This window comes from Podarcis gaigeae, assembly GCF_964106915.1.
Source record: "Podarcis gaigeae genome assembly, chromosome: 16".
NCBI lineage: Eukaryota > Metazoa > Chordata > Lepidosauria > Squamata > Lacertidae > Podarcis > Podarcis gaigeae.
This window is the reverse complement of record NC_139693.1, coordinates 894417-1036133: the sequence shown is the minus strand read 5'-3', so window position 1 is coordinate 1036133 and position 141717 is coordinate 894417. Positions and strand designations below refer to the sequence as shown.

At 45.9% G+C, this 141717-nt stretch overlaps 6 protein-coding genes and 1 long non-coding RNA gene across 14 annotated transcripts; 2 read left to right on the top strand and 5 right to left on the bottom strand.

Annotated features, from left to right (window-relative positions):
• Positions 1-40877: 40877 nt before the first annotated feature.
• LOC310834444 (vomeronasal type-2 receptor 26-like) lies at positions 40878-41777 on the top strand (the record flags this gene model as incomplete). Its single annotated transcript, XM_083717931.1, has 1 exon — positions 40878-41777. The coding sequence occupies one exon, from the start codon at positions 40878-40880 to the stop codon at positions 41775-41777; it is 900 nt and encodes a 299-aa protein (XP_083574057.1).
• A 2836-nt stretch (positions 41778-44613) lies between these two features.
• LOC310833221 (T-lymphocyte surface antigen Ly-9-like) lies at positions 44614-92790 on the bottom strand. Its single transcript, XM_083715750.1, has 7 exons — positions 92447-92790; positions 91068-91367; positions 67724-68068; positions 66505-66804; positions 49127-49468; positions 48718-49020; positions 44614-45551 (listed from the first exon to the last, which is right to left on the bottom strand). Exons 1-7 carry the CDS (start codon positions 92568-92570, stop codon positions 45436-45438), a joined length of 1830 nt encoding a protein of 609 aa, XP_083571876.1. The 5' UTR covers positions 92571-92790; the 3' UTR covers positions 44614-45435.
• LOC310833393 (uncharacterized protein) lies at positions 72065-81519 on the bottom strand. The gene is made up of 7 exons (XM_083716116.1): positions 81428-81519; positions 78954-79026; positions 77849-78184; positions 77724-77769; positions 76713-76804; positions 75154-75242; positions 72065-73230 (listed from the first exon to the last, which is right to left on the bottom strand). The coding sequence occupies exons 1-7, from the start codon at positions 81512-81514 to the stop codon at positions 73201-73203; spliced, it is 753 nt and encodes a 250-aa protein (XP_083572242.1). The 5' UTR covers positions 81515-81519; the 3' UTR covers positions 72065-73200.
• A 9411-nt stretch (positions 92791-102201) lies between the features above and the next one.
• On the top strand, positions 102202-122883 carry METTL25B (methyltransferase like 25B). Of its 8 annotated transcripts, none has more exons than XM_083715741.1 (10): positions 106594-106957; positions 107016-107159; positions 116286-116393; positions 116740-116867; positions 117139-117355; positions 118359-118421; positions 118524-118670; positions 119979-120634; positions 121753-121937; positions 122189-122883. In XM_083715741.1, the coding sequence occupies exons 1-10, from the start codon at positions 106895-106897 to the stop codon at positions 122305-122307; spliced, it is 1830 nt and encodes a 609-aa protein (XP_083571867.1). In that variant the 5' UTR covers positions 106594-106894; the 3' UTR covers positions 122308-122883. The 8 variants fall into 8 exon arrangements, with proteins under 8 accessions (XP_083571870.1, XP_083571869.1, XP_083571867.1 ...); XM_083715742.1 differs by having other exon boundaries at positions 106596-106957; positions 107040-107159; XM_083715744.1 differs by lacking the exons at positions 106594-106957; positions 107016-107159 and adding an exon at positions 102202-102291.
• LOC310833527 lies at positions 110077-112735 on the bottom strand. Its single transcript, XR_014558750.1, has 2 exons — positions 111257-112735; positions 110077-111224 (listed from the first exon to the last, which is right to left on the bottom strand). It is a non-coding gene; the product is annotated as an uncharacterized lncRNA (long non-coding RNA).
• Positions 122884-123085: 202 nt separating the features above from the next.
• On the bottom strand, positions 123086-128062 carry MRPL24 (mitochondrial ribosomal protein L24). The gene is made up of 6 exons (XM_083716225.1): positions 128032-128062; positions 126644-126831; positions 125867-125962; positions 125410-125513; positions 123857-123987; positions 123086-123602 (listed from the first exon to the last, which is right to left on the bottom strand). Exons 2-6 carry the CDS (start codon positions 126824-126826, stop codon positions 123466-123468), a joined length of 651 nt encoding a protein of 216 aa, XP_083572351.1. The 5' UTR covers positions 126827-126831; positions 128032-128062; the 3' UTR covers positions 123086-123465.
• A 3778-nt stretch (positions 128063-131840) lies between these two features.
• Positions 131841-139813, bottom strand: LOC310833379 (uncharacterized protein). The gene is made up of 6 exons (XM_083716091.1): positions 139605-139813; positions 137325-137348; positions 136981-137060; positions 135567-135626; positions 135279-135470; positions 131841-132230 (listed from the first exon to the last, which is right to left on the bottom strand). Exons 1-6 carry the CDS (start codon positions 139796-139798, stop codon positions 131971-131973), a joined length of 810 nt encoding a protein of 269 aa, XP_083572217.1. The 5' UTR covers positions 139799-139813; the 3' UTR covers positions 131841-131970.
• Positions 139814-141717: the final 1904 nt, after the last annotated feature.

The following is a 141717-nucleotide window of genomic DNA, read 5'->3' as shown; positions in this document are numbered from 1 at the left end:
CATATTTCAATAAAGTTGTGGCCAAAATTTGCCCCAAAACTTAAACTAATATAAGTGTCTGTATGTATTTTGGGGGTGGGTCTTGGGGCCTCAGGGACGCGGGTGGCACTGTGGGTAAAAGCCTCAGTGCCTAGGACTTGCTGATCGAAAGGTCGGGGTTCGAATCCCTGCAGCGGGGTGCGCTCCCGTTGCTCGGTCCCAGCGCCTGCCAACCTAGCAGTTCGAAAGCACCCCCGGGTACAAGTAGATAAATAGGGACCGCTTACTAGCGGGAAGGTAAACGGCGTTCCGTGTGCTGCGCTGGCTCACCAGATGCAGCTTGTCACGCTGGCCACGTGACCCGGAAGTGTCTGCGGACAGCACTGGCTCCCGGCTTATAGAGTGAGATGAGCGCACAACCCTAGAGTCTGTCAAGACTGGCCCATACGGGCAGGGGTACCTTTACCTTTACCTTGGGGCCTCGAGACGCAACATAAGATAACATTATTTTATGAAGCAGTCCTAAAGATAACTGTGGTGCACATGGTTGAAATTTTAGTGGGGAAATCAGTTTAATATAGTAGGGTGCTAAAGGTGTATCCCTTCATGGAGAGAGATTGTCAGTGTGAAACATGTAACTTCTGCCGAGTCTATACTTTATATATGTATTTGAAAACTATATTATACATATATCTATTTATACGTAATCAAAGAAGGCTGCTGATCACAGAATGTTGCTGAAAAAGCCTGTATAACATGGCAGAACAGTATGAATGAACATTTTTAATCCTTTCAGTCATCATTCACATTAAGATACACAGCCACATCCCGCTTGCTTCAGAAAATGATTTTGTCACATTTCCAAGTGGGACTTCCAAACAATTGTTCGGTATGTATTTCCCATTGGTGCTCATTCGCCTAGAAATGCCACCTCAGACCCAGAATCTCTGAATTTATCTTCTCTGTGGTGCGGGCTCCGCGCTGGGAGAAAGCCGCCCGGCGCAGAGCCCCCCCCCCCCCCCGCTGCTTCGGAAGCAGCAGTAGCGGGCAGGCGGCAGGCTCTGCTCTGCACCGGATGGCTTTCTCCCGGCATGGAGCTGCCCAACGTATTAGGCAACTGCTGGGCTTATAAGACAAACCCCCAAATTGCAGCTGCAAATTTGGGGGGTCGTCTGATACGCCCAGTCACCTAATACGCCGGAATCTACGGTGAGCAATTCACCACTGCCCTAATTGTGTCCTCACAGTTTCTCCCAAAGGAGTTCTTGGAGTTGCTCCAGATCTTTTTTATTGTTTACTTGTTGATTCTTTAATTTCTAGAATCTGGGTCTCATTTGTAGGCAGAGGGTGACCAGTGGGTAACAAATGTCATTAAGCATCTTAATTGTCCATGATGTTCTGCCACATTATACAGGCTTTTGCGGCTACAGTACACTGTGAGATCAGCAGCCTTTCCTGATTACATATAAATAAATACAAAATAGCTTTTACCTAAATATATAAAGTATAGCCTCTGCAGAAGTTACATGTTTCACACAGATGATGTCTCCCCGTGAAGGGATATACCTTTAGCCCCTATGAGTGGAAGATCAGTGTATTGATAGGATAACAAATTGACAGAACAACTTTAGAGGGTTAAAAATTGGTCTCAGCTTTATTGATCACAGATGTAGGTTGGGAATAAAAAAGGTTAAAAGGATAAGAGTTGAAAAATACAAGGAATTACTTTCTCTGGTTTGCATCCAATAAATGCCAGCAAACAATGCAAAAATTAAAACTATCAACACAAGATGATTCCTATTTGCTCCTCAGAATTAAGTGGTCTTTGCTGTTCAAGTCGGGCCTCAGAACAATTATGTACAATTTGGGGGCAAAGATACAACCCAGCAAACCTGCGCTGGAGGCCAAGATGCAAAAGACCTCCACAGCCACCATCTGCTTTCCTTTGGTGCTCAGATAAGAGGGAACAAAGGACAGCCAAACGCTGCAGAACACCAACATGCTGAAGGTGATGAACTTGGCTTCGTTGAAACTGTCCGGCAACCTCTTGGCCAGGAAAGCCATAGTGAAGCTGATCATGGCCAGGAATCCCAGATAACCCAGGACAGAATAAAACATCGCGACAGAACCTTTGTTGCATTCCACAATGATTTCCTCCATCAGAGAGTTCATGTCCACATCTGGGAATGGAGGAGCTGCACAGAGCCAAGTAGCACAAATGCTGGTTTGAACAGAGCAGCAAGCAAGAAGAACCGAGTTTGTGAGAGATTTCCCCACCCATTTCCTCATCCTGGACCCTGGTTTGGTGGCCATGAAAGCCAGAACCACCGTGATGGTTTTGGCCAAGACACAAGACACAGCAATGGAGAAGATGATGCCAAAAGCAGCTTGTCGTAAAGAGCAGCTGACTGGGTGAGGCTGGCCAATGAAGAGCAAGGAGCAGAGGAAGCAGAGCAAGAGGGAAAGAAGCAGAGTGTAGGTGAGGTCCCGGTTGTTGGCTTTGACAATGGGAGTGTCCCCATTCCTGGAGAAGACGCCAAGTATCCAAGCTGTGACCAGAGAAAGGACCAGAGCTAAGGAAGCTAAAACGACCCCTAAAGGTTCTGCGTAGGAAAGAAAATGTTGGTGTTTGGGGAGGCATTGATCTCTGTCCTTGTTTGGAAATTGGTCGTCTTGGCATTGGAAACAGTAATCCATATCTGAAGAAAATAAAAATGAAATAAGTGATGAATGAGTTCCAACAAATAAGACATTAATTAGTTGGAATAAGTATAAGAGATAAGTGAATATTGAAAACTGTTTGTACAATCTCCTGTCATTATACATAATCTGCAGTAGGTTCTACTCTGTCTTTCATCTGCAGTTAATGATCAGAAACATGGCCTTTGGTTGCACCCTTAGCTAAAGTTGGTCACACCCAGAGAGATCTTCATGGTGATGGAGGATTCCTGAGAACAGCCACTTTGGGCTCAGAGGCTGGGCTGAGGACTGTTCTCCATAAGGAGACAGTTTTAAGCTTTTTTCTGGCTCACACACCTAAAACTATGGGGTGGGGGGCTTGGAACATCTTCACCCTCCCCTAACAATGGAGCATGTGGGAAGCAGGCAGAGAACACTAGACATATTCCACACTTATTTCCAGAGATCTCACTTGTAAAAGTTCTGGATTTAGTTTTCCCAACTGTCTCTTTTTTCTTCCAGATATCAGTGCAGCTGCTCTTCTCTTTAGGAGTACTGAACTGCTAATAGAGGGGAAAAGTTGAAATAGGTATTAGGAAGCATTATACAAAATAGCAGATGATGTCTCCTACCCGTTTGATTTGAAATCATCCCATGTGGACACGAAGCACAATCATAGCAACAAAATGGCAATCCCTCCTTCTTTTTCCTGCTGTAGCCTGGCTGGCAGCGATCATTACACAAGGCAAGGGGCAGCACCTAGCCATAAAAAGAGGAGAAAATGTAGCTCTCTTGTGCCTTGTGAGCAACACAGTTTTAACCAAAGAGAAGAGATCAGCTGACTGATTAACATTATTCCAGAAAGGTGTGTTGTATGTGTAAATAAACTGTAATGTAAATATTGGGAGTGAATGAGAAGGGATACTGAATTGAATGGAGAGAGGACAGGGAAGACAACAGACTTCAAAATGCAGGGAGTTGACACAGAAGGTAAAATAGGAAGCACCACAAGACCATCAATCTTCTTTCAAAACTAATGGGTAACTTATTCTGTCCTTGTCTTCTGAGCTGTAAATCTCACTTGGTTCAGTTTGTTTACTTGTACATAAATGTGCAAAGCATTGAAATGTGTTGAAATACTATATATCAGGGATATGGAACATTTGATCCACCAGATGGTATTGGACTGCAACTCTCCTCAGTCAGAAAACCAGCCTGGCCATTGATCAGGGAGGATGGAAGTTGGAAGCCAACAATATTCCATATGCAATATAGTGGAATATATCGCCATTATATACTTCTAAAGGAGGACCATAAAGAAGAAAATATTTACTTCTGACTTCATATTTGATGGTAAAATAACTTGCTGGAAATGGATTATACTTAAACAATTTCCTTATTAATGATAAACCATGTCTACATTAACCTCATAATTTGTATTCTTATTAACAATACCTCGTTTTTTAAAATCCAATGGTCCCACCTGATTAAAAGATCTGTGCCATGTGATGGCTCCTTCATCCATACTGAATTTTACATTTTGTGATTCTTGTGGAACTATCTTTCCTACTTTCACACGGGAGAACGTTTGGTTTGGAAAAGTAACCCAGTTAATAATATCAAATCCACCTGCTAGCTCCCCATTCTCATCAAGGGACACTAAGTCACCAGCACTGTTGTTAAAGGAGATACTCCTCAAGAACGAGTGCAGCTAGGCAGAAGAAAACAAAGGCAAAGTTTAAAAAAGGAGAGCTTTTATGGATTATAGAAACAAGAAATATCCATCAATATATTTCACACAATTCAAAGCAGTCCAAAACTGTGCAGTCTACAACTTTTGGAGCCCCTAAGTATTTCTAGCAAGTACATCTGGCCTGCCCCTTGCCTGAGGGTTCAGCTCTGGGGTCCGTGTGCAAAGGCAAAATGGTGCCATGTCAGGAAGCCCTGGAACTGCCCCTCCTGGAAGGTGAGTTTGCAGGTAGAGAGAGAAAACAAAATGGTGAGCAGCTCCTGGTGGGTTTTTCCTGATCTCCTTTTTTTTTTTTGTTTGCTAGTTTATTTACTTTTTCCCACCAAGAGATGCATTCACATCTTGACAGCCCATGTTCCTAGAGAGGCAGGGAAAGGGTACAGAGTGCCATAACTCCTTCAACTACTCCTGGAAATGGAAGGGAAGTCCAGGTTCTATCTTGATTGTGGCTCCTTCAGTTTGAAGGAAAGAGAAAACAGTTAAGGATTGAAAAGAATGTGGGAATAGTTGTAGAGGAAAGGTAAAAGCTGTAAGCGGTTGTGTGTGTGTGTGTGTGTGTGTGTATTCATTCTATGGACTGTGTGTCATCGCTCATTAGATTAGCCCCAAGAAATCTTTGTTCCTAACTGGAAATCTTACCTGCCAAGGTTGCAGTTTTGGAGGATCGAGCCCACCTCCGCCTGCCATCATTCTGCGTTTTGACCTGGATGAGTGCATCTGATGTAAAGTATGTGTAATGGCATAAACCGCATTATAGATACTGTAACTTTGGCCAGTCATGGTCATTTCAAAAATATGTCCAGGAAGGCTCTCCAGGCTCTCATGGCCAGTGCAGGTCTTTGTGTTTTCCTTGTGCCCATTAGAAGCAGAAAATAAACAGTTGAATGCCTGTTGCCAAAAAGCCTGGAGGAACCCATCTCCCTTTGGAGAGTTGGGGTTCAGGGTCTGAAGGAAGTCTTTAAATCCCTGGACTTTCTCTGTGTGAATTGCAAAAGACAAGGCACCATCAAAGACTTGTATATCGTAATACCTTTGCATTGTTTCTGAAGAGAAAGCCCACTGGGCTGTCAAAATCCACACAGTGCCTGTAGAATTCTCTGCAACATCTTCTGCTGATGAGTAGAAATATTGCAACCATTTCACAACTGTAATGGTCTGAGGTTCTGCAAACAGAACTAATATGTGGACTTCTGAGGCCACCAGGAAAGAGGACTTGGCCCGAAGGAGTTCCAGGGAACTGAAATGATCTATACCCTGAGATATGGCTGGTAGTTTTTCACTGAAAGCTGTACAGACTCCATGCTGGGAAAGCATTGGCACTAAGGTTTGCATAAATGTCTCTCCATTTTCATCATCGGATGCCACAATTCCTACCCATGTCCACTGGAAATGTAGAAGTAGCATGACAATCCCTGCATATTGATATTTCTCATTGGGCACCATTCGGTAGAATGTCTGGGGCTGCAACTCTGGGCTTCTCACTGGAGCTAATACGCAGTAAGCAATCTGGAGGAAGAAATGAATCCCACAATAATTGGAGAGTTAGGGCAAACAGTTATGGTTCATCCCAACTATCTGCTTGAAGAACAAATCTATGAGAATTTATCTACTCCATTTATGGATGCATGTTGATCTCACAAGAATGTTATGCATCTAAAGCCCCTCCACTTCCACCACTACTGCATAGCTCCCTCAGGTGCTTTTGTATCAGTTTTTTTAAAAATTCACCTTATCATAAAAATGAACCAAACAAAAGACAGTATTGAGAACCCAGAAGATAATTAATGAATCAGAAGCAGAAGAGCTTCACAGCCCCCACACTTACTATACCTGTGGAATCTTGTAGATGCCTAAGACAGTAGCCATGTGGAGAGAGATGTCAGAGTCAAGTCCCCCAATAACAGCGATCTTTTCTTTTTTCTTGCCACATTTGAAGTTGGGGACAATCCTTTCTGTGATGGACAGAAGTTTCAAGGTGTTCTGATAAGTCATCCTTGCATTTACGTAGCTATCGTAGATGTGGAACCCGAAGGTCATATTCGGTACAATATTAGGGTTCTCGTTTATTTCTTTCACAGCAAACACCAGGGAGAGAGTATTCTGGTAGTACTTCAGTGTGTCACTAATAAAAGAGTTATACTTTGTGTCAGAGGTATTCTCATCCGCTCCCTCTTAAGCAAATAGGTAACTTTCTGGCTTTCTCTGGCAAATCCCAAAAGATTAAATAGAACAAATAAGCAAAAAACAGGCAAGCAAACCATATATGCATTGTGACTCTTGACAGTTCATAGCTGAAACCCCGGAACAATATTCAGTCAGCTTTAAGAATATTGCATCTTAAAAGTATTTAATTTTGTGCAGAACATTCATATCCTGAAAGACACATACTGTATGTAAATTAATCTCTTATCTGCAGGTTTACCACTGGTGCCTAAAATTATGGGTCCTCACAGGCGGCTAACAGGCGGCTAGCCTCAGAGGCGGCCATTCCTCCTGTGCTAATGTTGCAAAGGGGGACTTGGTTGCCACATCCTTCTCTTAACTCCTTATTTTATTTCAGCAACCAACAGACACTCACTGGATGAGAAGTTGCCAAGTCAGAAATTTTGACTGGGGCCTCTCAGATAGTTAGAGTTTGGTGTAAGTGGTGTAGGTTCCACATCAGGTGGAACAGGATATATTCTTTCTTAGTAACTGAGTTTCCATCTTTCCCTTCTTCAGATAAGATTGGGGCTGTACCAAAAATACTGTAGTCAATGTTAGTCATTCTCTGAGAAGACCTATTATGATAAATAGATCAGACTAACTTAGGTGTATTAATTTCAGTGGGTCTACTCTGCAAATAAGCCGGATAGATACGACTTTGTTTTGCAAAAACAAGTTTGCAACTGCTCTTTTTATTATCCAATATGGTTTACATTGTATAGCAGAGAATATAATCCAAAATCTATGATATTCACGTTTCACAGCATCTGTGACTGTCAGATTAAATGATTCTGATTGTGAATGTGAGGATCAAGCTTTGCTGCAAAGGAAAACCAAATGTTAATGGTGTGAAAGGAAACACAGAGGGAGGTTGAGGATGAAGTTGGGAGAAGGAGGTGAGAGCCATGGGCTCAGGTGATGAGGAAGCAGAACAGACAGAAGATAGAAACCTCAAGAAGTGGAATCAAGCAATGAAGAAGCCAAGATTACAATGTAAAGAGAAGAAAATATATATTTAACATTCCTACTGGGGGGGGGGGAAATGACGTGGAAACGTGTTCTGAGAATGCCATTGTATGTTTGGTGTAATTGTAGCATACATGAGCTCACCAAGAGTATGCTATGAAGGATAGTTTTTTTTTACTCACAAAAGTTCATCTGTAAGCTTTGTGTTTGGGTGCTCATGGAAAACAATTTCTTCAAATACAAAGCCAAAATAAGAAACAACTCCTCCAATGACTAGGTCCCCTCTCTGATAATTCTGGTATGGAAGCTGGAAAGGCTCCATCATGGTGCATCTAGCAGAGTGGTCCTTGCTCTCAGTTGGAGGCAACTGTAGCCACAGGAAGAGAAGGATCTGCAGCAGAAATGTTCTGACCATCTTGGGGCCAACGGGGATGCCGAAAGTCAGATTTCTATCTTATCTACCATAAACTGCATTAAAAGAACTCTCGTTGAATGACGCTGGATTATTTTGATAAAGGGAAAATGCCAATAATCTGATTCATGAAAATCTGCATGTTCAGAATTCCTCATGTGGGCTCTGAATGACACAGGATTTATTTTATATACACTTTTAGTCTGACATTGATTGTGTTCATGGCCTGATAAAATGTATGTGGGGTTTGGCAAGATGAATGATAAATCCCAGCAATTTGAGATAATTACTAAGTTAGCTCCATAGAGCATTGAGTTCTGTGACTTCTAGTAAGATCAAAATAATAATGCACATTTGTTATTGAATAGTTCTCTTGTAATTGCGAGTGCCCCAGGCAAGGAAGCAGTCCAGCTGCAAACTGGTGACCTGAAGGGAGCTTCCTAGTTCTCCCAAAACTCTTCCTCAATCACACCTGCACCATGTCCTGGGATCCGTGTGTCCTCCTTTTGGCAGCCACCGCTGAGGAGCACAACTTTCTGCTCTTCTCAGTGTCTAAATAAAGTTAGCTATGAAAGAAGGCAGTTGTGGTGGCTGCTGGGAGAAGCCGGGCTCTCCTCCAATCACAGCACGTGGAGGGAGCTGAAAAACACTGAGGTCAGAATCCTTGGCACAACCCTGGAAAAGTGTCAGCCTTCCTGCAGAAGGCTAGAACAGATATACACGCAACACCTGAGCCAAAATTCCAACTACTCTTGTAATCAATGAATTTGTAATCCAGATAATTGTTTGCCGGATTGTTTAGTTTATCACATCTTACTTTAGTCACTGCCTAAGGGACTAGGCAGTGACTAGGACTAGGCATGAGGGACGTGGGTGGAGCTGTGGTCTAAACCACTGAGCCTAGGACTTGCCGATCAGAAAGTCAGCGGTTCGAATCCCTGCAGCGGGGTGAGCTCCCGTTGCTCGGTCCCTGCTCCTGCCAACCTAGCAGTTCGAAAGCATGTCAAAGTGCAAGTAGATAAATAGGTACCACTAAGGCGGGAAGGTAAACGGCATTTCCATGCGTTGCCCTGGCTTGCCAGAAGCGGCTTAGTCATGCTGGCCACATGACCTGGAAGCTGTACGCCAGCTCCCTCGGCCAGTAAAGTGAGATGAGCGCCACAACTCCAGAGTCGGCCACGACTGGACCTAATGGTCAGGGGTCCCTTGACCTTTACCTTTAGGGAGGGAGGAGCTGTAACTGGACCACAACTATCTGTCTCAAGAGACAATGAAGTTGTCCACTGGGGTTGAAGTTAAAAAACCTCCCAGCCATGCAAACCCAAGCGGTGTCTATGGAGGTCCTTGATTACCCAGATGACAAGACCCCTTCCCACACACTTTAGCACCACTGATGTGGTCCAAAGAAAAGCAGAGCATTACTTTTGGCACTAGCTTTGGGTGAAGGAGTTGCAGGAAGGAGGCATGCAAGGTGACATAAAACCATCTTAGGGACTCCAATCCAGCTTTGTGTAGGGTTTACTCCTGAGTCTTTTCTTCTCCCAAAGATATCCCATAAGACAGTGCAGAGATACAATCAGAGGTTTCTTTTTCCTAGATGGGCGACATTCCCAGTGTAACAAGGCCCATCTGCCCCTCACTTCCCTCTACAGCATGTGCAGAAACAGCCTTTTTGACCATTGGAGTCACTATTTGTCTCATCCGCTCAATCCACCAGAGCCTGTCTTTGCATGCAGGGTAAGTCCCTAACTCATCAGTGCTTTGAGACCCATCAGCCACCCTCACCTGGTTTAGCGGGCCAGTCAAAGCCATTCCCAGGGTGTGGCTGCTGTCACATATTCACAGCTTCTAGGAGCCACAGGCAAGTGCTGACTGTAGGGCGGGGAACAAAGGTAGAACAACTACCACAGAAGGAGCATGACATGTCCCCCACCAGAGGTACTACCCCTCCCCCAATACCCATATTTCAGACCAATTCCCTATCATCATCATCATCATCATCATCATCACCCTACACATCTGACTGGGTTGACCCAGCCACTCTGGGTTGCTACCAACATATATAAAATCATAATAAAACATCAAACATAAAAAGTTTCACTATGCAGGCCTGCCTTCAGATATTTTCTAAAGGTTATACAGGGACAGAGACATTAACTGAATCTTCTTTTAACCACTCAATAAATCACAAATCCATAAAAGGTGCAATTTCTAAAAAAAACCAAAAAAAAAAAAAACCTTGAATACAACTGACTGAATTTTTGCAAGGCACGCTACTCTGAAGAGGCTGGTTTAAGGCCTAACATCCTTTCATTTCAAGACAGGGGGATGTGCATAAGAAAGTGGAAAGAAATGAACTTGTATCTAAAATGAACACTGCAAGATGAGAGTATTTGTGACCTTCTTATTAGTGCTGTTATCCCAAGCTGAGCACAAGGTTTCTATTGTCCCATGTTCTATAGGCTGAGATGAAAACCATTTCACAGAGAAGGTAAATTCAGAGAAGCTGGGTTTTCTGTAGCATTTGTAGGTGAATACTGCTAGTGGGAAATAAATGTTGCTCAATTGATTTGAAGCCCCAGTGTGAAATTAATTTTCTGAAAAAAAAACCTGGATGTGGGTGTGTATCCTCATGTGAATGATGTTTAAATTTTTTTAAAATGTTCATAATGTTCTACCATGTTATGCAGGCTTTTTCATCTACATTCTGTGATCAGCAGCCTTTTTCAATTACACATTAATAAATATATGTATAATATAGTTTTCACACAAATATGTAAAGTATAGCTTCGGCAGAAGTTACATGTTTCACAGAGATGATGTCTCCCCATGAAGGGATATACCTTTAGCCCCCTATGAATGGAAGATCAGTGTATTGGCAGGATAACAAATTGACAGAACAACTTTATGGGGTTAAAAATTGGCCTCAGCTTTATTGATTACAGATGTAGATTGGAGGCTATTTCTGGGAATGAAAAAGGTTAAAAGGATAAGAGTTGAGAAAGACAAGGAATTACTTTGTCTGGTTTTCATCCAATAAATGCCAGCAAACAATAGAAAAATTTAAAGTATCAACACAAGTTGATTCCTATTTGCTCCTCAGAACTAAGTGGTCTTTGCTGTTCAAGTCTGGCCTCAGAACAATTATATATAATTTGGGGGAAAAGATACAACCCAGCAAACCTGCGCTGGAGGCCAAGATGCAAAAGACCTCCACGGCCACCATCTGCTTTCCTTTGGTGCTCAGATAAGAGGGAACAAAGGACAGCCAAACGCTGCAGAACACCAACATGCTGAAGGTGATGAACTTGGCTTCGTTGAAACTGTCCGGCAACCTCTTGGCCAGGAAAGCCATAGTGAAGCTGACCATGGCCAGGAATCCCAGATAACCCAGGACAGAATAAAACATCGCGACAGAACCTTCATTGCATTCCACAATGATTTCCTCCATCAGAGAGTTCATGTCCACATCTGGGAATGGAGGAGCTGTGGAGAGCCAAGCAGCACAAATGCTGGTTTGAACGGAGCAGCAAGCAAGAAGCACCGAGTTTGTGAGAGATTTCCCCACCCATTTCCTCATCCTGGATCCTGGTTTGGTGGCCATGAAAGCCAGAACCACCGTGATGGTTTTGGCCAAGACACAAGACACAGCAATGGAGAAGATGATGCCAAAAGCAGCTTGTCGTAAAGAGCAGCTCACTGGGTGAGGCTGGCCAATGAAGAGCAAGGAGCAGAGGAAGCAGAGCAAGAGGGCAAGGAGCAGAGTGTAGGTGAGGTCCCGGTTGTTGGCTTTGACAATGGGAGTGTCCCCATTCCTAGAGAAGACGCCAAGTATCAGAGCTGTGACCAGAGAAAAGACCAGAGCTGAGGAAGCTAAAACGACCCCTAAAGGTTCTGCGTAGGAAAGAAAATGTTGGCGTTTGGGGAGGCATTGATCTCTGTCCTTGTTTGGAAATTGGTCGTCTTGGCATTGGAAACAGTAATCCATATCTGAAGAAAATAAAAATGAAATAAGTGATATATGATTTCCAACATATAAGACATTAATTAGTTGGAATAAGTATCAGAGATATGTGAATATTGAAATCTGTTTGTACAATCTCCTGCCATTATGCATAATCCGCAATAGGCTCTACGATTTGATGGGCCTAAGGTGCATGAATTGTTCATCTACTCTGTCCTGGAATTAGTGATCAGAAATATTGGCTTTGGTTGTATGCTTAGCTAGAGTTAGTCACAATTCTTTGTGGTACAATGTGCAAAATAGTAATACTAGATTCCCTGGGAAAAGTTGAAATAGGTATTAGGAAGCATTATACAAAATAGCAGATGATGACTCCTACCCGTTTGATTTGAAATCATCCCATGTGGACACGAAGCACAATCATAGCAACAAAATGGCAATCCCTCCTTCTTTTTCCTGCTGTAGCCTGGCTGGCAGCGATCATTACACAAGGCAAGGGGCAGCACCTAGCCATAAAAAGAGGAGAAAATGTAGCTCTCTTGTGCCTTGTAAACAACACAGTTTTAACCAAAGAGAAGAGATCAGCTGACTGATTAACATTATTCCAGAAAGGTGTGTTGTGTACATAAATAAACAGCAATGTAAATATTGAGAGTGAATGAGAAGGAATATTGAAGTTTTCATTTGCTTATTAATGATAAAAATTTCTACATTAACCTTATAATTTGTATTCTTAATAACAATACCTCGTTTTTTAAAATCCAATGGTCCCACCTGATTAAAAGATCTGTGCCATGTGATGGCTCCCTCATCCATACTGAATTCTACATTTTGTGATCCTTGTGGAACTATCTTTCCTACTTTCACTCGGGAGAAGGTTTGGTTTGGAAAAGTAACCCAGTTAATAATATCAAATCCACCTGCTAATTCCCCATTCTCATCAAGGGACACTAAGTCACCAGCACTGTTGTTGAAGGAGATACTCCTCAAGAACGAGTGCAGCTAGGCAGAAGAAAACAAAGGCAAAGTTTAAAAAAGGAGAGCTTTTATGGATTATAGAAACAAGAAATATCCATCAATATATTTCACACAATTCAAAGCAGTCCAAAACTGTGCAGTCTACAACTTTTGGAGCACCTAAGTATTTCTAGCAAGTACATCTGGCCTGCCACTTGTGTGACGGTTCAGCTCTGGGGTCCGTGTGCAAAGGCAAAATGGTGCCATGTCAGGAAGCCCTGGAACTGCCCCTCCTGCAAGGTGGGAGTTCAGGGATAGAGGGAAAACAAAATGGAAAGCAGCTCCTGGTGGGTTTTCCCTGATCGCCTTCTTTTGTTTGCTTGTTTACTTTTCCCCATCCAAGAGATGCATTCACATCTTGCCAGCCCATGTTCCTAGAGAGGCAGGGAAAGGGTACAGAGTGCCATAACTCCTTCAACTACTCCTGCAGAAGGGAAGTACAGGTCCTATCTTGATTGTGGCTCCTTCAGTTTGAAGGAAAGAGAAAACAGTTAAGGATTGAAAAGAATGTGGGAATAGTTGTAGAGGAAAGGTAAAAGCTGTAAGAGGTCTATGTCTCTATGTTTGTGTGTATTCAACGTAAAGTGACCTTAACATGCAGGCCCAATATAATCAATGAAAATCACTGGAGGCGAGTTACAAAACAGACCAGGTAACCACATTTGAAAATAGCCCTATATGGTCCTCTTTAGTGCAGAAACAAATGCAGGTTCTAGAAAGTAGTTGGTGTTGGTGGACAGAATGGGTGGGCAGTCATGGGTAGAAACAAACCTTAAATTTTTCAAACATATTCTTAATTCTTGATAATGATCCTTTCTCAACTTTGCAAAGGTTTACTCTGAATAGGAAATCTTACCTGCCAAGGTTGCAGTTTTGGAGGATCGAGCCCACCTCCGCCTGCCATCATTCTGCGTTTTGACCTGGATGAGTGCATCTGATGTAAAGTATGTGCAATAGCATTAACAGCATTATAGATACTGTAACTTTGGCCAGTCATGGTCATTTCAAAAAGATGCCCAGGAAGGCTCTCCAGACTCTCATGGCCAGTGCAGGTCTTTGTGTTTTCCTTTTGCCCATTAGAAGCAGAAAATAAACAGTTGAATGCCTGTTGCCAAAAAGCCTGGAGGAACCCATCTCCCTTTGGAGAGTTGGGGTTCAGGGTCTGAAGGAATTCTTTAAATCCCTGGACTTTCTCTGTGTGAATTGCAAAAGACAAGGCACCATCAAAGACTTGTATATCATAATACCTTTGCATTGTTTCTGAATAGAAAGCCCACTGAGCTGTCAAAATCCACACGGTGCCTGCAACATCTTCTGCTGATGAATAGAAATATTGCAACCATTTCACAACTGTAATGGTCTGAGGTTCTGCACAGAGAACCACTATGTGGACTTCTGAGGCTATCAGGAAAGAGGACTTGGCCCGAAGGAGTTCCAGGGAACTAAAATGATCTAGACCCTGAGATAAGGCTGGTAGTTTTTCACTGAAAGCTGTACAGACTCCATGCTGGGAAAGCATTGGCACTAAGCTTTGCATAAAGGTCTCTCCATTTTCATCATCGGATGCCACAATTCCTACCCAAGTCCATTGGAAATGTAGAAGTAGCATCACAATCCCTGCATATTGATATTTCTCATTGGGCACCGTTCGGTAGAATGTCTGGGGCTGCAACTCCGGACTTCTCACTGGAGCTAATACGCAGTAAGCAATCTGGAGGAAGAAATCAACCCCACAAGAATTGGAGAGTTCTAGCGTACAGTTTTAAATAAAGGCATCATATTTTCCTATACTTTGTGGTGATGTACACCACTAAAATAATTCAAGATCTGGACCTATACTCACTGGTTTTGTTAGTTGGGAAGAAAGAAGCACAACTTGTCTGTTCAGAAACTCTTTTTTACTTGGACATAATTATATATTTCATGAGGGGGACACCTATGGCCCTCAAGAACTTGGACTCCTTGACCATTAAGCAAAAGTGGTCAGGGCTAGTGGACAAAATCAGGACAAGCATCTCCCTTGCTTAGTTAGAACCTTTGTGATGAGACGCAACTAGGGATAGGAGAGGAATTCAGTTCAATGAACATTCACCTGATTCACAATTCCTGAAACAATTTGTGAGCCAAAATGCCGCAGTCCACTGACATTTGTACTTCTCTGAATTTTGCAATTCACTTCTCCAAGCAAAAGCAAAGCTTTATTTTAAAATGACACTGGTCGCAAAAGTGAATACATTAGTGAAAATGAAATCAAAAAAATATATTACATTAAGAGAAATAGCTGGGAAATCTGTGGATTAGCCAGCACTGCTTGCAAAAATGAGAGAAATGGAGACTGAGATGTTGATGAAGTTTTGTGAAGCCTTTTAGAAGAAAAAAAGGACACATGTTTGTGGAACTGAAAAGGGTAAAAAGGAAAGAAATTCATTTATGGCTCACAATAGCATAATGTGCATCTCCAGCAGCTGTTGGTGGGGAGGGGTAGCAGGTTTCCCTGACCTCTTGCAGCTGGCCTTGTGCATCTTCCTGGGAGCAGGAGGAAAACTCCTGCTGCTGCATTTGCCTGGTTCCAACCTCCCTGCTGCTTCCCAGTGACACAGGGGAGACAAAGTCAGGCAAGCACCAAAGCCCCTCTCCTCCAACCACCACTGAAAAACTCCCCCAGATGCTTTTGTATCAGGTATATTTTTATTTTTCACCTCCTTTTTCAGAAAAATGAGCCAAAGTAAAAGAAAGCATGGAGAACCCAGAAGATAATTATTGTACCCGAGGCAGAAGAGATTGACAGCCCCCACACGTACTATACCTGTGGAATCTTGTAGGTGCCTAAGACAGTAGCCATGTGGAGGGAGATGTCAGAATCAAGTCCCCCAATAAAAGCTATCTTTTCTTTTTCCTTGTCACATATGAAATTGGGGACAATCCTTTCTGTGATAGACAGATGTTTCAGGGTGTTCTGATAAGTCATCCTTGCATTTACGTAGCTATCATAGATGTGAAACCCAAAGGTCATATTCATTACGATATTAGGATTCTTGTTTATTTCTTTCACAGCATACACCAGGGAGAGGATATTCTGGTAGTACTTTGGTGTGTCACTAATAAAAGAGTTATACTGTGTGTCAGAGGTATTCCTCTCCCTCTCCCTCTTAAGCACATAGGTAACTTCCTGGCTCACATGCATGTACATAAATTGCCACCTCCTTCTCTTAACTCCTTATTTCCTTTCAGCAACCAATGGACACTCTTTGGATGAGAAGTTGCCAAGTCAAAAATTCTGACTGGAGCCTCTCAGATAGTTAGTGCTTGGTGTAGGTGGGGAGTAGAGTCCAGAGCACATCGGATGGAACATGATTTATTCTTTCATGGTAACGGAGTCTCCATCCTTCCCTCCTTCTAATAAAATTATGGCTGTACCAAAAATACTGTAGGCAATGTTAGATATACTCAGAGAAGGCCCATTAGGATTAATAGATCAGACAAACTTAGGTGTTTTAATTTCAGTGAGTCTACTCTGCGTAAAACTCAGTTGCGATACTTGGTATTATTACCCAATATGGTTTACATTGGGGGACGCGGGAGGCGCTGTGGGTAAAACCTCAGCGCCTAGGACTTGCCGATCGTATGGTCGGTGGTTCGAATCCCCACGGCGGGGTGAGCTCCTGTCGTTTGGTCCCAGCTCCTGCCAACCTAGCAGTTCGAAAGCACAATTAAGTGCAAGTAGATAAATAGCTGGTGCTGGCTCGCCAGAGCAGCTTCGTCATGCTGGCCACGTGACCCAGAAGTGTCTTCAGACGGCGCTGGCCCCCAGCCTCTTAAGCGAGATGGGCGCACAACCTTAGAGTCTGTCAAGACTGGCCCGTACGGGCAGGGGTACCTTTACCTTTACCTTTACCTTTACCTTTATGGTTTACATTGCATAGCAGAGAATATAATCCAAAATCTATGATATTCATATGTCACATTCAACTGTGACTGTCAGATTAAATGATAGTGATTGTGAAAGTGAGGATCCATCTTTGCTGCAAATGAAAACCAGATGTTAATGATGTGAAAGGAAACACAGAGGGAGGTTGAGGATGAAGTTGGGAGAAAGCGGTGAGAGCCATGGGATCAGGCAGAAAACAGAAACCTCATGAAGCAGAATAAAGCAACAAAGAAGAAGGTGACAAGATCAAAATGTAAAAAGAAGAAAATAGATGATTTACATCCCTACTTGATAAAAGTCAAATGGAACTGTGTTCTGAGCATGCCGTTGTATGCTTCGTGTAATTGCAGCCAACTTGACCTCACCAAGCATGCACTATGAAGGATATGATTTTCCTTACAAGAGTCCATCTATAAGTTTTGTGTTTGGGTGCTCATGGAAATCCATTTCTTCAGATAAAAAAGCGAAATAGGTAACAATCCCTCCAATGACTTGGTCCCCTCTCTGATAATTCTGGTATGGAAGCTGGAAAGGCTCCATCGTGGTGCATCTAGCAGAGTGTTCCTTGCTCTCAGTTGGAGGCAACTGTAGCCACAGGAAGAGAAGGATCAGCAGCAGAAATGTTATGACCATCTTGGGGCTGAAGGGGATGCCGAAAGTCAGATTTCTATCCCATCTGCCTTAAACTGCATTGCAAGAATTTTCAGTTAATGCTTTTGCGTTATTTTCATAGACTCATAGAATCATAGAGTTGGAAGAGACCACAAGGGCCATCAAGTCCAACCCCCTGCCAAGCAGGAAACACCATCAGAGCACTTTTGATAAAGGGAAATTGTCAAAGATCTGATCCATGAAAACCTGCATGTTCAGAATTTCTCATCTGGGCTCTGAATAACACAGGATTTTTTTAATATATACACTTTCACACACTGACATTGATTGTGTTCATGGCCTGATAAAATGTACATGGGATTTGGCAATGTGGATGATGAAACACAGCAATTTGAGATAATTGCCAGTTTGAAAGTTATTGCCTTAGAGCATTGAGCTCTGTGACTTCTCGTAAGATCAAAATAATAATGCATATTTGTTACTGAGTGGTGCTCTGGTAATTGCAAGTGCCCCGGGCAGTCCATCTGCAAACTGGTGCCCTGAAGGGAGCTTCCTAGTTTTCCCAACACTCTTCCTCAATCACACCTGCACCATTTCCCCCAACTGCACATGTGTCACCAATGGAGACAGGATTTTCAGGGATGTTTCCTTGTACAATAGTTAAAGGAAGGGAGGAAAGAGTTAAAATAATACAGGCTCCAGTTGCAGGTGCAATACAGAGTCTTACATTTCCTTGCAGAAATGGTTAGTGTATGCAGAAATCTGTTTTTCTAAACACTTCAGAAATCCCACATTGCATGGGCTAACAGCTGAAAGTGACTAGTTACTGTATATTAACAAATATAGATCAATGCCTATGGTAGTGGGGAATTTCCTTTTGTCATCTTAGAGTTGGAGAGCAATGTGAGGGACTTATGAAGGTGACAATGGAGGCTTAAGTGCAGTGGTACAACTTGAAACATACAATACATGTGGTTGTGGCATGTGGGAAGGGAAAGGGCAGTAAGGTCATGAAATCGACAGAGTGACTGACTGAGACAAACTGAAGTTCCAATATTTCCTATTTATTGGGGGGGGGGTAGATAATATATAAGATCCTTCTTGAGTCTTCACTGTTTCCCCACAGTGTGAGGTTAGGTATGAGCATTCATGGAGCAGCGCAATTGTTGCATGGTCAAACCACTCTTGGATTTGCAGACAATAAGGTGTCCCTGTTGCTGGAGGCACGTAAGGGAAAGGCTATACAGTGGTACCTTGGGTTATATACGCTTCAGGTTACAGACACTTCAGGTTACAGACTCCACTAACCCAGAAATAGTACCTCGGGTCAAGAACTTTGCTTCAGGATGAGAACAGAAATCACGTGGCAGCAGCAGGAGGCCCCATTAGCTAAAGTGCTGCTTCAGGTTAAGAACAGTTTCAGGTTGAGAATTGACCTCTGTAATGAATTAAGTACTTAACCCGAGGTACCACTGTACTTGGAGACTAAAGGTTGTCAGGGTGTTCTTTTGAGGTCTTCACGGTGTTGTTCCTCGGCAAGTAATCTGAGTTCCAATGAACCTTCCCAGTTCAATGAAAAATGGAAAGCTGGTTCAAAGAGGAATTGTGGGTTTTGTGTTCCATTGGTATTCGACCCTTGTCGCTACTGGCCTATAAAAACTAGCAAAGAGAAGACAGCCAGCTGGCTCAGGGTCACACTGTGAACTTCATGACTGATTGGTGATTTTAACCCTGATCTCCTAGGTCCACCTAATATCCCTCCACTTAATTGCACTTCCTTTAAAGAACACATAGAAGTGAATAAGCTGGAGGAATGCCATAGGGAGAACTCAGAATACATAGAACATAACACTCAACTGTTCTCATGAGCTGTTCTCTTGAGCAGGGCATCCCAGATTTAAAGAAGTCAGCCTGGTCTCTGATTGGATCCAGGAATGTCCTGGGATCTGTGTGTCCTCCTTTGGGCAGCCACCGCTGAGGAGCACAACTTTCTGCTCTTCTCAGTGTCTAAATAAGGTTAACAATGAAAGAAGGCAATTGTGGTGGCTGCTGGGAGAAGCCGGACTCTCCTCCAATCGGAACAAACAGAGGGAACTGAAAAAAAATTGATGTGCCAGATTGGCAGAGTGTGGAAGCAAGGACAGCCCTTCGCTTTGCCTTGCTTCTCCTTGCCCAGCCCCAGTGGATAACTGTGGCTTGCTGGCACCACTGGAGTGTGCAGAGCGCATGGCCCCTGGGAACTGTGAGCTCAGCAGGAAGGTGGGGGCAGCACATGGAGAGGAGTAGGCTATGAGTGGCTGCTGCCACAGGGGGAGCAGGAGGCAAAGGGGCTCTGGGTGCTCTCTGCCCCTCTGGCAGAGGTGGGGGCCGTTCAATGGCAGCTCTTTCCTTCCCTCCCACTGGGGTAGCACCAAGGACGCTATGGCCCTCACAGGTCCTCAAGTGCTGGAGCCCAGTGGAGGAGAGGTGGGGCACTGCCCCTACTCCTCCTTCTCTCTGCTACTTCCACCTCATGCTCAGGCCTGAGCTGGGAGTGGAGCTGCAGTCTGGTGGTGAAAGGCAGCCCTGAGGAAGCCGTGGCCGCCGGAGCCCAGTAGAGGCATTTTGACTCGCGCCCATGTCCTGGATCCAAAGTGGAAAGTATGCATAGAGGCCCCGGTAGCTTAAGGAGCTACTGTGTGAGGTCCCATAGTCTGGAATGAATAGAAGGGAGCCCAGTAGGGATGGGAGCTTCTAAATGAGCAATGTTGAAGGCCCAAAGGCAGACAATTCCAACAAGAAAGAAAAGTGGGAGGCATCTAAGGAAACCGATGTGGCTGCATAAGGAGCTTACAGATGAGCTGAGAGTTAACAAGGGCATGTGTAAGAAATGGAAGAAAGGGGAAATCACAAAGGAGGAAAATGCAACAGTTTAGGATGAAGATCAGGCTGCTTAAAGCTCTGAATAAGCAAGAGAGGTTAAAAGTAATTCTAAAGGTTTATTTGGCTATGTTCAAAGCAAGAGGAAGGACAAACAAGTGGTAGGTCCTCTGGGTGAGGAACATGAGAAATTCTATTAGGTGACAGAGAGAAGGCAGAACTACTCAACACCTACTTTGCTTCTATCTTCACCCAAAAGGAAAGCAGTGCCCAACCAGGAGATAACAAAATAAATGATTCTAGATTCAGGTAGGTAGCCGTGTTGGTCTGACGCAGTCAAAATAAAAAAAAAATGTTCAGTAGCACCTTAGAGACCAACTAATTTTTTTCTGGGTATAAGCTTTTGTGTATCTGAAGAAGTGTGCATGCACATGAAAGTTTATACCCAGAACAAGCTTAGTTGGTCTCTAAGGTGCTACTGGACAATTTTTTAAAATTTAAAATAAATGATGTAAGGATGGAGGTGTAGCCCAAGATAGGAAAAGAGGAGGTAAGGGAACAGCTAACTATTTTAAATCTCCAGGACCTGATGAGCTGCATCCAAAACCAGAAAGGCTCCTAGAACAGATAATTCAACCATGAGTCTGTGAGCTCTTAAAAGCATGCTGTGATTACCAAGACCCTGCGTGGATATCTCAAAAATAAAAAAATTTTTGGATGGAGTTACATGCTTGGTGGATCAGGGGAGTGCTGTGGACATAGTGTATCTTGATTTCAGTAAGGCTTTTGACAAAGTCCCCCACAATTTTTTTCTGAGGAAAAAGCCACTCTGGGTGGCTTCCAGAATATATGAAAACATCATAAAACATCAAACGTTAACGAGTTTCCCTATACAGGGCTGCCTTCAGATGTCTTCTAAAGGTTATAAGGGACACTACGAGATACTATGCAAATCTTCTTTTTACCACTCAATATACATAAACTCAAAATACATAAATACATAAAAGGTGCCATTTCCAGAAAACGACTGCAACTGACTGGATTTATGCAAGGCACCCTACTCTGAAGAGGCTGGGCTAAGACTGGCCTGAACTGCTGCTCTTATGAAAGGTGGAGACCAAGGGTTGCATTCAACTAAATCCTGAATTATTTAACCTAAGTTAGTCATGCTCATTAAATTCAATGGATCTACTCTGAGTAGGACGAATATTGAATACCACCCCAAGCCTCTTCTAATTTGACATATAACCTTGCCCACCTCTATCACACATGGAGGAAAGTGCAAAAGTTTTTCCATCTCCATGGGGGAGGGAGTACAAATCTTCTATTGTTCCCTCTCTCCTGTGATTCTCTATAACTTTGAGCAGGATCGAAGAAGACATTTGCTATGGGGGGGTGATTTCTTTAACAATTATGAGTGAGTCATAAACAACAGCTGCCATAAGTTATGTCTCCTGTAATTATCAAATTAATCATAATCACAGCTATATTTCCCCAAACCAGGAGAGTTCAAGTGGGCACATTCAAAATGTAAACTAAGGCTATAGAAATGCAAGGCTCTTTCACCTGGTTACTGATTCTTCAGTTCTGCGTTCTTCAACTCAGCTGCTGGAGTACTAATTTAAGGCAGGGACTCTTGCATTACAAAGAGGTGAAGTTTTCCTGCAAGATGGTAGCGTTTGTGATCTTACTATTAATACGGCTGCCTCTAACTACATGCAAGATTCCTTTTGTTCAGTGCCCCACCAGTGACCCTCTTCCCATTCTTCTCAAATATTATCAGCCAGGAGACCTCATGATTGCTGGCATCATGTCTCAGGTCTATACATTCGTAAACGAGATAACATTCAAAGAACGTCCCTCTGCTAAACTCTTTGATGACCAGATGTAAGGAATTGTGCTTATTTAAAAATATAATGCATCCATATTAAATGTATTCATAATTTGCTGTTGGTGCAATCAGCTTTCCTAATAAGTAATTATTGTGCTTCTGCGTTTGATGTGCTTTTATCTGGGGCAGGGAAGTGGAGACCCGAGAGCTTGAGCCCATTTCTGCTAAGAGTGCCAACCATTGTCTTAAATTAATGTTCATGAAGCAAGTCCAGTTTACCACATTTCCAACTTTAATAGCAGCAATGGCAGATGTATTTATTTTTTGTTGTGCTTCAGAAAATTTGTCCAACCTGCTATAATTTGGATGTAATTTGTAGGCGTGCTCACCTCCTCTAAGGAACAAGTTCTGTCATGTTTCAGAATGATTCCTGCAGTGGTTCTCCTGCCTGAGCGGACTTGAGGTGGACAAAATAGGAATTGTGGGGACAGGGGTGGAGGCTGAAAACAGATACTGCACTCTCAGGAAAGACTAAAGTGGGAGAAATCTCAGCCTGCCAGAAATGGCCTTGGTCTCCCAAAGGTTGTGGTGGCTTGGGCAGATCACTCCACTGACTTGCAAAGGAGAAGGTGGAAATAGTAACCTGGATCCCCAGGAAAAATGGTGTGAATTAACTATTACCCTTCCAATGAGGACCCGTTATCAAGGGAAGAAGGGCTGGGGCTTTTCTTTTTCTCCATCCAGTTTTTTGGGATATTGCCTCTTTTCCCTGGGAAAGTGACCTCTCCATTAACTGGCACAGGGAAAGGCAGCGTGGAAAGAGGATTGTGTGATCCAAGGAAAGAGGGGTGTGGGGGATAATATCACCCTTGTGGGGTGTTTCTGTCCCCCCGTTGAATGGGGATACAACTGTTTCTCCGTGGGAAAGAGAGATCTTTTCATAATGTGCATATGGTAAGGGGTGGTTTTTGAAGAGCAACAAATATTCACTTTAAGAAATAAAACAAGCATGGTTTTAAAAGTAATAATGAACTGTGGTTAATACCAGACCTGGCAGTCAAAACAGAAGAACAAATCCCCTCTTCAACTCAATCTCAGGCTGCTTCCATTCTGATAAAAGTTGTTGCTTCAAGTTTCCAGGCACCTGAGTTCACTGAGGAACTATCAGATCCAGTTCAAGATGCCTTGCTAATATCATGCAAATTCAAGCATGTGAACACCTGAATCGCCTGTGCTGATTTATCAGCATTTGTAGTGGTAGTAGTAATCAAGCTTAGATCGTTCAAACAGAGATGCTCCTACCTGCAGGCCATAGGGCTCTGGGGGCAGGGGATCAAGGGGGTAACGCATGGAATTTCAAAACTCCAACTTAGCATCTTATTGGGAGTGCTATATCTATTGTAGATCACCCTGAATTTGGAGTGAAAATGCTGTGAAGTATAATTGAAGCCTATGCATTTGAAATATTGCATAGGACTTGAGCAAGATAAGAATTAGAAGAAGCTTCTCTGGATTGAAATGATTGAAGTATTTCATCATTATTTCAATAAATAATATGGGATTCTTATCTATATGTCCAGTTTTGTTTGCCAAGGGTACTCAAGCGCTAGTCTGTTTTCATCTGATGTATTTCTCTCTCATTAAAGAGATAAGTAGATATGTAGACAATGTCCTTTTCTATAGAAGATGCAAAATGAACCCCTCATTGCAGGCTCATGACACAACTCTACCAGCACATTGTGGCTTTGGTATTTGCTGTAAAGGAGATCAATGACAACCCACAGATCTTGCCCAATGTCACCCTGGGATTCCACATCTTGAACAGCCATTTCGTTGCAAGCTGGACCTATCATGGCTCCATGGAGCTGCTGTCTGGATGGGGCAGACTCACCCCCAACTATAAGTGTGGTGTTGAGAACAGTCCAGTAGCCGTCATTGGGGGACCGAATTCTGACATCTGTCTCCACATGGCAACAGTCCTGAGTAGCTACAAGATGCCACAGGTAAGAGAGCCATTGGAGAAGCCATTCAGGTTTCTGCTGCACTGCATTCCTTCATGCTACAGGTTGAGGGATTCACAGAGATGTGTGCATTGCGTGTGGCCATTTAGGATGCTGTACACACTACTATTGGATTCTATCCCTTGAGGCCCCAGGTTGATATTACAAAGTGTGAATGACCCACAATGAGCAAAACTCATCCCTGCCCATAATACACCAGAATATGAGGAACAACCATTCTGTCTTGAATTCTGCATGATATGTTTGATTTCTCAGTGCAGGGAAGGCTAATTCTCTCCTCTCTAATATTTAAGCATCCCAGCACAGACTCCATGATTGAGGTTCACATGCAGTCCAGTCATCAAAAATCATCATTGCTTCATTGGGCTCAATGGCCTTTACAAATGCATTTTAATTTTATTTTTTCCCAATTTATGGTTCAAAGAGCTGTCCTATGGATTCTTCAACAGAAACTAGTTATATTTGCTCTTTATTCTGTGTTCACATGTCTGATATTGTTTGCTTATATGTTCTGATGGTGACATACACATGGGAAATTTAAGGGAGAACTGGCCCTTGCAGTGCGTTTCCCTTCATTGAAAATATAAGGGCAGCAAAGACCTTATACTCTACGGGTGTCTGAGCAGAAAAAAATGTATAAATTGAAGTATTTCAAGAAATCTAGCCACTCCATATAGGGCCCCAATATTCAACTTTTGTGTGTGTGTGTGGGTTTTTTTTAAGTTTTAAATTTTCTCTGTGCAGTCTCAACTGTGTTCATTCACCATAAGAGGGTAGATAAAAACACAAAAGTGGATGGAATTTGCAAGCATAATTTTTACAATCATTTTCAGTTCATCTATGGCTCTTCTCCTATGCTGAGTAACCACATCCAAGAAGAGTTCTTTCACCGGATGTTCCCTGATGTGGCCCATCAATATGATGGGATTCTCCAGCTACTGCTGCATTTCAGCTGGATGTGGATTGGAGTGGTGACTCTGAGTGATGACAACGGAGAGAGATTTGTACAAAACTTCCTTCCCATGTTTGCCAAAAGAGGTATCTGCTGTGATTATACAGAAACATTTCCCAAAGTAACCTTTTCAGGTGAGTCTATGGAAATTTTGAAGGATGGTTCTAAACTAATGAGTGTTGTTATGGGCAGCACCGCCAATGTTGTGGTTGTGATTGGTGAAATTCAGACCATGGTGGCACTGAGATTAATGCCCTTCTTGGCAGAAACAATGAATATACCGGCGGAAATCAAGGCAAAAGTCTGGATTATGACTGCCCAGATGGATTTTACATCGTTTTCCTTTCAAAGAAATTGGGACATACGTGTTCTCCATGGTGCCATTTCCTTTGCGGTTCATTCAGCTAATCTTCTAGCATTCCAGAGATTTCTTCAGGAGAGAAACCCTGTCACAGAAAGGGAGGATGGCTTCATCAGAACTTTCTGGGGAGAGGCATTTATTTGTTCTTTTGAAAAGAAAGACAATGAACTCTGCACTGGGACAGAGAAGCTTGAGACTCTTCCAGGGTCTGTCTTTGAAAGGAGCATGACTGCCCACAGCTACAGCATCTACAATGCAGTCTTGGCAGTGGCAGACGCTTTACAAAACATGCATTTCTCCAGATTCAAACACAGTGTGATGATGGATGAACTAAGAGGGAATGGGCTGGATCCACAGCCATGGCAGGTAATGTCCCTCTACTGCTAATATAGAACAGTTCGCCATCTTTCAGGATGCAAAAATAGTTCCTTGACTGTTTAGAAAGCTCTTTTTCTTCTTGTTGTTTAGTCGTGTCCGACTTTTCGCGACCCCGTGGACCAGAGCACGCCAGGCACTCCTGTCTTCCACTGCCTCCCACAGTTTGGTCAGACTCATGTTTGTAGCTTTGAGAACACTGTCCTCCATCTTTCGCAACATCAGGGTCTTCTCCAGGGAGTCTTCTCTTCTCATGAGGTGACCAAAGTATTGGAGCCTGAGCTTCAGGATCTGTCCTTCCAGTGAGCACTCAGGGCTGATTTCCTTCAGAATGGATATGTTGGATCTTCTTGCAGTCCATGGGACTCTCAAGAGTCTCCTCCAGCACCATATTTTGTTCTTTTTCTTCTTACCCTCTTTCAGCATAGATAGGACTGCTATCTGATACGACTGCTATATCTTTCATTTTAAAACACATGGGGCACATCTGCAACATTAAAACACTCTTGTTTCACTTTAAGAGCCATGGCTTCCACCAAGGAACCTTGCGAACGGTAGTTTCTTAATGGTCTCCTAACAACTCTCAACTCCTTTAAGCAACTTCCCTTTCCATAATTCTTTGGGGGAAACCATGACTGTAACAAGAGTTCTTTAAATGTATGGTGTGGGTGAGCTGTTGGAATTACTGAGAACAGAATCCTTGATCTCAACCTTGTGCAGAGTAGAAATGCATGTTCTCCACCTCTGCTGCCCTCTGGGATATCTTCCCGAGAATAAAAGGCTAAAAAGGAAGCCCTACACAGATCCCGAGTGGAGTCTCTTAGGCGGATGGATGTTATTTTCTATGCTTCCTTCTGGCAACCCCTGAAACCAAGCTGGTGCCAAACGTCCCGCTCTGCTTTCCTTTCAACCACATCAGCAAGACTGAGAGGGGAGCCTTGTCCTCTGGGCAGCCCAGGACAGTCCAGGCTTGCACCCCGGGGAGGTCACTTCAGTGCTGCTAACACAGCAGGTTGACCTCACCCCTGGAAGCACACTCCATTGTTCTCGAGACAGACAAATGGAGGGAAATAATATCATCCTGTTATACATCTGTATCTTTCTAATACCCTCATGGATTTCTTCCCTCTTCTCTTCACTAATTTAGCTCCACCACTTTCTGAGAGGCGTCTCATTTAACAATAGTGCCGGGGAAGAGGTTTCATTTAGCCAGAAGGGGGATTTGGTAACTGAGTTGGATATCATCAACTGGATCACATTCCCAAATGACTCCTTTTTCAGAGTTAAGGTCAGAATGATGAACCCCCAGGCTCCCCAAGCAAGAGACTCTCCATTCATGATGATACCATCACCTGGCCCATCAGGTTCAACCAGGTAAGGCCCATTTCAGAGTGTCTCCAGACATTTCCTCCATGCTAAAAAAAGGGGGTTCACTATTCAAACTCTGAAACAGCTATTCCAAGATGCAACTATATGTGATTTAACTCACCTCCTGAACAAGACAGGGAACCAACATTCAACTGAAAACAGCACAGACAGTGGGAAGCTTACAATGGCAAAATGTGATATAGAAAGAAGTTGGATAGGTGGGCTTATTAATAACTGAATTTAAAAAACGAAACAAAGTGCAGAAGAACCTCATCACTGTTCTTCATTGTTACCCCAAACATTGCTGTAGCATAACATAACAATACCTTGTTTGGGCCTCTGAGATTCTCAGATAATGTTCAAAGGAGCCACAGCTAAAAAGCTAACATGGTTAGGAAGTGATGAAGCAAATGGCATCACCCAAAGTCTGGAACATATAATTGTGAGAAGAAAGGAAGACACACAGAACCAGGGAACACTGGCAACTTGGATGAAGAGCAGAAACACCCAAGAACCTACGGGTGAGGTGTGAGCCAAAGTTCTGAAAGGCCCCATAAAAGTGGGTTCAGGGTGTTTGTGGCCTGCTCAGTGTTCAGCAGGGGACATTCAGTATCAGACAGTGGGAGGGCAATTGCTGTGAAGCAAACAACAGAAGGACCAAGGGCAGCAGCTCCTTGGGATGTGAATGGTCATCCTGATCTGATTGGCACTTCAGACTTCCTGCCAGTGTGGGAAACAGGGGGGTAAATTTGGCCCCATCTGAGGAACATGTATGGCATGTTTAAGTCAGAAATTGCCATCTTCTTTCCTTTTTGGACAGGCACAACCCCTTTCTCTGTGCAATGAGAATTGCCAATTGGGCTACAGTCGGACCAAGAAGGAAGGGAAGCTACCTTGCTGCTATGATTGCATCCCGTGCCCAGAAGGGAAGATTTCAGACAAGAAGGGTAGGAGATGCTTTATTTATTTTTGGGGTATACTAGTTATAAGAATTGTCAAGAATGATCCAGTACATGAAAATTAAAATAAGTAGAGAAGGATGGTAAGAGAATTGTGTCCAATGATACCAGTAAGATGTACCTGTTTTGGAGCATCGTCTCATGTGCTCATGGAAGGCAGAGGTAAGGATTTCAGCATAGCAGGAGATGATGGAAACAGGGAGAACTTATGATTGGTGATATCCAGGTGATGAACTTCTCTTCTTTCAGTTGTAGTGAAGACCTGCATTGCTCTGGAATCCTAAGTAAATACAGCCCTCTTGTATATAGAAATAATTGGGCCAAATACCTATATATATTTTACCAGTACTGATCCAGCAGCCATCATTCAAGGCTTTCTGACCATTTGCCTTGATTTCTTCTGGGCGCAAAACGCTTCACAAGTATAGTATAGTATTTTTCTTTTTTCTTTTTCAGACATGGACGACTGTTTTGAATGCTCTGAAGATCAGTATCCAAACAGTGACAAGGATGGATGTCTTCCAAAAGATGAAACTTTCTTGTCTTTTGGAGAACCTTTGGGGATCAGTCTGGCCACTTTTGCTCTCTGCTTTTCTTCCCTCACAGCTGCAGTGCTTGGAATATTCATGAAACACAAGACGACTCCCATAGTCAAAGCCAACAACAGGAACCTCACCTACGCTCTCCTCCTCTCTCTCCTCTACTCCTTCCTTTGTGCTTTGCTCTTCATTGGCCAACCTAACAAGCTGTCATGCATCCTACGGCAAACTGCTTTTGGCATGATCTTCTCAGTTGCCATTTCGTGCATATTGTCCAAAACCACCATTGTGGTTCTGGCTTTCATGGCCACCAAGCCAGGGTCCAGCATGAGGAAGTGGCTGGGGAAACAATTGGCCAGCTCCATTGTTCTTTCCTGCTCCCTTATTCAAGCCACAATCTGTAGCATATGGCTGGCCACTGCTCCTCCTTTCCCAGACGTTGACATGCACTCAATGACTGAAGAAATAATACTAGAACGTAATGAAGGCTCCACTGTCATGTTTTATTGTGTCCTGGGATTCATGGGTTGGCTGGCCATTGTGAGCTTCACGGTGGCTTTCCTAGCTAGAAAGTTGCCTGACAGTTTCAATGAAGCCAAATTCATCACCTTCAGCATGTTGGTCTTTTGCAGTGTGTGGCTGTCCTTTGTTCCAACCTACTTGAGCACCAAGGGGAAATATATGGTGGCTGTGGAGATCTTTTCCATCTTGGCCTCCAGTTGTGGGTTACTGGGCTGCATCTTTACCCCCAAATGCTATGTTATTTTACTGAGGCCTAAGGTGAACAGCAGGGAGCAGTTAATTAGAATAAAGAATTAAGAACTGAAAAGAGTGACTCACTGGTCCAGGTAATTCTTTGTCACTGGAAATTAGAGATATTTCTTTCCAGGTCATTGTCAGTTGGATATGGATTAATTGAACGCATGAAGTTACTATAAACTGAATTCCATATTTAAGTTTGGTCCTGGTTCATCATATCTCAATCAACCATGATTTATCCATATACATGGCACCTCATTCGTTTCCACTACTCTCCATGGTCCTGACCCCAATGTAATCATGTGAAACCAGGTGGGGTATTTTGTGAGGTTATTAACTGACATATAATTTCTCAACCCACCACCAATTATCTACACACCCAATATTACATATCACAATCTAAAATCTCCCCTGCCTGCTGATAATAGTTCTTCAATAGCTCTGTTGGATCTACTTGAGTGGATTGAGAAGAGTGAAAAGGGGTGCAAACTCATCCATTGGATACAAACTTTTTGACCCTGCCTTAATATATTAAAATTTATTCAGAAATATTGCAATTATGTACAGGAACACATATATTTGACTCATAATAAATACCTTGCCATCCTGCTCAGGAGAATCTTGCTGAGACCTGAACAAAAAGCAACTTGTTTTCTTTTGCAGAGTCCCAGAAGAATTACAGTTTATGAGTGACCCATGGACTACACCAGAATTACCCAATTTACCATAATTGCAGCTCTTAATCCTTCTAGTTCCGCAGCTCCCAACGTGGGGCACAGGGGGGCAATTTGATTTTTAAGGGGGGCAGTTTGAGAATGAGTTATGAACAGTTAATGGTCTTTTAGGCTTCCTCCAAGCAAACATGAATTCACTTTTTGAATAATAAAAATTATATGTCACTTGGAGGGGGGCCTCAAGATTTTAGAGATGCTTAGATGGAGCATGGCAGGGGGAAAGGTTGGGAACCACTTATTATATAACCTCTGTTCTAGTTAGTAGGGAATTCAGGGGTCAGATGTGAAACTAAGAACCAAGACTAAAGGATGCTATTAATACACTCTCTACTGTGCCATTTGCAAATGGGGCCATAGACACATGAGTCTCTGGACTCAGCTATACAGCTGCAAATAAAACACTTTGTGTTGCAAAGTGCATTGGTGATGATGGACTATGGCAAATTCGATCTATTTTTGCAAGACTTTATCTACTTAGAAGCAGCTGTTCTACCAGCAAATTTCAATCATTTGTGACAAAAAGATAACAATCATGGTTTCTTATTTTAAAAATGCCATAAGACTGAATGCATAGGCAAAAATCTATTTAATTGTTGGATTTGGTAATTGTTTCGTACCTGAGTGTAATATACTCAGAGTTGAGCCATAGTTTAAAGAGTTTATTCAAGTTGTAATAAGAACAGTCCTCAGGTGTGTTTGTTGCTGGGGCCCCACCCAGACCCCAGGCTATATATCCTGTATTCAAACCTAAGTCATTACCTGATAGGCCAATTCAAACTTCCCATCTGGAGTTGGATTGGATAGCTCCTATGGCCAATCAAACCTCTCCATTCTGAAGGAAATCAGCCCTGAGTGCTCACTGGAAGGACAGATCCTGAAGCTGAGGCTCCAAGACTTTGGCCACCTTATGAGAAGAGAAGACTCCCTGGAAAAGACCCTGATGTTGGGAAAGATGGAGGGCACAAGGAGAAGGGGATGACAGAGGACGAGATGGTGGGACAGTGTTCTTGAAGCTACGAACATGAGTTTGACCAAACTGCGGGAGGCAGTGGAAGACAGGAGTGCCTGGCGTGCTCTGGTCCAAGGGGTCACGAAGAGTCAGACATGACTAAACGACTAAACAACAACAACAAAATCCTACCTGCCTATTATTCTAAGATCCCAGCTCCAGACATAACACTGAGACAAACCAGGCAGCCTCTGAAAACTGAGCTCTTTTGCTGAATCAGGGCCTTTCACCGAGTGCAATTTTTTCACCTAGTGCAACCACCCCTTGTACCTATGATGTCCCTAGTCTTCCCATTAACATTAAGGAGAACCGAGAGAGAGCTCTGTTGAAATGTGATTGATATGTTTTCATCTTAGAGAATCCAGAATTCTGAGCAAGTTATTATCTCCCCTATAGTTATGGAATTATCTATAATTGCTACTTCTCCAATTCCTTAGACGATTCAGCTGGCTGCTAGCAAAACACCACAGATGGAAGAAGGCATTTAAGATCTTCTGTGTCATTCAGAACTGGAAAAATAAATAGATAAAGAGAGTTCCATTCTGTTTCTGGGGCTAGAGACACACAAGGCTCTGATAAATGAAATTTTGCACCATACAGCCCTGGCTTCAATCATCCAAGGGAGTGGTCATTCAAGCCAGACTCTACAATTCAGTATCATGGCGATGTTGGTGTAGGAAGAGATTGATCGGTTTCTATCAAGAAGATTTTTGTGCAAGATGGAGGTATTATTGGTGCTGCTAGCAGTGCTACTTCCTCAGACAGTGTGCATGGTTCCTGTTTCTAGATGCAATGTTAGTGACCCTCTTCTTATCCATCACAAGTATTATCAGCCAGGAGACCTTATAATTGGTGGCATTATTTCGCACATCTTCCATTTTTTAAGTGCACTAAACTTCAGACGACGTCTCTCTTCTGAGCTCTTTGATGACCTTGTGTAAGGAGTTGGGTTTTCTTAAACATATCGTGTATCTGTCCTGATATTCTTCTTTTTCACAGCTTCGTTTTATATGCATTTCCAGCTTATATGGAAAACCTTCTGCATGACAGCATTCTGCTCTGTATATGACTGAAAGCATTAATTAAATGGTACATTTATTCTCTCTCAGTTTTGCCTCAGTGTATTAGAACAGCTCCTGTGGGTGATCATAAAAGGCACTGTCTGAATTATCTTGTTACAGCTGAGTTGAATTGTCATAGAATTTTCTGAAACATTTTCAGATTTTTATTATTATTTTTATTTTGAAATTTCCACAACATTGCAGAATTACAACCCTCTCTTGGGGAAAAAGAAAGTGGGGGAAAGACCTCCAAGGTTTAGTCATCTGTGAATACGGTGGAGAACATTGGATGCAACTGTTGATCTAGTTTCAGAATTTTTTAGTATTATTTAATACAGTCAAGGGATGCGGGTGGCGCTGTAGGTTAAACCACAGAGCCTAGGATTTGCCAATCAGAAGATTGGCGCTGGGCAGAGAGGGAGAGAATTTTTTTTTCTTGTTCTCCCCCCTCTAAAACAAGGTGCGTCCTATTGTCCGGTGCGTCCTATGGTGCGAAAAATACGGTAATTGATCAGCTGTGTAATGTGCAAGTGAATCATAGAAACAGTTAGGGATGGACAGATCAGTATATATTTTGTCAATTTCAGGTATGTTCACTCATAAATCATTTGTGTTCCATTGCCATACTAATCTGTGATTTTTAAAAAACACCCCCCCTAAACTTATATTTTAATATGTCTTTTATTACATTCTACACAGTTCTAAATGTGTTTTAGAATAAAACACGACAAATGATTTCTTCCCATATTTTAGTACTTTGGAGAAATGTGAAATTTAAAGGGTTATTACATGGATTAGTCTGGACAGGGCCGGATTTAGGTTTGATGAGACCCTAAACTACTGAAGGCAATGGGGCCCTTTATATGTCCAGCTGTCCTTTGTCAACAACAGATTGTCACTGTTTTTTTGTCGTTGAATATATGCTATATGGTAATTTATGGACCTAAAAGGTATCTAAAGCCATTTGCACATAACAAAATACATATTTTATCAAAGTAATTGTTGAACTGAAATACAATTAATACAATCTTTTTTCCTTTATTTTTTTGGGGGGGGCCAAGAGAGTGGGGCCCTAAGCTATAGCTTGTTTAGCTTATACGTAAATCTGACACTGAGTCTGGGAAATTCAAATTGGGTCACTTATCTTAAAAAGTTGGGCTGAACAAAAGACCCCTCCCTTGCTAGGAAAAGTTTTGTTCATTAGAATTATGTCTAACATACTGCAATCTATTTGCTTTATTGTTTATACTTTCCCTCTAATATTAAATAATCTCATTATCCTTAAGAGTTGGTATATTTTTGCTGTTATTATTGTTGTTATATTGTTGTTATTATGATGTGCATCTGAACTATGTTAGCAACCTGTCCTCCTTTGGCAAACAATATTCATCGCAACCTGATTTTATGTCAAGTATTCTGTATTGCATTTCCATGCGCTCCTCTGGTTCGCCAGAAGCGGCTTACTCATGCTGGCCACATGACCTGGAAGAACTGTCTGCGGACAAATGCCGGCTCCCTCGGCCAGTAAAGCGAGATGAGTGCCGCAACCCCAGAGTTGGCCACGACTGGACTTAATGGTCAGGGGTCCCTTTTCCTTTACCTTTATTCTGTATTACACCAATCTACCAAGATTGGGGACTCAGGTGGCGCTGTGGGTTAAACCACAGAGCCTAGGACTTGCCGATCAGAAGGTCGCGGTTCGAATCCCCACGACGGGGTGAGCTCCCGTTGCTCGGTCCCTGCTCCTGCCAACCTAGCAGTTTGAAAGGACATCAAAGTGCAAGTAGATAAATAGGTACCGCTCCGGTGGGAAGGTAAACGGCGTTTCCGTGCGCTGCTCTGGTTCGCCAGAAGCGGCTTTGTCATGCTGGCCACATGACCCGGAGGCTGTACGCCGGCTCCCTCGGCCAATAAAGCGAGATGAGCACTGCAACCCCAGAGTTGTTCATGACTGGACTTAACTGTCAGGGGTCCTTTACCTTTAACTTTACCTTGTGTATCTGAAGAAGTGTGCATGCACACAAAAGCTCATACCAATAACAAACTTAGTTGGTCTCTAACGTGCTACTGGAAGGAATTTTTTTTATTTTGTTTCGACTACGGCAGACCAACACAGCTACCTACCTGTAACTTTACCTTTACCTTTACCTTTACCTTTACCTTTACCTTTACCTTTACCTTTACCTTTACCTTTACCTTTACCTTTACCTTTACCTTTACCTTACCAAGAGATCACCCTAATAGCTGCAGGTACTATGTTCTGGAGAACATTTGAAATGTTTGGGGAACCTAAAGGGTTTACTGAATGTAGTAGCATGGCATCTGATTCTGTGTTGCTAGATCTCCCCATGAAAAATGTCAGGAACAGGCTATAATAAAGTGAAGTGAAGTTCATATTAAATTTGTCCCTGAATTGTATAAAATATAAATGCTGGTTAACTAAGGCAGCTATTTAGATGAGAAGTTATTTTTGAAATTAAGAGAAGAGGGATTGCCACTTCAAGGTCGTATTTTCTCTCATTTTAGGGTACTGACTCACCACTACCAGCACATTCTGGCCTTGGTATTTGCTCTGAAAGAGATAAATGACAATCCTCGGATCTTACCCAACATCAGCCTTGGCTACCACCTCTATAACAGTGGTTTCAGTTCCAGCGCAACATATCTTGCCTCTATGGAACTCCTCTCCACAAAGGGCAAATTCTTCCCTAACTACAAGTGTGATGTCCAGGACAATCTTATAGCAGTCCTTGGGGGACCTAATTTTGATGTTGATCTCAATATGGCAATTATGCTGTGGAACTACAAGATTCCACAGGTAAGTTGTGCTCACACAAAAAATAAAGAATCGTCCAACCCAGCATTTTAGATTTAGTAAACATTAGAAAACTGTATATATAATAGGCATGGACTGAGCAGTTAATTATATGCCATTTCCTAGCAGTGAAAGATAGGTCCACTTCCTATCTTTCACTGCTAGGAAATGGCATATAATTAACACTGCCATCCTGTTCTATCCCATTGCATGCCTTTGTGTGACATTTCACCCCATATTTCCTTCCCCTTCACTTTTCTGCTCACTTTTTACACAAAAACGGACACTTTTCAGTGTGTTTAAATACCGTATTTTTTGCTCTATAAGACTCACTCCCCCCCAAAAAAAAAGTAAGGGGAAATGTGTGTGCGTCTTATGGAGCGAATACAGGCTGCGCAGCTATTCCAGAAGCCAGAACAGCAAGATGGATCACTGAGCAGCAATCCCTCTTGCTGCTCTGGCTTCTGAGATTCAGAATATTATTTTTTCTTGTTTTCCCCCTCCAAAAACTAGGTGCATCTTATGGTCTTTACAAGAAACACAGAATTCTGTGCATGGAAATGCATTGCAAAACCAAGAAATGTGCACACTCCCAATGGGAATTGTGTTTCAATCCACAACCAAATTCAAGAATATCAGATCAGGGTGGTTCAAGCAAATTCTTCCCCAATTTATGTCCAAATACAAAGGCTAGGATCCAAAGGATCGGGCATTTGATGCCCTGAAGGGGGATTTCACATCCGATGGGATTTTGAAGAGAGGTTGGAGGTTGAAGATATAAATTCCTGGCCAAGTCTTTTGTTTATTAACACTTTTCTGTGGAGCCTAGTCACATGTGTTTCTTGTAAGCAAATAATGTCCAAATGTTCCTTTTTTAATATATGAAAAAAATTCCTCCTTTTTTCCGGGCTGTTACAGCCATTTATATTCCAACTTAAAAGTTGCAGAGACATCCTGAATAAATCTAGTTATTTTTCTGGGGGTGGTACCTTATTCGCTGGATCTTCAGAGTCCAAGGGTGCAGGTACCCCTGGTGCTCCAGGCCCGGGAGGTAGATCAATTCCTTTTTGAAGGTCCTCTCCGTATGCCGACAGAAATTTATCTCTGTCTTCCAGTGTTCTGATTTTAACCTTCTTCCCTCTAAAGGTGAAAGATAGTCCTTGGGGAAATTCCCACCTGAAGATAATTGAGTTGCTCCTTAACAATCTAACCAGTTCCAGATAGTCAGATCTAAGGTCCAACAGTTGTTTAGGAATGTCCTTGTAAATCTCAATTCTTTTGTCCAAAATGTCCAGTGACTTTTCGTAGTGTAGGCCTAAAATCTTGTCCCTTTCCTCCTTTGATCTCAATATTATCAAACAGTCTCTGGGCTTCTCTTTCTTTATTAGTCTTCCAAGCCTAAAAGCTGATACAATTTTAAAGTCCTTTTCCTCTAGTTTCCAGAACTTGGTAAATTATTTAGTCAAAAACTCAGCTAGGTTGCCTTCTTCCGCTTCTGGTACCGACCTTATCCTTAAGTTACTCTCCCTGTTTCGCAATTCTAACATAGACAGATAGGTCTGGTGTTCACCTACTTGTTTGCCGAGTGGTCTTACCTCTTGTTCTAACTTTCCAAGTCTTTGGCTGGTATCCTCAGCCAATTTCCGATTTTCACCTGTAGCCTGTGTCAGTTCTCCAATTGCTTGTACGTTCTGTGCTACTTGTCCAGTTAATCTATTTAAACATTCTGTATTTTGATCAATTTTGGCTGTCTGCTCATCAGCTTTTTTATCCAGAGATTCCACTCTCTTATCCAAAGATTCCAATTTTTCATAGATTTTCTCTAAAATAGAAGCAGTTGCTCCTGAGGCCATATCTTCCAGTTGTAATTCCTCAGTTTCTCCCTCCCCTGCCTGTGGCAGAGAAGCAGCTTCTTCCTCAGAAGGCAAAGTAGGCACAGATGATCTACGTGTCTGTGAGGCTGCGGTTAAAGTTGTTAAGGTTGTTTGTCTGGTTTTTGGTCCCTTTTTTCTAGCGCCACTCATTCCAGAGCTATCTAAAAGTCAAGGTCAAGTTGAGTTGTTCCCATGAGAAAGCAACAGCCCAGATGGTAACAGTCAAACAGGAGGCCGGGAAAAGGAAAGTAAAATAATGTCACTGCTGTAAATCCCAAATCCTCTAGGGGGAGCTTAAAATGTCTTTAGGGAAGAGATTAAAGTCAAATTTAATGTCCAGGAACCTTCAATAATAGGTTTTTAGCAGAGTTAATGTTAACAACCACAATGTTTCAAACAGTGCATGCTGGTATTCCAGATGATGCTTCAAAGTAGCAAGTCCAGACTCCCTCAGATTGTTTCAAAATTTAAATTCAAAGTAACCAAATCTGCAAACTGACTGCTCAGTTACTCAGGCAGCTCCAGCACCTGGGTTTCTTACTTAAATTGCAGTTCCAATAGAAGAAAGGTATCACAGTTCAGATAAAAAGCATGAAATCCAACGCTTAAAGTCCTTATTCAACTTAAAAGAGAGTTCAATAGGTGCTCAGATCCATTAGGTTAAAAGTTCTCTCTTTGCCTCCACTCCTCCAGCTCTTTGCTTTGAAGTTCAATGACAGCGGAAGACGGACTTCCTGTTTTTCGTCACTCCGCTTTCGGCCAAATTCAGTATTTTTAGGTCCCGAAATTTTATAGAGTCCTTTATTACTCACGGGTTGTTGCTTTTCCGAATCAGAAATTTCCAGGAAGAAAGATCAGCGCTCACCGGCAGCAGCAGCGCGGCTTCACTCCGTTGATTGCGCAATGACCCACAGCGCCGCTACCCCCTCCTCGTTCCGGAGCCCCTTACGGGGTTCCTTCCACGTTTCGGGGGTTGCTCCTGGCGCCCGCCGGGTCCCAAGACCACAGGCTTCTGCTGCCTGTGGATTTCCAATGTGGGTCTCCACTTCGCCGTAGCGGACGACCCGTTCTCAGCGGAGCTCCCTCTCCACAGTTAGAAGAGGGCAGCCATTGCCGTTCGCGCCGCCTCCGGAAGTCCCCCGAAAAAAAAATGAAATCTAGATTGGAACACTGTATTTAGGAATATGTGTTTTCTTTTGACAGTACAGTTAAACTTTGATTCCCGAATGGCTCTGTTTTGCTCCTGAACGCAAAAAACCATAAGTCAATGGCCCAGTTTTCAAATGTTTTTCAGAACCTGAACATCCGACACAGCTTCCCCTTTAATGCAATAAGCTCTTGCAACCAATCGGAAGCCGTGCCTCGGTTGTCAAAAATCTCGGGAATGAAAAATGGACTTTCAGAACGGATTACGTTCAACAACCGAGGTTTGACTGTACACACAAAACATATATATATATATACACACACACACATACATACATACATACATACATACATACCATTTTCCATCTGCTCTTTACTTAGCTCCCATATGGTTCTGCTCTTGCAGTAGATTGCAAAGATCAAGGAGTTTTCTTTCACCAGATGTTCCCAGATGTGGACCATCAGTATAAAGGGATTCTCCAGTTACTTCTTCATTTCAGGTGGACATGGACTGGGGTGCTTTATCTGGATGATGACACTGGAGAGAGGTTTTCCCAGATTGTGCTGCCCATGTTTTCCCAAAGTGGCATCTGCTTTGACTTCATAGAAAAATTCCCCAAACTCTCTTTTTCCGATGACGTTCCTCAAATGGTGGAAAATGGAATCGAAAAATCTAAGATGATCATGAATAGCACTGCTAGCGTCTTGATTGCACATGGTGAAATTCAGACCATGATTCTTGTGAGAATGTTGCTATTCATCCCAACATTTATGGACATGCCACTGAATGCAAAAGTCTGGATTATGACAGCCCAGATGGACTTCACATCTCTTCCCTTTCAGAGCAATTGGGACATAGATTTCCTCCAGGGTGCTATATCGTTTGCAGTAAGTTCAAAGGAGTTGCAGACATTCCATAATTTTCTTCATGCAATAAATCCTACCTTGGAAAAGGAATATGACTTTATCAGAGTCTTCTGGGAACGGGCATTTAGCTGTTTATTTCCAGGCCCTTTGGCAGACAACATGGGTGGGAGAATTTGTACTGGAAGGGAAAAGCTGGAGACTCTCCCTGCGTCAGTTTTTGAAATGAGCATGACCGGCCACAGTTATAGTGTCTACAATGCTGTCTATGCTGTGGCGCATGCGCTGCATGAAATTTATCTGTTCGACTCCAAGCACAGAGGAAGGGCAAATAAAGGAAAGTGGACATTTTCATATCAACAGAGATGGCAGGTAACATTCTGAGCAGACTCCTTCTACACTTTTGTAAGTCGCCAAGTCTTTTTTTGGCCTACCGTTGAACTTTTGTATCCCTTTTAAATACACACGTGTATTTAACAAAAAAACTACCGTGTGTTTAAGTATCTTAAACCTTCACCTTTTTCTTTTTCTTTTTTTCTTTTTCTTTTTCTTTTTACTTACCCCCTTCAGCTGCACCATTATCTGAGAAGTGTTTCCTTTAACAATACTGCTGGGGAAACCATTTCCTTTGATGAAAATGGGTCATTAGCAGCTGGATTTGATATTATCAACTGGGTCACATTCCCAAACCAATCCTTTCTCAGAGTGAAAGTTGGAAGCGTAGACCCACAGGCCCACAAGGAAAATGTGCTCACTATTCATGAAGATATCATTGTATGGTCAGACAAATTCAACCAGGTAGGGTCCATGCTTATCTTGGAATGCATTGACTCATTTTACAAACGTTGAGAAAGTGGGACTCAAGAGAAGCAAACTCCCCAAATGTATTTACTGAGAGCATTTCCAAATTAGTATCTTCTTTCGTTTATGGACAGACGCCGCCTCTTTCTGTATGTAATGACAATTGCCATTTGGGGTCCAGTAAGACAAAGAAGGAAGGGGTGCCATTCTGCTGCTATGATTGCCTTCCATGCCCAGAAGGAAAGATCTCAAACAAAACAGGTAAGAGATATTAGTACAGAGTAGGTTTCTAAAAAATGCATGCTGGCTCTGATTCACAGTATCCAAAGCTGCTCAGTGGTGATGAAGATGGCCTCATCTGAGAGAGAAAGTAAGATGATATTGTAGTATACCCCAACAAAAACTGAGATGATGCTAACTTCCCAGTTGTGATATGCAAGGAGAGCAGTGATGAGACTGAGCTTTCCTTTGGACCAGATGTTCTGAAGAAGTGAGTTTTAGTTCACAAAAGCTGATGCCATAAAAATGCACAAGTCCTTAAGGTGTCACAAGACTGTTTTTTATTTCTATGATCTCTGTTTCTTACCCAGCCATAACTTATTACAAACACAGTTACATGATACATCAGGCACCCCCAAACTTGGCCCTCCAGATGTTTTGGGACTACAATGCCCATCATCCCTGACCACTGGTCCTGTTAGCTAGGGATGATGGGAGTTGTAGTCCCAAAACATCTGGAGGGCCGAGTTTGGGGATGCCTGAGGTACGTCAAAGGACCAGCCTCCCTCTAGGACATTAAAAAATGTTAAGAATCACAATTGTTCACACGAATCAAACCTAAATACCAATTACCAAAAAATATTCAAGACCAAAGAAAAGGTCCAGTGACTTCAATAACATGACATCTGAAGGAGCCTGATGTTCTCTGTAGTTTATTCCCTGTATCTTTCTCCCCTAGCACCCTATGCTCAGATAGGGTTTTGAATGCTAAGGGTTGTTTAATGTATATATCAAAAGCCGTGTTTTCTTTTCCAGACATGGACGTCTGTATTCAATGTCAAGAAGATCAATATCCAAACCGTGGCCAGGATTTATGTGTTCCAAAAAAGATAAGCTTCTTGTCTTATGACGAACCTTTGGGGACCAGTCTGGCCATTTTTGCTCTTTCCTTCTCTTTCCTCACAGCTCTGGTGCTTGGAGTCTTCATTAAGCACAAAGACACTCCCATAGTCAAAGCCAACAACCGGAGCCTCACCTACGGTCTCCTCATCTCCCTACTGCTCTGCTTCCTTTGTGTATTCCTATTCATTGGTCAGCCTGAGAAGATACCATGCCTCTTTCGACAACCTGCGTTTGGCATTATCTTCTCACTGGCAGTTTCTTGTGTGTTGGCCAAAACCATCACCGTCATCATGGCTTTCACGGCGACCAAGCCTGGGTCCAGGATGAGGAAATGGATTGGGAAAAGACTGGCCTTTTCCATTGTTCTGTCGTGCTCCCTTATTCAAACCACTATTTGTGCTGTGTGGCTGGCAACCTCTCCCCCATTCTTGTATTTTGACATGCACTCAGTGACTGAAGAAATTGTTCTGGAATGTAATGAAGGTTCAGTTATTATGTTTTACTGTGTTTTGGGCTTTATGGGCTTCCTAGCCATTGTCAGCTTCACTGTGGCTTTCCTAGCCAGGAAATTACCTGACAGTTTTAATGAAGCCAAGTTTATCACCTTCAGTATGCTTCTGTTTTGCAGTGTTTGGCTGTCTTTTGTTCCCACCTACCAGAGCACCAAGGGAAAATACATGGTGGCCGTGGAGATCTTCTCCATCTTAGCTTCCAGTGCGGGGTTACTGATGTGTATATTTTTACCAAAATGCTTTATCATTCTGGTTAGGCCTGAGTTGAACACTAGGGGACAGCTAATTCAAAGAATAAATTAAAGGTGCTAAACAGTAGGTGCCTATGCCTCACATTCTGCTAAAATCGGTTATTTATTTTAAGGCACTGGAGATCACCATGAACAACTTATGCAACTCACATAAAGAGTTGTTAACCAGAACTAATCCTTTCTGGAAGTTTATTGTCTGATTTCATATTCCGCCCCCCTACATTAGAGTGCATGTGCCGTGAGGAAAGGGGTTTAGTCAAGCACAAATTACAAACTCTGCTCTTCATCAAATAAGAATTGTATGACAAAGCCAGGAGATATTTCAGTTTGGCTCATTTCTGAGGTGGTTTATTTGTGCTGTTTTCAGAAATTTAGTCCATAATTATTACAGAATGATATGCTTCTCATCTATAAGTTTAGAAGATAAGCCATCACTGGGATTTGAAAACTTTTTATAGTGTACCCTCTCCCCAAGAGATGCTCCCTGGGCTATAAGGTTTGTGATAACCATTGTCCAATTATTAATATTCCCACTTGGGCAAACTACACCACGCTGGTTCAGAGCAGAAGGAGGTGGCAGTGATGAGCACAAGGCAGGAGAAGAACAGCTTCTTGAAGCAAGTATTGCCTTGCCTCTCTCTCCTATCCTCACCATCCTTCCTTCCTTTTACTGCTGCCCCCACTCCACATATCCGCTAAGATCCCAAGGGGAAGCACCCTCCCAGTGGCAGACAGAGGGGTAGCGAAGGATGAGGGCCACTGCTCTCCCGGCTTCTGACAGGGATGTGGCCACTGTCCTGCTAGTGGCAGAGAGGTCTTCTCTGGCCATTTTCCCACACTTCTGAGGGATGTCAACCGCAGAGACTGCTCTTCCATTGTAACAGCCTTCTCTTCACTGCTTTTCTGGAGCGGTAGGGATAGCTTCTGGGTATTTAAAGATAGACTAACTTCCATAAATATTAGGATATTTGGGGGAGTCTCATTCCTAACACCCCTCGCCTCTTCTGATATTACAATACTAGCCATTCACTAAGCTTTCAATTTTATCTGATGTACTTCATACAGCACCTGATTAATACGATGAATTCTCAAGATGCAGGTGTATTGCGATCACCCAGATCATAACTTAGCAGCCCAGCCCCTTATTTTTCCTATAACTAAAAAAAAATCTATAAATGTCACAAATCACCTCTTTCTTGGAAGCCAGAGGAAAAAAGAACATTTAGAAGCATGGAAAATTGTGTTATGCTGAGTTAGACTATTAGTATGCTCAACACTGACAGTCAGTGACTAAGGAACGCAGGTGTCGCTGTGGTGTAAACCACCAAGCCTCTGGGGCTTGCCAGTTGTAAGGTTGGCGGTTCGAATTTGCACAACGGTGTGAGTTCCCTTTGCTCTGTCCCAGCTCCTGCCAACCTAGCAGTTTGAAAGCACACCAGTGCACGTGGATAAATAGGTATTGCTGCAGCAGGAAGGTAAATGGCGTTTCCATGCACTCTGGTTTCCGTCACAGTGTTCCATTGCGCCAGAAGCGGTTAAGTCATGGTGGCCACATGACCCAGAAAGCTGTCTGTGGACAAACGCCAGCTCCCATGGTCTGAAAACAGAGATGAGTGCCACACCCCAAAGTTGAATTCGACTGGACTTAACCACCCAAGGGTCCTTTATGTTCACCATTCATAGTGCAAAAACATAATTACTGTAGCATATCCAAGAAGCCCTGGCAGATATGGGTGACCAGGTGCAGCTAAGTCAACTCTGATAACTTTATGAGTTATCCTTTGTACTCCTCTCTTAAAAGTTCCTTCTGAAGCCTCACAGATATGATTAGGTGCATGTGTGTAGGGATTTAGTTTGACCAAACTGCGGGAGGCAGTGGAAGACAGGAGTGCCTGGTATGCTCTGGTCCATGGAGTCATAAAGAGTTGGACACAACTAAACGACTAAACAACACTGTATGCAGCTATTTAGAAAGCGATGTTGGAGGCCAAGTTCTGTGAGGAAGAGAAACAGAAACGGTCGCTATCTCCACCCCTTTTTCTGGCTGGGTTTCTACGTTTGACATTCTTCTGACAGGCGGAAACTCAGTAAGTGGAGAGGACGTGATTCATTGAAATGAATGTGCTTCACTAACTTAGGTCCATACATTTTATTGGGTCTGCTCCATGAGTATGACCAGCACTGGAAACAACCCATTGTAATGGGTTGCTTTGAAGTCATTTCTGCAACAGGTACAGCCATTTTTAATGCCCACCCCACCCCACATTCCTGTCCCTTATTTTGCCTGACCAGATGTGGCAACCCTGCTCTGAACACCTCTGAATATTGGCTGCCAGGGACTGCAGGAGGGGAGAGTTGCATTCCAGTCCTGGTTCATCCCATTTATTCTGTGGGTTTTCCACAATGGGCACCTTGTTGGCCACAGTGAGAAGAGGGTGCTGGACTAGATCATAGCTGTCAGCTTTTCCCTTTTCTTGCAAGGAATCTTATTCAGAATAAGGGAATCTCCCTTTAAAAAAGGGAAACGTTGACAGCTATGGACTTGATGGGCCATTGTCCCAATCCATCATGTTCTCATGTGTGTCACATTTGCTGCTATATAAGAGAACCTTTTGGTCATCCTTTCCACTGTGGTAAACATCTCTCTGCCTTTTGTCGCATCAGACCCGAGGTGTGAAACATGTAAGCCAGAAACCAACTGGGCGGGGGGGATTATCTAGTGAACATTGATCTGACAGCATCTTCTCCACTTCCGCTGTTGTCTGCTAACACGCATGGTGATCGCTCAGAATGTTACTGCTAGGGAACCTCTGTTATTCATTATTTTTGAAGGGGTGGTAAATATTGTCTCCTTGCTTTCAAGAATGAAGAATCGGAGGAGTCTCAAACCTTTGCCATGGTTTATTTATCTGTTGCATTTATGTTTCACCTTTTCCTCCAAGTTCCCTCCAGGTGTGGTTGGACTCCAACTGCCGCCACCACCACTATCTCCCACCTACTGGACCAACCAGTTGGCTAAAACCACTAAACATCACCATCTCATACAGTAACAAACTTGAGAAAGTTTTCAATCCAATGTGGTATTCCTGTTCAGTAGGCATGCTTTTAAAAGGCAATCTGGAGGTTCCCAACAGGGGAAGCTTTGTTGTTCCTTGCCATGTGGGGAGAAAAGGGTCTCTCTTTAATGTAGGCAAGCAGTGGCTACTTTGCAAACCAAAGAGGGTGTCTTTTCCAACCAACCACACCAGGGTCACCAAACATTTTTGGGTGTTGGGTGGATTTGAAATTTTGTAGTTGCCAGTTACAAAATGGCTACTGTGGGGTGCGGGGTATAGCACAAAATGGCTGCTGTGGGATATGGGATGTGGCACAAAATGGTTGTCACAGCTAATAAGGAGCATCAGCCACCTCCTCCAATGGAAATAAAAGCATGTATTTCAGCCGCCACCACAATGCGCTCAGAGGAAAGATCTTGGAGCCTCTCCTCTGTCTGGAATGGAAGGGGGTAGCCAGGGGGGTCCGATCTCAAACGTGGCAGAGTTGTGGTAAGAGAGTCTGAGCCACGGCAAGCAGGAAGAGCAAACAGTCCCTCATATCCTGTGGCTTTTCAAAAAGGAGATATTTATCAAAACCTACTACAGAGGCCACCATAGTAATTACTGGTGGGCACCCATGGGCTCCAGGTTAGCAGTTTGTGGTTCTAAGCCGACTCAACACTGGTCTCCAACATTCATTTCCAGAACGTTTAACAAGATGATGGTGGCAACCTGGAGGCCCAGCCCCACGGCCATGGCGGTCCTCTCCCAGGAGAAGCAGCTACATCCATCTGCAGGGGAGGAGGAGGGGGAGGAGATGGATGGAAGAGGTCTTTCAAAATGGAGAACGGTGGACTTTCAGACCCTTGCCCCTCACCACAATTGTTATCCATAGTCTCTCACCCAACTGCTGCTTAATTCTGTTAACTTATATTTACTTGTCACAATCTGACATACTGATGAGACGGCGGGGAAAAAATGAGCTCTCACTGAAACAATGCTGTTTGCCCAAGCATTCAAAACAGTGCCCATTGCTAATCTTACTCAGAGTAGATCCATTGAAGTTAACATCCATAACTGATTTGGACTTACTCTTTTCAGTGAACCTACTCTGTCTAGAACTTAGAGGCAGCCCTGGCTATTTTTACTATTATTATTGTTTTATCAATCATCTTGTAAACCATTGTTTCAATGAAACTTCCACCTAAGATAACTAATAACAGAACAAATACAAGATATCAGGCAAGCGCATTCAACTGTACTCTTTCCAGGGCCTGGGGAAAACATTTTTCTTTAGATACGTTTGCCCAGAAAGTTGATGCAAGTTTTAGTCTGTTGTTATCTCAACTTTTCAAAAGTCTTAAATTATTGTTATTTTTTTTCTTATTGATAATTTGTTTTATCCTTTCTGTAAACCACTTTGAGAGTTTTTTTTTCTTACAATCAAGCATTGTATACCTTTGTATAAAATAAATTAATGTGTTTTATTTTTCTTATTGCTTTCTATTTTTTATTCATTGCTTTCTAAACCACTGTCTCAAGGAGACTTACACATCAGATGATTAAAAAGCGTTAAAAACACATAATCAGCAAATGTGTTAAAAACAAGACTAAAGCCCTAACACATATTGTATTTTTCTGTGTATAAGACTATATTTCGCCCCCCAAAAAATAAGTTTAAAATTGGGGGTCCTCTTATACACAGAATGTTGCAATTATTTATTTCTTCATTTTTGGGCTCAAAAAATAGGGGTCATCTTATACATGGGGGCATCTTATACACGGAAAAATACGGTAAATGCTAGTAGCAAAGATTCATTTATTCAGCTGGGAAAGCCTTCAGCTGCCAAAATAATGACCTTTATAGAGCTTGCTCCCTCTTCATGAAACCTCACATTTCTCCTCTTTCACTTCTCCCTTTAGAGTTCATCTTTTAGTTTTCACTTTTCAGCACAGCAATAAATCCCTCTCCCAGGCACACCATTTTTAAAAAATAAAAAGGCTTATTAATATCACTTAACAATTCAAACCAATTTTGAGAGGCTCCCTCTTTTCGTCTTGGCTCCTAAAAGCTTGTCCCCAGTCCCTCCACACACACACCATTTTCATGTTAATTCCCTCCCCTTCCTTTCCTAAGAAAGCGTTTGGTGACCATTTGGGGTGTGGGGAGAGTCAAAGAATTAGAAATGGGAAGCTGGAATAATGATAGGACTCAGTACCCCGGCTGGATGTCTGACCTGGAGCAAGAAGTTATCCTTACGTACACAGACCCAGCTAGTGGGAGAGTCAGCTTAACATCAAAAAGGGAGGCTTAGTTTAGCATAGATTTCATTTATTTATTTATTTATTTATTTTAAGGGTAAAAGAATTCAGTTATTTTAAATGGAAAGAGGCAATCGATAACCTTGAATGTAACTTTTGGCTTTCAGCTCAGCTTAAAACCAGGTTTAAAAATCTGTCTCTTACGTTCTTGTAAAAATGTGGTTATAGACCAGGACAGTGAAGCATGGTCTTCAAAACCAGAAATATAGATATTTTAGGACGCACCCTATTTTTTTAATATAATCTTTTTTATTCAGTTTTAAACTACACATTTAAATTCAAACATTAGATGTAATCATCAACATTTAGGATTCCCTGAATCGTTAGATTTCCCTCCACCCTTCCATGGTTTCCATTTTCAATCTTTTACAACCGCATCATACATTTTCTCTATTTTTCTCAAAATAATCCATTTTTACCTTAGTTTTTAGTACACTGCAAGCGTTACTCAAATCCTGCCCAAGTATTTAGTTGTTTACAGTGTTCTGTTAATTTGTAAATTTAGGATGCACCCTATTCTCCTGACTGCAATCAGGTTTAGCTGTTTTTAATAGTGCGCTTTTATCTGTCCTCAGACTTCATGGACAAAGATGGATAAGAAATCTAAGCAACGTTAATGCTGCTGCTGCTACTAAAACAAAAATGCAGTCCCATGGCCCTTAGAAGAAGCCCTATAAGGCACAGGGAATGAATTACATTGTACGATATACTGAATGTTTTCCAGTAAGATGCAGTTCCACAGCTAAAAGTCTAGGTCTTGAGGCTACCCACTAAACTGGTTTGCTAAAGTGTCTTGGGGTGCCGGGCTATGGAGAAATATCTGGGATACCTTAATTTTGGTGGGTGTCTGACCCACTCGGATAAAAAACTAACAGAGGATTATATTTAACCCATCAATTTAACATAATATACTCCTAACTTTAAGGTATTCATATTTAGCTGTATTCAGCAAAGTTCTACTCAGAGTACACCCAGTGAAATGATGGAGCCTAAGATGGAGCAAGCTTATTTCCTGCTTCTCCAGAGGGGAAGACCGGAATCAGACTCAAATTACAAGAAAGGCAATTCTGATTAAATATTACAAAGAACTTTTTGGTGGTAAGAGCCATTCAACAGTGGAACAGGCTCCCTCCTTCATTGGAGGTTTTGAAACAGAGGTTGGAAGACCATCTGCCAGGGGTTTGTTAGCTGTGATTCTTGCAGTGCAGGAGGCCAGACTAGATAGCTCTTGGTGCCCCTTCCAACTCTGCAATTCTATGATTCTGTGATGAACAAGAGGTACAATAAGAAAATAGGGAGTCCTTGGGGGTCCCTTCCAACTTTATTATTCTGTTAGTCATGTCCATTGACTTCAGTGGGTTTACTCTGAGTAGGACCATTCTTGAACGACACCCAGAATCATTATTGTTTTTCATAGAATCATGGAATTGTAGAATCGGGATGTACCTCAAGGGTCAACTAATCCAAATAAATACTATTGATTAGCTGTTTGCTCCATAAAGTGTCTCTAAGCAATTTACAGAAAATATATTAAAGCATAACATAAAGTTTGAAAAGTTTTTTTTTAATTACAACAACAATCCAGAGAATAGACCCTGTAAAACAGTGACAGGGTCATGCTAGAATTTGACTGACCTTGAGCTTCACCCTGACAGATGTTGAACACATCCAACGAGATGTTCTTCTGATCAACTGGATTGCTGACCAGGCAGGTGAAAGTGGAATCTGAGGTGTTTGGCCGCCATGACAGGTGAAGATCCTTGTCGTCGTTGGTGAGGCGATACCAGTCTAAAGCTTCTGAGGTTCTGAGTAGGTTTGTGTTTCCCCAGGAAAAATGCAAATCTGACTTTCCAGACGTCCGACAATGCAGCGTCACATTACATCGCTTGGCAGTGCTGGAAATGACCTGGTGATTTATTTGTGGCGACGGCACCGGCTCTGTTGGATAAAAACGATAGATGTTTGCGCTCTGTGGCACACCCAAAGTTTGATGGCCAACTCCTCACTTGGTTGTGAGATAGGCAAAGAAGATAGAGTCGCTTACCATGGACTATGAGGTTGAAGAAGGACTCCACAATCGCTGAGGAAGCAAACCTCACGCGGGCATCCATCACTCCAGAGTCCGCCATCGTCAGGTCTTTCATCTTCAGCGTGGTCTCATCAACCATTTCTACCCGTGGTCCAAAACTGTTGCTTGGGTGTGGTCTCCTCAGCTTCCCCTCGGCGAATTCGGCAACCAGGAGCGGCTGACCCCCTGTGGGGGTGAATTTCCATTCAACCTCATCCACTCTTTTCCGGGGGGGTACATTTAGGCAAAACAAGACTGACCCACCAAGAATCCCGTGCAGCTGGTTGGGGGGATCTTGCGCAGGAAATTGAGCAGCACCTGAAGTCAATAAGAAATGGAAGCCAACTACTCCAGAAGCATTTTTCCTTGGCATTGTAGGAGACGATATAAAAAGAAAGGACTGTAAATTATTTCTATATGCAGTGACGGCAGCAAGAATATTATTGGCACAAAATTGGAAGCAAGAAGAATTACCGACAAAAGAAGAATGGAGGATGAAACTGATGGACTATGTAGAATTAGATAAATTAACAGGAAGGATTCGAAATCTGTGGGACCAGAGATTCACAGAAGACTGGCATAAATTTACAGACTATTTGGAAAGTAATTGTGATGATCAGATTACGCTTGTAGGTTTGCGAGAAGTTTTGTAAGGTGGACTATTTGAAATATTGCACACACACAAAGGTAACGAGGGGGACTGTTAGTTAAGATAATTAAAGGCAATAGGAATTTAAGAAATGCAGAATAAGTGATAAGAACGGAAGACCATCAGAGGGGCTGATGGAAGTCCAAAAAGATTGTATAAGAAATGAAGTTTTGTTGTATGAATGATAATTTATATGTAAAAATTAATAAAAATTATTATTAAAAAAGGAAGCAAACTACTCCTACAATAGTAATAATAATTATTAGTAACAGCAATTACTAGTAATAATTACTATTAATAGCAATAATTACTAGTAGTAGTAATAAGTAATAGCGATAATGGATGCCAGCAGTAATTAATAATAGTAATAATAACTAGAAAACATATGTCCCCACTGTAATAACAATGATAATTTTATTATTTATAATAATTATTTATTATTTATATGCCGCCCTTCTGGCTGGATAGCCCCAGCCATTCTGGGCGGCTCCCAACAAAATATTTAAAGCACAATAAAACATCAAACATTAAAAGCTATAGATACTATAGACTGGTTTTTGTGTTGTTTTTAAGGAAACAGCTTTAAATATTGATGTGCTGTTTTTACTATCTGTGTTTTAATAAACCCTTTTGTATGTTGTTTTAATTCTATTAGAGCTTAATTTCTTTTTAACGATTCTCTTTTCTATTCCTTTAGCTTTTTCCATCTTATCTGTGTCCTTTCCATTTGCGTAAGCCCTGCAGTTTTGCTTCCCTACAATGGAAAGCGAAAATCCTTCTCTTAAAGTCTTAAAATCTGAAGGTGTCAAAACCTTCTTGGAACTTACGGCTGTTGGCTTTCCTTGGAACAACAGAATGGTTCCTATTTCACAAAGTTGCTGCTGCTGCTGCTGCTGCTGTGGTTTTTTTTGGGGGGGGGAGATCTTGAATTTCAGGAGAATGGCTGCCAGCTGGGCAAGCTGAGCTACCATAATTTCCTTGGTCTCCGTGGTGTACATGATTCCCCTCCTCCCCATTTTAACTTCACAACCTTCTGAGGTAGGCTAGGCTGAAAGATGGTGACTGGTCCCAACCAGGGAGCTTCATGGCCAAGTGGGGGTCCGAACCCTGGTCTCTCTCAGGTTCTAGTCCAACCTTCTAACCACCCCAGCTCTTTCCATTGGGATCCATCACTCCACTAAGGACTTGTGCTGGAGATGTGGAGCACCCTTGACTGTTTTGGGTCCCGAGAACATCAGAAGGGTCTTTCAGCAGCAGCTGGATATGGCCAAAGAGGGTCCAACTAGCCCAGTCAACCAGATGACCCAAAGGAAACCAGCACCCAAGCAGGACCTGAGTGCAAGAAACAGGATTCTCCCCCCCCCCACTTGGGACACTTGGGATCCAGAAACCAGCCTCTGTCAGGTGAGGTAGGTCTTGCTAGGCTGGCCATGAGATTCCTGTCTCCCTTTTCTCCACCGCTCACCTGGGAATTGGAGAATGGCGAGTAGAAGCATGAGCTGGGTGCTGTGGGTTTCCATCCTTGCCTCTGTTCTCTGTCACCTTCCTCCCCCAGTGCTGAAACAGGTTCTTGTGTGTGGTCTTCCCTCTCTGCACCAGTCTTCAGCCCCTCCTGCCTTGCCTTCAGGCCTCCTAACCAACCACAAGTTTCCTCTTCAGCCCCCATGCTTGACACTTTAAGTCTCACTTCCCTGCCAGAAGCAGCAGTTGAGTGAGGCGCTTTCACCCCAGCCCTCAGAAGTGATGGCCCTGGGTTTCTTGGTAGCAGATCAAAGAAGATAAGAGCTGACAAGTTGGCTGCATGACCCAGCAGAAGGGATGACAGCAGGTGAACCGAAACTCATCTGTCCTCCAACATTCATACTTCTGAGAATTTCTGCATGGCCAGTGTGTGTGTGTGTGTGTTTATTAGGGGAAATGGTGCAGGAAAATGCATATATCCAGGGGATCAATATACTAAAGCAAATGCTCTTTCTGGAAATTTGCTTGCAAAAAAGGGGGGAATTGGGCAAAATGGAACCAAGCTTTTGTGGGATAAATGCACACTGAAATGAGCCAGCATGCTGTCGTGGTTAGAGCAGCCTTTCTCAACCTGTGGGTCTCCAGATGTTGTTGAACTACAACTCCCATCACCCCTAGCTAGCAAGGCCAGAGCTCAGGGATGATGGGAGTTGTAGTCCAACAATATCTGGGGACCCACAGGTTGAGAACCGCTGGGTTAGAGTGTTGGACTGGGACCTGGGAGGTCAGGGTTTGAATCCCCACTCGGCCATGATGGTCACTGTGTGACCTTGGGCCAGTCACTACCCCTCAGTCTGACCTACCTCACAGGGTTGTTGTAGAGATTAAAGGAGCTGGGAGAGAACCATGTACACCACCCTGAGCTCCTTAGAGAGAAAGGTGCAGTGAGGCAGCAAACGGACGATTGGAACCATACGAAACTGAGAGAGCTCCAAACTCTGGCAGATTGTTCCATCAGAAGGAACCTGTGGGTTGATCACTTTATTGGAAATGTTTTTTGCTGCTGCTCTAAGGTTTTGGATATTTTCATGGAAGTAATTTTCTGGCCAGTTGTGTATTTTAATTAAATATATATCTGTCTCTTGTGTTTACCAGAAAATGTAATAACCCTCCTCCTGTTTGCGGGAACAGGTCTTGACGAAGACAATGAAAATCTCTTTTGAGATAAGTTAGTTATTCCGGAACTAGAGAGATGTGTATATGGTCTTCCAAAAATTAAGGCCAGGTACTCTTCGCTTCAAACTCATCTTACAAAACAACAATGTACTGGAAGGAGCCAACAACAGTTCTCAGGACTACGGGGTTACATTATTCACCCACTAAGGAAGCCTCTCTCCATAAAGTTAGAAGAACCAAAGATTTCAGCACAGCTTCAGGTTTTGGCTGCTCTCATAGACAAAAAAACCATGGAGTCAAGTGCTAAGAATAAATCCTTTTTTGCAACCCACAGCTGATCTGTATTGTGCTTGTTAGTCCCAGGAATACTGTACTCTTAGGATAGGACAACTTGAGTTTTTCTCGTATCCCATAAAAGCTCTTTATCTCAAAGAGGCCACAGGCAATTAGAGGATACAGAGGGGTGGTAATTCTTGTCAATCAGTTTCTGTAGTAATTAAATTATTGTGTTGGGCACTATTTTGAATATTCGTAAGAAAGTTTGTGAAAGAAATCCATTTCTAAGACTGTATTCCCAATTATTGTTTTCGGGAGGGGATTAAAAAATAAAAAATGAAAGAACCACCAAAGATTTGTTTGTTGCACTTATATCTCACATTTGTCTTCAAGGAGCCCAAGGTGGTGTATGAGGGTCTGCCCTCCATTTTATCTTCACATCCCTGTGAGGTGGCCCAAGGTCACCCAGTAAGTTTCAGGACTGAGTGGGGATTTGAAGCTGGGTCTCCCAGTAGGTCTGGAAGATTAATTAATATCTTTATTGTCAATGTATCGATACATTGTCCAGAACAAGTCTGAGAGCCAGAGCATTGTGACAATTACCTGATTTTTGACCAAGGCAGTATACTGCAGGTGGGGCTTACTAGCTGGCCGGCCAGCACCTTGACCGCCTTCTCTGGCTGAGCAGGTGGGCTGCCTTATTCCTTGCTCTGGCAACGACAGGAGCAGCAGCAGCTTCACCACGGTGCCTTGCGATGGTGGGGCCAGGGCTCCTTCCTTTTCCCTCTGCATTCCAGGCAGTGGCGGTGGCAGGAGCAGTGGTGGTTTCAACCCAGTGCCTTGCAGTTTTCAATGTGGGCCAGGACTCCTCATTTGTGTGAACAGTGCCAAGCCTGTCCGACTTCGCAATCTCCTCTCTCTGTGTGCTCCCCGGGTGTGGGGCCGATAGTAGGGCTGGGCGATGTATCTTGGCTGCTTCTTCCCATCCTATTTCCTCCTCCCTCCTTTCAGACATTGTGATGCATCACTATATTGTGATGTTTACCTGGGGATACAGCACGATGTTGAAAACCTGATATCACCCAGCCCTGTCTCCCATGTCCTAGTCCAACTCTCTAACCGCTACACCATACTGGCTCTCTATAGGTATATGTTTAAGTATTCTTAAACCTCAGATTTTCAATGGTTAGTTAGCTCACAGCTGCAATGGGACCCCCTCTTTGCTCCTCAAGCATCTCATGGACCAACCTAACGCTTTGCTGGACCAAGGAATGGGTGAGAGACTGTTACCTGGCTGGCACAGGAATCTGAAGTAGGAAGCTTAACTCTCAGAAGACACAGATCTTAACGCCCTGACTTTGTGCTCCTCTTGCTCCAAGACTGGGTATATAGCTTCCCTTCCCTTGTGGTTACTATGGCACATTGCTGCAATCACTTTCTCTAAGACTTCTGGGTACTTAGGGATCCTTAACTGTTTGGCAGTGCCAAATAATGCTCCAACTACCGCACAATTGGACTCATTTCATACGCTAGCAAGGTTATGCTTAAAATTCTACAAGGCAGGCTTAAGCAGTATGTGGACCAAGAACTCCCAGAAGTGCAAGCTAGATTTCAAAGGGGCAGAGGGACCAGAGACCAAATTGCAAACATGCACTGGATTATGGAGAAAGCTAGAGAGTTCCAGAAAGACATCTACTTCTGCTTCATTGACTATGCAAAAGCCTTTGACTGTGTCGACCACGGCAAACTATGGCAAGTTCTTAAAGAAATGGGAGTGCCTGATCACCTCAACTGTCTCCTGAGAAATCTCTTTTTTTTTTTTTTTGCATTTTAAAATTTTATTGATATCCTTATATATACATTATTTCCAAATTTCAACCTTTCGCATACATTTAGGACTTCCTTCGACGTCGTTGAACCTTCATTCGTGTTTAAATCTTAGATACACATTTCAAATTACACATTGCCATTCATACCCCTTTGATACATTATTTCTATTAAGCAATACTTATTAGTTCTTTACAGAGCCTCTTTGAATCCCACAAGCGTTGTTTTTACCATACATTTGTTCTCCAGATATCCTATGAATTTCCCCCAGTCTTCAATAAAGTTTTGATCTTTTAGGAACCTTATTTTCCCTGTTAACTTATCCAACTCAGCATATTCTATCAGTTTTCCTCTCCAATCTGCCACCGTTGGGGTTTCTTCTTGTTTCCACCTCTGGGCTACTACTATTCTGGCTGCCGTCACCGCATACTGAAAGAATTTGTGGTCCTTTCTCCTAATGTCTTTTCCCATAATACATAGTAGGAATGCTTCTGGTTTTTTAACAAAGGTATAACCTAAGATCTTTTTCAGTTCATTATATATTTCCTCCCAGAAACTTTTAACCTTCTTACACTCCCACCATAGATGGTAAAATGTCCCTTCCTTTTGTTTGCATTTCCAGCATTTGTTGTCTATCTTATACATCTTGGCCAGTTTAACGGGCGTCATATACCACCTGTACTGCATCTTCATGATATTTTCCTTCAGTAACGAACAGGCCGTAAATTTTATATTCTCCCTCCAGAGTTTTTCCCAATCTTCCATTTGAATGTTATACCCGAAGTCCCTAGCCCATTGTACCATCACTGACTTCACCTCCTCATCCTTTGTGTGCCACTCTAATAAGATTTTATACATTTTGGAGAGGTTTTTATATTCACTATTTATTATCTCTTTTTGAAATATAGATTCTTTCTCCTCGTATCCCCTTTCCTTCACCTCTGTTTTAAACATCTCGTTTATCTGAAAATAGTGAAGCCAGCCCTGTGTGAGCGCTTTTACCTGGTCGTATGGTTTGATTTTCCATTTACCCCCTTCGTTAATGACCATCTCCCCGTACTTCCCCCACTCTTCTTCCATATTAACTTTCTTAACACTTGTTAACTCCTGCGGGGATAGCCAGTGTGGTATTCTCGGCTCCAGTATGTTTTTATATCTGTCCCAGACCTCTATTAGTGGGCCCTTAAAAATATGACAGCTGAAACCCTTATGCACCCTCTTTTTGTCCGTCCATAAATACGCATGCCACCCAAATTTGTTATTGTACCCTTCCAGATCTAATAACCCTCTGTTCTCCAACTTAACCCATTCTTTTAACCAGCACAAACAGGATGCTTCGTAGTACAATCTCATGTCAGGAAGGGCAAAGCCCCCTCTTTCTGTTGTGTCGGTTAGCAACTTAAATTTAATTCTGGGCTTCTTCCCTTCCCAAACGTATCTAGAGATCGCTCTTTGCCATTCTCTAAAGTTTTTGGATCCTTTTAGTATGGGTAATGTTTGGAACAGAAATAACAGTTTGGGTAGCAGCATCATTTTCACCATGGATATTCTTCCCCAGAATGATAATTTCATTCTGGCCCAGACCTCCAGATCTTTTTTAATTTTATTCCAAACCGGGATGTAATTGTTTTGATATAAGTCAATATTTTTGTTGGTAATCCAGATTCCCAAATACTTTATCTTTTTAACAACCTCAATTTCAGTTTGTTGTTGCACTATTGCCACCGTATCCTGATCCATGTTTTTGACAATCATTTTTGTCTTACTCTTATTCAATTTAAAACCTGCGAGCTTCCCAAATTCTTCCATCTCATTCAGGATCGCCCTTATACTTTCTATAGGTTCTTCCACCGTAAGAACAACATCATCCGCGTAGGCTTTGACTTTATACTCATTTGAACCTAATGTTACCCCTTTGATTTTCTTATTTTGTCGTATTGCGTTCAGTAGTACCTCCAACACCACTATGAAGAGCAGCAGCGAGAGCGGGCAGCCCTGCCTTGTTCCCTTACATATATTTATCTCCTCAGTGATGACATTGTTGACTATCAGCCTCGCCTTCTGCTCTGTGTAAATCGCCTTGATGCCGTTTAAAAACTCTTGTCCCACATCCATTACTTCCAGATTTTTTAACATGAAGTCCCAAGTTACATTATCGAAGGCTTTCTCCGCGTCTATGAAAATTAGGCTAGCTGGTTTGTCGTGTCTATCTGATAAATATTCAATAAGATTAATTATACATCTTGTGTTGTTTCTTATTAGCCTACCCGGGAGAAAGCCCGTCTGGTCTTCATGTATCGTCCTTATTAATATCTTTTTTAGTCTTTTGGCTAAAATGCCAGCAAAAATCTTATAGTCCGTATTCAATAAGGAGATGGGTCTATAATTCTTAACTTGGGTTAGGTCCGAATCTTGTTTTGGGATGATGGTAATAAAGGCCTCTTTCCATGATCTGGGCATATCTCTTTCTTTTAAGATGTTGTTCATTACTTCCATAAGCGGAATCATCAATGTGTCTTTCATTTCTTTATAGTAGCTCGGTGTAAACCCATCTGGACCCGGGGCCTTCCCTCTTTTCAGTTCTCTAATCATTTCTTCCACCTCTATTCTACAGATTGGGGCGTTTAGTTGTTCTTTCTGCTCAGATGACATCTTCTTCACCATCTTTTCTTTTAAATATCTGTCTATTTTTTTCTTATTATTCCTTTCCTTATGTCGGTATAGTTGCTCATAGAAGTCTAAAAAACCTTTTCTAATTTCTTTCGGGTCAGTTGTTTCTTCATCATTTATTAGTATTTTATTGATTGTATTTTGTTCTTTCCTCTTTTTAACTTGCCACGCGAGCCATTTAACTGACTTATTGGCAAATTCAAAGTTTTTTTGTCTTAACCTTTTTATGTTCCACTCGACCTCCTTATTTATCATCATTGCAAATTGCGTTTGAAGGGACTTTATTTCCAGCATTATATTTACATTATTCGGTTCTGTGATCAATTTCTGCTCATTATCCATAATCTGTCTCAGAATTTCTTTTGACCTCTTTTCCTTATTCTTTTTTTTCAGAACATTTTGCTGGATAAAAAGACCCCTCGTTACCGCTTTACTCGCGTCCCATACCACACTTGATTTCACCCCTTTATCTGAATTGTCTAGGAAGTATTCCCCTAGTTTTTTCCGGATTCTATCGACAAATTTTTGATCATCCCATAGATTATCATTTAATCTCCATCTGAACGTTCGTTCTTCTGTCCCCTTCATTTCCATTTCAATTGGGTTGTGATCTGATAGTACTTTGGCCTGGATTTCAATTTTTTTTATTCTTGGTGTCAATTCGTTCGATATCCATATTTGGTCTATTCTTGAAAATGATTGGTTCGGTTCTGAGTGATATGTGAGCTGTTTCTCTAGAGGGTGTTTTAATCTCCAGATATCGATAAGGTTACAGTTTTCAATCAGTGTGAAAAATGTCTTAGGTAGCTTCCCTTCTCTATTCTTAGAGTTTCTTAGTCTGTCCATCTCAATTGAGGTCACATCATTCAAATCTCCCATTATTATAATTTTTTGGTCCATGTATTCAAATAATTTTTCTTCCAGTGAGCTAAAGAATTCTGTTTTATTCCCATTAGATTTCTCCTGAGAAATCTCTATGTGGGACAAGAAGCTACAGTTAGAACTGGATATGGAACAACTGATTGGTTCAAAATTGGGAAAAGTGTACGACAAGGCTGTATATTGTCTCCCTGCTTATTTAACTTATATGCAGAATTCATCATGCGAAAGGCTGGGCTGGATGAATCCCTAGCCGGAATTAAGATGTCCGGAAGAAATATCAACAACCTCAGATATGCAGATGACACAACCTTGATGGCAGACAGTGAGGAGGAATTAAAGAACCTTTTAATGAGGGTGAAAGAGGAGAGCGCAAAATATGGTCTGAAGCTCAACATCAAAAAAACAAAGAACATGGCCACTGGGCCCATCACCTCCTGGCAAATAGAAGGGGAAGAAATGGAGGCAGTGAGAGATTTTACTATCTTGGGCTCCATGATCACTGCAGATGGTGACAGCAGTCATGAAATTAAAAGACGCCTGCTTCTTGGGAGAAAAGTAATGACAAACCTAGACAGCATCTTAAAAAGCAGAGACATCACCTTGCCAACAGAGGTCCGTCTAGTTCAAGCTATGGTTTTCCCAGTAGCGATGCATGGAAGTGAGAGCTGGACCATAAAGAAGGCTAATCGCCAAAGAATTGATGCTTTTGAATTCTGGTGCTGGAGGAGACTTTTGAGAGTCCCATGGACTGCAAGAAGATCAAACCTCTCCATTCTGAAGGAAATCAGCCCTGAGTGCTCACTGGAAGGACAGATCCTGAAGCTGAGGCTCCAAGACTTTGGCCATCTCATGAGAAGAGAAGACTCCCTGGAAAAGACCCTGATGTCAGGAAAGATGGAGGACACAAGGAGAAGGGGACAACAGAGGACGAGATGGTGGGACAGTGTTCTCGAAGCTACGAACATGAGTTTGACCAAACCGCGGGAGGCAGTGGAAGACAGGAGTGCGTGGCGTGCTCTGGTCCAGGGGGTCACGAAGAGTCAGACACGACTAAACGACTAAACAACAACAAACTTTGGAATTAAGCTGTGTGGATGTTAATGATAATGCCTGCTACCTCGCTGTCTGAAGCAGCACTCGTACACTCCACCTCTTTCATTTCCGTGTAGTAAACAACTCTTTTTGTAGAAAAGCTCTTTATTGGGTGTATGGATTAAAAGCATGCACACATTTTAAATGAACACACACCCTGACTCCACACAAAAGGTTCCATTCCCCTCTGACATGTTATGATGAGTTCATATACATGCCGGACACTCATGTAGGTTCAAGCATACGTACACCTTGTAACAAATTCCTATACAGTTCTGAGATCTCCCTTTTTGGCTGTTAGGTTGGCTTCCGATCGACTGACTTCCACTCTTGCATTGCTTGCTTGTATTAAGAGCATCTAAAGAGCCCTCCAAGTGGATGAGGCCAAAGGGGGCCTGATAACTCTCCCCATTTCTGCTCCCCATCAGTCAGCGTTACTGTTCGGGGGCATGGTGCCTCTGAAACTGGAGCCATTACGTAGCCATCATGACTTGATGGAATTGTTTTCAGAGAAGCTGTTGCATTCTCACCATAGCTGCACTGCCCATTTCATCATGCTGTTCTTCCCTCTCACCCATTGAGATCATAGCTGTCAACTTACAGATTTGAAAATAAGGGACCAGCAGCCTCGAAAATAAGGGATCAGCAGCCAAAATAAGGGATTTTAGTCAACCAGCTGAAATGCAAAGTTAAAAGGGACCAGATAATTTTGGTTTCAGTTTTTAGCCCTTCATTTCCAGAGGTTGCTGCTCAAGACACCAGCTGATGAAACACTGCAATTGAATAACTACAAGCAGCAACCACTTTTGGCGCAAAACGAAGTCCAGGCTACGAAGATGCTGCTGCAGTTCTGTATCTTTTCTCTCGTGCTCCATCTGCAGCTCTCAGTTCCATCAGGCAGGGCGGGAGGAAGGGGGGGGGAATAGCGCCCAAAGTAAACCTGCAGATCAGACCATCTATGCTAGTCTACCACTACAAATCTATGCGGTCCTTTCTCCGCTTTCCCCCAATATGGTTAGCCCTTGGAACACCTGCCTGCGCCTCCGCCTCCTCGTCCTCTCTCTGAACTGCTTTCTCTATGGTTGCCCTCGCTCTCCTCTCAAAGCTCCTCAGCAATTCATAGGCCTCGCCAGGCTGCTCATCTTATCCAGGTCCTTCGGCAGTACAGCCCAGCGGGAGCGGTGGTGACGGGCAGAGGGGAGGCCCCAGGCAGAGACGTTCAGTTCGGCGGCCGCAAGGAGGATGGGGGCAGAAGGACCTGAGGCTCCCGGCAGTCCCAGTGGGGAGGGGCTCCCGGGGGCCGAGGCTGGTGAGATGAGGCCGGAGGGGGGTGGACAGGGCAGCCAAGCAACACAGTTGGCCGGCAGGGAGGGAGGGAGAGGAGCTGCTTCCTTTGAAACTTGGGAAATTTAAGGGACATCATCAATAAGGGACAGCAACAGGAAACAGCGCTGGGATAAGGGAGTTTTCCCGGCAAATAAGGGACGGTTGACAGCTATGATTGGGATAATGTTCTGCATGGTTGTTTTGTGAAGAGAGCCCCCATGTGGAGGCTCTCTTGTTGACACAAGTCATTCATCATTATTAGACAGGAAGTGTCTTGTTGAATGCTGCAGGGAAAATTCCCCAGCTCACTTGGATTATCAAACAAAGACTCCAGCCAAGATTATAGAAGCAAAACAGCAGCCAATAGGCCTGATCTTTATCACTGCAACAAAACTTCAAACTACAACATGGAAGAAGCAGAAAGAAGCCCTGAACAAAGGATGGCTCCCCTTTTTATAGGTTTCCCAAATTACCCATAACACCCTTACTAAAGGGTCATACATCTGTCATAACTATGTCATAAATTGGGAGGGGTCTTCTGGCAGAAACCTGATCTCCCCGTTCCAATCTTTAGGTGAAACAAAGGTAAGCATTTATATTTTCCTGTTTTCCCAGCCAAGTTAAGCACACCCTTTTGTCTTGACTGAGATCCCAATCCACTAAGGTTGGTTTTGGGATTGTTCTTGGAATGACTACCTGTCTGGCACTCAGGTGCCAGGATGCCAGCGATTATCACCCGGGCAGTGGAGCCGATTATGGCTGCCCCTACCCATGTCCCAAGCTCCTCCCCTGTGAAATATACTCAGAGTCCTGTAGTGATTTCATACTCTTTATTGCAGCTTGTAAAACAGTGATTGAATTTTCCCCCAAACCTCAGGCTTTTATATACATTATTTACACAATGAGTCCCGTCTGATTGGCTGATTCTGCTTCCCTCCTAGAGCTGATTGGTCTTTTCCTGCAGGCCAATCAGTTGTTGCATTCTAGGATCCAACTTGCCTATTGTACTAGGATCCAAGCTTAGTACATAACGCCTGCTAGCCATTTTCCTTCTGAGTAGAACAATGTTGGAATGGCATAAATCTGGGTCATGTGGCCAGCATGACTAAGCCGCTTCTGGCGAACCAGAGCAGCACACGGAAACGCCGTTTACCTTCCCGCCAGAGTGGTACCTATTTATCTACTTGCACTTTGATGTGCTTTCGAACTGCTAGGTTGGCAGGAGCAGGGACCGAGCAATGGGAGCTCACCCCGTCACGGGGATTCGAACTGCCAACCTTCTGATCAGCAAGTCCTAGGCTGTGTAGTTTAACCCACAATGCTACCCGCGTCCCTTTTAAAGTCTTAGATATATAATAATGTTCATAAATGTACCAACCAAGAACGTACATAGATCAGCACAGGAAGACCAACCTGAAACCATTTTTGATTCCCAAACTGACCAGATGTTTTCTCTGCAAGGTCAAAGTGGGAAACCTCCCCATTGTCTCTTGCCTCACAAATCCTGTCTTAAGGGCACATTTAAGATATGAATAGGGTGTGAGCCTGTGACCTGGGCCAGGAACTAAGTATTTATCATTACAAAAGACTGGCCAGGCTCCCCAGGCAATCCAATAAAGTAAGCATTAACAGATAACCTGTCAGACGAGATAAACAACACACTCAGATTTCTGTTGTAGGCTGCCTTTTCTGTGATGTACGTATGATGTATCTCGAGGGGTGGTCTTGAGCTACACCCCTTCTGTGATGTAGGTATGATGTTTCTGGTGGTGGTTTTGGACTCCAAGGCGGGCAATTTAAAATGTCTATATAAGGGCTGACACACCTTTGTTCTTTTTTTAAAAAAAAATAATTTTTATTAAGTTTTCCATTTAACAATCATATCACATTAATTATTCCAAATTATACCAATATATATCATAAAGTCCAAATATTTTGTCAAATTATAATTTTTTGTTGGGGGTTCCCATGCTTCGAGTTCAGTAAGGGTCCAATCATCTCATATTTCTGCTGCTTTTAGTGTTCACCAATCCCATCTTTCAATCTTCTTGTTGATATCCTTTTTCTTCTTAATAGCCTCTGAGTGTTTCCACAGGCGAGTTAAAGTAAGCAATATTATGCTTCTGTGTGAACTTTGGAAGACTCTCCCTTTTTTTAAAGCTGGTAAGCCTTTTGTTTGCAATAAGTCTTCACACGCTGATCCAGAATTCCTGCTTGGGCGGCAGGCGCCATCTTTCTCAGTTCCGATGAAATAAAATCTAAGCATCTGCTCATTAATTTTCCCAGACAAGTTGCACCATAAATCAGTCTTTCCAGAGAAGATTTGCCATCGAACTTAGAATACAAACATGATAACAGAACAACGGCTCGCCTCCCCCTCTGACTATTAATCTCGCAACATAGTCTGTCTCATAATGGCGGATCCCAATTAAAAATTGTGTCACAAGAGAGCAGAGCCTTTTATTTTCTTTCCAAATCTTTCACAAAACAAAGGCTTTAGTTGATATTTTTATTTCCACACAGTTTATTTTCCAATCTCACTTGCTATAAGGGGAGGGGTGTTAGGTAATATCGTAGTAAAAAAAAGGAAAAGTCCCCCCCCCCTTTCCGTTCTGTTTCAACATACTGGCATAGATGTTATTCTTTAATGTTATCTTCTGTCCAGTCCATTCCATCACTCTTAACCTCTTAGTGGCAGGCTTAATTAGCAGCTAACATACCCTTTTCTTCACTCGAAGCATGTGCAATAATTCTTATTTCCAATTTTTCATCTTAAGAAATGCAACTAGAGTCGCTCTCAGAGACAGTGTCAGGGAGATCCATACTCATTCGAGGGCTTTCCGTCCAGTGCCCTCACCCCCTCCTACTTTCAAACTCGGGGGTGATTTATGGGCAACCGCGAATGAGGCTGTATCTTTCCTTCCACCGGGGAGAATTTGGGAGGCTGATTTACTCCCATCATCAGGCTGACACACCTTTGTTCTGGGTTCCTCCTCCTCTCCTGCGTGTGAGGGGAGCACCCTCTTGCAACAGATCAATAAAGATCAGGCTTACGAGCTGCTTTGCTTCTCAGTATTCTCTGGTTGGCCTCTGTCATTTTCTCCTACCGATGGAGAACCCACAAAGGACTCTATATGGCTCTTGGATACCCCATAAGGGGAAAAGGGCACATTTTGTTTACCACAGTACAAAAATGCTATAATGCACCCAGTCCAGCAATGAGCTATCTTCCAAAGGAATGCCCCCCCCCCGGAACGTCTCCTCTTTGGGGGGGGGAGTGAGGGTTGATGCAGCTCAGTCATTGTCAGAGAGAGAGAGGCGTTCTCTATTTTAGTCAATCTGCAGAGAGAGGCAGAAACAGAAATGTAAGAGGCTTCATAACTCAGGGCCAACCACACGCTAAGGAAACAGATCCTGAAGATTTGAGGCTGCTGGAGCAAACCAGGAATAAATCAAATCCTGTACACTACTGGTTTGACACACATCTTACTTCCACTTTGGGCTCATTGTTTACGCATTAAGAACATAATACAGTGAAGCACCACTTTAGCTAATGGGGTCTCCTGCTGCCGCCAGGCCACCGGAGCCCAATTTCTGTTCTTATCCTAAAGCAAAGTTCTTAACCTGAAGCACTATTTCTCAGTTAGCGGAGTCTATAACCTGAAGCGTATGTAACCCGAGGTACCACTGTACATGTCAACTGGAGTTGGGTTGGCAAATTATGCATTCTTCTTTCCCTGGCTATTCTGAGAGAACAGTGCTTATTAATCTTATGGAATAGCACATTTCTGCCGTTGGGGCCAGCGATGCTTCTGAATGTTGTGGGAATGTTCAGGGATGCAGGAGAGGATATATTGTCTGATAATAGCCTTTCCAACTTGTGTTAACAAGTTCACAATTTAACAGCGGATGCATTTGCTTAGGCTGACTAAAGCCTTTAGAATAACTGTTCTGGTATTTCCCCCTTATTCCCTCATAAAAGAGAAGACGTGACAAAGTCTTCTATAAAAGTATAAAAAAGGTTTACTCACACATCATTCTGTTCACAATCGGATCCCAGAAGGCAGACTTATCTTAGAAAAGCAACATATACCTAGAAATCTCATAAGGAGACAGATGTTGCTTCTTCGACGTATGTAGTCAAAAGAGAGAGGTGGCTGCCCTGCCCTGTGCTTTTGTCATTACCTGCACAGGTGAGGCCACGCCCACTTCTAGTCACATGCAGAGGAAGTCTGTCCCAGCCCAGAAGGAAACAGGAAGTTTACCTGCTGGCTGGACAAACATTCCTCCCCATGTGTAAACATGTTCACTCTAGGAATGTGGTACTTGACTGCTCTTGTGTTTCACATCCCACAAATGTCAGCTGCAGGAAACCGCAGGAGAAGAGAGCTGCTCTTGTGCTCAATTCCTGCTTGCTGGTTTCCCACAAGAATCTCATGGGCCCCTGTAAGAACAAGATGCCCCTTTGGCCTGATCCAGCAGCCAGGCTCTTCTTACATTACAGTGGTATCTTGTTTCCTGGACTGCTTGGCTCCCAAACAAACTGGCTCCCGAACGCCGCAAACCCGGAAGTAAGCGTTCTGGTTTGCAGAAGTTCTTCGGAAGCCAAACTCCCGCTGTTTCCGGGGCCAATCAGCCAGTCAGAAGCTGCTTCTTGGTTTGCGAATGTTTTGGAAGTCTAATAGACTTACAGAATGGATTGAGTTCAAGAACCAAAGTACCACTGTACAGGTAACCTCGGGTTACAAACGCTTCAGGTTACAGACGCTTCAGGTTACAGACTCCACTAACCCAGAAATATTACCTCGGGTTAAGAACTTTGATTCAGGATGAGAACAGAAATTGATTCAGGATGAGAACAGAAATTGGTGTTGCGGCGGCAGCGGGAGGCCCCATTAGCTAAAGTGGTGCTTCAGGTTAAGAACAGTTTCAGGTTAAGTACGGACCTCCGGAACGAATTAAGTACTTAACCTGAGGTACCACTGTACTAGAGAGTAACAAAAGATGCTTCCTACCTTTGTGGTCTGACGTTTTGTTGATTTTCCTATACAGGACGAACCCCAAGAACACAAGCAAGATGATTGATATGACTGCAACTGAGATGCGGGGATTCTGAAAAGGCCAGAGAATCAACCAGAATGCCCGGTTGCCTGAAAAAAGCAATTATTGTCTTTTCAGGGTGATTGTAACAAGACACCCACCAATACATGACCCCAAGAACACAAACAAGATGACTGGAACTGAGATTTGGGGATGCTGAAAGGGCCAGAGGATCAACCAGAATGCCCACTTGTCTGAAAAAAGCAATTATTGTAATTATTGTCTTTTCAGGTTGATTGTAACAAGACACCCGCCAACAAGTGGCCCCATGGTGCTTGCTTCACCCCTCCCTGTGAGAAAGAGAAGAAGAATGCTGGTTTTGACTTCTAAAGACCTACGTGGCTTAGATCCAAGTTACCCAAAATATTGTATCTCCCTTTACGGAGCTGGCCGGGTGCAAAGGCCCTCAGATGAGCACCTCCTCTCAGTCCCATCAGCATCAGAGCTGGTGGTGACCTGAGAAGAGGTTTGACTGGCTCCCTCTCTGGTCTCCTTAGTCTGCCAGCAGACTAAGACCTTCCCGTTCAGACAGGCCTTTGGAAACTAAGACACAGGCACTGCTTGCCTGCTGGGCTGATATCAGGGAAAACTGCAGTTTTAATTGCTCGGGTCTTTTTTGTCAAAAAAATGTTATTTATACTTTTCAGATTTATACATTCCACTGATTTTACAATCATTTTGATCCTCCCACAACAGTTACTTGATGTCTCTTTTTAACTTTTCTTATATGCTTTTATGGTCTTGTTGCTGTAAACCGCTTTGATATGTTTTTTACAGCCCAGCAGTATACAAATATTCTGACAAATAAAACAAACTTAGAGAAAGGCAGGATACAAACCCATTAAATAAAGAAAGGCTAATGGGGAAATGGGGAAATGGGCCAGGGGTTCCTTACCTTCAGCTGGGCAGAGGCTGAGGAGGTTGATGGAAATGTTCTTCTGATCCGCCGGATTGCTCACCAGGCAGGTGATGTTGGCATCCGAGGCATTGCGATGCCAGAACAGATGGAGATCTTCCCCGTTGTCAGAGAGTTGGTGCCAGTCCGGGCTCTCGCCTAGGGCTCTGAGGGGACTCCCTCTTTTCCAGGAGACACGGAAGTCTCCCTTTCCTGATACCTGGCAACGCAGGGTTACATTGCAGCCATCAGGCGTGTTGGAGATCAGCTTATGGGTGACCTGCGGCTCCCGCACTGGCTCTGTTAGAAATGAATTTTTAAAAATATTTTATTCTTTGTATGCCGCCCACCTGACTGCGTTACCCCAGCCACTCTGGGAGGCTTCCAACAGAATATAAAAACACAGTAAAACACCAAACGTTAAAATCTTCCCAATACAAGCCAGCCTTCAGATGTCTTCTAAAAGTTGTGTAGTTCTTTATCCCCTTGACATCTGATGGGAGGGCGTTCCACAGGCCGGGCGCCACCACCAAGATCTGCCTGGATCCCTGTAACCTCATTTCTCGCAGGGAGGGAACTGCCAGAAGACCCTCGGAGATGGACCTCAATGTCTGGGCTGAACAATGGGGGTGGAGAGGCCCCTTCAGGTATACTGGACCAAGGCCGTTTAGGGCTTCAAAGGTCAGCAGCAACACTTGGAATTGTGTTTTACTTTGGTGCCTCTGGGGTTTCACTGACTAGGGTTTTTTTTGGGTGCTGGCTCCTTCCTCATCACCACTTCCACATCCATCAGATGGGCTTGATGAAAGAAGAGTGTCAGTTGCTGGAAACCACAGGAAGGAAGAGTTGTTCCCGGGTTCTGCTTGTGGGCTTCCCATGATGGGCATCTGGTCGGCCACAGTGAAGACAGAGGCTGGACTAGAGAGGTCCCCTTTGGCCTGGTTCAGCAGGTCCTTCCTATGTTCTTATGCATGTACAGCGACACATTCTGCAGCCTAGGGGCCACCACCAAGAAGGCCCTCTCTCCATCCCCGTCCCTAGGCCACCCTCCCCAAACTTTTGAGGATGGCAGGACTACCAAGAGGGTCCCGACTGCCGATCTCAACACCTGAAAGAGTCTGTAAGGAAGGAGGTGGACTTTCCCCTAGGCAGGTGAAAGTGAACAGGACTGAATTTCTCCCTCATCCTTACAGTGTGCGATGGTGAAACAAGTACATACCATAGACAGTGAGGTTGAATGTGTGTGATTCTATCACTCCTGTGGAAAACGTCACATGGGCCGTGTAGTCCCCACTGTCCTTCACCACCAAGTTGCTTATCTTCAGCGTGGTGCCATCAACCATTTCCAGACGCTGCCCCAAACTGTCGCTCGTATTCCACCGCTTCCATTTCCCATCGCTGAATCGCCCAAGGTCGTTTGCCTCGCCTTGTCGAGGGTGGAATATCCATTTAACGATGGACACGGTATTGTTCGAGGTTATATGTACAGGAAACAAGGCGGATTCTCCCAAGATCCTGTTCAGCTGAATCGTAGGAGTCTTCGGTTCCCGACTGCTTACAAGGCCTAAGTGTTTTTCAGGGAGGGGAAAATAAGTAAAAGGAGAAAGGGAGAAAGTGAAGGGGGGAGCGCCAAATATTGATGCTTCTTTTATATCAGGTAGAGCAGGATATCATAATATTGTTGCGTGTTTGCCAGATGGTGTGAATGACTCCTTGAGTCCGTTCCAATTCTTGGGTCCTGTACACAGTGAGGGTTAGAATGCAATAGAGGTTGGGACACAATATACAGATGGCAGATTGGGAGAGGCTATGGAAAATAGATTTGAAATTTAAGGCATTTTGTACGCTGAAAGAAAATGATATGAAAATGATGTATCGGTGGTAGTCGACTCCTACTAAGTTAGCAAAAAATGTATAGAACAAGAACCAATATCTGCTGGAAGTATAAAGAAAAGGAAGGTACATTTTATCATATGTGGTGGAAATGCAAGATAACAGAAAATTTCTGGGAGATGATATATAATGAAATGAAAAAACTGTTTAAAGTAACTTTTGCTTTAATAAAAAACCCAGAAGCTTTTCTAGGAATTACATGTACCGAGATCACAAAGGACCAGAAAAGGCTTTTTATGTATGTAACAACAGCTGCACGGACTTTACTAGTCCAGAGAGGGAAGGAAGAAACAATGTCAACAGGGAAGAATGGCAAACCAAGTTGATGGACTATGCTGAAATGGCAAAATTGACTGGGAAGCTCAGAAACCAAAAGGACAAGAACTTTAAAAAAGAATGGGGGGAAATTATAACATATTTACAAGACCATTGTAAACAGACGAAAACATTAGCAGGATTTTAACCACACTTGTAAAGTAACAAAAATTATGGATAATTTAGAGGGACAAAATATTTGGATAATGAATTGATATGCAGCTATAGATATTAGCATTAGGGCCCATGGAGGGGGTGGGGGGAAGTTGTGAGATTCAGAGTAATCTCTGTACAGTGGTATCTCAGTTTACGAACTTAATCCATTCCAGAAGTCCGTTCTTAAACCGAAACCGTTCTTAAACCAAGGTGCACTTTCCCTAATGAGGCCTCCTGCTGCCGGTGCCCTTCCACTGTTCGGATTCCGTTCTTGGACCAAGGTAAAGTTCTCAAACCGGGACACTACTTCCGGTTTTGCAGAGTTCTTAAACCAAATCGTTCTTAAACCGGACTGTTCTTAAACCGAGGTACCACTGTACAGTCATACCTCATGTTACATCCACTTCATGTTACGTTCTTTCAGGTTACGTCCCAAGGCGACCCGGAAGTACCAGAAAGGGTTACTTCCGGCTTTCGCCACTCGCGCATGCCCAGAAGCACAAAATGACGTCATATGCATGTGCAGAAGTGACGAATCGCTAACCAAGTGTGCGCAGACGCGTCGCTGCAGGTTGTGTTCTTTTCATGATGTGAACAGGCCTCCGCAACGGATCCCGTTCGCAACCAGAGATACCACTGTATATGGATTTAGAAATGATTTTGTTACATGTTGTTTATTTTTAAAAATCAAATAAAAAGTATTTCAGAAAAAAACACACCAAAGAATGCAATAGGGGTTACACTTGCTAAATTAGTTGGACAGGTTTCTTTGTACGAGAATGACCTAAGCTGGCCCCTTAAGTGTCCCCATCAGCATCGCCAAAGAGCGGGCCAGGTTGCGAGAGCTACAACTAAGTGATGGGGACCTCCAGGCTAATGGACGGCCATCGAACCTCTGTTTCAAAACCATCTAGGTCCACCACCTTCTGAGGCTCTTACCATCAGAAAGTTCTCCCTAATGTTTAATTCAAATCTCCTTTCTTGAATCTGTTGGTTGAATCTACCCTCCAGAGCAGTGGAAGAAAAGCTTTCTCCACTTTCCATGTTGTTCCCTTTTGTGGAATGTTAATGGTTTAATTACTCTGGAGCTGCCCTGAGTTACATCAAAGCACCCAGGACATTCTATACAAGATCTCAAAGTAGCTGTTTTACTACAAAGGAATTTCAGAAATAGACTGGAAAGAGAAGCTGCTGAATTGCAACTTATCACCAAACTTAAAACCATGGAGAGACCTGGTCTGAACAAAGACATTGGATTCTTATCTCATTATACATGACAAAGCCATTTTTCACCTTCTCACCCCTTGCTTTTTCCTGTAAGACCTATTGCAGTCGTTAAGAGTCGTCAACAGGCTCATCACAGCTATCTGCCAATCACCCATTCCCACCACCCTTCTGAGTAATACCCCTCCCCACCTTCTCACTATATAGAAGGGTCTGGTGACTTCTGTTTCAGTGTATCTGAAGAAGTGTGCATGCACACGAAAGCTCATACCTAGAACTAACTTAGTTGGTCTTTAAGGTGCTACTGGAAGGAATTTTTTATTTTATTTTTTGTTTTGACTATGGCAGACCAACATGGCTACCTATCTGTAATCAAAGCACTGGAGGTGCAGGACAGAAATCTTTGCATAGTTCTTTCTGATTTGTCTGCACATGGTTAAAATTTATGGGCAGAATATCCTTCCTGTTAACTGAGCAAGCGCTTTCTCTGAGCCGCCTCATTCAGCTGTCATTTAGCCATCCCCGCTTCCTCTTTCATGACAAACCTCACTCCCGGACTCTCTTCAACAACCTCGCCCCCCTTCAACAAGCGAGCAAGATTCGCAGAACTTACCAAGGAAGGAGCAGATGAAAGTGCCCAAGAGAAGACAGGTGATGGAGATTTTGCCAGCACATTTCGCAGACATGGCTGTGCATGTGCTGCAAAGCAAAGCGCAAAACTTTGAGCTCAGGGCTGTGTTTAAACAAATCACGACACTAAGTCAACAAGAAAGCAGGCAAAGTGAAGCCAGGGCTCAGATTGGTCACCTGGGATCAGATGATTAGTCAGTAAAAGTGAGTCAGTTTCCTTGCTGAACTTCTGGCAGTCTGCATAACTCATTGACCACAGCAGGGAAGAGTCCTTATGAGCCATTGGGGTGTGTGTGTGTGTGTGTGTGTGTGTGTGTGTCTCAAGAGGGGGGAGTTGAGCAGTTTGTTTATATCTTCTTTCTAGCAGAGACATCACCTTGCCAACAAAGGTCCGTATAGTTGAAGCTATGGTTTTCCCAGTAGTGATGTGTGGAAGTGAGAGCTGGACCATCAAGAAGGCTGATCGCCGAAGAATGGATGCTTTTGAATTCTGGTGCTGGAGGAGACTCTGGAGAGTCCCATGGACTGCAAGAAGATCCAACCGATCTATTCTGAAGGAAATCAGCCCTGAGTGCTCACTGGAAGGACGGATCCTAAAGCTGAGGCTCCAAGACTTTGGCCACCTCAGGAGAAGAGAAGACTCCCTGGAAAAGACCCTGATGCTGGGAAAGACGGAGGGCACAAGGAGAAGGGGACGGAGAATGAGATGGTGGGACAGTGTTCTCGAAGCTACCAGCATGAGTTTGACCAAACTGCGGGAGGCAGTGGAAGACAGGAGGGCCTGGTGTGCTCTGGTCCAGGGGGTCACAAAGAGGCGGACACGACTAAATGACTAAACAACAAAAGGAGCCTTAGATGCAACCTGAAACCTGCATTCAGTCTTAACTGCTCTTTCGGAAACTGCCATCACTCCGTTAGCAGAGCATTTGCTGGAGAGCTGCTGCCAGTCTGTGAGGGCAATACTGAGCGAGGCAAACCAATCGCCTAAGAACATAAGCGGGCCTGGGAAGGTGGCGGGACCAAGAGAAGGGCCTCCCCTGGAGACTTGCAGAGTTTCCCCGGCATGAAGCTTCCTTCCCACACATACGCAGGCCGAGCTCAGCAAGATGGGAGTTTCACAGCAGTCTTGCTCCCCAGCAGATTCCAAAGGGAAACTGCAACACCAGATCACTGAATAGTCACAGAGAGCAAACCAGGCCTTGGCGTGTTTCTCAGACGTGGTTCCAGGGACACCCAGCGATTGCCCACTTTTTCACATATACAGGGAAAGCTCTTTTTTCTTTTTCCAAAAAAAATATATTTGTTCAAAAAAAATTTATTGATTTTCCATATTATCACAAAATAACGTAACAAAACACACAACAAACAAAAACACACTACACTACAATAAAATTAAACACAAAGAAAAATTATTTCTTCAAATACCTAATTCTCCTTACATTGATAACTGACTTCCTCGAATCCCCTCTAACTGAATTTCATTATATCACCCTATATAACAGTTCTCCAAATTCATATTTCTAATTATGTTGATTCCTTTCATTAACTAACCTCTTCTCCTTTATTAATATTCTAATCCTTAATATTTAATACCACATATTCTTATTCTACCCCTAAGCCTATTTATTACTTCCAAGAATTTTCTATTTATCTTATATCACAATATTTAGCTAAATATTCTTTAAATTTCTTCCAGTCCTCTTGTGTCTCCTCTTCTTTCTGGTCGCGGAATCTTTCAGTCAGGTCGGCCAACTCCAAAAAATCCAACATCTTCATCTGCCATTCTTCTATTGCTGGTATTTCTTGCGGTTTCCAATTTTTAGCTAATAAAAGTCATGCCGCTGTAGTGGCATATGAAAACAGTCTAGCATCTTTTTGGGGCAATTCCATACACAGGGAAAGCTCTTAAAGAAATCACCTTTAGCACATTTCAAAGGACAGCTGTCCTTCAGTTTGCATACTGATTCAGGTAGCCTTTTCTTTAAAAAGAAAAATAGAAAAGCCATCAGCCGGCTGGATGTCAACAATAGTGGCTCCTGAGATTCACACCTGAATCAACTCCAAACTGTGTGGAGAGAAGCAGTCCATTGGCAGGGAGAAAGCAACGGCGTTCTCCATTCTGGGATGCGGGTGGCGCTATGGTGTAAACTACTGAGCCTCTTGGGCTTGCCAATCAGAAGGTTGGTGGTTCAAATCCCCGTGATGGGGTGATCTCCCATTGCTCTGTCCCAGCTCCTGCCAACCTAGCAGTTCGAAAGCACGCCAGTGAAAGTAGATAAAGAGGTACCGCTCTGGCGGGAAAGTAAACGGTATTTCCATGCGCTCTGGTTTCCGTCACGGTGTTCCATCTCACCAGAAACAGTTTAGTCCTGCTGGCCACGTGTCTGTGGACAAAAGCCGGCTCCCTCGGCCTGAAAGCGAGATGAGCGCCACAACCCCATAGTCGCCGTTGACTGGACTCAACCGTCCAGGGGTCCTTTACCTTTTACTGTCTCCATTCTGATCCACCTGCAAGGACAGAGAGAAACAGAGCAAGCTGTGCAGGACCTGAGCCACTCCAGTATGCAGAACCAGCTATGAATGAACTGAGCAGCTGAAGAACGAAGGACCAGCTATGCAGGACCTGACCAGATCCAGAATGCAGGCCCAAGCGGCAGCTTAGAAAAGATTCAGGTGACCCAAGTCCATAAATCGAACCCTGGACAGTGTGCTCTGCTACCAGATCAATGAACATCTTCCTTCCACTTTACTCTATCTGTTCTACATTTCTTTTTAAAACGTTTCTGGAAACCATGTCCCACTCATCCAGAAATAGTAAAGTCTGGCCTGTAGGAAAAAAATCCAAAAGGCAAAAACTTTATTAGGTAACGGTAAAGGGACCCCTGACTATTGGGTCCAGTCATGACCGACTCTGGGGTTGCGGCACTCATCTCGCTTTACTGGCTGAGGGAGCCGGCGTGCAGCTTCCGAGTCATGTGGCCAGCAGGACTAAGCCGCTTCTGGCGAACCAGAGCAGTGCACGGAAACGCCGTTTACCTTCCCACTGGAGTGGTACCTATTTATCTACTTGCACTTTGATGTGCTTTCAAACTGCTAGGTTGGCAGGAGCAGGGACCGAGCAACGGGAGCTCACCCCATCACGGGGATTCGAACCACCAACCTTCTGATCGTCAAGTCCTAGGCTCTGTGATTTAACCCACAGCGCCACCCGCGTCCCATAATAACTTTATTAGGCCAACCAAATAAACCACCTCTCTGTGTGTGTCTCCTTCCTGACCTCTGAGGCAGGTGGTGCATATTCATACACACAGATTTGTGATGAGAAGTTTGTTTCGTGTTTCTTTTTTGGGGCTCAGTTCATGTGACCAGTTAAGGCTGAGACAGTTCTGGGCAGCGTTGGCAAGAGTTACTGGAATTTGTGGGAAGTAGCAATTGGGGGAGGCAATTTGGCCTGAAAGGACCATCATGGACTCTTAACTCCCTCTCTGCCTCTGCAGCCAGCAGGACCATTGGTCAGGAAGCAGGATGGGAACTGGGGTCCATCAATATCTGGAGGGCCCCAGCCTGGTTCTCCCTTCCCCTGCTAGGAAGCCTAATTCTGGGCTTCATTTGCCCCCTTCCCAAACACTTGGAGACCTCCTTCTGGTTTGGGCTCTGTTCCTATCAGTGCATGCAACACCTGATGGAGGGAGTGAATGAAAAGCACCCCAGTGTTCCGCCGGAAATAAATAAATTAAGGTCTTATGTATATAATAAAGGTTCATAAATGTACCAAGCAAACACGTACATAGATATATAGGCCACATGTCTGAAGCTGCACAGGAGAGCAGCCATGGAGCCACTTTGACTCCCAGGCTGACCAGGTGTTTTCTCTACAAGGTCAAATGGAGGAGCCTCCCCATTGTCTTTTCCTTCACAAATCCTGTCTTAAGGGTATGTCTGTCTGTGTTTGAATAGGGTGGGCCTGTGACCTGGCTCAAGAACTAAGTATTTATCATTACAAAAGACTGGCCAGTCTCCCCAGGGTATCCAATCAAGTGAGCATTAATAGGTCACCTGCCAGACAGGAGGTAAACAACAAACTCAGATTTCTGCTGTAGACCACCCTTTCTGTGATGTAGGTATGATGTTTCTGGGGGTGGTCTTTGACTCCAGGGTGGGCAATTTAAAATGCCTATATAAGGGCGGGCACACCTTGGTTCTGGGTCCTCCTCCTTCTCCTGCATGTGAGGAGAGCACCCTGTTGCAACAGCTTTAATAAAGATCAGGCTTACTAGCTACTTTGCTTCTCAATATTCTCTGCTTGGCCTCTGTTTTTTCCTCCGGCCGATGGAGAACCTGCAAAGGACTCTATAAGGGCTCTTGTGTCCCCCATAAGGGAGTAAGGGCAGATTTTCATTTATTACATGCCACTCTGCGAGATCACCTCACCTGGTCACAATTCTTGTCTGTGGAGGATCTTCTCTTCTTCCTCCGCTTCTTCCCCATAATGAAGCTCAGGGGAGTTCTATTATTCGGCACTGTGGGGTGTAATGAAATACATACAGGTCATCTCACTGCATTGACCAGTCGGCCTCCCTAGATCCTCAAGAGAGCAGAGGGGTGGCCCCCAAATTGTGGAACCCCCCCCCCAGAGGTGTACCAAATGCCTTCATGGTAGGGCAGAGGAAGCTGCCTTGTCCTTCCTCAGGCCCTGGTCCATCCAGCTCAATATTGCCTACTTGAACCAGGAAGAGCTCTTGAGGGTTTCAGGCAGGGAGTCATAAGTACATAAGAATACAAGAAGAGCTTGCTGGATCAGGCCAGCGGTCCATCTAGCCCAGCATCCTCTTCTCACAGTGGCTGAAACCCACAATCAGGATCTGACCTCTCCTGTGGCCTTCAGCAACTGGTCTTCCAACTGTGCCTCCAACTGTGGAGACAAGAGTGTAGCCGTTGTGGCTAGCAGCCATCAATAGCCCTGTCCTCCATGGATGTCTATCATCTCCTCTTAAAGGAAGGAATCCATGCTGATGGATGCTGTGGCAGGGAGTTCCATAGTTTGTGTGAAGGAGGGCTGCCTTTTATCTGTCCAGAATCTTCCGATGTTCAGCTTTGTCGGAGGCCAAAAAAATCCAGTGTGATGAGAGAGGCAGAAAACCCTTTCTCTAACCACATTTCCCATGCCATGTACATTTTTAACGAACTTCTATTGTGTTGCCTCTGTCAGTTGGCATTTGGTGTGGTGTTCTGTTTATAGTATGCTTGGAGTTAAGATTTTAGTCTTACTATAAGTTATTGAAAGAAGAAGAAGAAGGAGGAGGAGGAGGAAGAGGAGGAGGAGGAGAGGAGTAGTAGTTTGGATTTGATATCCCGCTTTATCACTACCTGAAGGAGTCTCAAAGTAGCTAACAATCTCCTTTCCCTTCCTCCCCCAACAAACACTCTGTGAGGTGAATGGGGCTGAGAGACTTCAGAGAAGTGTGACTGGCCCAAGGTCACCCAGCAGCTGCAGGTGGAGGAGCGGAGACGCGAACCCGGTTCACCAGATTACGAGTCCATCGCTCTTAACCACTACACCACACTGGCTCTCTCAAAGTTTTAAGTTAAGTGTGCTGCAACTGGGTTTCTTATGGACCATTCTGAATGTATATGGGTTTGTGACCATTATGCTCTTTTGCCTTCAGTAGCTTTGCTGAATGAAATACGAATTGCCTCTGGTCTATTTTGGGGGGAATCCTGCAACGTGTTTTAAGTTTTTACTCTGCTAACTATACATTGGGATCTGCTCTGGATCCATAGGAGCAGAAATCTTGACAGCCTCTTCCTCGCCTCGCTAATGCTGCAACCGTTCTTCATCAGGGAGTTGTTCCATCCCCATCATCATCATTTTGGTTGGGTCCTTTCTAATCTGTCCTTACAATGGCCTAGGCCTGGCTGCAACCCACCCTGGGACCTTAAGGTGAAGGTAAGAAGTCTTATGAATAAACAAACACATGCATCTTCCCTACCTCTTTCAGACTTTCTGAAAACTATTTGCATGAAGCGAAAACCTGCAACCGTCGTGGCGACAATGAAGCACACCAGGGTCTTCCTCCATTCCTTAGGGGCTTGTGCAATCAAAATGCCAGTTTGCGCATCCCAAGGTAAAATGAGGGGATAAAATGATGAAAATAAGCAAATGGGTTCAATTTGCAATCCAGAACTATTAAGTTCTCCATAGCTTTAAATTGAAGGGGTTTGTTCTATTAAAATGTTTATAGATTGCTGGACAGGACAAAGCCATCCAAGTGATAAAAACTCAGGCATTTGGCGCTCCTTAATGGTGTGTGTTAATAACTGTCCCTGCATGGGATATATGCATTTGGAAATAGCTTTAACTCATTAGTTCCCAGAGTGGGTGGCAGCCCCCTCGGCAGGCCGTGGAATAAGAGGCAAGGGGGGACAAGGGGGTGCACTGAGGCAGAGCTGCTCTGTGTGCTCCAAAGCTAAGCGTGTAGGAACACTGAAAACACAAGGGGCTTCAGTTTCAAGAGAACAGGGTGCAAATTCTGTTAGACACAGCAGACTTTCCAGCAAAACACAACTTAAGGTAAAGGTAAAGGGACCCCTGACCATTAGGTCCAGTCGCAGATGACCCTGGGGTTGCGGCACTCATCTCGCTTTACTGGCCGAGGGAGTCGGCGTACAGCTTCTGGGTCATGCGGTCAGCATGACTAAGCCACTTCTGGTGAACCAGAGCAGTGCACGGAAACACTGTTTACCTTCCCGCCGGAGCAGTACCTATTTATCTACTTGCACTTAGGGGTGCTTTCGAACTGCTAGGTTGGCAGGAGCTGGGGCAGAGCAACGGGAGCTCACCCCGTCGTGGGGATTCAAACCGCCAACCTTCTGATCGGCAAGCCCTAGGCTCTGTGGTTTAACCCACAGCACCACCCGTGTCCCTATGAATTATATATGAATACTTAAATTTCCCAGGCAGAAAATGTGGAGAATGTGGTAGGGGAGCAATGAATTGCTTACCTTCACTTTGGGAAACATCAGGTGGGTCACTCTCTGGCGCAGGAACTGTCAGGGGGAAAGTTGCAGCCATCTTATTAATTGCTCAGAAGGATGGACAAAAATGGACGGATTCGTCGTGACTTACCAGAGACACTGAGATTGAATGAGAATATTTCCATCTTGGAGGTGGTGTATGTCACTCGAGATTTCAAAACCCCAGTCTCGTTTTCCTGCAAGGCCTTGATCCGCAGCGTGGTCTCATTAAGCACGTCTAGTCTGTCCATGTCTTTCAGGTTGGAAGTCCTCAGTTGTCCGTTCCTGAGCACAGCAAGCTCAAAGGGGGTGCCATTTCGGGGGTGTAAGTCCCATTTGATCCACAGCACAGTTTTCCCAGAGGTTATGTTTAAAGGGAAAAGGACTGGTTTTCCAGCCATCCCAGTAACCTGATGAAGAGGAGCTTTATTCGGGTTAGCAACATCACCTAATGAAGAAGAGGAAGAAGAAAGAGTTGAGGGGAAGAAGAAGATCCAGAGAACGAGAACGAGAAAATAGAGGGGGAGGAGGAGGAGGGGAAAATCAAGAAGGTCTAGAAAGAAGAGGAAAAGCAAGGAGGAGGAGGAGGAGAGGAAGAGGAAGAGGTGTTCCTTGCTCTCTTCTGCCTCCCTCGGCCTCCCCCCCCCCCCCCCCGGCAGTGAATGATATTCCAAGGTAGAGTGCCTCTGAACATGAAGGATCTATTCAGCCACCGCAACCTAATAGGTCCTGAGGCTTTTGAAGAGAGGGCCCCTGGCACACAGAGTCTAACAGCGGCTGTTTTTAGGGAGGATTTTGACCGGGAAAATGGCATATGACAGAGTTAAACTGTTATGTACTGAGTTGAATAGGATCCAAAACACAGCAGTCTGATTGGTCCTAGAACAATAGGGCCCAGAATGCAGCAGTCTGACTGGTCCACAGGAGCTACCCAATCCAGCTCCAGGTGGAAGGGAATCCGCAACCTGATTGGCCTACAGGAGAATCCCGGAATTAGCCAATCACGTGGGGCCCATTGTGTAAATAATGTATATAAAGCAGACATTCTGGGAGAACTTCCACTATGAGCTGAATAAAGAGCATGAAATCCACTCTCGACTCCGAGTATATTTCATAAACATATTCCCAATCCGTTTAAGCAGCCCCGTGTGATTGCTCATACATTTTAAAGAAAACCTATCCTAGGAAACCTCTGAGGTGAACCTCTGGTAACTCACCAAAGAACAAGCCGATGAGGACCCCCAAGAGGGTGAGGGAGCCTTCGCTTGAAGCTCTCGCAGTCATCTTGCCCTGCGGTGGACAGATAGATGCATCAACAACTTTACTGCGGAAGCGATTTGAAGTGGTGGTTCAAGAAGCAAGACTTCTGCGTTCCTTCTCCTGCAAAGGCACAAGCGGTGGCATTTGGTGCAAGTCCAGGACTTCTGAGAAGCCCCAAACGAACATTTCAAGTCAGAACAGAAGCTGGCCAGCGCATGCGAGTCTACACTTCTTTTAGACCTACGACTCCATCTGGCTCCCAGCCTCGCTTGGTCAAGCTTTGGAGTGGAGCCAATTCTTTTTTCTTATGTATTTTTATTAAAGATTTTCTTGATTTACAGAAGTATGTGTAATGTCTCTCTCTCTCTCTCTCTCTCGTATTTTTTCCATGTAGCATTTTTACAAATCAGTTTCATTTGTTGAGACATTAGGAAGAAAAGGGGGAAAGAGGTGAGTGGAAGGATTGAGGGGTCGGGTGGCGTGGCTTCTATTTTACTTAATATATGTGGGGTTTGGTGTCAGAGTCGCTTGTGCAGGTTCTCTGCTGTTCACTTGTGTTCCTTTAGTGGTGAGAGAGGTTGGGGTTGGCCTGGGGTGTGGTTGTTCAATTGTGGTTGGCTGTGGTGATCTTTGTTTTCGTGTGTGAGTGGGGTGGGTGGGTGTTTTGGATCAGGTTAGCCATATTGATTTGTATGCCTTTGGTGGGTTCTTGCCGTTGTCTTGTTGGGCTGTGTGTGTGATAAAGGGGAGCCATACCGGGGTGAAGGCGTCTTCTTCTATTTGTCCCCATGTCAGTTTCAGCTTATTGGTTAATTTTTCTAGTAGGGCTGTTTCCCATACTATTTGGTACCATTTGGTCCATGCTTACTCCTGACAGGTCTCTCCAGTGGAGTGGAGCCAATTCTTATTTCCTTTTCTTCGATCCAACTCCCGTGTAGCGACGGCCAGCTTTAAGCCTCTCCCGTGGCATGCATGCGCTTTTGCAAAAGGGCTCTCTTCCAAGCTGGCCTAGAGCAGAAGGGAGCCAGGCCACATTTAACGGACCTGCACCAGAACCAGGGGCAACTCCCAAAGCAGTGAGGGAGACAGCTTGCCATACTTGATAGCACCTCTGCCAGTGGAGAACACGGCTGTAGTCAGACCAGCATCAGTTCAGGGCTGCCCCAAGTCGACTTACTCTAACCACTTCATGGCAAGTTCCAGCACTTACAGTAGAACCTCAGTTTTCAAATGTGATCCATTCAGGAACACCATTCGACTTCTGAAACGTTCGGAAACCAAGGCACGTCAGCAAATTCATCTGAGAAAATTGAAAAACATGCAGCAGAAGCCATTCAACTTCCGAGGTGTGTTTGAAAATGGAAGCATTTACTTCCGGGTTTTCGGCGTTCAGGTTCCAAAACGTTGTCAACGGAGACGTTCGAGAACCGAGGTTCCGCTGTTTTTGTCTTGGGGGGAAAGCACTGGACCTCTCCGTATTACAGCCTTTCCCTAATTTCTGCACTGAGTGCAACAATAGTTGTAGCTCATTTAAAATGACAACAACAGCACTGGGTTAGATGCCCAGGGACTCTCTTCTCCCGAGTTGCCACCTTACACATCTCAAGGCTTAATCTTATTTACTTACTTATTGCCCTTCTATCCCACCTGTTCTCTTGAGGAGCTCAAGGTGGCATAGATGGTTCTTGCCCTCCTCATTTAAACCCCACATCAACCCTGTGAGGTAGGTTAGGCTGAGAGGCAGTGGCTGGCCCCCAAGATCATGACCTCCAGGGAGTTTCATGATGGCCAAGTGGGGGGGGGTTGAACCCAGGCATTCTATTTGGGGGGATGACTTTGCGAAGTTATGTGTGTCCTAGGGGCTGGCTCTGCCCACCAACCTCCTGCCATCCCACCACATTTCCCACTTCATGCAACTACAGTGGTACCTCGGGTTAAGTACTTAATTCGTTCCAGAGGTGCGTTCTTAACCTGAAACTGTTCTTAACCTGAAGCACCACTTTAGCTAATGGGGCCTCCTGCTGCCGTTGCACGATTTCTGTTCTCATCCTGAAGCAAAGTTCTTAACCCGAGGTACTATTTCTGGGTTAGCTGAGTCTGCAACCTGAAGCATCTGTAACCTGAAGCGTCTGTAACCCGAGGTACCACAGTGCTTGGCTCACAGGCAGCAAGGATTCCTGCTGAACCTCTTCTGCCAGCAGGGAGTTCCAGAGTAGGGCCTGCCACCCACAAGGCCCTGTGCCAAGCAAAGCCCTGCCTGAGGAACCCCCAGACGTGTCCCATCAGATGATCTCAGTGGTCAAGGTGGAGCACAAGGGATCAGCCCAGCTGCTCTGGGTTCAGTGGTGAAGGTGCACAAAGCTCAGAAAGACTGGGCCTTGGTGAATCAGCTGTCCCTCCTCCCCAGTCCCAGTCCCAGAACAGAACTTACCCTTCCAAAGGACCTGGAGAGACCAGCAGCAAGGAATGCTTGCTTGAGACAAGTGCACTTATCTGTGCGTTTTGATGTGGATAACATCACCACTTCCTGTTTTCTTTCTTTTTTCTCTGCAAAGGTTATTTTGCAATGCTTCTTGATTCAGGGAACTGTGCCGTGAGGCAGACAAAACTCTCTCTCTCTCTCTCTCTCTCTCTCTCTCTCTGTGTGTGTGTGTGTGTGTGTGTGTGTGTGTTTGGCATTGTTAATGGGAAATTGTCTCATGAGCCTTGCCTCTGCACACCGCGAGGCAAAGACGAAGAGCCTCCACTGCGCATTACCAAATGCAGCAATTTGCTGATAAATGTATCCACGTACAGGCTCAGTGGGAAAACTTTAGACATTCATTAGAAATCACCTGTTGTATCTTCTCAGTTCCAATGGCATTTAGGATCCAGGGAAGTGGGTGAGAGCCCACCATAATCACTGAAGTCATAACTGGTGATATCCTGCTCCAAGAGTGCCAGACAGATAACCATCTCAATCACAATGCCTACCTGCCCCATAGTGGGATGGTAAAGGTAAAGGTAAGCTAAAGGGACCCCTAAACATTGGGTCCAGTCGTGACCGATTCTGGGGTTGCAGCGCTCATCTCGCTTTGCTGGCCAAGGGAGCCGGCGTACAGCTTCTGGGTTATGTGGCCAGCAGGACTAAGCTGCTTCTGGCGAACCAGAGCAGCGCACGGAAATGCTGTTTACCTTCCCACCAGAGTGGTACCTATTTATCTACTTGCACTTTGAGGTGCTTTCGAACTGCTAGGTTGGCAGGAGCAGGGACCGAGCAACGGGAGCTCACCCCGTCATGGGGATTCGAACCACCGACCTTCTGATCAGCAAGCCCTAGGCTCTGTGGTTTAACCCACAGCGCCACCTGCGTCCCATAGTGGGATGAAGCCTAGACAAAACAAAGGGGTGTATTTGACTTGACTTAGGGACCAGGGAGGGGTATTACTCAGAAAGGTGGTGGGAATGGGTGAAGCCTCCCCGCCCTCTCACTATATAGAAGGGCCTGGTGACTTCTGTTTCAGTGTATCTGAAGAAGTGTGCATGCACACGAAAGCTCATACCAAGAACAAACTTAGTTGGTCTCTAAGGTGCTACTAAGGGACGCGGGTGGTGCTGTGGGTTAAACCAGAGCCCAGAACTTGCCGAACAGAAGGTCGGTGGTTCGAATCCCCGCGACGGGATGAGCTCCTATTGCTCGGTCCCTGCTCCTGCCAACCTAGCAGTTCGAAAGCACGTCAAAGTGCAAGTAGATGAATAGGTACTGGCAGGAAGGTAAACAGCGTTTCTGTGCGCTGCTCTGGTTCGCCAGAAGCGGCTTAGTCATGCTGGCCACATGACCCGGAAGCTGTACGCCGGCTCCCTCGGCCAATGAAGCGAGATGAGCGTCACAACCCCAGAGTTGGTCACGACTGGACCTAATGGTCAGGGGTCCCTTTAAGGTACTACTGGAAGGAATTTTATTTTGTTTTGTCTGGTGTGTTGTGTAACATGCTGCCCTCTGGGTTTTCCCAATGGCCACCTCCCCAGCAGCCAGCATGGCACACGGTCAGGGAGGGTGGCTGTTGTGGAGAGTCCCACAACACCCCCAAGCTCAGTAGGGTGATGGAGAGGACTGGGGGGGCCACATACGCCCCGCTATCTGGCCCCGATCTGCAGACTAAGGCCACTAACTAGGCACCGTTCTCTGTAGCCAAGGCAGGGGTGGCCCCGGATGACACAGGCAGGCAAGCTGAGACTTAGGGGCCTGTCTGAGACCGAACCTCATTTCATGGCGCTCCAGCCTCCAAACATTTGGGGAAATATGCCCTCCTTCCGATGTCGCTGGACTCCTGGTTCCAGCTGCCAACATGGCAAATGTATTGAGAGTGTTGAAGCAAATGGAGGATTGTTGTTGTTTTTTAATCTCTGCTGACTTTTGTGTGGAAATAAAACTCTTCGATCCCAAATATGGTTTTCAAAGCTTTACTTAAAAGGATTTGAGTTTCAAACATTACAAAACCAACAAAAGCTACATGGTGTCAGCTACATAAATTTGTTCATACATTGTTGGTCGTAGTGTAAGGCACAGCTGGTAATTCTACCTCCCTTTTTGTCCTTTATTTTAATTTAATCTCTACATACATACAAATATATTTAAATGAATTATGAAATTAAAAACACAAAAATATACATTAAAAAAGCTTACAAAACAATTGGAAAGAACAAAGATACAGAGAGAGAGAGAAGGAAAATAAAATGTAGACGTCCTTCTGTCTCCATTTTCACAGCTTGGTTCAAGCTGGTTGGCTCCAAGGAGCTAACACTAAGACAAAGAGATGAGGTGTATAGGTGCATTCATTGTCTCTTAAGTCTCTAAAAGCTAGTTCATTCGCGTATTTTATTGCTATTGGCATCCTCAGTTGGCATCCATCTGTCTCGAGAGATCATGGCGTGCCCCTCGAGGAGTGAAGTCAAACCGCTGCATTGGTAGCACCAAAGAGCCAGTGTGGTGTGGTGGTTAAGAGCGGTAGTCTCGTAATCTGGTGAACCGGGTTCTCTTCCCCGCTCCTCCACCTGCAGCTGCTGGGTGACCTTGGGCCAGTCACCCTTCTCTGAAGTCTCTCAGCCCCACTAACCCACAGAGTGTTTGTGGTGGGGGAGGAAGGGAAAGGAGATTGTGAGCCGCTTTGAGACTCCTGAAGGGGAGTGAAAGGCGGGATATCAAGTCCAAAGCTGTCTCCCTGGGGCAGAAGCCTGGAAAATGTTATTAGCAGCTTTTTGCCTAACAAAATATTGGCAACACACATTATTTCACAGTTCTTAAGCGGAAAATGTACAGTGGATTCACAAAGGATAACATTCGGTCGATACAACATTAGAGGAAGTAGTCAATCAACATCACAGAGGCAAAGAAGCCTTTCAACTCCCCTCTACAGCATGTGTTGAAACCGCCTTCTCGACTGCTGGACCCATGCTTGGTCTGGCCCGCTCAGTTCGCCAGAGCCTGTCTTTGCATGCAGGGCAAGCCCTACATCACAGAGGGTTTAGCAAGCAAGCTGAAACCGTGTGCAAACACTTTCAAACTCTATCCAGGAGCTCAAGACTCACCCCCTACCTTTGCAATGAAAAAACACTAGACCTTACCAAAGCCTATGATCAGTGTTTAAAATACAGCCCTTTTTCACAGTAACCTGAATACAATTACAATTTTCCACCAGTTTATGTAACGTTAAATAATTTCATCCCCGTAAGAATGGTCAAGAGTGCTGGTAAGATCAAAGAACATTTTACAGCTGCCAAGGTGTTCCAGAAAAGGTTGTCCTGGGTTTTAAGGCTAAATTGTTTTTCTAGGCTACTGGACGCATAGCAGAGCTAAGCAAGGAGTTATTCACTTCCAAAGGTATAATCTAAAAAGTAATACAAAGTGCATGGAAGCAAGTTCCTTTCAGTTACTGAAATATTTTAAGACTTCTTTATATCCATTTTAACCTCTCAGGGTAGATTACAAATCCAAAGATCTCACTAAAATGACTGCAAGGACAGTCACTTCAAATCCAGAGTAATACCACCAAGATGAAAAAATAGAGCTCAGTATAAAATGTGCAAATACTATAATATAATGCTATAATAAATAATGCTACGTGACTCAACTTTGTATATTATTTCAATAAATACAGGATATTTTTCCAGCTAGAACTTGCCAGAACTCAGTTCTGACATCTGACAGGTGGGTGCCATTGACATTCTAAGAGAATGAGAGAGGTGTTCCGGCACCTTTTCCTAGAAACACAGCTCTGCCTATCACGATTATAAAGGCTGGGTTTTCCTTAAATTCATTAGACTTACTGTATAATGCACACATTGCAGCATAAGCGTCACTCTTCCAACATAAGCATCAAAATTATATCCTACCCCACCCACTGGAAGTCCTTCAGGAAGACCAAGAATGCTATAGTGATAAAAGCGCTATAGTTAAAAATAAATACACATTCAAATGTCAGAGAAGAAAATGGCATTTGATCGCAGCTTATTGCACATGACATCAGGCAGGAGGTCCATTGCGTCCCACAGTGTACTCTGCATGACAGCTGCTGACATGCTTCTAGGAGAACCGTAAGCAGATCAGGAAGCCTTCCATATGACTGGATGGTCCCCCAACCCACGATGAGTGTTTGGACCTAGTCTAGGGATTCCCCAGCAAATCAATGTGAAAATGTGATGACCCAAATGTGAGTTTATACAAAGGAGAAATGAAGCAATATCAAAAATGAACTGATACGATTCACACAGTCCCAATTAATAGAACCTCCAAGAAGAGTATTTTGGAATCTTTTGAACAGACAGGAGCCCTGTGGGTCGTCTGCGAATTTGTGCTTGCAGGCAGGAGATGCCACCGTCCATCACATGAAATATTCACATTGAACATTTTACTGTTCCATTTATTCCTTGCATTGCATTGCATTGTACTGCATTGCAATTTGAATTATATCCAGTGCAGATTGTAATGCAACAAAATGCAATATAAGAAATAAGGAAAGTAGTAAAAATCGAATTAAAAACAGTCCTTGGCACAGTACTCTGCAAAAATCAGAAAAATCTGCCAAGACCCATCAGGAGTTTTCACATGGTCTGTGGAGTGGAGTCCCTGGTTTCGTCTGGCTCCGAAGGTGGACATTTTGCATAGCCATTTTGAGAGGCACTTGGTGAAGTTTCCACTTCCTGCAATTCAATTGCACTGAATGTGGAATTCTTGCGGCAGAAAACCTGCAGGGAAAGGAAGAAACAGGGCTGTCGATTAAGTTGATGATGAGGATCCTTGGGTGAGACTTAAAAGGATCTAGTGTGCTGGGCCTGGCACCAGCTCCTAAAACAGAATTGAGCCCACCTAAACCCAGGCACAACTGGCGTCCTGGGCATGGTGCTACAAAGGAGCTCCATCAACCAGACAGGAGGAATCTCAGCACACAATACAACACACACACACAGTGGGTGGCAGGTGGGGCAGCACTTTTCCTCCCCCCACTGGTAGAGGGACACGCCTTGCTCTTCTGCTGGAAATCCTTAAGCCTCAGACTTCCTGAAGATAACCCAGGAATATTCACTAATGGGTTTAAATGTGGAAACCTTGAAACTTGTGGGTTGTTTATCAGCCGAAAGCCTCCCATTTTGGCAGGCAGAACAAAGCACACTCCTCTTTCACACACACCCTTCTTTTTAAAAGCAGTTTTGTAAAGAGGATTCAAATCTTTGTGGAGTTCCAACCTTATGCGGAAATACTTGAGAGAAAGCACTAGAGGAGCGTTAATATCGAGTGGCACCCAATTGTGCCTTTGGTCTTGCGGATGTAAAAACTGTGGCACGTAAAATGAAACACATCATTTGGAGGAACTGGCCAGATTCTGCCTCTCAGGATAAACAAAGAGGAAGGGAAAACAATAACTGGCAACCCAAACTCAGATGAGAGGGGCAGAAGAATAACACACACACACACACACACACACACACACTCCTACCGTTTGCAATATGGACATTAATGCTTTCTGCTTCCAACAGATGAGTCCAGCAATGGAAACTATAGCAGCCAGGATCCCAAAAATAATCCAAGAACTACTCTGATTTTCACCTGTAATAATAAGCAAAAATTCTCCCTTGAGGGCGACAGCAACAGCAACGGAGGGCATCAAAAAGATTATGAACTGATTTCAGCTTTTCTCCACACAGAATGAGAGTTGGGCTGCCACAAAACCTTAATTTGCTTTTTTAGCTGAGCAAATGCAGTATATACCACACAGCTGCCTGGACTGCCGAACACTCCATCCCAATTTTGCAGTTTTGGAATAATGGAAGCCAAAGTCCAGTTTTCAGGGAACCACCAACTTAACAGCTCATTACTCATACTGAATACAGTCCTACCTCGGGTTAAATATGCTTCAGGTTGAGCGTTTTTAAGTTACGCTCCGTGGCGACCTGGAAGTAACGGAGCGTGTTACTTCCGGGTTTCATCACTCGCGCATGCGCAGACACTCAAAATGACCTCACGGGGATGCGCAGAAGCGGTGAAACGCGAACCGCGCACACACAGACGCGCAGTCGTGTGTTACGTTCTACTCGCATCCAGAGGTACCACTGTACAGTGCTTTAAGGGATAAGCTGCATTTCAATTCAACTTAGTTAATACACTCACAGAGGAGGTGACATGATAGAACTGTAGAACTGGAAGGGAGCCCCAGGGCTCATCTAGTCCAACCCCCAGCAATGCAGGAATCCCAGCTCAAGAATCCCTGGACAGTCGGCCATCCAAATTGCCATCAAATCGCCAAGGTGGCTCTCGTGTCACCCGTCCCTCCACTCCAGGCGAAACATCCCCAACTCCCTCAACCTTCCTCATAAGGCTTGGTTTTCAGACCCTTGGTCATCTTGGTTACCCTCCTTAAATGAATGAAAAACTTATGCTGTTTTTGCACCGGGCTTATTCTTATTATTATTAATTAATTTATTTTTATTATTATTATTTATACATACATACATACATACATACATACATAACCCCGCTCATCTGGCTGGGTTTCCCCAGACACTCTGGGTGGCTTCCAACAAAATATTAAAATACATTAAAAGCTTCCCTGAACAGGGCTGTCTTCAGATGTCTTCTAAAAGTCTGGTAGTTCTTTATCCCTTTGACATCTGATGCGAAGGCGTTCCACAAAGAGGGTACCACCACCAATTAGCTAATCACGCCCCATTAGCTAAAGTGGTGCTTCAGGTTAAGAACAGTTTCAGGTTAAGAACAGACCTCCGGAACGAATTAAGTACTTAACCCGAGGTACCACTGTAAATAAACAAAGGTTTATGTTCCAAATTAACCCTGACTGGACTCAGTATTGTCCCAGGTAGGGCCTGGGTGGGGGCAGCGAGAAATAAAGTGGTGGCACAGGAATCAGTAGACAGTGAAACATCCGGGGACCCTGTGTGTTCACCACACCCCCGCCAACACGTGCCCCCATGGTGCTTGCTTCCTCCCTCCCTGTGAGAAAGAGAAGAGGAAGGCTGGTTTTGACTTCTAAAGACCTACGTGGTTAGATCCAGGTTACCCAAAATATTGTATCTCCCTTTACGGAGCTGGCCGGGTGCAAAGGCACTCAGATGAGCACCTCCTCTCAGTCCCAACACCATCAGTGTGCTGGTCCGGTGGGGCAACCAAGAGGCGAGGTCCGAGTCCAGGCCGAGGTCGAAGGTGCAATATGGAGGCAGTCCGTAAAAGCTGGAGCTGGGTGCAGGCCAGGGAGTCAGATGAGGGCAGGAACGCAGGACAGGGTTCAGGCAGGAACTGGCAACCAACAATGTTGCTCCCGCAACCTGGACTGGGGCTGGCCGGCTTTTATCTGCCCCGAGGCACAGGGCGGCCCCGATCCTCTGGTGACTCGCCTCTCCTGGCCTGGAGGCGAGCCCTCCTCCTGCGGGAACTGAGTTCCCTCCGCCTCTCTGCCCTGAGCCTCTGCAGCTCAGGAGAGGCTGGAGGGTTACCGGACCCAGAGGCAACCTCAGCTTCCCCTGACGGGGCTGAGAGTGGGGCACCTGCAGGCAATGGGTCCTCCACCACCTCAGGAGCCAGAGCAGGCTCAGCTGGTGCCTGCACCTGAGGATCCAGCACAGGTGAGGACCCTTCAGGCTCATCCCCCGGCTCAGCTGGTTCTGGAGGTGGGGAATCCTTCAGCCTCCGAGTCCGAATCCCAGGCCATCACAATCAGAGCTGTTGGTGACCTGAGAAGAGGTTTGACTGACTGGCTCCCTCTCTGGTCTCCTTAGTCTGCCAGCAGACTAAGACCTTCCCGTTCAGACAGGCCTTTGGAAACTAAGACACAGGCACTGCTTGCCTGCTGGGCTGATATCAGGGGAAACTGCAGTTTTAATTGCTCGGGTCTTTTTTGTCAAAAAAATGTTATTTATCCTTTTCAGATTTATACATTCAATCAATCAATCAATCAAAACTTTATTAGCAAAGCCAACAGGCCACAGCTATACAAGAATTAAAAATAGAAATAAGGATAAAAGGGAGAAAAGAACAAGCAAAAGGAGGTCTGTCACTCAGATGGTGGCCCTCAATTTCATAGCTCTTTTGATGTACCTCGCGACCTTCTCTGTTATCTGACTATCCGTATCAGATAAGAGGAAATACAGTGTGATGTCTGGTGAACGGCCGGGGTTGGAGAGAATGAGTGGAGTAATAATCTCATTCCTTAGGTCTTTGTAAAGGGGGCAGGATAGGAAGACGTGGGACACTGTTTCCGTGTTACCATCTCCACATGGGCAGAGTCGTTTTTCAAATGGAGTCTTTTGGTAGCGACCTTCGAGTACGGCAGAAGGGAGAACATCCCATCTAGCCAATGTAAAGGCACGTCTGTATTTTGGGATGGTTAATTTAAACAAATATGAAGCTGGAGAGTCAAAATGAGAAGGGGGAAAGTAGGTATACCATGGGCACAGTTTCTTTAAGATAGTCAGGTTGTTTTGCCGTTCAATGTCTTTCAGGCGCTGGCCTATTAGACTCTTTGCTTTAATGAGGCCCATTGATAGTAGGGACTGTGAATGCAGACCGCATGTAAGAAGTTTTTGATGCACAGTTTTGAACCACTTGCTTTTGTGGGGGTCTTGCATTACTAGAGGCAGTAGACCAGGTGGATTTAGGTTAAGACGAAGCCAATAGTTGAATGTTCTTTGCCAGGTCTGAGTTTCTACAGATGGAAGGCAGGCCTCGAGTCGTAATGCTGCGTTTGGAACACAGGAGGGGATGCCGAATATCTGCCTTAGGAATTTAGACTGAACAGTTTCAAGACTGGAGCAGTGGTTCCCCGTCCAGATTTGTGCCCCGTACAGTAACTGCGCCAGAGGTTTTGCTTGAAAAACTTCAAAGGCTGCTGGGATGTATCTGCCCCCCTTCGTATAAAAGAAGCGAGACAGCATCTTAATACTTTGAGCTGCTTTTTCTTTGGCACATTTTTGATGGACATCCCAGGACCCGGTCGACTGGAAAACGATACCCAGATATTTGAAGGCTTTAACCTGTTCAACTGTCTGGTTATCCATCCTCCAGCTGATACATTCCACTGATTTTACAATCATTTTGATCCTCTCACAATGACCTCTCCCCACATTAAACGGGGGGGTGCCCTTTGTGGGGTCACGCGCACCCCCTGGACCCAGTGAGGCTCCATTAGCACAGGCTTGGCTTTGCCTTCCCCAGGTGGGATACCTGGAGGTCTCCGCCTACCTCAGCCAGTTGCCCAATCCAGCCTGGGGAGGCGTTGCCAAGGTGACCAGGCCAGGTAGGGGGAGGGACTACCTGCCCACACAATAGAGGGAGGAATCTGGGAATCTTCAGTGGGCTCCAGAGCTAATTAATTAATCCAGACAGTTACTTGATGTCTCTTTTTAACTTTTCTTATATGCTTTTATGGTCTTGTTGCTGTAAACCGCTTTGATATGTTTTTTACAGCCCAGCAGTATACAAATATTCTGACAAATAAAACAAACTTAGAGAAAGGCAGGATACAAACCCATTAAATAAAGAAAGGCTAATGGGGAAATGGGGAAATGGGCCAGGGGTTCCTTACCTTCAGCTGGGCAGAGGCTGAGGAGGTTGATGGAAATGTTCTTCTGATCCGCCGGATTGCTCACCAGGCAGGTGATGTTGGCATCCGAGGCATTGCGATGCCAGAACAGATGGAGATCTTCCCCGTTGTCAGAGAGTTGGTGCCAGTCCGGGCTCTCGCCTAGGGCTCTGAGGGGACTCCCTCTTTTCCAGGAGACACGGAAGTCTCCCTTTCCTGATGCCTGGCACCGCAGGGTTACATTGCAGCCATCAGGCGTGTTGGAGATCAGCTTATGGGTGACCTGCGGCTCCCGCACTGGCTCTGTTAGAAATGAATTTTTAAAAATATTTTATTCTTTGTATGCCTGACTGCGTTACCCCAGTTACAGATAGGTAGCCGTGTTGGTCTGCCATAGTCAAAACAAAAAAAATTCCTTCCAGTAGCACCTTAAAGACCAACTAAGACAGTTCTTGGTATGAGCTTTCGTGTGCATGCACACTTCTTCAGATACACAGTTACCCCAGCCACTCTGGGAGGCAACCAACAGAATATCAAAACACAGTAAAACACTAAACGTTAAAATCTTCCCAATACAAGGCAGCTTTCAGATGTCTTCTAAAAGTTGTCTAGTTCTTTATCCCTTGTGTAGTTCTTTATCCCTTTGACACCTGATGGGAGGGCGTTCCACAGGGCGGGTGCCACCACCAAGAAGGCCCTCTGCCTGGTTCCCTGTAACCTCATTTCTCGCAGGGAGGGAACCGCCAGAAGGCCCTCGGAGCTGGACCTCAATGTCTGGGCTGAACAATGGGGGTGGAGAGGCCCCTTCAGGTATACTGGACCGAGGCCGTTTAGGGCTTCAAAGGTCAGCAGCAACACTTGGAATTGTGTTTTACTTTGATGCCTCTGGGGTTTCACTGACTAGGGGTTTTTTTGGGTGCTGGCTCCTTCCTCATCACCACTTCCACATCCATCAGATGGGCTTGATGAAAGAAGAGTGTCAGTTGCTGGAAACCACAGGAAGGAAGAGTTGTTCCCGGGTTCTGCTTGTGGGCTTCCCATGATGGGCATCTGGTCGGCCACAGTGAAGACAGAGGCTGGACTAGAGAGGTCCCCTTTGGCCTGGTCCAGCAGATCCTTCCTATGTTCCTATGCATGTACAGCGACGCATTCTGCAGCCTAGGGGCCACCACCAAGAAGGCCCTCTCTCCATCCCCGTCCCTAGGCCACCCTCCCCAAACTTTTGAGGATGGCAGGACTACCAAGAGGGTCCCGACTGCCGATCTCAACACCTGAAAGAGTCTGTAAGGAAGGAGGTGGACTTTCCCCTAGGCAGGTGAAAGTGAACAGGACTGAATTTCTCCCTCATCCTTACAGTGTGCGATGGTGAAACAAGTACATACCATAGACAGTGAGGTTGAATGTGTGTGATTCTATCACTCCTGTGGAAAACGTCACATGAGCCGTGTAGTCCCCACTGTCCTTCACCACCAAGTTGCTTATCTTCAGCGTGGTGCCATCAACCATTTCCAGACGCTGCCCCAAACTGTCGCTCGTATTCCACCGCTTCCATTTCCCATCGTTGAATCGCCCAAGGTCGTTTGCCTCGCCTTGTCGAGGGTGGAATATCCATTTAACGATGGACACGGTATTGTTCGAGGTTATATGTACAGGAAACAAGGCGGATTCTTCCAGGATCCTGTTCAGCTGAATCGTAGGAGTCTTCGGTTCCCGACTGCTTACAAGGCCTAAGTGTTTTTCAGGGAGGGGAAAATAAGTAAAAGGAGAAAGGGAGAAAGTGAAGGGATGGGGAGTGCCAAATATTGATGCTTCTTTTATATCAGGTAGAGCAGGATATCATAATATTGTTGCGTGTTTGCCAGATGGTGTGAATGACTCCTTGAGTCCGTTCCAATTCTTGGGTCCTGTACACAGTGAGGGTTAGAATGCAATAGAGGTTGGGACACAATATACAGATGGCAGATTGGGAGAGGCTATGGAAAATAGATTTGAAATTTAAGGCATTTTGTACGCTGAAAGAAAATGATATGAAAATGATGTATCGGTGGTATTTGACTCCTACTAAGTTAGCAAAAATGTATAGAACAAGAACCAATATCTGCTGGAAGTGTAAAGAAAAGGAAGGAACATTTTATCATATGTGGTGGAAGTGCAAGATAACAGAAACATTCTGGGAGATGATATATAATGAAATGAAAACAATGTTTAAAGTAACTTTTGTTTTAATAAAAAACCCAGAAGCTTTTCTAGGAATTACATGTACCGAGATCACAAAGGACCAGAAAAGGCTTTTTATGTATGTAACAACAGCTGCACGGACTTTACTAGCCCAGAGATGGAAGGAAGAAACAATGTAGACAGGGAAGAATGGCAAACCAAGTTGATGGACTATGCTGAAATGGCAAAATTAACTGGGAAGCTCAGAAACCAAAAGAACAAGAACTTTAAAAAAAAGAATGGGGGGAAATTATAATATATCTATGAGACCATTGTAGACAGCCGAAAACATTAGCAGGTTTTTAACCACACTTGTAAAGTAACAAAAATTATGAATAATTTAGAGGGACAAAATACTTAGATAATGAACTGATATGCAGATATAAATTAATTACCGTATTTTTCCCTCTATAACACGCAGATTTTTTCTCCTAAAAAGGAAGGGGAAATGTCTGTGCGTGTTATAGAGCGAATGTGTGGTCCCTGGAGCCGAAAAATCAGGCAAAAATCAAATTGCGGCGCTTCACGGAGAAGGGAAAACTGAAAAGAGGAAGCGGCTGCTTTCCTGCATTCTGCCTCAGGGTCTTACTGCCCACCCTCCTCTGTTTCGTTGCTGTGTTTGCTGAAACGGAACAAAGAGCAGGGAAAGCCCCTCCCCTCCAGGCAAGCAGAGGGGAATTCCTCTCGGTGGTGCTGGGGGAGAGGGAGAGAGAGGAGGGAAGGGAGAGAGAGGGGGAGGGAGAGAGAGGGGAGAGGGAGAGAGAGAGGGGGAGGGGGAGGGAGGGAGGGAGGGAGGGAGAGAGAGAGAGAGAGAGAGAGAGATAGCTGGCTTGGGTGGGGGGAAACTTTTGCCTTTCTTTCCTCCCTCCCGTTAAATCCCTCTCCTGCATTCTTAGCCAGCTGCTTCTCTGCACACCCCTCTCATGTCCCTTCTTTGTTTTTCCTTCGCTCCCCGCTTAAAATGTGGTTACAAAGCATAGATCCACATGGATCCTCAGGATCTTTGCATTGGGTCACCCCAAATTCACCATCAGATCACATAGCATGTCCATGGCTACAGCCTGCCCCCCCCCCAAAATCACGCACCCACTGTTGCCTGGGGCTGCAATGGTGCAAAAACGTGGTTAAAAAGCATGGATCCACATGGATCCTCAGGATCTTTGCATTGGGTCACCCCAAATTCACCATCAGATCACATAGCATGTCCATGGCTACAGCCTGCCCCCCCCCCAAAAAAATCACGCACCCACTGTTGCCTGGGGCTGCAATGGTGCAAAAACGTGGTTAAAAAGCATGGATCCACATGGATCCTCAGGATCTTTGCATTGGGTCACCCCAAATTCACCATCAGATCACATAGCATGTCCATGGCTACAGCCTGCCCCCCCAAAAAAATCACGCACCCACTGTTGCCTGGGGCTGCAATGGTGCAAAAATGTGGTTACAAAGCATGGATCCACATGGATCCTCAGGATCTTTGCACTGGGTCACCCCAAATTCACCATCAGATCACATAGCATGTCCATGGCTACAGCCTGCACCAAACAAATCACGCACCCACTGTTGCCTGGGGCTGCAATGGTGCAAAAACGTGGTTACAAAGCATGGATCCACATGGATCCTCAGGATCTTTGCATTGGGTCACCCCAAATTCACCATCAGATCACATAGCATGTCCATGGCTACAGCCTGCACCAAAAAAATCACGCACCCACTGTTGCCTGGGGCTGCAATGGTGCAAAAACGTGGTTACAAAGCATGGATCCACAGGAATTCTCAGGATTTTTGCATTGGGTCACACCAAATTCACCATCAGATCACATGTCTGTGGCCACAGCATGAAGCCCAAAAATGATACATCCACTGTTTCATTCAGAATGTTTTTTCCCTTGTTTTCCTCCTCTAAAAACGATGTGCGTGCTATGGTCAGGTGCGTGTTATAGAACGAAAAATACGGTAAGTTGATGGTGAGGATCCTTGGGTGAGACTTAAGAGACTCTAGTGTGCTGGGCCTAGCACCAGCTCCTAAAACAGAATTGAGCCCACCTAAACCCAGGCACAATTGGTGTCCTGGACATGGTGCTACAAAGGGACGACAGAGGACGAGATGGTTGGACAGTGTTCTCGAAGCTACCAGCATGAGTTTGACCAAACTGCGGGAGGCAGTGGAAGACAGGAGTGCCTGGCGTGCTCTGGTCCAGGGGGTCACAAAGAGGTGGACACGACTAAACGACTAAACAACAACAACAACATGACTTCCCTTGATGTAGTATATTTAGCATTGTTTTGTGTACAGACTGGCAGAACTTCTCCAGGCTTTTGATTGGGGTCACCCCTATCAACGCTCCCTGGCAATGCCATCAGACCTGAGCGACAGACCTTCTATGGCAACTGGACAACTTACCAAGGAGAAGGTTGATGACTATTCCAAAGCGAAGTAAAAACTTGAATGGACTGCCACCCATGCTTGGCCCATCAGAAGGCAATTGCACACGATTTTGGTCTCTGCAGATCGGAACTTGGGAGTCTGGCTCAGAGATTCACGTCTTCAGTCCCTCTAGCAGCAAGCACCTGTCCGAAAAGAGAAGACACCCTAAATGTAGGGGGTGTAAGGGTGTAAATCTCTCTCCATTCTGGGTTCCCCCAGGAAAGCCCCGGCCTAGACACCACCCTCCCCGTTCACCAAGTCTGCCTGGAATTCAGTCTGGAGAATACAGGTATTTCTTCTAATGCTAACTGTCTGGAGGATGGCTAATGGCGCTCCGTAACATGCACTCTGCACATGCTCAAAGGGACTGCACCTGTCCCATGGCTTAACCCCAGCACAGGGAACTTGTCCTGGCCCCACCAAAGGCTACATTTGTTCTGGTTCATGCTGTTGTTCTCCCACATACATTCCCCAGAATGAACCTCAAGGAACTACTATATAATGAATAACTTCTTATGAGCAAGTCAGGCATCATTTAGAGTCCCTTTTTGGGCCAACCAGAAGGAGAATCACGAAACAGGGATTGAAATCTGGGTCTCTCGTTGTCGGAGTTCCACTGGGATCGCACCAGCACAAGTGTACATAGTCATTCTCACGGACTTATTTCGGAAATACCTGAACTGTTTGGCTTCAAAATAGTGAGCTGCGTCTGTCATTGTTGTTGAAATTTTTGCATTGTACATATTATTTAAGATTCCATGTATTAGGAGTTGAAATGTCCTACATTATTGTGAACAAATTTTCACAAGCCATCTACAGAGTTGTTTAGTTTGTGGTCCACCTCTCCGTATTCCTTGGGTGTGATAGTTGGTGTTATGTACTGAGTTGAATAGGATCCAAAAGGCAGCAGTCTGATTGGTCCTAGAACAATAGGATTCAGAATACAGCAGTCTGATTGGTCCTAGAACAATAGGATCCAGAATGCAGCAGTCTGATTGGTCCACAGGAGCCACCCAATCCAGCTCCAGGTGGTAGGGAATCCGCAACCTGATTGGCCTACAGGAGAATCCTGGAATTAGCCAATCACGTGGGGCCCATTGTGTAAATAATGTATATAAAGCAGACATTCTGGGGGAACATCCATTCCTCCTCTCCACTAAAGAGCATGAAATCCACTCTTGACTCCGAGCATAGTTCAGTTGAGATTCCTGCATTGCAGGGGGTTGACCCACAGGACTCCTTCCAACTTTGCAGTTCTATGATTCAATGGAGGGGTGGGGGGGTTCCGGATAAGCAAGGATGTCAATGACTTTGACCAGCTTTCCTCGTTTTGAAGTTGAAAAGTGGGGCTGGGCCAGCTCCCTGATTAGGCAGAGTGAAGAAACCTGCCTGGGTGGCAAGCTGCTCCAGGTCAGGGCTGCCAGCCCATTGCACCCCCCTGCGCCCCAGCACTCCAGACGCTGCTCCTGGACTCCTCTACTTGCCCCTGGCCTGCCCCCTTGCTTCCTTGTTGTGGTCCAGGGGCAAGTAGAGAAACCCACCCACGCCTTGAAATTACAAAAGGTACTAGGCAGAGTTGTCTGTTACCTCCATTATTGTTCATCACGGTCTTGGAGGACCTGTGTCTGCGCATGCATGGGTTGCGATTCAGTGCTTCTGCGCATGCGCAAAGCCCAATTTATCGCTTCTGTGCATGTGCAAAGTGCAATTTAGCGCTTCTGCGCATGCACGTCCGCCGAAATCTGGAAGTGACCCATTCCAGTACCAGGTTTTAGCAGTCCGCCACCCGAAAAAACGCCCTCTCCCCTTTTTATGAAGATTACCCGCTCTGGGATCCCACAGCTAATTCTTCCCTGGTATCCTTGCTGGCCCAAATGGGACTAATTTAGCCAGCTAGCCCTGGGGATCATCTAATGTTTATTGGATGGATTCCCCCAAATTGATTTTAGAATTCTGAATTTATTGTTATTCACGTTTTATACTGTCTTTTATGCTGTTTTTTGTTGCATCAATTAAATGTTTTAAATTTGTTGTTAGCCGCCCTGAGCCCGGTTTTCTGAACCAGGAAGGGCGGGGTATAAATAAAAATTATTTATTATTTATAAAATGCATATTAGAGATCAAGTTGGAAAACCATTAGTCGAGGATAAGGGAAGTTCCTGGCTAATATAGCCAAATGTTTCTTTATTTTTTTTTGTAAAATTGACGTTATGATGGAAATATTTGTAAAAACCAATAAAAATATTATAAGAGAGAGAGAAAGAAACCTCCATAAGCTGGCCTCCATAAGCAGCTGTTGGGAGTGCTGGTTGTTAAGTTGTGGGCGAACATATCAGACAACACAGAGATTCTTCAAACAGCTCTTGTTTATTCACAGGCCAGAACAGAACTGAGCTGAAGGGCTCAGTCAGCCTGCTTATATAGAGCTCCAGTACCACGTTACTGTAACAACTTTCTAAAACTATCCAATCACTGAACGTCACTTTTGATCCTTCATTTGCATAACTATCTGCAGTATCCATCCAATCACTGAACGTCACTTTCGATCCTTCATTTGCATAACTATCTACAGTATCCATCCAATCACTGAACGTCACTTTCGATCCTTCATTTGCATAACTATCTGCAGTATCCATCCAATCACTGAACGTCACTTTCGATCCTTCATTTGCATAACTATCTACAGTATCCATCCAATCACTGAACGTCACTTTCGATCCTTCATTTGCATAACTATCTACAGTATCCATCCAATCACTGAACGTCACTTTCGATCCTTCATTTGCATAACTATCTACAGTATCCATCCAATCACTGAACGTCACTTTCGATCCTTCATTTGCATAACTATCTACAGTATCCATCCAATCACTGAACGTCACTTTCGAGCCTTCATTTGCATAACTATCTACAGTATCCATCCAATCACTGAACGTCACTTTCGATCCTTCATTTGCATAACTATCTGCAGTATCCCCCTGCTGGCTGGCCCAGGGTGAGAACTTCAGTACATAGCACTGGTGGTGCCTGCAATGGGGGGGGGGGGGAGCTTGGAGGTGGTGGCGGCAGTGTAAAAGTTGCCACACAGCACCACAAAGGGAAGCTAGCCTTATACCAGAAGCTCCGCTCTTGTCAAAAGCTGCACAGAAGGCTGGTATTTTCCCATTTCAATGAGCTGAGCTACCAGATGATGAAACTCGGGGGGGGGGGGAGACCAGCTGGGAACAGGGGAAGAAACGTCACACACTGATGTTGGGTGGAAAAATATAAAAAAATAAAAAACTGTCCAGTAGCACTTTAGAGACCAACTAAGTTTGTTCTTGGCATAAGTTTTTATGTGCATGCACACTTCTTGAGAGACGTCACTGTTTCACTGACGTTGGGTGGTGTGATATAAAGGGGTCCTGCAAACAACCAAGAATGGACTAGAGCTGCTGCAATGAGACGGAAACCCCAGGGTGGAAAGACAATACAGTGCAAAGCACCTCCAAAACGGAAAACTCTTTCGTCTTGCGAGTTTTTCGTCTTGCGAGGCACCACTGTAGTCCAGTTTGTAGGTGTGCCTTCCAGGTGTGATTTGACAAATGCCTTGCTAGACGAAAGAGTTTTCCGTTTTTGAGGTGCTTCGCAAGACGAATTTCCCTATGGGCTTGCTTCGCAAGACGAATACGTATTGCGAGTTCTTGCGAGTTTTTTTCCTTTTTTTCTTTTTCTAAGCCGCTAATAGCCGCTAATAGCGCGAATCCGCTAATAGCCGTGCTTCGCAAGACGAAAAAACCGCAAGACGAAGAGACTCGCGGAACGAATTAATTTCGTCTTGCTAGGCACCACTGTACCACTCTGCCCTTCCAAGTTTCCTGCAACTCTCCTTCAGAGGCACTGCTGGCTGCAGCCTCAGACTGACGAGGCAGAGAGCACAGAGCTCTCTTGCCTAGTTGCCATCCACAGCCCTCTCCTCCTCCAAGAATTTGCCTAAACCCCTTTTAGTAGTAATAATAATAATGTTTTATTTATACCCCACCCTCCCCGGCCAAGACCCGTCTCAGGGCGGCAAACACCGAATATTAATCCAGTAAAAAACATTCCAAACAAAACACCCAACAAACAGTTAATTAAGTTTTAGAGGCATCACAGCCACATGCAAGAGGGAGCTCCCTAAGTTTGCGCTGCGTCAAGAAGGATCGGGTTTTTTCAAATATATCTGTCCTTAATTTTTTCCCAACCTTAAACTTCACTGGCTGTGTCGTCCTCCCGCCCCCAGTTCTAGTAACAAGAGAGAGGGAGGGAGGAAAACTTCTCTGCCCACGTAACTTCACCAGCTCCCCAAGGTGGCTAAATCGGGAGAGCGAGACTCAAGGCAAAACGATTTCCTGCATTGCGGGGACACCAACTGAGTTTGTTCTTGGTATGAGCTTTCGTGTGCATGCACACTTCTTCAGATACACTGAAAGAGGAGGTCACCAGACCCTTATAGAGAGAGAGAGAGTGTGTGTATCTGAAGAAATGTACATCATAGCTGTCAACTTTTCCCTTTTCTTGCGAGGAATCCTATTAGGTGTAAGGGACCTTCCCTTGAGAAAAGCGAAACGTTGACAGCTTCGCTGGTCTCTAAGGTGCTACAGGAATCTATCTATCTATCTATCTATCTATCTATCTATCTATCTATCTATCTATCTCTATCTATATCTATCTATCTATCTATCTATCTATCTATCTATCTATCTATCATCTATCTATCTATCTATCTATCTATCTATCATCTATCTATCATCTATCTATTTATCTATCCACTCAACATCAGCGTGTGACTTTCCCTGCAAACTTTCTTCGCAGCCGAGGCGCTACGATCTTACCTTTGCGGATCGGACATCCCCGCTCTCGCCTCTGCACGGGGAAGAAGGGAGAGAGAGGAGAAAAAAGCGCAAGTGCAAAAAATGGAAAAGCCGGCCTGGTGTGCCGGAGCGAAAATTTGCTTTTCCAAGGCACATGACTCATGTGCAGAGAAAAGGGACGGGCAAGAAAGGGAAGGCGGCGGCCAATGAGCCGCCAAACCAATGGGAGGCATGTTTCTGAGACTGGAGGGGCGGCGAGATGGAGGAGGAGGAGGAGGAGGGATGGGGTCCGCCCCTTCTTCTCCTCCTGAAGCGTCCAGAGAAGATGTGCCCCCCACACCCGTTCTAGTAACAGGAGAGAGAGAGGGAGGGAGGGAGGAAAACTTCTCTGTCCATATAACTTCATCAGCTCCCCAAAATGACTCACCATCTCGGGGCTCTAAGGTGCTACCGGAAGGATTTTTTTTATTCTTTTGTTTCATCTCAGGGCAAAAGGCTTTCCTGCATTGCAGGGAGCTGCCTGAGCCGCGTGGCCCCTTCCAACCCCTCGATCCTAGGATCCCTATCAAGTCGCCTTTTCTCGGAACTGCAAAAAAAGAAAAGAAAAATTCCTTCCAGCAGCTGGGCTTAGAGACCAGCGAAGTTTCTCCTTGGCTTGAGCTTTCATGTGCAGACACACTTCTTCAGATGCACTGAAACAGAAGTCCCCAGACCCTTAGAGAGAGAGAGAGAGAGCATCTGAAGAAGTGTGCATGCACGGACATGCCCGCTCTCGCCTCTGCACGGGGAAGGAAGGAGCGAGAGGATGGAAGCCCGGTGCGGTCTGAATTGGGGGGTACATTTCCTTTCCTACTACTTTACCAGCTGCAGAGAAAAGGGGCGGGGAAGGGGAAGGAGGCGGCCAATGAGCCGCCAAACCAATGGGAGGCATGTTTTGGAGACTGGAGGGGTGGCGAGATGCAAGAGGAGGGCAGGACTCAGAGAAGGAAGGAATGGAAAAGAACCCGAAACGCTCCCCGGCTGGTCCTGCGCCCCTGAGTTCTTTGGAGCTTCCCCCCAGTCATTGTTCTTGGGGGCTTCTTAGCAGCTGCAAAGATTTTCCCCTTGGGGAATATGGCAATCCTAATCTAGCCCCGTGTCAGGGACTAGACTGGAAGAGTGGGGTGGGAGGGTTTCCAGAAAACAGGCAAGACCAGGGCGAAACCTAAAGCAAAGCGGCGAAGAAGCCGGACCCTTCTTTGCAAGCAAAACTGCTCCAGAGTGAAGAAATCTGCCTGGGTGGCCAGTTGCCCCAGGTCAGGGCTGCAGCCCAGTGCGCCCCCTGCGCCCCAGCACTCCAGACGCTCCTCCTGGACTCCACTACTTGCCCCTGGCCTGCCCCCTTGCTTCCTTGGGGTCTTCCAGGGCGAGGAGAGAGAGGGGAGACCGGCTGGGAAGAGGAGAAGAAACGTCACACACTGATGTTGGGTGGAAATGTATTAAAAAATAAAAAACTGTCCCGTAGCACCTTAGAGAGCAAGTAAGTTTGTTCTTGGTGTGAGCTTTTGTGTGCATGCACAGATACAGTACACCGAAACAAAAGGAGGGGGCCAGAGGAGAAAGGATGCCAGACCCCGCACAGGCACACCCCCGCACCAAGTCGGGAGCGTGAGGAAATCGGCTTTACTCCAGGACCATGTGTAGGGCGCCTTGGCAGCTGGATTTGGCACCAACGCGAGCATGTTTCGGAGACAGCCTTGCGCGGTCAGAGGTAAGGCTGTCCATGCGCGGAGCTGCCCCTGCAAGCACCGGGGGGGGGGAGGCGAGTTATCTATCGAGGGGGGGATGTTTCTCGCGCGTCTTGCGCCCCAGAGTCAGAAAGAAGATCGCCCCGCAATGTGCAAAACACCCCATCTTCCCTCCAGAAAAAGAGGCCAGGAGCGAGTTCGGCAAAGGAGACCCGGTACCACTCCCTTCAAAAGGTCCGCCCGGGGTGAGGATGCCTTTGTCCGGTCCCCCCCCCCCCCCCAGTCCTGCGCCCCTGAGTTCTTTGCGGCTTCCCCCATTCATTGTTTTGTTGGGGGGTTTTAACAGCTGCAAAGATTTCCCCCTTGGGGAATATGACAACCCTAATCTAGCCCCGTGTCAGGGACTAGACTGGAGGAGTGGGGTGGGAGGGTTTCCAGAAAACAGGCAAGACCAGGGCGAAACCTAAAGCAAAGCGGCGAAGAAGCCGGACCCTTCTTTGCAAGCAAAACTGCTCCAGAGTGAAGAAACCTGCCTGGGTGGCCAGTTGCCCCAGGTCAGGGCTGCAGCCCAGTGCGCCCCCTGCGCCCCAGCACTCCAGACGCTGCTCCTGGACTCCTCTACTTGCCCCTGGCCTGCCCCCTTGCTTCCTTGGGGTCTTCCAGGGCGAGGAGAGAGAGAGAGAGAGAAGAGGAGACCAGCTGGGAAGAGGAGAAGAAACGTCACACACTGATGTTGGGTGGAAATGTATTTAAAAATAAAAAAAACTGTCCCGTAGCACCTTAGAGAGCAAGTAAGTTTGTTCTTGGTGTGAGCTTTTGTGTGCATGCACAGATACAGTACACTGAAACAGAAGGAGGGGGCCAGAGGAGAAAGGATGCCACACCCCGCACACGAACCCCCCCGCATCAAGTCGGGAGCGGTGAGGAAATCGGCTTTACTCCAGGACCATGTGTAGGGCGCCTTGGCAGCTGGATTTGGCACCAACGCGAGCATGTTTCGGAGACAGCCTTGCGCGCTCCGAGGCAAGGCTGTCCATGCGCGGAGCTGCCCCTGCAAGGACCGGGGGGGGGGGGGGAGGCGAGTTATCTATATATTTCTCTGCGTCACCGAGTCAGAAAGGGGATCGCCCTGCAGTGTGCAAAACGACCCCCCGTCCCTCCGGAAAAAGAGACCCGGGGCAACTCGCTCCAAAAGTTCTGCCTGGGACGAGGAGGCTTTTGCCCGGCTCCCCGCCCCCGCCCCCCCACCCGCAGCCCTTTTCCGGATCCTGCGCCCTTGAGTTCTTTGGGGTTTCCCCCCATTCATTGTTTCCTTAGTGGGGTTTTAACAGCTGCAAAGATTTCCCCCTTTGGGAATATGGCAACCCTAATCTAGTCCGAGCGCCTGTTCAGGGACTGGAGGGGTGGGGAGATGATGGACGAGGAGGAGGGGGGATGGCGGGTCACGGAAAAGAACCCAAAATGCTCCCCGTCTGCTCTCCAGTCCTTAAGGGGATTCCGTGAGACCCGCTAGGTCGGAGGGTTTCAAGAGGCAAGACCCGGGCGAAACCTAAAGCAAAGCGGCGAAGAAGCCGGACCCTTACTTGCAAGCCAAACTGCTCCAGCAGGGTCCGCCCTCCTTGCCAAGAGACGAGTCAGTGCCCCATTTCCAGTGCCCCCTCCCACCAGCACGACAGCATTTCTGCAGCGTCAGAAGGGAGTGCAGCTCGGAGATGGAAGGAAGGAAAGAATGGAACTTTCTTTGCCTCCGCCCTCGGCCAGATCCCCCCCAGCCCAGGAAGCAGAGCTGTCCACGTTTCCCTTTCCTTGCGAGGAATCCTATACGGAATAAGGGAATTTCCCTTTATAAAAGGGAAGCGTTGGCAGCCGTGCCGAGGAGGCGTTTGCACAGAACTTGGCCCAGCACTATGGAATCCTCCTCCTTTCACAGCTCAAGCCTGGAGAAAGCTGCTCCTGTCTAGCGAAGCTTTTAATGTTTGATGCCTGACTGTATTTTAATATTTAATATTTTGAGTGGCTGGGGAAGCCCGGCCAGATGGGCAGGGTATAAATAATAAATTATAATTAAAAATATAATTATTATTAATGCTCCACTAGGAAGGAGCACAAGAAAGAGCCCGGCTGGGAGTAGGGGCGGGGCTTGCTGGAGGAACGCGGACCATAGACGTGCCACGAGATAGAGCGGCCACCACTCCAAGCTACAGCTTCCGTTCCAGACCGGAAGTTCAGGCGGTGATTTACTTTCCTCACACAAAATCCCTTTTCTCTCTCTCTCTCTCTCTCTCTCTCTCTCTCTGCAATACTGAGGCGGTTTGTTCTCGCTCCTCCTTCTCCCCCCTCCCACCGGGACCTGCCGTGTCTCTGTGTCCGCTTCTCCTAGAAGAGAAGGGAGGGAGCCGAAGGGGCCCCATCTCAGCACGGCGGACCGACGGGGCAAAGTGCGCATGCGCCGCCTTCCCGTGCAGAGCCGGTGACGACTGCGCAGGCGCGGGGGTTCCCTCGGGTTGAGGAGGGTTGCCAACTGATCCGCCCAGCCTCGGCTCCTCTGCGCTCTCTCAGAAGCCGCCTTGTTTTGTTTCGCAGCCCATCGATTCAGAATTTGCCCGTGTGGTTTCCTGAAACGTTTCCCTACAAGGCAGCTCAGTTGCAACAGGAAGAGACATGGCCATTAGAAAGAAAAACCCCCAAATAATAAATAAATAGAATTTTCATGAGCATAATCAATAGCCGGGCATCATCAGCCACCCGGCAGACCTTTGTGGAGGCTCCACCAAGACCGCTGAGTTCCGGCTGCCATAAAACCCCCTTTCAATAAAGGAGAGCGGCTTCTGCCAGCCCCTCTATTTACACATTCATGGAGCGTAAAACCTAGCTGTCAACTTTCAGATTTGAAAATAAGGGATCAGCAGCCTCTCCTGTCCCGGGGACAGTTTACAGGATATCTAACAATCTGGGATAGCAGGCGCTGGAATAAGGGAATTTCCCACAAAAAAAGGGGAGGTTGACAGCTATGAGTAAAAACCCCTGGATCCAGCCAGTGCCCCACCTAGTCAATTCCCAAGAAACAAGGAATTGAGATAGACTGCCTCTGCACCTGGAGGTTCCATGAGGACGTCAGAAGAGCCTGGCTGCTGGGTCAGGCCAAAGGGCGAGCCCAGCCTCCAGGCGGCCAACCAGCAACTGGCATTCAGAATCACGTCTGCCTCTGACCCGTGGAGGCAAAGCACAGCCCCTGGGACGGGCGGCCATTGCTGCCTCCTGTGGCAGAGAGATCCACAAATCAGCTACGCCGGGCGTGAACAATGACTTCCTTGGATTTTTCCTGCAGGGATTTGTTTTTAATGTTGCTTTTAATGTGCCATTTTTATTGTAATTATCTCCGTCTTTTTAACAGAACATGCATTGATAGATTATGATGATGATAATTTATTATTTCTACCCCGCCCATCTGGCCAGGTTTCCCCAGCCACTCTAGGTGGCTTTCAACAGATTAAAAACAGAATAAAACTTTAAACATTAAAAACTTCCCTAAACAGGGTGGCCTTCAGATGTCTTCTAAAAGCCAGATAGTAGTTTATTTTCTTGACATCTGATGGGAGATAGATAGAGACATATATACAGTGGACACTCGGGTTGCGAATGTGATCCGTGCAGGAGGCACATTCGCAACCTGCAGTGCCGCGTCTGTGCATGCGTGGGTCGCAATTCGGCACTTCTACGCACGCATGAAGAGCGATTTAGCACTTCTGCGCATGCGCAAGCACTGAAACCCAGAACTAACCCGTTCCGCACTGTCAGGGAACTGCCATCGGAGCCAGAGGAGGAGGGAGGGCTCCGGAGGGATGCCGGACAGCGTCCCAGGAGGGAGAGAGGCAGCCCATCTGCTGGGGAAGGAAATCAGCGTAGCACCAGTGGAGAAGGGGGGCAGATGGGGGAATCAGCGAGGGGGCTCCATGACTCCTCGCCGGAGACCAGCGGGGAGAGCACGGGTCCTCCACTGCCTACGCCCTCCTTGCGCAGAAGACTTCCGTGCAGGGAGAGTAGGAGGAGACTAGGCGTCAAAGAACTTCTTTGCTGGAAGAAGTTCAAGAAACGCCCACTGACGGATTCTGCCAGCGATTGAGACAGCCACGGGTGAGAGGCTGTCCAGACAGAAAGGGTTCACCCAGGTAACCCAGCCAGGTGTGGTGACGACTTACGCACGAGCAACCCCTAGAACCATTACACGCACTTCCGGGTTTGACGCAGTGCGCAACCTGAAGCATCTGTAACCCAAAGTATGACTGTACATACATAAACAAACAGTTTTAATTCTGTTGATGCTTGTTTTATTTTTATTGTCTGCCCCATATGTTTTCAGCTGTTCTTATGTTATCTGTAAGCTGCCCTGAGTCAGGGGGAAAGCAGGGTATACATTTGTTACTATTATTATTTTTCATTTCTTACCTTTGCACACTCCCTTCCACCTCTTCCTCCAGCCACACCTGGTTTCCTCTCCTGATGTCCACCCTCCTCCTCTCCCTCTCCTGGGAAGCAGCCGCTGCCCCTTGCTGGAGCCACCAGGGGGTCCCCTCCACCTGGGGGGCAGCTCCACAGGGGCCTCCCTGACTCCCGTGTCCCCCGCAGATGGTGAAACGGCTGAGCAAGCTCACGGGGTGCCGCCAGGTGGTTGACGTGGGCGCTGGCCAGGTAAGTAGGGATGCAGGAGGCCTCTCAGGTTCCTCTTCCTTTTCAAAATCTCGCAAAGTGTCTTCTCCCCCCTTTCCCCCAGGACCACCTCTCTCGCTTCCTGGCCTTGGGCCTGGGCCTCTCCGTCACCGCCTGGTCTGCAAAGTTTGACCAGGAGCTGGTGCAGGCGCTGAGGAAAGAGGAGACCAAGCAAGGAGGGCAGGTGAGAAGGCGGAACGTCAGGGGTGGGGAGGGGGTGTGGCAGAGGGTCCTGGCTTCCTGAGGAGGGGGGAGGCAGTCCCTCAGCTCCAAGCCATGGCAGGCAGCATCCTCAGGCACTTGGTGGATTCCCACATGGCAGGGGGTTGACTAGATGACTCTTGGGGGGTCCCTTCCAGCTTCTGTGAGCCACGCGCCCTCCACTTAATGCCCCCTCTGTTTCCTTCAACCTCCATGGCTCCCCCGGCCAGAATCCCAGGAGCTGAGTCTTCTATGCCTCTCCCTTGAACACAAACTCATCTGCGGTTCCTGCATTGTGGGGGGTTGGACTAGATGGCCCTTAGGGTCTCTTTCAACACTGCAGTTCTATCATTCTATGGCATGGGTAGGCAAACTAAGGCCTGGGGGTCAGAACCGGCCCAATTGCCTTCTAAATCCAGCCCGCAGACAGTCTGGGAATGAGCGTGTTTTTACATGAGTAGAATGTGTCCTTATGTTTAAAATGCATCTCTGGGTTATTTGTGGGGCATAGGAATTCATTCTTTTTTCTTCCCCCCCCCCAAAAAAAAAGAAATATAGTCCGCCCCCCACAAGGTCTGAGGGACAGTGGACCGGCCCCCTGCTGAAAAAAATTGCTGACCCCTGTTCTATGGAGTGGTGGGGGGGGCTGTACATGAATGTATATTTAAGCAAGGGTTGTCAATGACTTTGACCAGATTTCCTTATTTTGAAGTTGAAGAGTGTGGCAGGGCCAGCTCCCTGATTAGGCAGAGTGAAGAAACTGCCACCACAGTGCACCCACTGCTCACCAGCAGATGTCCATGGACAGGAGGGGGTGGGGGGAGGCACTCCTCTACTTGCCCCTGGGCTGCCCTCTTGCGCCTTCTCACCCTCTTTGGGGTGTTCCAGGGGCAAGTAGAAAAACACACCCACCCACCCACCCCTGCGTCCCCCCAGAAAAAAGCACTGGTTTAAACAATACCAGTTTCATGTTTGCAAAGGCAACATTAAATATCTAGGCACATTAACACCATGAGACTTATCTAAATTAGTGTCATTAAACAACAACAAAATATACCATGAGGTATCAATAGACATAGACAGGTGAGAGCAGTGCCTTTTTTCTGGGGTATGCACACCCCTAAACATTTTGTGAATCTATTTTTGGCCTCATTGAGGGGCAATATTTCAATATGAGTAGGAGAATGAGAGTACCCCTAAACATTTTTAAAGAAAAAAAGCACTGGATGGGAGTCATTGAACCTGACCCTGTGGAGAAAAGTCAATGCTCTTAAAATGAACATAATACCTAGTTTATATCTTAAGAGGAATTCCAATTCACATACCGAGCAAATACTTTCTCAAAATTAAATCTTTGTTTAGAAAATGCCTTTGGTGCTCTTCAATTCCAAGAATATCTATGCAAAAAATGCAGATACCAATAAAAGGAGGAGGATTTTGGATCCCAGACTTAGAAATGTATCACCAAGTATATTTGCCGTCAGGTAGACAATCCTGGAGACCCATAACTGAAAACAACTGTCCAAATTGGGCTGCTTTGGAATATTCCTATGTAGCACCTCTAGAAAGATGGGTAGCACTTGGGTCTAAATACATACATTAATATTTAAGATGCTATTGAAACAATAACATCAGTTAGAATGATACCACATGTCCAAAAAATATAAATTTGACCTTTTCTCCCACAATAAAATGACTTTGTGGGGAAACCGGTCTTTAAAATCAGGAAAGAAATTGTAATATGGGAGAGATGGATGAATTTCGGTATATTAACATTAGGCCAGTTGATAAACGAAGAGGATGAATTTTAAACATAGTCTATCCTAAGAGACAAATACAGATTACCTACAAATGCTCAATGGCAGTATCTCCAGATAAAACACTTGGCAGCAAGTGAGGAGGAATTAAAGAACCTTTTAATGAAGGTAAAGTAAGAGTGCAAAATATGGTCTGAAGCTCAACATCAAAAAAACTAAGATCATGGCCACTAGTCCCATCACCTCCTGGCAAACAGAAGGGGAAGAAATGGGGGCAGTGAGAGATTTAACTCCCTTGCATTCCATGATCACTGCAGATGGTGACAGCAGTCACAAAATTAAAAGAGGCCTGCTTCTTGGGATAAAAACAATGACAAACCTAGACAGCATCTTAAAAAGCAGAGACATCACCTTGCTGACAAAGGTCCGTATAGTTCAAGCTCTGGTTTTCCCAGTAGTGATGTATGGAAGTGAGAGCTGGACCATAAAGAAGGCTGATCGCCGAAGAATGGATGCTTTTGAATTCTGGCGCTGGAGGAGACTCTTGAGAGTCCCATGGACTGCAAGATCAAACCTCTCCATTCTGAAGGAAATCAGCCCTGAGGGATCACTGGAAGGACAGATCCTGAAGCTGAGGCTCCAAGACTTTGGCCACCTCATGAGAAGAGAAGACTCCCTGGAAAAGACCCTGATGTTGGGAAAGATTGAGGGCACAAGGAGAAGGGGACGACAGAGGACAAGATGGTGGGACAGTACAGTAGTACCTCTGGTTACGTACTTAATTTGTTCTGGAGGTCGGTTCTTAACCTGAAACTGTTCTTAACCTGAAACACCGCTTTAGCTAATGGGGCCTCCCACTGCTGCTGCGTCGCCACCGCACAATTTCTCATCCTGAAGCAAAGTTCTTAACCTGAGGTACTATTTCTGGGTTAGCAGCGTCTGTAACCTGAAGCGTATGTAACCTGAAGCGTATGTAACCTGAGGTACCATTGTATTCTTGAAGCTACCAGCATGAGTTTGACCAAACTGCGGGAGGCAGTGGAAGACAGGAGGGCCTGGCATGCTCTGGTCCAGGGGGTCATGAAGAGGCGGACACGACTAAACGACTAAACAACAAAAAACCACCATCTACCGACCAGCAGCTTTTACAACCTCAGAGACCCCAGAGATCTTGAAGCAGTTTATTAATTCTTAGGCAAAAACCCACACCATGAATATTTCAACATATATAATTCTTTGTTATTAGCAAACCAATTTGATATACGGGTACACAGGGAGGATCGGAATAAATTAGAGATCTCAAATTTCGACCACATTGGGAAACTGTTTTAACTACTACAACAAAGGTGCCTCTGGACTTTAAATTGAAGCTCATACAACAAAAATAATATTTAGAATATACTGGACCCCATTATGTTTTTATTTTAAAAAGGGCTACCTAAGGTATCTAACTGTTGGAAATGCAATCAGGATAATGCTTCTCTAAAACACGTGTTTTTTCATTGTCCTATATTGAAAGATTTTGGCCGAAGGTAACTGAACTGTACGGAACAACCTTACATTTATAGAGCAAAATATCCTCTTGAATTATATTATATACTCAGCACATGGAACCTTACAAAAGGACAATACAAGTGGACCCTCCATGCCCTTACCACAGCAAAGAGACTGATCCTGATGAACTGGGAAAATAAAAATGAGGCTCCCTTCTATGATTGGACTGAAGACTTGTACAAACTCACAACATATGAACAACTTGCATATAAACACAGATTTGCCATGGACAAATTCAGTGATATTTGAAATCCATTCTTACAAATACTGTAATAGATTATAAGATCTGGTGAAGTATAATAACTTTGTAAAATATGCAGTTTTGGGTTCCCCATCCCCTTTGTTTTCCCTTCCAAATGGCTTGTTTCTCTTTTTCTCTCTTATTTTCGCCTCACCATGTTTAGTGCACATATAATTAGATACTTTTTGAGTTTTAAATCAAGATTTCTTAAAACAAAACGAGCAGCAACTGGTGAAAGCAGGGGCCAGTGAGGCCAGAGACCGGGGCGGCAGGAGGTGTAGTTCAGCAACCTCTGGAGTACAGTGGTACCTCGGGTTAAGTACTTAATTCGTTCCAGAGGTCCGTACTTAACTTGAAACTGTTCTTAACCTGAAGCACCACTTTAGCTAATGGGGCCTCCCGCTGCCACCTCACTACCACAGCACAATTTCTGTTCTCATCCTGAAGCAAAGTTCTTAACCTGAAGCATTATTTCTGGGTTAGCAGCGTCTGTAACCTGAAGCGTATGTAACCTGAAGCGTATGTAACCTGAAGTGTATGTAACCCGAGGTACCACTGTAAATGCTGTCTTGTTTTTAACACTCGATTGGGAGCTGCCCAGAGTGGCTGGGGAAACTGAGCCAGGTGGGCAGGGTATAACTAATAAATCATTATTAATGATTATTATTTACTATTATTAATTTTTTTGAATATTTTATTAGGGATGATTCACACCCTGTCCAGCACTTTCTTGATCATCTTCCCTGGGGCAGAAGATATAGAAGCAGGATTAGGCGCACCAACAGGGTAAAAAACAGCTTCTATCCCTGGGCTTTTAGGCTGCTGACTGAAAAGATAACAACAGGGCAACTGACTTTCAGGTTTGGTGTGTGTGCGTCAGTAAACGAGGGGAATTAAGACTAAGACAGTTGAGTGGGGGGTGCTCGTGTAATCTCACTGTATACAAGTTGTACAAGTGACAATAAAGTATTCCAGTATTTCATTCATTCATTCATTCATTCATTCATTCATTCATTCGTTGAATATAAGAACATATAATCAAATACAAGCAATCAAATAGTTTTCCCCTAACATCCCCCCCCCCAAATACAGCCCCAACTACATCCAGGTAATTACATTAGTAATATAATCAAACCAAAAATTATTTCTAGTTGCTGGTTTAAAAAACATCATTCCACATGCTCCCATGTGTGTTAGTTGGTTTAAATGCTTGTTCTTGATGATGAATTAATATGTTTAATTTCAAAATGAAAAGATCTAAGGATGTTAATGTTCAAGTTAAATTTTATAAGAACCATGATTTGGAAAACCGTTAAAAGGGTATGCTTTGAAATTCAACCAAGGGGAAGTGAGGAAGTCACTTAACAATGTGAATAAGTGCAATTTTTAATATGGTTATGATTTATGTTTGTTTGTTTTATGTGTTTGTTTATAATTTTGTGAAAATCAATAAAAAAATGGGGGGGAATAAAAAATAAGTGCCTGTTCTTTCTTTGATGTATATGTAATAAAGGAAAACCATGTTACGTAAAAGTTCTGTAGTTTCTCACATTTTCTTTCCTTATTATTATTATTATTATTATTATTATTATTTGGAACTCGGGAGGTTCCCTGGCGCCGAACCAAACCAACGGAAGCGATGTTTTTACACCAGCCGTAATAATAATAATAATAATAATAATAATTTATTATTTATACCCCGCCCATCTGGCTGAGTTTCCCCAGCCACTCTGGGCGGCTCCCAATCAGTGTTAAAAACAGTACAGCGTTACATATTAAAAACTTCCCTGAACAGGGCTGCCTTAAGATGTCTTCTGAATGTCAGGTAATTATTTATCTCTTTGACATCTGCTGGGATGGCGTTCCACAGGGCGGGCGCCACTACCGAGAAGGCCCTCTGTCTGGTTCCCTGTAGCCTCACTTCTCACAATGAGGGAACCGCCAGAAGGCCCTCGGCACTGGATCTCAGCGTCCGGGCTGGATGATGGGGGTGGAGACGTGCCTTCAGGTATACTGGACCAAGGCCGTTTAGGGCTTTCAAGGTCAGCACCAACACTTTGAATCGTGCTCGGAAACGTACTGGGAGCCAATGCAGATCTCTCAGAACTGGTGTTATGTGGTCCCGGCGGCCGCTCCCAGTCACTAGTTCAGCTGCCACATTCTGGATTAATTGTAGTTCCCGGGTCACCTTCAAAGGTAGCCCCACGTAGAGCGCATTGCAGTAGTCCAAGCGGGAGATAACCAGGGCATGCACCACTCTGGCGAGACAGTCCACAGACAGGGAGGGTCTCATCCTGCGTACCAGATGGAGCTGATAAACAGCTGCCCTGGACACAGAATGGACCTGTGCCTCCATGGACAGCTGTGAGTCCAAAATGACTCCCAGGCTGCGCACCTGGTCCTTCAGGGGCACAGTTACCCCATTCAGGACCAGAGAAGTCTCCACACCTGCCCGCCTCCTGTCCCCCAAAAACTGTACTTCTGTCTTGTCAGGATTCAACCTCAATCTGTTAGCCGCCATCCATCCTCCAACCACCTCCAGACACTCACACAGGACCTTCACTGCCCTCACTGGTTCTGATTTGAAAGAGAGGTAGAGCCGGGTATCATCTGCATATTGATAGACACCCAGCCCAAACCCCCTGATGATCTCTCCCAGTGGCTGCATGTAAATGTTGAAAAGCATGGGGGAGAGGACAGAACCCTGAGGCACCCCACAAGTGAGAGCCCAGGGGTCTGAACACTCATCCCCCCCCACCACTTTCTGAACACGGCCCAGGAGGAAGGAGCGGAACCACTGTAGGACAGTGCCCCCAGCCCCTCAACACAGTCCAGAAGGATGTTATGGTCGATGGTATCAAACGCCGCTGAGAGATCCAGCAGAACTAGGAAACAGCTCTCACCTTTGTCCCTAGCCCGCCGGAGATCATCGACCAGCACAACCAAGGCAGTTTCAGTCCCATGATGAGGCCTGAATCCCGACTGGAAGGGATCCAAATGGTCCGCTTCTTCCAGACGCGCTTGGAGTTGTTCAGCAACCACCCGCTCAATCACCTTGCCCAAGAATGGAAGGTTTGAGACTGGGCGATAGTTGGCCAAATTGGCCGGGTCTAAAGATGTTTTTTTAAGAAGCGGTTTAATGACCGCCTCTTTCAGCGGGTCTGGGAAGGCTCCCTCACGGAGGGAAGCATTCACCACCCCACGAAGCCCATCGCCCAGTCCTTCCCGGCTAGCTTTTATAAGCCAGGATGGGCAAGGATCCAGGAGACAGGTGGTTGGTTTCACTCGTCCAAGCAGCCTGTCCACATCCTCGAGGGTAACAGATTGGAATTGATCCCACACAACTTGACCAGACAGGACTCTAGCACTCTTCCCACCCCGGCCCTGCTCCCACGGTGGAGTCTACCTCTTCCCGAATCTGAGCGATTTTATCTGCAAAAAAATTTGCCATGCGAAGTCGGAGGCGAAGCCTTCCAGGAAAAGACTTTGGGGCGATTGACTGATTCGAGTCAGTCAGTCAGTCAGTTAGTGATGGGGGGGGGGGGGGTTATTTTCTGAGGCGGCTTTTTTTGCCCCCGAGTCAGAAGGAGGCTCGCCCGGGAGAAAAGAGGCCGGGAAAGTGAGTTTGGCGGCGGACGAGCAACTTACTTCCGAAGTCCCGCCTGGGGCGGAGAGGCCTTTTCTTCAGGAAAGGCGCAGAGAGAGAAGAAGGGGCTCCGCTCCGGCCAGAGGCGACGACGAAATGGCGCCCCTCGGGCCCAGGAGGCGGATCTTGTGGGCGCGGGATGCTCTTCCGGGTCAGGACTCAACTACTTCCGGCGAGGCGGAAAGGCCGCGACGGTACCGGCTTCTCTCCTTCTCTCTTTGCCCCGGCGGGCTTTCCAGCGGGGGGGGGGGGGAGGAGAGCGCAGACTCCGCGTTGGGGGGGGGCGCGGGGTCCCGCCCCCTGGAAAGGCCCCCCTTCCCGCCGCTCTGTGGGGACGCAGGACCATAGACGTGGCACGGGATAGAGCGGCCTCCTCTCCCCACACAAAATCTCTTCTTACTCTCTGGGTGCCCCGCCTGGAGTGACGAAGGGCTTCCTCGGATCTGGGCCCTGAAGGGATCTCTTTTTAAGGCTGCTTGGAATGTGCCGTTTTTTAATTGGAATTACCCGTGTGTTTTTAAAGAGAACATGCATTGATAGATGATGGTGATAATAATGAATAATAATAATAATAATTAATATTAATGATTTATTGTTTCTACCCCACCCACCTGGCCAGGTTTCCCCAGCCACTCTGGGCAACAGAACATTGAAAACAGAATAAAACTTCAAACATTGGAAACTTCCCTAAACAGGGCTGCCTTCAGATGTCTTCTAGAAGTCAGATACAGTAGCACCTCATCTTACGTTTGCTTCATGTTACGTTCTTTCAGGTTATGTCCCGCGGCGACCCAGAAGTACTGGAAAGGGTTACTTCCGGGTTTCGCTGCTCACACAGCTGCAGAAGCGCAAAATGACGTCACGCACATGCGCAGAAACGGCGAATCGCAACCTGCACATGCAGAGACGCGCCGCTGCAGGTTGCGCTCTTTTCATGTTGCGAACGGGCCTCCGGAATGGATCCCATTCACAACCAGAAGTACCATCTGATGGGAGATAAATAGGGACATATATAATACATGTACAGTACAGGTAAAGGGACCCCTGACCATGAGGTCCAGTCGTGGCCGACTCTGGGGTTGCGGCACTCATCTCACTTTACTGGCCAAGGGAGCCGGCATACAGCTTCCGGGTTGTGTGGCCAGCAGGACTAAGCCGCTTCTCTTCCCCATATGTTTTCAGCTGCTCTTATGTTATCTGTAAGCTGCCCTGAGTCAGGGGAAGAGGCAGAGTACACATTAATTATTATTACTATCCAGTTCTGGGCACCACAGTTCAAGAAGGACACTGACAAACTGGAACGGGTCCAGAGGAGGGCAACCAAAATGGTCAAAGGCCTGGAAACGAGGCCTTATGAGGAACGGCTAAGGGAGCTGGGCATGTTTAGCCTGGAGAAGAGGAGGTTAAGGGGTGATATGATAGCCATGTTCAAATATATAAAAGGATGTCACATAGAGGAGGGAGAAAGGTTGTTTTCTGCTGCTCCAGAGAAGCGGACACGGAGCAATGGATCCAAACTACAAGAAAGAAGATTCCACCTAAACATTAGGAAGAACTTCCTGACAGTAAGAGCTGTTTGACAGTGGAATTTGCTGCCCAGGAGTGTGGTGGAGTCTCCTTCTTTGGAGGTCTTTAAGCAGAGGCTTGACAACCATATGTCAGGAGTGCTCTGATGGTGTTTCCTGCTTGGCACGTGGTTGGACTCAATGGCCCTTGTGGTCTCTTCCAACTCTATGATTCTAAGATTCTAAGACAGAGCTGTTCCGCCTGGCCTTTGGTTTGGACTCGGTCTATGATTCTATGATTCTATGATTCTACTATTACTATTTCCTGCTTTCCATCACCGCAGGGCACAACATCAATTAAACCACAGTGAAATAACTTTCCCCTCTTTCGCCTTTCCTTCTGCAGAGTCTCCTTGTGATGGTCGGCTTCTCCCTGGAAGCCCAGAAGCGCTTAGCGGCCGACATCACCCGCGTCCTCTCCCTCTACGGCTTCATTGCGGATGCCTACATCATTGTGAGTCAGCCCCCATCTCCACCGCTGTGGGGCAGAAAGGGATCTGGGGAAGGATGGCAACCTGGCCTCCTCACCGGGATCCGCATGATGAGCAGGGTGGGGGTCCTGGGCTTTTTCCTGAAGACTCTGGGAGGGGTTGGGATGCTCCCCATTCCCGCACAACTCTTTGCAAGGCTGCAGGCACACCATACATTTAAAGAACACTGGGAACTATAGTTTCCCCGCATTGAACTACAGTTCCCAGCACTCTTAACAAACTGCATTTCCCAGGGGAGGGGGGGCAAGAAGCACGCAACTGTAACCCTGTTCCACCCCACCCCACCCCACCCTCTTTCTTCCCTGCTAGGAGTTTTTCACAGACAATCTGTGGGGCAGCCTCCCGCCGTCCTGGCAGGCTGCCCTGGCTGACCTCCAGCCCCCACAGCTGGCCGCCCTCCTGCTGGAAAATAGACACGCCAGAGAGGAAGAAGCCAGGTAAGGTTGAGGGTGTTGTGGGTCTCCTTGGGCAGCCTCAAGGGTGCTTCCTCGGAAATGGGTGCATTTGAACCCGCCTTGTATGAACGGAGGGCCAAAGGGATGCAGGGCTCCCATCGAAGCACTTTTCTCACGGTTTGAAAACACAGAGGCCGTGTTGTGAATTTAATTTTCTGTCCCTCCCCTGCCATTAAAGACAAATGAGAATGTGGGTGGTTTTGAGACTCCACGTTACCTGCCACCGCTTGTCTCCCTCCCTCGCCCCCCTCAGGTACAGCTCGGTCTGGCCACTCTCCCTGCTGGCCTTCAAAGCCTCTGCCGACACCTTGGCGTTCCCCCGGAGGCCCAGTGGCTGGGCTGGCAAGTCCAAGGAAGCCGGGAGGCCGGAAGAGTTCCGGGACAACCAGTGCCAGAGCTCCAGGCTCCCGCCGCTTTTCCGGAAACACGTCAAGCCCAAGAAGCAGCACGAGATCCGGCGTCTGGGGCAGGTACGGCTGAGCTGGGGAGGGAGGGCGGCTCGAGTCAGCGAGCCCAGCTGCGTGTCACCAAGGAGCCAATAACTGCTACCCCCACTGCCAGGCCCAGCCCTGTTCTCACTTGTTCCTTTTACATCATGCCCAGGGTGGCAAACACACCACTACCGGAAAGCATTCTCAAAACAGGGCATTTGTTTTCTACAAAACAGGGATTTGGGGGTCACCAGGAACACACGTCAGATGCCAAGCCTGGGTACAGACAAAGGTCTTTTTTTTAAAAAAAAAAAATTAATCATTTTGTCAATACAAACAACAACTGCAAAAGACACATACACCAAAAACCATAATAACAATAATAACACAATTTGACAGTTCAGATTTGAATACACTGATATACTATACCTTTTTAACAATATTTTCCCACCTCTCTCTCCTCCCCCCACCTCCCACCATTATCCGCCTTATTGCTTAAATATTCATTCCAGATTTCTTCATATTTATCCATTCTCAATTTGCAATTCGTTCGTATGTAGCTAATCTGTCCATATTATCGCTCCATGTTGCACTCACTCCTGAAAGCCAATTACAAGGGAGGCGGGCACAACTCCCGAAGGAAGGTCTTCCACAAACAGGAAGCCACCACTGCAAAGGCCCTGCTATGAGCCAGTGCCAACCAGGCCCAGAATAAGACCTCCACAGCCTGTCAGAGGGTCCAAGCAAGGCATCTGCTTCGGGGGGGGGGGGGGGCTGTTGCCAGAGCTGCAGCGGGTCACTGCAGGAACTACTACTGTGCTTCTGATGCCCCCGTGGCCCTGCCCACCAGCGTTTCCTTCACATGCTCCTTTCCACCTCTTCCTCCAGCCACACCTGGTGACCTCTCCTGCTGTTGCCCATCCTCTCCCTCTCCTGGGAAACAGCCGCTGCCCCTTGCTGAAGCCACCAGGGTCTCCCTCCACCTTCGCTCCCTGAGTGGGCAGCTCCACAGGGGCCTCCCTGACTCTCGTTTCCCCCGCAGATGGTGAAACGGCTGAGTGAGCTCACGGGGTGCCGCCAGGTGGTTGACGTGGGCGCTGGCCAGGTAAGGAGGGATGCAGGAGGCCTCTGGGGTTCCTCTTCCTTTTCGAAGTCTCGCAAAGGCTGCTTTATTTACAATGTCTTCTCCCCCCCCCCTTCCCCCCAGGGCCACCTCTCTCGCTTCCTGGCCTTCGGCCTGGGCCTCTCCGTCACCGCCATCGAGGGAGACCCCCGGCTGGTCGCCCAGGCTGCCAAGTTCGACCAGGAGCTGGTGCAGGCGCTGAGGAAAGAGGGGGCCAAGCGAGGAGGGCAGGTGAGGAGGCGGAACGTCAGGGGTGGGGAGGGGGTGTGGTGTGTGGCAGAGGGTCCTGGCTTCCTGAGGAGGGGGGAGGCAGTCCCTCAGCTCCAAGCCATGGCAGGCAGCTTCCTCTGGCACTTGGTGGATTCCCACATGGCAGGGGGTTGACTAGATGACTCTTGGGGGTCCCTTCCAGCTTCTATGAGCCACGCGCCCTCCACTTAATGCCCTCTCCTTTTCCTTCAACCTCCGCGGCTCCCCCCGCCAGAATCCCAGGAGCTGAGCCTTCTATGCCTCTCCCTTGAACGCAAACTCAGCTGCGGTTCCTGCACTGCAGAGAGTTGGACTAGATGGCCCTTAGGGTCCCTTCCAACTGAAAATATCTGGGGGAACTCCTGTAGCTGACGATCAGAAGCAAGGAGTATTTTCAGGGGAGCACATGTTCCTCACATGTAGGCCTAGGACCCACGTACCTACGGGACCGCCTCTCCTGGTATGCCCCACTGAGGACCTTAATGTCCCAAAATGACAACACTTTGGAGGTCCCAAGTCACAAGGTGGTTAGATTAGCCTCAACCAGAGCCAGGGCCTTTTCAGCACTGGCTCCGGCCTGGTGGAATGCAAGAGACCAGGGCCCTGCGAGACTTGATATCTTTCCACAGGGCCTGCAAGACAGAGCTGTTCCTCCTGGCCTTTGGTTTGGACTCGGTCTGACCCTTATGTCTTCCTTCCCCTTATGGTTTTGATTTATGGGCTACTACTAAAATGAGGCCGCTTTTAAAATTGCATTTTAACCTGTATTTTAAATTGTGCTGTTCCCCCTGCCCCACATTATGTTTCCATTGTAATTTTACTGGTGTTAGCCATCCTGAGCCCGGCTTTGGCCAGGGAGGGCGGGGTATAAATAAAATTTATTATTATTATTATTATTATTATTATTATTATTATTATTATTATTATTATTATGTCCACCAGAGGGACCTTGAGGAGCTGGCCAAGGAGCCAATCCCTGCCCTGTGTGGAGATGTTGCCAATGGGGATGGAGCCTGTGGTCTCCCGCATGCAAAGCAGGCTCCGTCCCACTGAGCCACAGCCCTTCTTTTCAAATTAAAGTAGGACACTAGTCCTCATGGTTTATGAAAAAATGGTTGAAATAGGAACACACCTTGTTCAGAGCCATATAACTTTGTTCTGGGAGCTCAGCAGGTTAGGGGGAGGCTGGCCCAAACCCATCCTAGTCCCCAGGCAGGGGTCCTGGCCTCACCCAGCCCCTCCCTGGTTCTCCTGCCGGGTGACACCTTCTCCCTCTTCTCCTCCCCACAGGTCCCCAGCGGCATCTCTCTCGAGGGGCCGAGGCACGTGGCTGGCTGGGTGGATCCTGGGGCGCCGTGGACCGAATTCTGGCAACTGCTGCAGCACCCAGAAGTGGAGGAGCGTGGCTCTGCGGTGGATGGAGGCAGCCTTGGGACAGCAGGCGTGGATCCTGGGGGAGGGGACCTCCCAGGCCCCCCGAGATGTGGGGCCGGCAGCGCCCCCGCCTGCCACACCCCCAGGGGGCGCCAGCTGCTCCTGACAGGACTCCACGCCTGCGGTGACCTGAGCGTGGCCCTCCTGCGCCACTTCGCCCGCTGCCCCCACGTGGCGGGCATCACCTCCGTGGCCTGCTGCTACATGAAGCTCACCACGGCAGAGGCCCCCATCCCGCCAGGGCCTGGCCCCCCGCCCTGCCCCGCAGAGCCCGGCTACCCACTGAGCGCCTGGGTCTCCGCCCTACCCGGCCACCGGCTCTCCTACAAGACCCGCGAGGGGGCCTGCCACGCCCTCGAGGACTACGCCCAACGGCTCAAGGGCCAGAGTGCCGCCCTCAGGACCCACTGCTTCCGCGCAGCCTTGGAGACGGTGATCCGGGCTGCTGACCCGGCCAAGAAGCGCCTGGGGGTGCAGACCATCGCCAAGGCCCACCAGCTCACCTTCGGCGAGTGAGTGAGCCCAGGGGGCGGCGAGTGTCAGGCCAGGCAGCTCCACTGCAGGGGGTTGGGATAGATGGCCTTTGGGGGTCCCACACAACTCTCCAGTTCCATGAGTCAGTTAAAGCTGTGGCTGCAAATGTCCTCAAGGATTTTGGGGGTGGGGGTGGAGGACGGCCCTGTGTGGATATGGGGTGGGGGCACAGCAAAGGTCAGCTCCAGAAACCAAGGCGCTGCCAATAAGCAGCCATGAACCTTATTAGCTGCGATTCCTGCAATGCTGGGGTTGGGCTGGATGACCTTTGGGAGGCCCTTTAAATAATATGATGTAATAATAATTTATTATTTCTACCCCACCCATCTGGATGGGTTTCCCCAGCCACTCTGGGCAGCTTCCAAGATTAAAAATACATACAGTGGTACCTCAGGTTACGGACGCTTCAGGTTACAGACTCCGCTAACCCAGAAATAGTGCTTCAGGTTAAGAACTTTGCTTCAGGGTGGGAACAGAAATTGTGCTCTGGCGGTGCGGTGGCAGCAGGAGGCCCCATTAGCTAAAGTGGTGCTTCAGGTTAAGAACAGTTTCAGGTTAAGAATGGACCTCCAGAACGAATTAAGTTCTTAACCTGAGGTAAAGGTAAAGGGACCCCTGACCATTAGGTCCAGTCGTGGCCGACTCTGGGGTTGTGGCACTCATCTCGCTTTACTGGCGAGGGAGCCGGCGTACAGCTTCCAGGTCATGTGGCCAGCAGGACTAAGCCGCTGGAGCGGTACCTATTTATCTACTTGCACTTTGAGGTGCTTTTGAACTGCTAGGTGGGCAGGAGCAGGGACCGAGCAACGGGAGCTCACCCCGTTGCAGGGATTCGAACCGCCGACCTGATCGGCAAGTCCTAGGCTCTGTGGTTTAACCCACAGCGCCACCCGCGTCCCTTAACCCAAGGTACCACTGTACAAAGTTTGCAGTTCTACAGTTCTAATGGGTGTGGAAACCAAAAGGAGCCCCCAAAATGGGGCAGAGGTGGGTGGGATTTCCCCCAGACCTTTTGCACTTCAGCCCAAGTGCAGGGGCTCAGCGCGGCGCTCTCTCTCTCTCTCTCTCTCTCTCTCTCTCTCCCTCCCTCCTCCAGGTACGCCCGCTTGGGTCTGGAGAGGGTGGGGCTGGACCCTCGCACGAGGCTGGAGCCTGGCCCCTTGCAGGCACTGCTGGCCCAGGAGGGGAAAGTGGTGGCCTTCTTCAGCCTGGCCCTCCTGCTGGCCCCCCTGGTGGAGACCCTGCTGCTTCTGGACAGGATGATCTTCCTGCAGGAGGAAGGTAAGTGGGGGTGGGGGGGTTCCCCAGCCACAATTCCTGAGCTGCAGGGGGTGGGCCAGATGGCCTTTGGGGGTCCCTTCCAACTCTGCGAGCACCAGAGGTGGACAACAACCCTGCAGGCCCAGTGGGAACTCCCTGCCCTACTGAGGGGGGAAGTGCCTTGCTCCAAGCAGCCTTCCCCACACCTGCCGCCCCCCAAATGTTGCCCCAAGCACAGCCAGGACCCTCACCGGGCTCTCCTCCCCAAACAGGGTTTCACTGCCAGCTCCTGCCGCTCTTCGACCCGGTCTTCTCCCCCCGCAACTTGGTGCTAGTGGCGGCCAAGACCCCTCTGGGCTCTGCTCTCTTGGACGTGGCAGCAGAAGACTGAAGGGGACAGCTTGGCGATGTCTGGACCCACACACCCTGCCCCACACTGCAGGAAGCCAGAGAACAGGAATACCCACGAGGGAAAAAGTAGGGTGTCGGCACTCTGGACACCTGGATTCAGCCACAAATGGAGGCTCCTGCTGCCATCATCTCTGGCCAGGTATGGTTCAGAGAGGGTGGAAGAGATCTGGAGAGATTTTCCCCTTTCCATCCATGCCATGGAGGCAAACAGACTCCCAGAAGAAGCATGGAGATGTGAACTGCCTAACACCTTCCTCCTTGGCCCCCTCCTCAGTAAGGAAATGCAGAGGAAGGTAAAAGACCCTCACCCATCACCAAGTCCAGCCGAGGAACGGCCTCTCCCAGGACTTTAAGAGCGGCAGAAAGCAGCTGGGAAGGGAGGATGTCCGGAAATTCCAGTTACTCGTAAACTTCATAAGTGGCTTGGCTGCTCATTTCCATCTTTTTCTGTGTTTTTTTCCATGCACTGTGGACTTTTATGCATTGTAACTTTGCCGCTGTTTTTAGTAATGTGTTGAATGTTTTTTAATTTATTAACATCACTGTTGAGAGCAGATTTCTGCTTATCTGATATTTCCAGAATGAGTTTCACCGTGTACTATTGTGTTGCTGTTCTATTATTACCGTGTACAGTGGACACTTGGGTTGCGAATGTGATCCGTGCGGGATGCACATTCGCAACCCGCAACGGCGCGTCTGCACACTCACAGGGTGCAATTCGGCACTTCTACGCATGCGTGACCGCCGAAACCCGGAAGTAACCCGAGGTATGACTGTACTATTTTATTCTTGACTATTACCTTTGTTTGATACAAGTTGCTTATCCCAAAGTCGTATCTTTTGTTGTGACCTTTCCCACCTTGATCAGATTGTTCCATAGACGTGTGACCTTTGCTTCTATGGCTTATAAACCGCCTCATGGGGGTAGCGATACAGATAGATGGTACAGTCAGACTTGCCAGAGGAGAACGGCCACCTCCGCCTCCACAGACACAAAGACACACTCAGATTGTGGTTTAGGGGGTCCTTTATCAGGAGGCAACAGCCCCCATCTCAGCCTCCTCCTCGATCTTCCCCCCAAAGCTGAGAGTCTTTTGGGGTCCAGGCAGTGGGGCACAGATCCGTGGGACAAAAGGCCTCAATACCAGTAGGACTTCCTGAAGCGGCGCGTCTCCACAATGCCCATGAGCTCCATGATCTCCTCCTGGAACGTCTTCAAGGAAGGGACATAGGTCTTCTCCAGGGCGTCCTCAACAGACGTGTCCTTGGGGCAGTCTTCAGCAACAAGGCAGGGGGGAAAGGGGGAGGAGAGAAAATGGGGTGCAGGAAATAAGGAGACTGAGTGTGTTTTTTTAATGCTATGGTGCAGGTTCTGTAAACCCGGAACCACGTTTCTAGTCCACATGGTGACAGAGGACAGCTCAGAACCAAGGCAGGGTCTGCCTGAGGCAACAGGCGGTCAGGATTCGCTTTTCCCCACGGAAATCCACTCTACGCCAACTCCACTCCCAAATTTAAGAGCCACTCACCTGTCCATTGTTCTGGGATGATGCCATCGTCTCTCTGCTCCAAGGGCTTCGGGATGATCCTGCCGGTCCGGAGGGATACGCGGACCCTCTCTCCTTCCTCCGTGTAGCGCCATTCCACCTCGGTGGGCAGCCTGGGGGGGGGGGCAAGGGCCAGACGAGAAGGGAGAGGGGGGCCCAGCGAGAGTCCGGCGGGGATGAGGAAGTGGGGTTTGGGGGGCGTGTTTGAAAGAAAGCTCAAGCTGAATTTCAGCATCTGCTAAAAACATTCTTGCTTAAGCCACCCAGATGCTTCGGAAGTTGGTGTGGGTTTTTTTGTAATTTTTTACAACTGAGCGACATACAGCTTTTATGAAATATAAATAACTAAACTTAGTCCGCGGATCAATCGTCAAACTGTTAAACAACAACAATACAAATATCAGTGCTTTTTTCTGGGGGTACTCATGGGTATGCAGTACTGGCACCCTTTTTCTAGAAGAAAAGCAATCATGATAATAATAATAGTTTTATTATTAATACCCTGCCCACCGGGCCGGGTTACATTTGATGCCTCACTTAAAAACACCAAAGTCTGCAGTCTCTGATTATATGGCTCAGAGGGGAAATAAGTCCCCAGGTGTTTGTTGTCGTAACAAAAAAGGAGAACAATCGATATTTCATTTACCTAGCAGGATTTAAAGACCTCTTAATCATCCTTAATCTCACCGGTTGGTTTACAAATAATATTAAATGTTCATTTTAAAAATCCTGAAACTTTCATTCTACAGCTTCCAGAGACAGACCTCTTATCTTTGGACACTTGAGAAATATATTTTTATGCCCCAACTTATTTCTGTGCTCTAACTTGTTCAAAACTGTTTTTAAGATTGAGTTTTAATCGCTGGAAACAGTCCTGGGACCTTGGGGTGAAAGCCAGTTTAATAATAATAATAATAATAATAATAATAATAATAATAATAATAATAATAATATAATACAACAAATTACGATGGAAAGCTAGAAAGGGTTTTCCTCTTCTCCAGCGAATGAACCTGCTGTTTAGAGGCTTTTAGAACATTCAGCAGTTTAAAAAAGCTCTTAAACAAACGAAGGGGAGCGTAACCTCTGGAAACAAATCCACGGTGCTTTCAGGGGGACGGCATTCGCCCCCCGCAGATCGTGGGATCACAGAACCATCGAGTTTGGAGGGACCCGAAGAGCCATCTAGTCTATGGGTAGGCAAACTAAGGCCGGGGGCCAGATCCGACCCAATCGCTTTCTAAATCCGACCTGCAGACAGTCCAGGAATCAGCATGTTTTTACATGAGCAGAATGTGTCCTTTTATTTAAAATGCATCTCTGGGTTATTTGTGGGGCATAGGAATTCCTTCATTTATTTCCCCCCCCCCCCAAAATATAGCCCAACCCCCACAAGGTCTAAGGGACAGTGGACCACCTGCTGAAAAAGTTTGCTGGCCCCTGAAGTCCAACCCTCGGCCACGCAGGGATCACAAGCAACGAATTCAGGAATGGCGATCAAGGGGCAAATTATTAGTATTGCCCTGCCCCCTTACCTGTCGGTGGGGTCGACCAGGGACACCCAGTTGATCAGCAGCGGACCCTCACTGGCCATGTACATCCCACCGTAGGCGCCGGACTTGCCTGTGTATCGGTAGTGCTGCCAGAAAGGGTGGGGAAGGAATAATAATAATAATAATAATTTATTATTTATATCCCACCCATCTGGCTGGGCTTCCCCAGCCACTCGGGCGGCTTCCAACAAATTAAAATACAATCGTCTATTAAACATTGAAACCTTCCCTAAAGAGGGTTGCCTTCAGATGTCTTCTAAAAGCCTGGTAGTAGTTGTTCTTTGACATCTGATAGGACGGTGTTCCACAGGGCAGGTGCCACCACCGAGAAGGCTGAGCCAAAGAGCACCTAAGGGTCTCAGGGTGCCAAAGCCCCCAGAACACCCCACTTCTCTCCTGGGGGGGAAAGCCCAAGGGCATCATCATCATCATCACTTACCACATTCAGGCCCTCCAGGACGACCCAGTTCCGCTCTCGGATCACCTGGGAGACCATCCCCTGCTTGCCCAAGTCCTTTCCCTTGAGGATCTGGACCTAAAAGGAAGAGAGAAAGGGATGGGGGTTGGAAGGGAAGACCCCCCGGTTGGGTCGGCGGCCCCGTTTGGGGGCAGGCAAGGGACCATCCAGGATCCTGACCCCCGGCCGGGAGGAGAGACCCGCCTGCCTTGCAGGAATGGCCAGTGGGCCAAGCTTGAAGGGCTGCAATAGTCTCTTCAGCCAGGCAGAGTTTTGCCATCTTATTTATTAGGATTATTGTTACCAGGCAGGTGCCCTTTGGAACTCCCTGCCTGTTGACGGCAGGCAGGCAGCTTCGCTGTATCCTTTTCAGTCCCTGCTAGAAAAACATTCTCGTTCAGGCATGATGGCTTAGCAAGCTGGTGTGAGTTTTAATTTGTTTTAACTTTTGGGACGTCTTAAATTATCGTTTCCAATTTTTTCTCCTTGCTAATTTTGTTGCCTTGCCTCTTTTTTTAGTAAACCATGTTGAGGTGGTTGTATTTACAACCCACCAGGGTATAAATTTTAGGAAATAAATATTCTCCATCTGTTGTCGGCTTTTCTCATAGAGTAACCCAAATCACCTCACTCTAAAAGCCCCAGGGAAGAGCTTTGCTCAGTGCCTAAAATCAGGTAAATGCGTCACCAGGGACGGGGGCGCTGCCAAAGCGAGTGGCACAGACAAAGCTGGTAGCTGAGAGCTGGGAGAGACCTCACCGTGTCGCCCTTGAAGAACTTCCAGTCCTCGTCTTTGATGGGCTCCACGGGGATCTTCTTCCGCCAGACCCACGGAGGGTTCTTGGCCTTGTCGGCGACTGAGCCGGGCCGGTTCATGCCATAGCGGTAGCCGGGGTGCGGCTTGAATTTCTCCGCCGCGGCAAGGAGGACGGAAAGCCTCATGGTCCCTGCGAGGAAAAGGAGGCTCAGTTTTATTGCACAGAGCCAAAGGCTGCCGCAACATACACAGAATCATTTAGCAATTAAAAGAAAATATACTGATAAAGAAGACAGCAAGAAAGGATTTAGTTATACTAGATCTAGGTTTCAAACTAGTGTTTGAAGGAAAAGTGAAACTACTGAAGGCCGCATACAGCATATTATTAGAATGGGAGACGAAAGCTGAAGAGGTAAAATCAGTTATGATTAAATGGGCACAAGATGTAGGTCACAAAATTATGATGGAAGATTGGGGAAAATTATGGAAAACTGACTTAAAATTTACAGATTGTTCCCTATTGAAGGAGAATTACATGAAGATGATGTACAGATGGTACACAACACCAGTGCAGTTAGGGAAAAATGTACAAAACTAGTTCAAATATATGTTGGAAGTGTAAGGAAAAGGAAGGGACATTTTATCATACGTGGTGGGATTGTAAGGTAATTAAAAAAATTTGGGAAATGATATACAACGAATTGAAGAAAATGTTCCATTTAACGTTTGTTAAAAAAACCCTGAAGCATTTTTATTAAAGATTGTAGGGAAAGATCTGCCAAAAAAGCTGAAAAACATCTTCATGTATGTGACAACGGCCGCGAGAGTTTTAATAGCACAAGGATGGAAGACTAAAGAAACACCAACTAAAGAATTATGGCAACAAAAATTGATGGACTATGCAGAACTGGCAAAACTGACATATAAGATACGGGACAAGGATAACTGTGACTTTAAAGATGAATGGGAACCCTTTACAAAGTATCTGAAGACGCAACAAAGTGAACTGGACTCCTTGGCAGGTTTTGAATAAACATGCACAAACTTTTTATTCATAATAATCAGCTAAATAGTTTGAAGATCTATACAACTGTGTAACATGCAGAAAACAGCATTTTTAGAGAAATCAAAGACTGGAACTGAGGGAAGTGGGAGGGTGGGGGGAGGGAGGAAAAATGGGGGGGAAGGATGATATGTTTTGGGATAATATGTCTTGTTATAATTTTGAATTAATTTTTTTTTAAAAAAAAGAAAATATACTGGATTAATGCAAAAAAAAACCCGAGGAAGGCAGCCCCCCTCCCGACCCCTTGCACCCCTGGCCTCGGCGCCCCCTCTGCGCCCCCCCCCCCCAATCCCTCCAGGCCACGCGCGCCCGCCCCTCGCTCACCTTCTGCCTCGCAGCCTCGCCGGGAAGACTGCGCACGCGCAAAAGGAGGCAACAAGGGGCGGGGCGGGGAGGGCAGGCGCGGTGCCTTCTGGGACTTGTAGTAATTCGGGAGGGAGGAAAATACATCAGCTGTTCGCCGAGGGAAGTCGAAGGAGCCAGATGCGCTTTGCATTTGGGAGGAGCAGATGGAGGTTTCTCTTACGGATGGCGTTTCGGGAGGCTCCTTTCTTTCTTTTTAATAAGATTTATTAATTTAACAATCAAATACAATCAAATGTCAAGAATGGACCCAAAAAGAAGAGGGGGAAAAAGATGAATTAATGGAACTATAAGAGAATTAGATGACAGGAAGGATCCGAAAACTGCGGGACCAGAGAGTCTCAGAGGACTGGAGTAAATATCTGAACTATTTGAGAAGCAATTGTAATAAACAGGCCACACTAGTAGGACTGCAATAATAATCATAATCATAATTTATTATTTATACCCCACCCACCTGGCTGGGTTTCCCCAGCCACTCTGGGCGGCTCCCAACGAAATATTAAAAACACAGCACAGCATTAAACATTAAAAACTTCCCTAAAGACGGCTGCCTTCAGATGTCTTCAAAAAGTCAGATAGTGGTTTATTTCCTTGACATTTGGTGGGAGGGCGTTCCACAGGGAGGGCGCCACCACCGAGAAGGCCCTCTGCCTGGTTCCCTGTAACTTGGCTTCTCACAGTAAGGGAACCGCCAGAATTCCCTCGGCACTGGACCTCAGGTAGAACGATGGGGGTGGAGACGCTCCTACAGGTATACTTTTTTTTTTTTAATAATTATTTTATTAATATTTTTAAATAAAAATGCAAAGATAAGAAACAGTATAACATATATCATAACATACTTTCTTAACATCTTTGGACTCCCTCACACCTCCCGCTCCCATTTGCATCATTGTCAATTCTTGCCCGCAATTTATCATCTTGTTTACACTCTTGTGTCAGGTTCATTTAAATATAATCTGTTAGTTCTCCAATAGGTTTATAATTTTTCCTCAAACTTACTTATCATCTTAATTCCATCTAGTTTAGTGGTGCACAATTATTTATGATCTAGCATCCTTTCTTAACATTCAACCAAATTACAATATTTTTTTAAATAAGTCTTTAATTTCTTCCAATCTTCTTCGACCCTCTCCTCTCCCAGGTCTCGGATTCTGCCAGTCATCTCGGCTAGTTCCATATAGTCCATCAGTTGCATCTGCCACTCTTCCAGCGTGGGTAGATCTTGAGTTTTCCAATTCTTAGCGATGAGTATCCTTGCTGCCGTTGTTGCGTACATGAAAAATGTTCGGTCCTTCTTTAACACCTTCTGACCGACAATGCCCAAAAGGAAGGCCTCTGGTTTCTTAGTGAAGGTATACTTAAATACCTTTTTCAGCTCATTATATATCATTTCCCAGAAGGCCTTCACCCTAGGGCAGGTCCACCAGAGGTGAAAGAATGTTCCTTCATTTTCTTTACATTTCCAACATTTATTATCAGACAAATGGTATATCTTGGCAAGTTTAACTGGGGTCATGTACCATCTATATATCATTTTCATTACATTTTCCTTCAAAGCGTTACATGCAGTGAAGTTCAACCCAGTGGTCCACAACCTTTCCCAGTCCTCAAACATGATATTATAACCAATGTCCTGAGCCCACTTTATCATAGCTGATTTAACCATTTCATCTTGTGTGTTCCATTTTAACAGCAAGTTATACATTCTTGAGAGTACCTTAGTCTTTGGTTCTAACAATTCTGTTTCCAACTTCGATTTCTCCACCTGGAACCCTAACTTTTTGTCATTTTTAAAGACTTCTTTAATCTGAGCATAATGTAACCAGTCTCACACTTTATCCTTCATTTTCTCCAAACTCTGCAATTTCCAATTGTCTCCATCTTTTTCTAATATTTCCCAATATTTTGGCCGCTCCTACAGGTATACTGGGCCTTTGAGGCCGTTTAGGGCTTTAAAGGTCAGCACCAACACTTTGAATTGTGCTCGGAAACGTACTGGGAGCCAATGTAGGTCTTTCAAGACCGGTGTTATGTGGTCTCAGTGGCTGCCCCCAGTCACCAGTCTAGCTGCCGCATTCTGGATTAATTGCAGTTTCCGGGTCACCTTCAAAGGTAGCCCCACGTAGAGTGCATGACAGTAGTCCAAGCGGGAGATGACCAGAGCATGCACCACTCTGGCGAGACCGTCCGCCGGCAGGGAGGGTCTCATCCTGCATACCAGGTGGAGCCGGTAAACAGCTGCCCTGGACACAGAATTGACCTGCGCCTCCATGGACAGCTGTGAGTCCAAAATGACTCCCAGGCTGCGCTCCTGGTCCTTCAGGGGCACAGTGACCCCATTCAGGACCAGAGAAGTCTCCACACCTGCCCGCCTCCTGTCCCCCAAAACAGTACTTCTGTCTTGTCAGGATTCAATCTCAATCTGTTAGCCGCCATCCATCCTCCAACCGCCTCCAGACACTCACACAGGACCTTCACCATCTTCACTGGTTCCGATTTGAAAGAGAGGGGTATCATCCACTGGGTATCATGCACAGATGGAGGATTCTTTTACAGATGGTGTTTTGTGAGGTTCCTTTCTTTTTAATAAGCTTTATTAATTGAACAATCAAATGTCAATAATGAACCCAAAAAGAAGAGGGGGGAAAAGGCAGATGAAAATAATGGACTATGCAGAATTAGATAAGATGACAGGAAGGATCCAAAACCTGTGGGACCAGAGAGTCTCAGAGGACTGGAGTAAATATCTGAACTATTTGAAAAGCAATTGTGATAAACAGATTACGCTAGGAGGACTGCAAGAAGTTCTGTAAGGAGGACTATGCGAAATGTTGCAGAGAAGATTATGAAGAGAATTGTTAGTTAAAGATGATTAAAAGTAATAAGCAATTAAGAAATGTAGTGATAAAGACTGAAAACTCTTCAGGTACCAAAAAGAATGGAGTAAATTTATGGTCTATATAAGTGAGAACTGTAGAAATTTGAAGACATTAGCAGGACTGAAATAAATCTTACGTCACGGTTTAGTCTTTTACTAATGAAACTGTGAATTAAGGATTGGAATAAGAAAACCTGCGGAAGGGAAGGAGGGAAGTCAGTGGCTCTATGGAGCATAAAGTAAGATAGATTTGATATATTTGTTTGTTGGTGTATCTAAAATGAAACTTAATAAACAGCATATTCAAAAAAAGAAAAATCTTCAGATATGGTGTGTGTGTGTGTGTGTGTATATATATATATATATATATATATATATATGCAGGTTTTGGTGTCCTCGGGTGTCTTCCCGTGTAAAAGTTGGGGTGTCTAGGCGACGTTTCGACGAGGTCTCACTCGTCATCTTCAGAGACCTCGTCGAAACGTCGCCTAGACACCCCAACTTTTACACGGGAAGACACCCGAGGACACCAAAACCTGCATTCCTGTACCCGTGAAAATCTACGAAAGCAAATATATATATATATATATATATATATGAGAGAATCAAAGGCTGGGTGCCCTCCCAGCCGCAGAGACGCCCTCCCACGGATCTGGCGTGTGACGCCTGGAGGCTCACCCGGCGTGGCTCTTGTGCTAGAACAAGGTTAAGGCTGCTTAGAGCCACAGAATTGTCAGAAGGGACCCCCAAGGGCCATCTAGTCTGACCCCACGCAATGCAGGTATCGCCGCCTGAGAAGTGGCTACCCAACCAGTGTATTGATTGCTCACATGGTATTTCACCTTTTTTTGGGGGGGGGGGTCGTCTGCAAACTGACCTTGGGAAGTTTATTCAAGATACATATTTATTAAATAAAAAAATAAAGGCCTTTATTTTGTTGTTTTCAGGAAGCCCCCCCCCCCAGCTGGTGGAATGGTGGGCTGGGTCCGCCTGCTTCCATCTCTGGCTTGGCATCTTCACCAGCTGCCCTCTGCTCCACCTCCAGGCTGGGGGGGCACCGGAAGGGGCGCCCAGGCCGGGGGGCTCTCCTCGCCCTCCCCTCCTCCTTCCTTGGGGGGCTCCTTCTCGTCCTCCTCCAACTCCAGCTCATGGGGGGGCACGCGGATGCCCAGCTTGGCTTCCACCTTCCAGAGCCGGCCCTGGACCTCCTGCAGGTTCTCCTTCAAGGTCTTGACGGACTTCAGGCAGTCGTGGCAGCTGTGGAGGTCCTTTTTCCCTGCAGGGAGAGGCGCAGCGTTCAGGGAGGGGCAGATCCTGCGCCCCATTTGCTGCAAACAGAACAGGAGGAACATTGACAGCGGGGGGGGGGGGAGAGGGTTGCGTCATTTTGCAAAAAGCAAGATGAATTTTAAAAAATAATAATAATAATAATAATTTTATTTATACCCCGCCCTTCCCGGTTCAAAAACCGGGCTCAGGGCGGCTAACAATATATTTAAAACAATTATAAAAGCAGCATAAAATACAGTACAGTGGTACCTCAGGTTAAGTATGCGGATGATACCCAGCTCTACCTCTCTTTCAAATCAGAACCAGTGAGGGCGGTGAAGGTCCTGTGTGAGTGTCTGGAGGCGGTTGGAGGATGGATGGCGGCTAACAGATTGAGGTTGAATCCTGACAAGACAGAAGTACTGTTTTTGGGGGCGGACAGGAGGCGGGCAGGTGTGGAGGATTCCCTGGTCCTGAATGGGGTAACTGTGCCCCTGAAGGACCAGGTGTGCAGCCTGGGAGTCATTTTGGACTCACAGCTGTCCATGGAGGCGCAGGTCAATTCTGTGTCCAGGGCAGCTGTTTACCAGCTCCACCTGGTACGCAGGATGAGACCCTCCCTGTCTACAGGCTGTCTCGCCAGAGTGGTGCATGCTCTGGTTATCTCTCGCTTGGACTACTGCAATGCGCTCTACGTGGGGCTACCTTTGAAGGTGACCCGGAAACTACAACTAATCCAGAATGCGGCAGCTAGACTGGTGACTGGGAGCGGCTGTCGAGACCACATAACACCGGTCTTGAAAGACCTACATTGGCTCCCAGTATGTTTCCGAGCACAATTCAAACTGTTGGTGCTGACCTTTAAAGCCCTAAACGGCCTCGGTCCAGTATACCTGAAGGAGCGTCTCCACCCCCACCATTCTGCCCGGACGCTGAGGTCCAGCGCCGAGGGCCTTCTGGCGGTCCCCTCATTGCGAGAAGCAAAGCTACAGGGAACCAGGCAGAGGGCCTACTCAGTGGTGGCGCCTGCCCTGTGGAATGCCCTCCCACCAGATGTCAAAGAGATAAACAACTACCTGACATTCAGAAGACATCTTAAGGCAGCCCTGTTCAGGGAAGTTCTTAACGTGTGATATTTTACTGTATTTTTGGTTTCTATGGAAGCCGCCCAGAGTGGCTGGGGAGGCCCAGCCAGTTGGGCGTGGTATAAATAATAAAGTAGTAGTTACAGATAGGTAGCCGTGTTGGTCTGCCATAGTCAAAACAAAAAAAATTCCTTCCAGTAGCACCTTAAAGACCAACTAAGTCAGTTCTTGGTATGAGCTTTCGTGTGCATGCACACTTCTTCAGATACCAGATATCTGAAGAAGTGTGCATGCACACGAAAGCTCATACCAAGAACTGACTTAGTTGGTCTTTAAGGTGCTACTGGAAGGATTTTTTTTTGTTTAAAGTAGTAGTAGTAGTAGTAGTAGTAGTAGTAGTAGTAGTACTTAATTTGTTCCGGAGGTCTGTACTTAACCTGAAACTGTTCTTAACCTGAAGCACCACTTTAGCTAATGGGGCCTCCCGCTGCCACCGTGCCGCCGGAGCACGATTTCTGTTCTCATCCTGAAGCAAAGTTCTTAACTCAAGATACTATTTCTGGGTTAACGGAGTCTGCAATCTGAAGCGTATGTAACCTGAAGCGTATGTAACCTGAAGCGTATGTAACTTGAAGCGTATGTAACCTGAGGTACCACTGTATAAAAACATGAATAACCATAAAAATCAAAAATCAGTTAGATAATCCCCAGGGCTAGCTGGCTGAATTGGTCCTACTTGGGCCAGTGAGGAGACCAGGGGAGAATTAGCTGTGGGTCTAAGAGCGGGTGAGGGAAGGGAAGGGGAATAAAAGATCAGGCTGAATTCAAATTAAAGGCCAGGCGGAATAGCTCTGTCTTACAGGCCCTGCGGAAGGAGGTTAAATCCTGCAGGGCCCTGGTCTCATGGGACAGAGCATTCCACCAGGTCGGAGCCACCACTGAGAAGGCCCTGGTACTGGTGGAAAATAGTCTGACATTCTCAGGGACCTCTAAACTATGGTTATTCATGGACCTTAAGGTCCTCTGTGGGGCAGACCAGGAGAGGCGGTCCTGTAGGTACGAGGGCCCTAAGCCAAAAAAAAAAGAGCCCCATTTGCTATTTTTATAGAATTGTAAGGGACCCCAGCAGGTCATGTAAACCCACCCTCTGCAATGCAAGGATCACAGCAAAACAATCCCTGACAATTGGCTACCCAGCCTCCGTGTGAGTTGCTCTAGTCTCACTTGAGACCCTGGGAGGGGCAAGGCAGGGCACCGAAGCCCCCACAGACATACATCTATTGCCCTTCTGTGGCTCCTGAGGTTTCGGCAGCTGTTGTCTCCCCCCCCCAGAACCCCCCCCCCCAGATCTTTGCAGCTTCCTTAAGGACTAGCATCTTGTATGCTCTAGTGATCTCCCGCTTGGACTACTGCAATGCGCTCTACGTGGGGCTACCTTTGAAGGTGACCCGGAAACTACAACTAACTCAGAATGCGGCAGCTAGACTGGAGACTGGGAAGGGCCGCCGAGACCATATAACATCAGTTCTGAAAGACCTACATTGGCTCCCAGGACGTTTTGTTCCCTGTGAGAAGTGAGGTTGCAGGGAACTAGGCAGAGGGCCTTCTCGGTGCTGGCACCCATCCTGTGGAACAGCCTCCCACCAGATGTCAAAGAGAAAAACAACTACCAGACTTTTAGAAGACATCTGAAGGCAGCTCTGTTTAGGGAAGCTTTTAATGTTTAATTATTAGTGTATTTTAATATTCTATTGGAAGCCACCCAGAGTGTCTGGGGAAACCAAGCCAGATGCCCGGGGTACAAATAATATATTATTATTATTATTATTATTATTATTATTATTATTATTATTACGGAAGTAGAGTTGCTCCAGGAAGCTGGAGCAGACCCTTCTTCCTGAGGAGGAGGAGGAAGGCACAGGGATCTTGTTGAGGGGCGCAGGGGGAGCGCCCCACCCTCCCCGACTTACGCTCCCGGCGGTGGCGAGACTGACGCTCCTGTGCTGCCCCCAGCTCTTGAATGAAGCCCAGAATCTCATGATGGGGAATCGGGAAACTCGGAGCAGGTTGGGAAGAGGGTGGCTGGGCTTCTGCGGGTGGTTCCTTGGAGGGGAGGGTCCCCAGGGGCTGGGGGGCCTTGGCAGGGCTTTCCAGATCGTCACCTAAAAGAGAAACCCGGCAGGGCAGGAATCAAAGGGTGGCCGGCTGCTCCCAACCCCCCTCTGTCCCCCACCCACCCTCCCTCTCTCTGGGCTTACCATCCTCATCTGCCCCGTCTGACTTGGGCTCAGCTCTGGGCACCCGTCGAGGAGGACAGCCTGGAAAAGAAAACAACAGACCCTCCAAGTCTCCCTATTTTCTAGGGACAGTCCCAGATTTACAGATGCCGCCCCAGTTTCTCATTTGATCCTGGAACGTCTCGCTTTTTCTGAGGACGTCCCTGTTGTCATCAGAGAAGTGCTGGTGTGGTATGCAGTGAAAGAACAAAATTAAGGTCTTATATATATGATAAATGTTCATAAATGTACCAACCAAGCACAAACATAGACCGCCCTGAAACCATTTTGACTCCCAAACGGACCAAATGTTTTCTCTGCAAGGAGGGAGGGCAGGAATTGGGAAATCACCATCTCAAAGGAACGGGCAGACTAGCAGGAAAGGCAATCAGATAAGGCATTTTCAGATAAGCTGGCAGACAGGAGATAAACAAAGCACTCAGATTTCTGTTGTAGACCGCCCTTTCTGTGATGTAGGTATGATGTATGGAGGGGTATTGAGATCCAGGGCGGGCAATTTAAAATATCTTTATAAGGGTGGGCACACCTGGGTTCTGAGTCCTCCCTCTCCTGCGTGTGAGGGGAGCACCCTGTTGCAACAGATCAATAATGTTATGTACTGAGTTGAATAGGATCCAAACTGCAGCAGTCTGATTGGTCCTAGAACAATAGGCTCCAAAAGGCAGCAGTCTGATTGGTCCTAGAACAATAGGATTCAGAATGCAGCAGTCTGATTGGTCCCAGAACAATGCAGCAGTATGATTGGTTAGCAGGAACCACCCAATCATGCTCCAGATAGAAGTGAATCCACAACCTGATTGGCTTACAGTAGAATTCTGGAATTAGCCAATCATGTGCATCCCATTGTGTAAATAATGTATATAAAGCAGATACTTTGAGGGGACATTCATTCATTCCTCCTCACCACTATGAGCTGAATAAAGAGCATGAAATCACTTTGCGACTCTGAGTATATTTCAAATAAAGATCTGGCTTACTAGCTGCTTTGCTTCTCAATATTCTCTGGTTGGCCTCTGTTATTTCCACGACTGATGGAGATCCTGCAAAGGACTCTATGAGGGCTCTTGTTTATTACAGCAGTAAGGGAGAAGGTTCTCCTGGGCCATCGCCCCCAACGGAGATCCAAGGAGGGGCTGAAGTAAAGCATCACCTGTGTTTGCAGGTGAGCCTCCATCCCACCCACCTGTCTGCCAAGGCCTTTCTCCTTCGGCCACCTCGTCCGCCAGGCTCCTCTCTCCTGGGGTCTGCGCCAGCGCCCAGCCTGACTTCCACAGGAAGCCTTGCCCAGGTGCCCCGATCCGGGGCAGGCAGTTCTCCAGAGAGCAAACCCTTGGGGGGCTTTTGAGCCCCCACCCACCCCAGACCCGCTCCTCACCTTCTCCGACAGCCGCCTCCTTTGGCCCACCGTCCTGCTTCCCCTTCTCTCGTTTTCCCTCCTCCCTGATTTCTGACAGCCTGGGAGGAAGAGCAGGAATCTTCATGGCAGCGAATATTCGCACAGTAATTCTATTTCATTCATTTATTTCTTTATTGCACTGATGTGTGTTTCTTCCCCTCTAAGAGAGCCACTGAATCCTGGGGAGCTTTTCAGAGGGTTCCCACTCCAGCTCCAAATGCAGCCCCAACCACACGGTCTCTCTCGCCTCCCCCCCCCCATCCTTGGCCCAACAGAGCCAAGGGGTCCCAAGTCGAGGGTCCCAGAGACGCCCACCTCCTCACCTGTGGTCTTCCTCGTAGCGGGATCTGGAAGAGGAAAAGGAGACGGATCAGACAGGCCCTTCCAAAAGGATCCCAGTGAACTAGCTGACCCACAGTTGGGTCATGTGGGGGGTTGCCAAGGCAGGCTCAGAAGCAGGAGTCTCCCCTGCAGGGTTAGGGTTAGCACCCAAGTGGGAACAGGGTTATTATTACATTACTATTATTATTATTATTATTATTCATCTCCTGCCTTTTTCCTGGAGTGGGACTCAAGGCAACTTACACAACTCCAAACGGACAAAATACGTATGAAATGCAATTGTTAAAAAGCAAACTCCCAACAGGATTCAAATTGTGTTAGAATGTGTTGGAATGAAGTTATATGGCTTTAGCAGAGATGCTATAAAGAATGAAGTAAAAATAGATTGTTAATGGGCTAAAGGGGGAAAAGTAAGGTTAGATTGTGTCAAGACAAATTATAGGACGAAAACTGAGAAAGATGGAAAGGATTTGCTGAAATAGCTAATTGAACTAGAATACAAAAAAGGGAGGTGTGAGGAGGTCAAGGAAACAAGCAAATGAAAGATAAGTTATGGGAATATTCGATGTGTTTTTAATTGTTTTTGTTTTAAGATAAGTAGTGTTTTCTGTTTTTTTTTCTTTATTGTAATGTATGGTTTTGTTTTGTTTAACTTTGCTTTTTCTTTCTTTCTTTCTTTCTGTAATCCTTAAACCTTTAATAAATATTACTTTTTAAAAAAAAAAAGTGTTAGAATGGATTTATTGGAGGCTGGTGGACTTTCCTTCCCTGGAGGATTTTAAGCAGAGGTTGGGACCATAGCTGTCAACGTTTCCCTTTTTTAAAGGGAAATTCCCTTATTCCGAATAGGATTCCTCACGAGAAAAGGGAAAAGTTGACAGCTATGGTTGGGACTCCTGTGCTTCCTGCACTGCAGCGGGTTGGACTAGATGACCGCTGGAGGTCTCCTCCAACTTTACAGTTTTGAGACACGCTAATGCATTGCAGGAAGCTTCATCCAGCCTGAGGGCTGCATTACTTTCTGGACTCCCTTCTGAGGGCCGCATGCTGGTGGTGGGCTGGGCCAGGGGTGGAAGTGGGCGGAGTAACCAACATTCACTTTTACCTTTGTACACACACAAACACCTCTTTTTGATCCAGGCAAGCAAAAGGCAGGATCAGACCCATTCCCAGACAGTGTGCAAAGCAGGGCAGGCGAGGAGTGTAGCTCAGGAAGAGGTCTGGAGGGCCACACTGATCCCCCCACACCCAAAGCCAGAGGTTTGCATTGGTGCAATTATTATTATTATTATTATTATTATTATTATTATTATTATTTGTTATTTATTATTTATACCCCGCCCATCTGGCCGGGTTTTCCCAGCCACTCTGGGCAGCTTCCAACAGAATCTTAAAATACAATAATGTATCAAACATCACCTTGCCAACAAAGGTCCTTATAGTTAAAGCTCTGGTTTTCCCAGTAGTGATGTATGGAAGTGAGAGGTGGACCATAAAGAAGGCTGATCGCCGAAGAATTGATGCTTTTGAATTATGGTGCTGGAGGAGACTCTTGAGAGTCCCATGGACTGTAAGAAGATCCAACCTCTCCATTCTGAAGGAAATCAGCCCTGAGTGCTCACTGGAAGGACAGATAGTGAAGCTGAGGCTCCAGTACTTTGGCCACCTCATGAGAAGAGAAGACTCCCTGGAGAAGACCCTGATGTTGGGAAAGATGGAGGGCACAAGGAGAAGGGGACGGCAGAGGACGAGATGGTTGGATAGTGTTTTCGAGGTTACCAGCATGAGTTTGACCAAACTGCGGGAGGCAGTGGAGGACAGAGGTGCCTGGCGTTCTCTGGTCCATGGGGTCACGAAGAGTCGGACACGACTAAACGACTAAACAACAACAACAAAATCAAACATTAAAAGCTTCCCTAAAGAGGGCTGCCTTCAGATGTCTTCTAAAAGTCTGGTAGTTGTTCTTCTCTTTGACATCTGGTGGGAGGGCGTTCCACAGGCCAGGTGCCACCACCAAGAAGGCCCTCTGCCTGGTTCCCTGCAACTTGGCTTCTCGCAGGGAGGGAACCGCCAGAAGGCCCCTGGACCTCAGTGTCTGGGCAGAACAATGGGGGTGGAGACGCTCCTTCGGGTATACAGGACCTGAAGCAAAAGCGTGCAAAAGCAATCAAGCTGAGCTGGGAACCAGAATGAACCCCGAGAACGGACCACAGCAACACCTCGGCTTGAGGACCATTCCTGATGCTTCTCCTGGGCTTTACCTGCGGCAGCGGTGGTTGCAGGAGAACCAGCACTTCATCGCGCAACGGAGGAGGAGAGCAGAGGAAATCATCCTGGAATCCTCGTGGATCTCCGGGGAACCGAGAGTGCCAGAATCTGTGGCCAGTTGTGAGGTCACCACCTGGTCAATCGTGGGCCACAGAAGCTGCGGCTTGAACCCATCACGCAGTGCCATATGTGGTGGGACTGTAGCATAGCTGTCAACCTTCCCTTTTTTTTGCAGGAAATTCCCTTATTCCAGCGCCGCTGCTATCCCAGATTGTTAGATATCCCATAGACTATCCCAGGGACAGGTGAGGCTGCTGATCCCTTATTTTCAAATCTGAAAGTTGACAGCTATGGACTGTAGTAAAATTTAAAAATTCTGGGAAATTATATACAATGAGTTGAAGAAAATGTTCCAATTAACATTTGTAAAAAAAAGCCTGAAGCTTTCTTTTTAGGGATTGTGGAGAAAGACCTGCCAAGGAAACTGAAAAACATTTTCATATATGCAGCAACGGCAGCAAGAGTCTTAATAGTACAAGGATGGAAGAACGAGGAAATCCCGACTAAAGGACTGTGGCAAGAGAAACCGATGGACTACGCGGAATTGGCAAAATTGACACACAAACTACATGATAAGGACAACTGTGATTTTAAAGAAGAATGGGAACCTTTTACAAAGTACTTAAAGAAACAACAAAATGAACTGGACTCCTTGGCAGGTTTTGAATAAACATTCACAAACTCTTTATTGGTAATATACAGATAGATTAATTAAGGATCCTTACAATTTTATAACATGCAGAGAATAATATGTGCTGAAAAACCAGAGAGAGGAGCTGAGGGAAGTCTGGGGGTGGGTGGGAGGTGGGGTTCTTTTGGGGGGAGGGGGGAAATGGGGAGGGGGAAAATGAGGATGATGTATTTTTGATAAATTGTTATGTTGAAATTCTTATTAAAAAAATTCAAAAAAGCTGGTTCCTGAAGTAGGAAGGACTTGTCACAATATGTTCACTCACATCTATTTTTTGATGAGGACCATAAAATAGCTGCTATTGGGTGAAATATCCAAAAGTCAAGTTAGGGTGTTTTCAGGGCTTTCCCCCCCAGCCAGAATTCGCCAGAACTCAGCTCCAGCACCTCTCAGGTGGGCGCCATTGCCATTATAAGAGACCAAAGGGGAAGTTCATGGTGAGTTCTGGCACCTCTTTTTCTTGTAAAATAACACTGGATGTTTTCAAGGCAGAGAAAAAAGTTTCTCTTGATTATAAAGGTTCCTGAATCCTCGAGGGGACATCACAGCCTGCTGTTTCCTCTCTTCGCCACAGTGAGGCGCTGCCGCCTCAAGCACAAATTGCCATCCAACCCTAATTGCTCCATTGCAGGCATGTTTTGCTTGGAAGCAACTTCCACTGGCCTCAAGATAACTTACTCTCAACCGGCCTGCCCCTGTGGCAGTTTATTTCCTGGAGTAAAATCCTAAAAAAACCCCTCAACAACTTAAGCTCAACTAAAGGTAAAGGTAAAGGGACCCCTGACTATTAGGTCCAGTCGTGACCGACTCTGGGGTTGTGGTGCTCATCTCGCTTTACTGGACGAGGGAGCCGGCGTACAGCTTCCGGGTCATGTGGCCAGCATGACTAAGCCGCTTCTGGCGAACCAGAGCAGTGCACAGAAACACCGGTTACCTTCCTACCAGAGTGGTACCTATTTATCTACTTGCACTTTGATGTGCTTTCGAACTGCTAGGTTGGCAGGAGCAGGGACCGAGCAACGGGAGCTCACCCCGTCAAGAGGATTCGAACCACCGACCTTCTGATCGGCAAGTCCTAGGCTCTGTGGTTTAACCCACAGCGCCAACCGTGTCCCTTTTTAAGCCCAAGTACTTTGGGGTAAAATCATAAGAAAGCTCAACAAACTTCAAAAAAGATAAATAACTTTGGTTGGCCCTTTGGTCGGCCCTCACGGCCCTTCACTTCATCAAATCTGGCCCTCTTTGAAAAGGGTTTGGACACCACTGCAGGAAGTGTGTGTTTGTCTGTGTGCAGCTGAGAATACGTGCAGCCTTTGGGCAAAGCCCCCTCCTCCTCCATGCATTTGTTTCATCCT

What these genes read in the sequence shown, in the direction of transcription:
- LOC310833379 (XM_083716091.1), bottom strand. Translation starts at nt 139,798, where the DNA reads ATGGCACTGCGTGATGGGTTCAAGCCGCAGCTTCTGTGGCCCACGATT. An exon ending in GGAGGCGGCTGTCGGAGAAG is followed by an intron (nt 135,627 to 136,980) that starts GTGAGGAGCGGG and finishes TTTCTTTTCCAG; the next exon opens with GCTGTCCTCCTCGACGGGTG. An exon ending in AGACGGGGCAGATGAGGATG is followed by an intron (nt 135,471 to 135,566) that starts GTAAGCCCAGAG and finishes TTTCTCTTTTAG; the next exon opens with GTGACGATCTGGAAAGCCCT.
- LOC310833393 (XM_083716116.1), bottom strand. Translation starts at nt 81,514, where the DNA reads ATGTTATCCACATCAAAACGCACAGATAAGTGCACTTGTCTCAAGCAA. An exon ending in ATTCAATCTCAGTGTCTCTG is followed by an intron (nt 77,770 to 77,848) that starts GTAAGTCACGAC and finishes TCCCCCTGACAG; the next exon opens with TTCCTGCGCCAGAGAGTGAC. An exon ending in CAGACAAGAATTGTGACCAG is followed by an intron (nt 73,231 to 75,153) that starts GTGAGGTGATCT and finishes CTGTCCTTGCAG; the next exon opens with GTGGATCAGAATGGAGACAG.
- MRPL24 (XM_083716225.1), bottom strand. Translation starts at nt 126,826, where the DNA reads ATGAGGCTTTCCGTCCTCCTTGCCGCGGCGGAGAAATTCAAGCCGCAC. An exon ending in TCCTGGAGGGCCTGAATGTG is followed by an intron (nt 125,514 to 125,866) that starts GTAAGTGATGAT and finishes CCTTTCTGGCAG; the next exon opens with CACTACCGATACACAGGCAA. An exon ending in CTGGTCGACCCCACCGACAG is followed by an intron (nt 123,988 to 125,409) that starts GTAAGGGGGCAG and finishes CCCCCCCCCCAG; the next exon opens with GCTGCCCACCGAGGTGGAAT.
- METTL25B (XM_083715741.1), top strand. Translation starts at nt 106,895, where the DNA reads ATGGTGAAACGGCTGAGCAAGCTCACGGGGTGCCGCCAGGTGGTTGAC. An exon ending in TTGCGGATGCCTACATCATT is followed by an intron (nt 116,394 to 116,739) that starts GTGAGTCAGCCC and finishes CTTCCCTGCTAG; the next exon opens with GAGTTTTTCACAGACAATCT. An exon ending in GCCAGAGAGGAAGAAGCCAG is followed by an intron (nt 116,868 to 117,138) that starts GTAAGGTTGAGG and finishes CGCCCCCCTCAG; the next exon opens with GTACAGCTCGGTCTGGCCAC.
- LOC310833221 (XM_083715750.1), bottom strand. Translation starts at nt 92,570, where the DNA reads ATGGTTGATGGCACCACGCTGAAGATAAGCAACTTGGTGGTGAAGGAC. An exon ending in CAGCCTCTGCCCAGCTGAAG is followed by an intron (nt 68,069 to 91,067) that starts GTAAGGAACCCC and finishes AAAAACACTTAG; the next exon opens with GCCTTGTAAGCAGTCGGGAA. An exon ending in ATTCAACCTCACTGTCTATG is followed by an intron (nt 66,805 to 67,723) that starts GTATGTACTTGT and finishes CATTTCTAACAG; the next exon opens with AGCCAGTGCGGGAGCCGCAG.